The sequence below is a fragment of the Salvelinus fontinalis genome, chromosome 15 (genome assembly GCF_029448725.1).
Source record: "Salvelinus fontinalis isolate EN_2023a chromosome 15, ASM2944872v1, whole genome shotgun sequence".
NCBI classification, from domain to species: domain Eukaryota; kingdom Metazoa; phylum Chordata; class Actinopteri; order Salmoniformes; family Salmonidae; genus Salvelinus; species Salvelinus fontinalis.
Genome location: NC_074679.1, coordinates 27,583,103 through 27,700,852, shown reverse-complemented (window position 1 = coordinate 27,700,852; position 117,750 = coordinate 27,583,103). Strand labels below are relative to the sequence as shown.

At 42.5% G+C, this 117,750-nt stretch overlaps 4 protein-coding genes and 2 pseudogenes across 12 annotated transcripts; 2 read left to right on the top strand and 4 right to left on the bottom strand.

Annotated features, from left to right (window-relative positions):
* Positions 1–15,454: 15,454 nt before the first annotated feature.
* Positions 15,455–34,530, bottom strand: LOC129811688 (NACHT, LRR and PYD domains-containing protein 3-like). The gene is made up of 11 exons (XM_055863200.1): positions 34,365–34,530; positions 29,421–29,587; positions 29,158–29,274; positions 28,933–29,040; positions 22,967–23,051; positions 22,252–22,480; positions 17,938–19,747; positions 17,447–17,620; positions 17,140–17,313; positions 16,906–16,952; positions 15,455–16,751 (listed from the first exon to the last, which is right to left on the bottom strand). The coding sequence occupies exons 2-11, from the start codon at positions 29,552–29,554 to the stop codon at positions 16,213–16,215; spliced, it is 3,417 nt and encodes a 1,138-aa protein (XP_055719175.1). The 5' UTR covers positions 29,555–29,587; positions 34,365–34,530; the 3' UTR covers positions 15,455–16,212.
* LOC129811689 (calcium permeable stress-gated cation channel 1-like) lies at positions 34,195–75,664 on the top strand. 5 transcript variants are annotated; one of them, XM_055863202.1, is made up of 24 exons: positions 34,195–34,267; positions 36,672–36,799; positions 53,972–54,232; positions 57,847–57,926; positions 61,490–61,577; positions 62,099–62,136; positions 63,858–64,000; positions 64,864–64,915; positions 65,035–65,143; positions 65,879–65,952; positions 66,040–66,120; positions 66,223–66,343; positions 66,556–66,689; positions 66,867–66,989; positions 68,558–68,711; positions 68,820–68,926; positions 69,542–69,628; positions 69,755–69,820; positions 69,931–70,093; positions 70,184–70,289; positions 70,781–70,948; positions 71,282–71,394; positions 71,860–71,949; positions 72,086–75,664. In XM_055863202.1, the coding sequence occupies exons 3-24, from the start codon at positions 54,020–54,022 to the stop codon at positions 72,284–72,286; spliced, it is 2,511 nt and encodes an 836-aa protein (XP_055719177.1). In that variant the 5' UTR covers positions 34,195–34,267; positions 36,672–36,799; positions 53,972–54,019; the 3' UTR covers positions 72,287–75,664. The 5 variants fall into 5 exon arrangements, with proteins under 5 accessions (XP_055719177.1, XP_055719178.1, XP_055719179.1 ...); XM_055863203.1 differs by lacking the exon at positions 34,195–34,267 and adding an exon at positions 35,135–35,221; XM_055863204.1 differs by lacking the exons at positions 34,195–34,267; positions 36,672–36,799 and adding an exon at positions 49,326–49,642.
* A 3,505-nt stretch (positions 75,665–79,169) lies between these two features.
* LOC129811687 (neuroglobin-1) lies at positions 79,170–86,974 on the bottom strand. Of its 5 annotated transcripts, none has more exons than XM_055863194.1 (8): positions 86,797–86,974; positions 86,585–86,680; positions 86,337–86,461; positions 83,254–86,067; positions 82,923–83,164; positions 82,269–82,377; positions 81,959–82,078; positions 79,170–81,802 (listed from the first exon to the last, which is right to left on the bottom strand). In XM_055863194.1, exons 5-8 carry the CDS (start codon positions 83,018–83,020, stop codon positions 81,650–81,652), a joined length of 480 nt encoding a protein of 159 aa, XP_055719169.1. In that variant the 5' UTR covers positions 83,021–83,164; positions 83,254–86,067; positions 86,337–86,461; positions 86,585–86,680; positions 86,797–86,974; the 3' UTR covers positions 79,170–81,649. The 5 variants fall into 5 exon arrangements, with proteins under 5 accessions (XP_055719169.1, XP_055719171.1, XP_055719172.1 ...); XM_055863196.1 differs by having other exon boundaries at positions 82,923–83,157; XM_055863197.1 differs by having other exon boundaries at positions 83,380–86,067.
* On the bottom strand, positions 86,662–89,019 carry LOC129812104 (protein FAM161B-like; annotated as a pseudogene).
* Positions 89,020–89,097: 78 nt separating this feature from the next.
* Positions 89,098–98,332, top strand: LOC129812103 (ubiquinone biosynthesis monooxygenase COQ6, mitochondrial-like; annotated as a pseudogene).
* Positions 98,333–99,440: 1,108 nt separating this feature from the next.
* On the bottom strand, positions 99,441–114,541 carry LOC129811686 (ectonucleoside triphosphate diphosphohydrolase 5-like). The gene is made up of 13 exons (XM_055863193.1): positions 110,823–114,541; positions 110,330–110,409; positions 109,833–109,976; positions 109,385–109,460; positions 108,734–108,769; positions 104,366–104,454; positions 104,182–104,261; positions 104,004–104,065; positions 103,707–103,808; positions 102,776–102,919; positions 102,501–102,557; positions 101,428–101,543; positions 99,441–101,306 (listed from the first exon to the last, which is right to left on the bottom strand). The coding sequence occupies exons 1-13, from the start codon at positions 111,100–111,102 to the stop codon at positions 101,223–101,225; spliced, it is 1,350 nt and encodes a 449-aa protein (XP_055719168.1). The 5' UTR covers positions 111,103–114,541; the 3' UTR covers positions 99,441–101,222.
* Positions 114,542–117,750: the final 3,209 nt, after the last annotated feature.

Below are 117,750 nucleotides of genomic sequence, written 5' to 3'. Positions count from 1 at the left end.
AACACACTTAAACTTGCACCTTTTTTCAATTTTGAATTGAATGTCATTGAGAAAACAGAAAGGTGTAATTTACATATTCACAAACATCCTTTCTGAATTTAAAGTAATCCAAGAAGTAATCATCTAGTTTTTCAAAAGTATCTGTACTTGGATTACAATATTTTTGCTGGTAGCTGATTACAGGTTAAAAAAATGTAATTGGATTGCATGTAATCAGTTACTCCCCAACCCTGCAAGCCTTAGGTAGAGCCCAGGATGTACTGAGAGCTCAGTAGACACTGCAGCAGTAACAGGACTGCACTAGTAGAATATCTCCCTCCAGTGGTTACAGAGGGAAATTTCAGAGTAATGTATTTACATAAAAGACAAAGGTTTGTTTAGTATTAAGTCACAGGAGGCTGCTGAGGGGAGGACGGCTCATATGGCTGGAATGGAGTGAATGGAATGGTACCAAACACATGGAAAACGTGTTTATGTGTTCGATACCATTCCATTGATTCCTTTTCAGCCCGTCCTCCCCAATTAAGGTGCAACCGACCGCCTGTGGATTAAGTATATAATGATATTATTTATATAATAGGTACAGTTATATGTCTATTGTCTTTTTTTCCAAGGGACAATGTGTTGGTATGCCCCTGTGAGTTTGTACTTTTAGGGAATTAAATAGTGACATCATAAAAGGACTACGAAATCAACATACATGTAAGGCTATGCAATATACTGTAACATACACATCGTATCATTCATCTTAGTGTTAAAAAACCTGGCACCAAGTCATTGACCATGTAGCATAATAATGAATAACTCCAAAGCAAGTAGACCTATACTCCAGTATCAATGTAAGGAGCTGCGTTAGAACGAGCTGCGTTAAACCAATTTAAGCAACTGACTGGTTGATGTGAAAAGGGCCTACTGGACCATATCAACTCTGTTAATATCTTAACCTGCTGATCAAGACCCTCAGACTAGGTGGGCTCCTTGTTTCTCTATTTCATGTATAGGCCTGTAACTTCTGCTGTCGTTATTCCTTGACTTATGGCGTCATTGTGCCTTTTCAGACTAGTTTGTCATTAAGAAATGCAGTATGTCAAAATACAATGGATGTTTCTGATTGTTTCACAGCTGAACCAAAGAATAAAATGAGTTGCTGCTCTTGGGGTTTCAATGTTTTCTATTCCCCTCTCATCCTCTCACCTATCTATCAAATATTGCAAGTCATTTTACAGTCACACTAATCCAGTACACTATCACATCGCCCTCCACTGTGGTAGGTCTGTCTTTAACATGACTTTCATTCTGGCCATTTAGTGTATTGTTCGTTGAATAAAGAAGTGGCACGTGTGTGGGTTGATGTGTACATGTACAGGACTATGAATGACGTTGAACACTTGGGAGAGGAAAATTGTTTCATCATTTGTGCTTGTTGTGTATTTTTTTAAACCACTTGAGGACTAAGATCTCAAATGTCATGAAATATGACCAAGAACAAATTTGCTCCGGAGAAGTGTACTGCACGCCTATCCATTTTATCACAAAATAAAATCTGTGATGTTGTAATCAATCATGAAAAAGAATATGCCCAAACATCTGAGTGAATATTATATATTGTAAATAGATATAGAGATATTATAACTGTGAAGCGTGTGCAACAGTTAATAAAGAAATATATAATTGTCTTGTGGCTAAAATATCATTTTTTGGGGTTGTTGTGATAAACCCTTTGTTGGGAGGGTGGAGCGTGTGTGCGTGTGTGTGTGCGTGCGTGCGTGCGTGTGTTTGAGAGAGAGAGATGGAGATATAGAGAGATGTTGATCACAGCTCTATCTGTTTTGAAGTATAGTACCAGTCAAAAGTTTGGACACACCTACTTATTCAAGGGTTTTTATTCATCTTTTACTATTTAGAATAACATTGAAGACATCACAACTATAGAATAACACATATGGAATCATGTAGTAACCAAAAAAAGTGTTAAACAAATCAAACTATATTTTATATTTGAGATTCTTCAAAGTAGCCACCCTTTGCAAAGTGTATTTGTATTTGTATTTATTAAGGATCCCCATTGCCACGGCAGCAGCAACTCTTCCTGGTGTCCAGCAACATTAAGGCAGATATATACACAATTTGCAATATTACATGACACTACATTTCATAACACTTTTCACACCACATTAAGTGTTCCCTCAGGCCACTACTCTACAATGCAAAATCCATGTGTACGTGTGTGTAGAGTGCTTGTCTTATCATGTGTATGTGTGTCTGTGCCTGTGTGTGTCTCTTCACAGTCCCCACTGTTCTATAAGGTGTATTTCTATCTGTTTTTTAAATCTGATTCTACTACTTGCATCAGTTATCTGAATAGAGTCCCATGTAGCCATGGCTCTACGCAGTACTGTGCGCCTCACATAGTCTGTTTTTGACTTGAGGACTGTGAAGAGACCTTTGGTGGCATGTCTGTGGGGTATGCATGGGTGTCCGAGCTGTCTGCTAGTAGTTTAAACAGACACTGCGGTGCATTCAGCATGTTAACACTTCTTACAAAAACAAGTAGTGATGAAGTCCATCTCTCCTTCACTTTGAGCCACGAGAGATTTACATGCATGCATAACGATTCTCGTCTGGTGAAGGAGAAGAGGACCAAAATGCAGCGTAGTAAGTGTTCGTCATAATTTATTTGAAAAACTGAACACTACCCAAAATAACAACGAGGAGAAGACGAAACAGTTCTGCAAGGTGAACAGACACTACACAGAAAATAAACACCCACAACCAAAATGGGGAAAACTGGCTACCTAAGTATGATTCTCAATCAGAGACAATGATCGACAGCTGCCTCTGATTGAGAACCATACCAGGCCAAATACAGAAATTAAATAACATAGAAAAAAAGAACATAGACAACCCACCCCAACTCACGCCCTGACCAACCTAACACAAAGACATAAAAAATAAACTAAGGTCAGAACGTGACACCCCCTTCGTGGCACCTGACCACACGACTGAACAGTATTCCAGCTGTGACAAAACTAGGGTCTGTAGGACCTGCCTTGTTGATAGTGTTGTTAAAAAGGCAGAGCTACGCTCCCCATTTTAACTACTGTTGTGTCAACATGTTTTGACAATGACCTCAACTTGCTCAATTTCCACATTATTTATTGCAAGATTTAGTCGAGGATAAGGGTTAAATGAATGATATTTCCCAAATACAACGCTTTTATTTTTTTTAATATTTAGGACTAACTTATTCCATGCCACCCATTCTGAAACTAACTGCAGCTCTTTGTTAAGTGTTGCAGTGATTTCACTCGCTGTAGTAGCTGACGCGTATAGTGTTGAGTCATAGTGTTCAGCTTTTGGAACTTTGGTTTTCCTAGATGTGGCTACTGTATTGTGATCACTACATCAATGGATTTGGATACGGCTTTAAAGAAAACGTCTGCAGCATCAGTAAAGATGTGATCAATACATGTTGATGATTTGATTCCTGTGCTGGTTGTAACTATTGACTGATAACCTGAACCAGGTTGCAGGCACTGGTTACAGTTTGAAGCTTTTTCTTGAGTGGGCAGCTTGTAACTAACTTGTAACTAACTAGTAACGAAAGAAATTGTCACTTTATGGCAATGATAATCATTTTTGGGACCAAATTATAAAGATTGTCTAAGTACACCAGACATTAGAGTTGTGTATATTTTAAATTGTTCTAAATACATTAACCAATGAGAAGCGATTGGGAAGAACTCTTAGATTTCATTGGTGATCTTATTTAATCAGACAATATTTTAGCTTGCCTAGCAATATGTCCTCTTCAGTATTTGTCGGTCTACTAGATCAGCGTTAGATTGTATATTACTCACTGTGATACTTCAGAGGGCTGTACATAAAGCTTTTGTATTATTATTATATTGTACATCTAGTGAAATAAGGCTTCGTTGTTGATGATGCTATTTATTTTTAACCTAGCTTTGAATTATGACAACATCAAGAACTGAATCGAGTGAAGTTAATCACATACAGTTGAAGTTGGAAGTTTACATACACCTGAGCCAAATACATTTAAACAACATTTTTCACAATTCCTGACATTTAATCCTAGTAAAAATTCCCTGTCTTAGGTCGGTTAGGATCACCACTTTATTTTAAAAATGTGAAATGTCAGAATAATAGTAGAGAGAATGATTTATTTCTGCTTTTATTTATTTCATCACAATTCCAGTGGGTCAGACGTTTACATACACTCAATTAGTATTTGGTAGCATTGCCTTTAAACTGTTTAACTTGGATCAAACATTTTGGGTAGCCTTCCACAAGCTTCCCACAATAAGTTGGGTGAATTTTGGCCCATGCCTCCTGACAGAGCTGGTGTAACTGAGTCAGGTTTGTAGGCCTCCTTGCTCGCACACGCTTTTTCAGTTCTGCCCACATATTTTCTATAGGATTGAGGTCAGGGCCTGGTGATGGCCACTCCAATACCTTGATTTTGTTGTCCTTAAGCCATTTTGCCACAACTTTGGAAGTATGCTTGCGGTCATTGTTCATTTGCGACCACGCTTTAACTTCCTGGCTGATGTCGTGAGATGTTGCTTCAATATATCCACATAATTTTCCTACATCATGATGCCATCTATTTTGTGAAGTGCACCAGTCCATCCTGCAGCAAAGCACCCCCACAACATGATGCTGTCACCCCCGTGCTTCACGGTGTGGTTGGTGTTCTTCGGCTTGCAAGCGTCCCCCTTTTTCCTCCAAGCATAACGATGGTCATTATGGCCAAACAGTTCTATTTTTGTTTCATCAGATCAGAGGACATTTCTCCAAAAAGTATGATCTTTGTCCCCCATGTGCAGTTGCAAACCGTAGTCTGGCTTTTTTTATGGCGGTTTTGGAGCAGTGGCTTCTTCCTTGCTGAGCGGCCTTTCAGGTTATGTCCATATAGGTCTCGTTTTATTGTGGATATAGATACTTTTGTACCTGTTTCCTCCAGCATCTTCACAAGGTCCTTTGCTGTTGTTCTGTATGTTACTATGGAGTCTATGACTCCAGGATGGTCTAAATGAATTACACTTTAATGACTATTGGCTATGCAGCCTAAATGACAACCCATCAATTGTTAGGCTGTAGCCATGATCTATTTGTTTAAGTAACTAACTGACAAGTGAACAAGACAACATGATGATTGCTATGATCTGGACAATTATTTTTGAATGCTCCCAGCCAATAAAAAGACCTGAGTTGGTGAGAAGACTTTAAATGGCCCATATGTGAAAAAAGACTGGGAGAGATCAAATGTCATGCAGCAATTGTAAATAAAGAAGTGCCTCCTTTAGTCCTAGTTGGGCAATATATGTTGGACTTACTAATGAAATCATAAGTTGTATTATTATATATACATTTTGTATTTATACATGTTTCTCCTTCACACCACACCTTACATAAAATAGGACATTTATGGTTGACTTAAGTGGATTTTAGTCTGGCCAAGACTATACATTTTTTTATTTGTATTGCATAGAGACATGTCACTGACCAATCAATAACCTGCATGAATGACCACAGGTTGTGGATAATACTTAAGATATGACTACATTAACAATGTCATTAACAACGTCAAATTATACCAACATCTGTTTTTTTTTACAATAATTTCACCTATGAGCAATATTCCTCAAGATCCAGGGGAGTATCAATTCTCATTTATAGCGGGATTCAACACTAGACAAGTCATCAACTAAACTATAACCTCTTCCTAATATTTCTAAGGTATTAAACCACAACATCCAAGAGCTGGGTCTATGTGAACTGTGGAGATAGAAACATCCAACTGAAATACAATACTCTTATTTATCTCATGTCCACAACTCATATTCGGAAATTTACTTTTTTATTGTAAACTTTTCTTTAATTGATTGTGTTTCTGAATGTAAATACCTTCCTAGAATAATTAAGGACCATAGCCCATTGTCCTTCATGTTCAAGCTCAAACCTCCTATGCCAATAGCAAAGACATGGCGATTCAACACAATGTTACTTGGAGATAAGGAGTTTACCTGATATCTCAACACATAGACAGACATGTTTTTGTAAATAAATGTAGACAATGAAGTATACCCAGCTGTTCTCTGGGAAGCTCTTAACGCATATATGAGAGGTTGTATCATGTCTTACTCTTCACATAAGAAAAAGAAGACCCATGAAGAATTTAAATACTAAAACAGAAATCTATGACTTAGAAAGAAAATACAGTTTAGATAGAAATGTTAACACTTTGAAGCTTGAACAACACAAACACAAAATAACACAAACTCTCGATCTGCAGAGATTGCTGCCATGAAATTCAAGCAACAATATTTTGAGCAAGGTGAAAGTGCAGGGAAAATGCTTGCTTGGAAAATTAAGAAAGAGGAACGTACCATCCATAGCATTCAAACCCAAGATGGTAGCATAACAATGGATCCTTGCACACATTATTAACTCAGTCTTAAAACATTTCATCATAAACTGTATCAATCCGGAAAACAATGTTCATAGGAAGTTATAGACATTTTCTTAATAATTCCATTCTACCAATTATAAGTGAACCAGGGAACATTTACATAGATAGAAACATTACCCCAGGTGAAGTGTCAGAGGCCATCAAAATGGGAAATCTCCTGGTAATGATGGATTCCCATTGGAATTTTATAGACACCGTCTTCCCAAATTACGAAAGCCTATGTCACTTATGCTCACAGCAGCCCTAGAGAAAGATTTACTTCCCCAGTTACTACGTTTGGCTACAATCCCCCAACTTAAAAAGAAAGATAGGATCCATTGTCATGAGGATCCTTCCGCAAATTATCACTTTTGAACGCCAAGAGTGTGCCAAGCTGTCATCAAGGCAAAGGGTGGCTACTTTGCAGAATCTCAAATACAAAATATATTTTGATTTGTTTAACACTTTTTTGGTTACTACATGATTCCATGTGCTATTTCATAGTTTTGATATCTTCACTATTATTCTACAATGTAGAAAATAGTAAATGAATAAAGAGGAACGTACCATCCAGTAGGTGTGTCCAAACTTTTGACTGGTACTGCATATATATAAAAGTGCCCCTTCAAATTAGTGGATTCGGCTAGTTCAGCCACATCCATTGCTGTCAGGTGTATAAAATCGAGTACACAGCCATGCAATCTCAATAGATAAACATTGGCAGTAGAATGGCCTTACTGAAGAGCTCAGTGACATTCAACGTGGCACCATCATAGGACGCCACCTTTCCAGCAAGTCAGTTCGTCTGTAACGGCTATTGTCACATTCTTCCTCCTCCTCAGACGAGGAGAGGCGAGACGGATCGGACCAATACGCAGAGTGGTTAGGGTTCATAATGATTTATTATAACGAAACTGAAACTGACTTACAAAACAAATAAACGAAGTGCATAAACCGATACAGTACCGTGTGGTGCAACAAACACAGACACTGAAACAAACACCCACAAAACACACGTGAAACCCAGGCTGCCTAAGTATGATTCTCAATCAGGGACAACGACTGACAGCTGTCTCTGATTGAGAATCATACCCGGCCGAACACAAACATCCCAACATAGAAAATCAAACATAGACAAACCCACTCAACTCACGCCCTGACCAACTAAATAAATACAAGAAAAAGGAAAACAGGTCAGGAACGTGACATCGTCAAATTTCTACCCGGCTAGAGCTGCCCCGGTCAGTGCTGTTATTGTGAAGTGGAAACGTCTAGGAGAAACAACGGCTTAGCCGCAAAGTGGTAGCCCACACAAGCTCACAGAACAGGACCACCGAGTGCTTAAGCTCGTAAAAATTGTCTATCCTCGGTTGCAACACACTACCGAGTTCCAAACTGCCTCTGGAAGCAACGTCAGCACAAGAACTGTTCGTCGGGAGCTTCATGAAATGGGTTTCCATGGCCGAGCAGCTGCACACAAGTCTAAGATCACCAAGCGCAATGCCAAGCGTCAGCTGGAGGGGTGTAATGCTCGCCGCTATTTGACTCTGGAGCAGTGGAAACGCGTTCTCTGGAGTGATGAATCACGCTTCACCATCTGGCAGTCCGGCAGACGAATCTGGGTTTGGCAGATGCCAGGAGAATGCTACCTGCCCCAATGCATAGTGCTAACTAAGGTTTGGTGGAGGAGGAATAATAGTCTGGGGCTGTTTTTCATGGGTCGGGCCCCTTAGTTCCAGTGAAGGGAAATCTTAGCGCTACAACATTCAATGATATTCTAGAATTCTCAAACTCAACTCTGGACCTCAAAACATTTTTTCATTGTTCCCCTCTAGTCAGGGACTGATTTAGACCTGTGACACCAAGTGTGTGCAATTCATTATCAGGTAGAACAGAAAACTAGCAGGCTCCGGACCTCGTAGGGTAAGAGTTGAGTACCCCTGTTCTAGAAGATTCTGTGCTTTCAACTTCGTAGCAACAGTTTGGGGAAGGCCCTTTCCTGTTTCAGCATTACAATGCCCCCGTGCACAAAGCGAGGTCCATACAGAAATGGTTTCATGAGATCGGTGTGGAAGAACTTGACTGGCCTACACAGAGCCCCAACCTCAACCCCATCGAACACCATAGCGATGAATTGCAGGACCCTTTCTTTCTAAAATTATCTGCCAAAATTGTTGCAACCCCTATTACTAGCCTGTTCAACCTCTCGTGTCGTCTGAGATTCCCAAAGATTGGAAAGGAGCTGCGGTCATCCCCCTCTTCAAAGGGGGGGCCACTCTTGACCCAAACTGCTACAGACCTATATCTATCCTACCCTGCCTTTCTAAGGTCTTTGAAAGCTAAGTCAACAAACAGATTACCGACCATTTCGAATCCCACCATACCTTCTCCGCTATGCAATCTGGTTACAGAGCTGGTCATGGGTGCACCTCAGCCACGCTCAAGGTCCTAAACAATATCCTAACCACCATCGATAAGAAACAATACTGTGCAGCCGTATTCATTGACCTGGCCAAGGCTTTCGACTCAGTCAATCCCCACATCCTCATCGACAGACTCGATAGCCTTGGTTTCTCAAATGATTGTCTCGCCTGGTTCACCAACTACTTCTCTAATAGAGTTCAGTGTGTCAAATCGGAGGGCCTGTTGTCCGGGCCTCTGACAGTCTCTATGGGGGTGCCACAGGGTTCAATTCTTGGATCGACTCTCTTCTCTGTAAACATCAATGATGTCGCTCTTGCTGCTGGTGATTCTCTGATCCACCTCTACGCAGACGACACCATTCTGTATACTTCTGTCCCTTCTTTGGACACAATGTTAACAACCCTCCAGACGAGCTTCAATACCATACAACTCTCCTTCCGTGGCCTCCAATTGCTCTTAAATACAAGTAAAACTAAATGCATGCTCTTCAACTGATCGCTGCCTGCACCTGCCCGCCCGTCCAACGTCACTACTCTGGACGGTTCTGACTTAGAATATGTGGACAACTACAAATACCTAGGTGTCTGATTAGACTGTAAACTCTCCTTCCAGACTCACCTCAAACATCTCCAATCCAAAGATAAATCTAGAATTGGCTTCCTATTTCCAACAAAGCATGCTGCCAACATACCCTTGTAAAACTGACCATCCTACCGATCCTCTACTTCGGCGATGTCATTTACAAAATAGCCTCCAACACCCTACTCAATAAATTGGATGCAGTCTATCACAGTGCCATCCGTTTTGTCACCAAAGCCCCATATACTACCCACTACTGCGACCTGTATGCTCTCGTTGGCTGGCCCTCGCTTCATACTCGTCGCCAAACCCGCTGGCTCCAGGTCATCTACAAGACCATGCTAGGTAAAGTCCCCCCTTATCTCAGCTCGCTGGTCACCATAGCAGCACCCACCTGTAGCACGCGCTCCAGCAGGTATATCTCTCTGGTCCCCCCCAAAACCAATTCTTCCTTTGGCCGCCTCTCCTTCCAGTTCTCTGCTGCCAATGACTGGAATGAACTACAAAAATCTCTGAAACTGGAAACACTTATCTCCCTCACTAGCTCTAAGCACCAGCTGTCAGAGCAGCTCACAGATTACTGCACCTGTACATAGCCCATCTATAATTTAGCCCAAACAACTACCTCTCCCCCTACTGTATTTATTTATTTATTTTGCTCCTTTGCACCCCATTATTTCTATCTCTACTTTGCACATTCTTCCACTGCAAATCTACCATTCCAGTGTTTTACTTGCTATATTGTATTTACTTCACCTCAGTGCAGTGGGCAGCTGGGAGGAGGTGTTCTTATTCTCCATGGACTTTACAGTGTCCCAGAACTGTTTTGAGTTTGTGTTGCAGGAAGCAAATTTCTACTTGAAAAAGCTACCCTTGGCTTTTCTAACTGCCTGTGTATTTTTGGTTTCTACCTTCCCTGAAAAGATGCATATCACGGGGGCTGTTCGATGCTAATGCAGAACGCCATTGGATGTTTTGTGTTGGTTAAGGGAAGTCAGGTCTGGAGAGAACCAAGGGCTATATCTGTTCCTGGTTCTAAATTTCTTGAATGGGGCATGCTTATTTAAGATGGTGAGGAAGGCATTTAAAAAAAATAACCAGGCATCCTCTATTGACGCGATGAGATCAATATCCTTCCAGAATACCCGGGCCAGGTCGATTAGAAAGGCCTGCTCGCTGAAGTGTTTCAGGCAGCATTTGACAGTGATAAGTGGAGGTCGCTTGACCACTGACCCATTACGGATGCAGGCAATGAGGCAGTGATCGCTGAGATCTTGGTTGAAAACAGCAGAGGTGTATTTAGAGGGAAAGTTGGTTAGTATGATATCTATGAGGGTGCCCGTGTTTACGGCTTTGGGATGGTACCTGGTAGGTTCATTGATAATTTGTGTGAGATTGAGGGCATCAAGCTTAGATTGTAGGATGTCTGGGGTGTTAAGCATGTTCCAGTTTAGGTCACCTAGCAGCACGAGCTCTGAAGATAGATGGGGGGCAATCAGTTCACATATGGTGTCCAGAGCACAGCTGGGGGCAGAGGGTGGTCTATAGCAGGCGTCAACGGTGAGACTTGTTTTTAGAGAGTTGGATTTTTAAAAGTAGAAATTCAAATTGTTTGGTTACAGACCTGGATAGTAGGACAGAACTCTGCAGGCTATCTCTGCAGTAGATTGCAACACCACCCCCTTTGGCAGTTCTATCTTGTCTGAAAATGTTGTAGTTAGGGATGGAGATTTCAGAATTTTTGGTGGTCTTCCTAAGCCAGGATTCAGACACGGCTAGGACATCCGGGTTGGCAGAGTGTGCTAAAGCAGTGAATAAAAGAAACTTAGGGAGGAGGCTTCTAATGTTAACATGCATGAAACCAAGGCTTTTACGGTTACAGAAGTCATCAAAAGAGAGCGCCTGGGGAATAGGAGTGGAGCTAGGCACTGCAGGGCCTGGATTCACCTCTACATCACCAGAGGAACAGAGGAGGAGTAGGATAAGGGTACGGCTAAAAGCTATGAGAATTGGTCGTCTAGGACGTCCGGAACAGAGAGTAAAAGGAGGTTTCTGGTGGCGATAAAATAGCTTCAAGGTATAATGCACAGACAAAGGTATGGTAGGATGTGAATACAGTGGAGGTAAACTTAGGCATTGAGTGATGATGAGAGAGATATTGTCTCTAGAAACATCATTGAAACCAGGTGATGTCATCGCATGTGTGGGTGGTGGAACTGAGAGGTTGGATAAGGTATAATGAGCAGGGCTAGAGGCTCTACATTGAAATAAGCCAATAAACACTAACCAGAACAACAATGGACAAGGCATATTGACATTAAGGAGAGGTATGCTTAGCCGAGTGATCATAAGGGTCCAGTGAGTAGTGAGGTTGGTTGGGGTCACGGCGATTCAGACAGCTAGCCGGGCCATGGGTAGCAAGCTGACAGAAGATGGAGGTCTGTTTTTAGCCACCTCGTGCGTTTCCGTCGGTAGATTAGTGGGGTTCCGTGTGGTAGAGGGGACCAATCAATTGGCAAAATAGATATATTTATAGTGACCCAAGAAAATTGTCTGATAGACCTATTCAGATAGCAGCCGATAAGACAGCTAATGATTAGCGGGCCGCAGATGGGCGTTCAGGTAACGTCGCGACGGAGGGGCCAGTTGGATAACTCTCTCGAGCAGATAACGTCGGTAGTCCAGTCGTGAAGGCCCGGTGGGGCGCCGCGTCGGCAGTAAAACGCGTCCGGATAGGTGATTGTAGCCCAGTGTGGAGTGCCATTGAGGGCTTTCACCATTTTGAAGTAGTCAACTAGATGGGACTTGCTATGAGTTAAGGAAGAATCACAGAATTCAGCAGGAGGTGTCAGACAATGAAAAATATCCTCCTGAGCAAACATTCCATAATTGCAGATGTTAGTAAATCAGCAACCTTATTTTTTATTTCTGTTCAAACTATATAAACTCCAGCACAGTAGGTGGTTGTATGCACATTTTCAGTTTACTTACAAACTGCCAATACACTCATAAAAGTAAACAAAGAAGACTTTAAAATGGAGATAGCATCAATGGTGCTGCCCATGCTGTCACAGAAGCAGCCATTGCAAAGGTAAGAAATGAGCTCTCTAGTACATCTGTATGCACAGCAGCCTTCTATAAAACAAAACGTTACTCGTCACATACTCAGTTAAAACCTTTTCTCAATAGGGGGGCGCTGTTTTCACTTTGTAAAAAATCGTGCCCAAATTAAACTGCCTCGTACTATATTCTAGCTCGTACAATATGCATATTAGTATTACTATTGGATAGAAAACACTCTCAAGTTTCTAAAACCGTTTGAATTATATCTGTGAGTAAAACAGAACTCATTTTGCAGCAAACTTCCTGATAGGAAGTGAAAAATCTGAAATCGAGGCTCTGTTCCAGGGCCTTCCTATTCATTTGCTTGAAATCTATGGATATACATGCACTTCATACGCCTTCCACTAGATGTCAACAGGCAGTGGGAGGTGGAATGGGGTGTCTAGCTTGATCTGAGGTCGAACAAGAGCTCTTGGAATGACGTGACCCCAATTTCCTTTGTCTAGCAAGGCGCGGGAAGGACATCAGCATTGGCTTCTGAAAAGCGTTCGGTATAGACGTCTAATAACTCCGGCTTTGATTTTATTTGATACATGTGATAATATCATCGTAAAGTATGTTTTTTCAATATAGTTTTATCAAATTATTGAACGTTTATCGGGAGTTTTGGCGTTTTCCGTTCTCTGAAGATGGACATCTTCGCGCCACTTGGCTAGCTAAGGTTGCTAATTCGACAGGCGAATGGGACATTCTAAAACCAAATAACGATTTATTCTGGACAAAGGACTCCTTGTACAAGATTCTGATGGAAGCTCAGCAAAAGTAGGAACCATTTATGATGTTATTTCGTATTTCTGTGGAAAATGTTTAGTTCTATTTTCAGCCCTCATTGCAGGCGCTGTCTCGCTATAACGTAAGCTGTATGTCGTACTAAAGTTATTTTTAAAAATCTAACACGGCGATTGCATTAAGAACTAGTGTATCTTTCATTTGCTGTACAATATGTATTTTTTAGTAAAGTTTATGATGAGTTCTTTGATTAGATTAGGTGACTGTCCAAAATATCTCCGGAGAATTTTGTGCAGTTTGGCTACGTATTCACATTGTAAAACCAGGATTTGTAGCTCTAAATATGCAAATTTTCGAACAAAACATATATGTATTGTGTAACATGATGTTATAGGACTGTCATCTGATGAAGTTTGTCAAGGTTAGTGAATAATTTAATATCGTTTGCTGGTTTTTGCAATCGCTACATTTTGCTGCTGATAAATGCGTTTGTGTGGTTGGCTATTGTGGTAAGCTAATATAATGCTATATTGTGTTTTCGCTATAAAACACTTAAAAAATCTGAAATATTGGCTGGATTCACAAGATGTTTATCTTTCATTTGCTGTACACCATGTATTTTTCATAAATGTTTTATGATGAGTATTTAGGTATTTCACGTTGCTCTCTGTAATTATTCCGGCTGCTTTGGTGATATTTTTTATGGTAGCTGCAATGTAAAACTATGATTTATACCTCAAATATGCACATTTTCGAACAAAACATAGATTTATTGCATAACATGTTATATGACTGTCATCTGATGAAGTTGTTTCTTGGTTAGTGACTAATTATATCTCTATTTCGTCGGTTTTGTGATAGCTACCTATGCGGTAAAAAAAATGGTGAAAATATGCGGTTGAGTCTTTTGCTATTGTGGTTAGCTAATAGAAATACATAGTGTTTCCGCTGTAAAACATTTAAAAAATCGGAAATGATGGCTGGATTCCCAAGATGTGTATCTTTCATTTGGTGTCTTGGACTTTTGATTTCATGATATTTATATGCTAGTATTTACTTGTGGCGCTATGCTAGGCTATGCTAGTCAGCTTTTTTACTGATGAGGATGCTCCCGGATCCGGGATGGTGACCAAGTAGAAGTTAACAGCAGTTATAAAAGGTGCAGTGAAATTGATGTGTGCTAGCTCCCTCAACAGTATTACTGAGATTGAAAATTATTTTCATATATCACATAATTCAACTGTATAATTATTGTCACTTAAGGTAATTGGTTGTCTATTTCAGGAGAGGACGGACATGCATGACTTTCTTTCTGTCTCTCCTCTCTGCTAAGACCGATCCGGCCCCTGCAGCGCAGACCTCTGCCAGCCACACCACCACTGCCCCTGAAAGCTTCTCCCTGGGCCCATGAAGACAGGAGTTTGTCCTGGACCACTGGTAGTGGACAGAGCCATTGAGAGCTGCTATTAATGGGCTACTGGCCAAGCGCCACAGGAAGAAAGAGATCCAGAAGCAGTTGGATCTGCTCTGCTATTAACACAAGCCCAGAGAACTCCTGGAGTCACTCAGCTCTGGCATTATGTTACTGCAGAGTGAAACGGTCAGTTTCCCAGTCACGTACACTGCCATCTGCACTTACAAAACAGAAGGCCTCATCAACTCAAGGATGCCATTTGAGGATTTTGCTGCCTTCCGTCAGTGGAAGCTGGAGGCCACAAAGCAGAGGGCGGCAGTGTGGAAGGAGCAAACAGAGGAAATAGAAAATCCCCAGAACAGCATCCCTCCGGCCGTCTGTCCAGGTTCTGCCACCAGACGCTGAAACAAACCCCCAACAGCCCTCACACACATACCGGCTTTCCTGGAGTGGCAGGAAAATATCTACTCGCTATAGTTAGTGTGTAAATGTTTGTTGAACAGAGGATTGTGCTCCAACACTATCATAAATATGCCTTTGATTTCATCAAAGTAAACCTTTCTTTTTTTATGTTGTCTTTATAAGATGGACATATATACATTACGATTGTGCTCCAACATTATAAATATATCTTTGATTTCAGTAAAGTAAATCTCAACGATTTGAGAGAAACATGGTAATGTTTCAGAACAAATGCAGCAAAGTCAGAATCCTGAAAAGCTAGTTTAATTTACAGCAGAATATACTGTCCATGAGAACAGGACTTTACATGACAAAGACAGGACATAGAATGAAACAATACACACTTTATTGACTGTAAAACAAATGATATTTAAGGACAATATAAGATAAGTTCATATGTATGCAGAGTTAGATACAGTATTTATTTTACAAGTTGCTATTCCCGACATACATCAAATTACTTAGTACAGATGACATGCTTCAATGAATAACACACACAGTATGTAGACTACCTACATTAAAATATAAACATTTACAGAGCATTGATGCTGAACATGAGAAAGAATAATAAATAGATACATGTATAACTTTCAAATGGATCGCCCTGAAGATGTGGCTGTTACTCTGACTTGTAAGAACAGGAGGTTATTCTACATGACACAGACACAGAGCCATGATGCCAGACCTAAACCCTGCATAGAGGGGCTCAGCGAATTGTAAATTTCCATTTTAGTCATTTAGCAGATGCTCTTATCCAGAGCGACTTACAGTTTGTGCTTAAGGCAGCTAAGACAATCACATATCACAGTCATAGTAAGTAAAACTTTTAAAAACAGCTATCAGCAAAGTCAGTGCTAGTAAGAAAAGACAAGTGTGAGTGTTAGTGCAAGAAAGGGAAGGTAGATGTTTGTTTTTTTATTTTCAAGGGGGAGGTGTGCTGGGGGCTTACTGGGCAGGGACTCTAAAGATGGGCAGGGACAGGACTCAGATGAATTGTAGGAACGGGCTATTCTATCTGGCACAGGGACACTGCGGAATCATGACACCAAAGCCGAATTCCTAGGTAGAGTGGCTCAATGAATGTGGTGTGGAATGTGTGCAGGTGGGTCAGTGTGTCAGAGGAGACACTATAGAAGGACAGAGTGCCGGCCGACCAGTCCAGATACACTCCTACTCTGTTGGTGCTGGAAGGAGGGATAGGAATGGTAGTGGGAGTCTTATCATGCCTGGTAGTGAAGTAGTTTTTATAACAACTGAGAGCCCAGGAATTGTTATTGTATCCAAGCCCACACTCATCACCCCGTCCTTGCCTGTCAAGTCCATGGTAAGCCACTCCTATGTGAGCCTCTAGGCCTCTCCACTCCACCTCCCAGTAACAGCGCCCAGTCAGACGCTCTCTGCACAGCACTTGTTTCCAGAACAGAAACCTCTCTGGGTGATCAGGATACGACTGCTCGTCTTCAAGCCGTGTCACTTTCCTGTTCTTCTCAGATAGAGTCATGTCATTGTGTGCTGTGTTGGGGTCCAGGGTCAACTCACAGGCATCTGATAGAGACACAAATACACATTTAACGTAAGACAACAGATTTGCACCTCAAATCTGAATAGGTAGAATAAAAACTGGATGAGGTAAGGTTAAGAGTTTTGTTCAAATTTCAAGAATTAAATATAGTCATTCTTCACTGCAACCAAGACTTACATTTCTTGAGTGCTGATTTCAAATAACACTCTTCATTATGGTCCACACTGTGACAAAACAGAACACCACCATATTTTATGGTGTGAGACACCATTAGTATCATAGGGTATGTTTTATCTATTCAAAAATACAAAAGATATATCTTTCAATATCATACAATTGTTCGCAGTAGTTGTGTCAAAAAAGTACATTCATCAACTTTAGTTCTTTGATTAACATCAATTACATTTCTACCTGAGTTTCTTCAGTCTGCAGTGTGGATCCCCTCTTACAGCAGTGAGCAGTTTCACTCCGAAATCGCCTGGGTGATTGTAGCTCAGGTCCAGCTCTTTCAGATGGGAGGGGTTTGTTCTCAGAGCTGAAGCCAATGACGCACAACCTTCCTCTGTGACCACACAGAATGACAACCTGCAAAAAGACTGGTCACTCTTAGAAATAGACCTATTGGTTCTGTGACATCCCAAGTATTATCCATACCATGTGAAAGGCTGCTACACATCAAGGTTATGTTCATTTATGTACAAATGGGAGAAGTAGTGACCTCAGTTTCTCTAGTTTACAGTGTGGACTCTCCAGTCCAGCAGAGAGCAGCTTCACTCCAGAATCTTTCAGGTTGTTGTCAGTCAAGTCAAGCACTCTCAGCTGTGAAGAGGTTGAGCTGAGAAGTGAGGCTAATGGTTCACAGCATCGCTCTGTAAGGTTGCATCCATTCAGCCTACACAATGGGAATACGAAAACAACACAATATCACGCTTTTAAAGTTCCAGTCATATGTTAATATCCCCTTGCTGTGGTTTTTCAGCTATCTTAATGGAAATAATACAATGTCACTTTAAAAGGAGTACTACCCTACCTACTCCTCTTGAGATCAAATGTCGTATTCCACAGGGATCGATTCTTGGACCTCTATTCTTTCTAGTTTACATTAAAATATCTGCCAAACAAAACTACTTTCAAAACTACTTTCTCAGATACCTTATGAAATCTGTCTCCATTTTAAAACAAAATATTGTTTCATATATGTATACTTACAGAGCTGTACTGGAGGCTTTGACCACTGGCAGCAGCCTAAGAAGACCTTCCTCTGATTTTGAGTATTTCTTCAGGTCAAACACCTCCAGCTCCTCTTCTGAAGTCAGTAACACAAAAACCAGAGCTGACCACTGTGCAGGTGAGAGTTCGGCTTCTGAGAGACTTCCTGAGCTCAGGTAGCTTTGGATCTCTTCCACTAGAGAATGGTCATTCAGTTCGTTCAGACAGTGGAACAGATTGATGCACCTCTCTGGAGAGGGATTTTGCCTGATCTTTTCCTTGATGTACTTGACTGTTTCCTCATTGGTCTGTGAGCGGTTTCTTGTCTGTATCAATAGGTCTAGTAAGTGAGTGTGATTGGACTCCATTGAGAGGCCAAGAAGGAACCGGAGGAACAGGTCCAGGTGTCCATTCCCACTCTGTAAGGCCTTGTCAACAGCACTCTTGTGGAGGATGGTTGCAGACGTGTCTTCAGACATGTGAAGTATTCTGGTAGTGGTTTCAGGTTCTGCCATTAGATTTACATTGTCATTGTTGAATGTGACAAACACATACACAGCAGCAAGAAACTCCTGGATGCTCAGATGCACAAAGCAGTACACCTTCTCCTGGTACAGCCCACTCTCCTCTCTGAAGATCTGTGTGCACACTCCCGAGTACACTGAAGCTTCTGTGACATCGATGCTACACTCTCTCAGGTCTTCCTCATAGAAGATCAGATTGCCTTTCTCCAGCTGTTCAAAGGCTAGTTTCCCCAGTTTTACAATCATCTCTGCATCTGCTTTCATCTGTGAATCTGTCTCAGCTTTCTCTGGTCCCTCTGGATATTTCTGTGTTTTGCGCAGTATGTTGCAGATCAGGAAGTGGTTGTACATTTCAGTCAGAGTCTTGGGCATCTCTCCACTCTGTGCTTCCCCCAGTTTCTCTAGAACTGTGGCAGAGATCCAACTGAAGACTGGTATGTGGCACATGATGTAGAGGCTCCTTGATGTCTTCATGTGTGTGATAATTCTGCTGGCCAGGTTCTCATCACTGAATCTCTTCTTGAAGTACTCCTCCTTCTGTGGGTCATTGAACCCTCGTACCTCTGTCACCTGGTCAACATACTCAGGTGGGATCTGATTGGCAGCTGCAGGTCTGGAGGTTATCCAGAGGAGAGCAGAGGGAAGCAGATTGCCCTTGATTAGGTTTGTCAGCAGCACGTCCACTGAGGTTGATTCTGTGACATCACAACAGCCCTCATTGTTGTTGAAGTCTAGAGGAAGTCGACACTCATCCAGACCATCAAAGGCAAACAGAACCTTGCATTTGTCAAAGTTAGAGATTTCAGATTCTGCGGTTTCATTGAAAAAGTGATGAAGAAGTTCCATCAAGCTGTATTTCTTATCTTTCATCAAATTCAGCTCCCGAAAAGGCAGAGGAAAGATTAATTGGATATTGTGATTTGCTCTTCCTTCAGCCCAGTCCAGAATGAACTTCTGCACAGAGATCGTTTTCCCGATGCCAGCGACTCCCTTCGTCAACACAGTTCGGATATGTTTGTCTTGTCCAGGTAAGGATTCAAAGATGTCGTTGCATTTGATTGCTTTTTCTTGTGCTGCTGGTCTCTTGGATGTTGTCTCAATCTGTCTCACCTCGTGTTCTTTATTGACCTCTCCACTTCCACCCTCTGTGATGTAGAGCTCTGTGTAGATCTTGTTGAGAAGAGTTGGGTTTCCTTGTTTAGCTATCCCCTCAAACACACATTCACATTTCCTCTTCAGATTGGATTTGAGTTTATTTTTACACACAGCAAGCTCACCTAGAAGACCTGAAAATGCAGACATCACTCATGTGTTACCTTAGTAAAGGGTTGAGAATCAAGTGGACATTTATGATAACCTATTCTCTTCATTGAGAAGAACATGTAAAAAGAAAATGAAGTATTAAAAGGGGAAGTTCACCCAAAAAGACTTCTGGGCCCTTTTGCCCCCCCTATCCCATGACTGCAATCGTCATTTTAATGACTTACTCGACATAATTTTCCTGCTAACTTATTTCAGTAGGCAAATATTTAACAATTTATTTTGTTATTTTTATATTGAAATCCAGGAAGTAGATTAATACGCACCATGAGTTGGGACGTAGGTCAGGACTATTTATTAGTATTATATAAGTAATGGAAAAGGGAATTTCAACACAAAGCAAAAAACTAAAAAAAAACAGTCAGTAGTGATTTGGAATTTAAAAAAAAAAAATCTATAGTTGACTTCTGAAAAACTCAAAAGGAGGTAAAAACAAGTGGAAAGAGGAACTGCTAACAGGGGATCCACCAAAAGGTCAACGTTACAGTAGCAAGCCAAATACATCACAAGCTACAGTAGCTCGCCGAATGGCAAACAAATAACGTTATAAATTACATTGTAGTGACTACAGGTGTTAGCAATTTAGCTTGCTAGCAACCTACTGTACCTCGAATGGTTGCAGATTTTCCGTCCATAGTGGAAAGACGGTAAATCCCCCCAAAAAATGCTGGGTTAAAAACAACCCAATTTGGGTTATTCGGTAACCCAGTGCTGGGTAAATATTGGACAGAACACACACGATTATTTTGACCTAGCCTGTTGGGTTGTTTGGATTACCCAAACATGGGTTAATTTAATCTTAAGGATCAGACACTTTTTTTCAATTTTCATCAGGTGGTTTATTTTTAACCATCAGCTGTAATTCTTAGGTTCTTTTCAGGAGGCGTGGCCTATTAGGGAGGTGGCTTTCAGATCATTATTTTTGGCCACCAGTTAAAGTAAATGTCATTCCTGTTCATCATGTTAAGTATATACACTGCAAATTTCTATTTTCTTTGAATATTTTTTGCACATTACATATTATAATATAAAATTCATAACATGAATATTTGCATATTCCAACATACGTTTTATGCTTTAATGAGGCTTACACAAGTGTATCAGTGTTCAACCTTAACATGTGATAACAATACAACAGAACAGATGAACTGGAATGACATCTACTCTCACGGGTGGTCAAAAATAACTATATGATCCATATCTCAATAACCCAGCATCAATAGCCAAGCGGTTTAAAAAAAAAGAATAATAATAAATGACCCAATGCCTGCAACCCAGCTGTTGTGTCAACCAAACAACCCAGCATTTTTTAGTGTGTGAACAGAATCCGGTTTCAACCAGTCCCAAAATAATCAATAATCTTTGTACATTAAAAAACATACTTATTTGGCAATTCAATCCAGAGACACCAATCGTTGTTAATGCAACAATAAATACACAGAGCATTTAATGCATTTTAGGTCATTTCGGAAATGTACCATCTTGATATAAAAACACAGAAAACTATATACCAAAGCAATGGACCTGTGGTGGGGGGTAAGTTGAGCCAAAGGGGGAAGTTGAGACACCCTTGTTTCTAGGAAACCATACGCAAAAATTAATCATTTGACCAAATATTTAGGATGATTTCATGGAGTCTGTGATCATTTCAGTCTGTGAAGGAAGAAACCACATGGAAAAAGTGGTAAGCAAGTTAGGTGATTTTTTAAAATCACCAAGTCAAATGAATTTATTGCGTTAGAGGTTTCATGATGCTTGCATCTAAACCAAAGTAGATAATTTTAAGATTGTTCTATACATCAGTTGGAGTCTCTATAAGCTTCAATATGCGGTCTTAAACCTAACATTAAAGTGCACCGTTGTAGCTGTATGGGGCTAATATAGTCCTTAGGGTAAGTTAGGGTATGCCTTAGGGTAAGTTGAGCCAATGGCCATGCAATGTATTATCACTGGGATATGAGGTAACAACAGGACCTGGCCTATGTTAAAAAAAAAAGTTTTAAGTACCAAATTTGTGAGGTGTTAAGCCTGTGTTGAAAGATGCTTAAAATGATTAAAAAGACAAAAAAGCAATTGTGTTTTGGAAATAAAGATACACATGGTTTTAAAAATGTAATGGTAATATTCCATTCAGTACAGAAATTTGTAGGAGCTTAACTTACCCTGTCCCGTCGATCAACTTACCCCATATCCAGAGAGATCACTTTTTTTGGACAAGCTATGTTTTCAAAACTGTAATGTTTAAATTCATTCTGATTATTTCCACGGATACACAAAATCCTTAAATATATGTCGATCTCTTTATTAGAAATAATACTATATTTCCCTCGACAGAGTGATGTTGAATAAATAAAAAAAGGCTCAACCCTACTCTCCCCTACTGACAAACAGCCAGGCAAGCATTATAAATGGTCCAGAAGTATTTTGGGGTGAACTTCCCCTTTAAGGAATGAAGTCAGAAACCACTTACTGTTCTCCAGTGTGTCAGCAAGCTCCTTCTGGTTCATTTTCCTCAGAATGTGCAGTGTGATCTTCAGCGCCCCCTCTCTGGGAATGCTCTCCTGCTCCACATCTTCAGCGTCCACCAATTCCTTATCCTCCGTCTGACTCTCAAAGCATTCTGGGAGATCTGGACACAGAATCTTCTTGAACTTCTTCAGCTCCCGTTTTACCAAAGCAATGGCATTTTTTTCAACCAACTGAAATGGATCAAAGGGTGTGAAAACTAATGCAGTATGTATATAATACAAAATACTGAGGTTGGGAAAGTAAGGGAAATTGTAAGTAAGCATAAGTAAGCATTTCACGGTTGTATTCGGCGCATGTGACAAATAACATTTGATTTGATATGCAACCAAAAATACATTATATGTTAATGAGATAGTTTGGGATTTTGGCAATGAAGCCCTTTTATGTCTCTGCATCCAGTATGAAGGAAGTTAGAGGTAGTTTCGCGAGCCAATGCTAACTAGTATTAGCGCAATGACGAAGTCTATGGTATCTATTAGCATGCTAGCAGTGACTTCCAGCCATTGCGCTAACACTATTTAGCAATTGCGCTAATGTTAGCAAATTCCTTCAAACTGCATGCCGAGACATAGAAATGGTATCCACGAGTTCATCTGACTCTGGGGAAGTAGATTAAACACTGCCGAATAACACATGTGAGACATAAGCCAGCCCACCCTGAATATGGAAGACAGGTCTGTTTGATGACTCTGGGCAGACTGACCACTGGGAACTTCTGACTCTGATCCCTCCTTTTTGTCTCTGTGGACAAAACATGAGATTTCACTTTACTACAACTGAAGGAAGGCCAGCTACAGGGGGTGGCACAGAGACGCCCCTGGCACTGCTCCGCCACCAATAGATGTACAAGGAGAAAAGCATTGAGCAGTGTTGGTTCCCTGGCTGATGACCATAGATGTCCAGAAGGAAATCACCCGCCCGGTACAAATTATTTTTGTGTTACATAAATAGTCCACCCACCAAAAAAGGCTACAGAAAAGGTGTTTTGTAGTCCAGGAAGCTAAACATGTCAACATCATTATGTAGAAAATGTGATTAAGATGAAGAGTTTGACATTCAACTTGTAAAAGTTGCACACTAATTAAAATGTACATATTTGAAATCGTTTTGTGTTATTTCCCATAGCAACGTTAATTAGGTTGCCATGTTACATCTTGGTTACAATTGTTACACATGTTCCGTTGTCCATGCTTGCAGAAAGCAGTGCATGTACAATCCGTCCAATCAAAGATGGAGTAGATGTGCAGACGTGGTTTGTCGTCCTCTCGTGTACTTTTGTATTTTTTGTATATATTTCAATTTATTTTCAATCTCTTCTCCAATTTTAAATCAGATATACCTTCCGGTAACCCGCCTCACCCAATGTGATACGGATCCGTTAATTTTTAGACCTTATAGCCAGAACCTCCATCAGAAGCTAGCCATCAGAAGATAACCAGCTAATTAGCTACTAGCTATTTAGTCATTGTTAGCGGCCTTTACCTTCTGCACAGACACCAGCCGTTTTTTTTTGCCTGAATAATACTTGCCAGGCTGCCAGTATCGGACTGTTTTCTCCACTACAATGCCGGATTCCTGCCGTAAACCCTGGACCATTACTCCTGATCATCACAGCTAGCTAGCTGCCACCGAGTGACCCAGCCCCGAAGCTAGCCCTGAGCCAGGCCCACCTCCCGGCCTACTCTGTGATCACTCGGCTACACAGCCGATGCCTCCCGGACTCTACCCCAACACGGCTAGAATCCACTACTCCTCCGGATCCTTGCCGTAAGCTCTGGACCTTTGCATTGGATCATTGCTGCTAGCTAGCTGCTACAGAGTGGCTATAGTGGCTAACGCCCCTGCCCCGACGCTAGCACCAGTTAGCCGCGAGCCAACTGCATCTCCCGGCTAGCAAACAAAATTACTACAACTACAATACCTCTTTTGCCATCTGGCCTGGACCCTTTGTCGACACGGCGCCCCGCCATACCACCACAACTGGTCCGCCGATGTAACTCCATCCGCTGTGCCCTCAACCGGCCTTTGCCGGACGTCGGAGCAGAAGCCTCTACTTACCCGGGCCTGCTAACTTTAAATGTCGTGTGCTAGCGTAGTAACGACTAACCTGTACCCGGCTTCCCTGTTCCATCTATTGCTGTTCACTGGACCTTATGATCACTTGGCTACATAGCTGATGCCTGCTGGACTGTTCATTAATCACGGTACTCCATTTAGTTTATTTTGTTTATCTGTTGGCTCAGGCCCTGTGTGTAGTTCACTGACCCTCTCCCGCCCATTCATCGCCATTTTACTTGTTGTTGTCTTACCTGATTAGCTGTTGTTGTCTTACCCGTTGTTGTCTTAGCTAGCTCTCCCAATTAACACCTGTGATTGCTTTATGCCTCGCTTTATGTCTCTCTCAAATGTCAATATGCCTTGTACACTTTAGTTTTGTTTACTGCGGAGCCCCTAGTCCCACTCAACATGCCTCAGATACCTCCTTTGTCCCACCTCTCACACATGCGGTGACCTCACCCAGCATAACTAGCACGTCCAGAGATGCAAGCTCTCTTATCATCACTCAGTGCCTGGGCTTACCTCCACTGTACCCGCACCCCACCATACCCGTCTGTACATTATGCCCTGAATCTATTCTACCATGCCCAGAAATCTGCTCCTTTTATTCTCTGTCCCAACTCACTTGACGACCAGTTTTGATAGCCATTAGACATACCCTCATCCTACTCCTCCTCTGTTCCTCAGGTGATGTGGAGGTTAACCCAGGCCTTCCGTGTCCCCAGGCCCTCTCATTTGTTGACTTCTGTAACCGAAAAAGCCTTGGTTTCATGCATGTTATCATCAGAAGCCTCCTCCCTAAGTTTGTTTTACTCACTGCTTTAGCACACTCCACCAACCCTGATGTCCTTGCCGTGTCTGAATCCTGGCTTAGGAAGGCCACCAAAAATTCTGAGATTTCCATACCCAACTACAACATTTTCCGTCAAGATAGAACTGCCAAAGGGGGAGGAGTTGCAATCTACTCCAGAGATACCCTGCAAAGTTCTGTCATACTTTCCAGGTCTATGGCCAAAGAGTTTGAGCTTCTAATTTTAAAAATGAATCTCTCCAGAAATAAGTCTCTCACTGTTGCCGCCTGTTATAGACCCCCCTCAGCTCCCAGCTGTGCCCTGGACACCATATGTGAATTGATTGCCTCCCATCTATCTTCAGAGTTCGTTCTGGTAGGTGACCTAAACTGGGACATGCACCCCGGCAGTCCTACAATCTAAGCTAGATGCCTTCAATCTCACACAAATTATCAAGGAACCCACCAGGTACAACCCTAAATCCGTAAACATGGGCACCCTCATAGATATTATCCTGACCAACCTGCCCTCCAAATACGCCTCTGCTGTATTCAATCAGGATCTCAGCGATCACTGCCTCATTGCCTGCATCCGCTATGGGTCCGCGGTCAAACGACCACCGCTCAGCACTGTCAAACACTCCCTAAAACACTTCTGCAAGCAGGCCTTTCTAATCGACCTGGCCCGGGTATCCTGGAAGGATATTGACCTCATCCCGCCAGTCGAGGAAGCCTCCTCCCTAAGTTTGTTTTACTCACTGCTTTAGCACACTCCACCAACCCTGATGTCCTTGCCGTGTCTGAATCCTGGCTTAGGAAGGCCACCAAAAATTCTGAGATTTCCATACCCATATCTGTTCTTTAAAAGTAATTTCCTCACCATCTTAAATAAGCATGCCCCTTTCAAAAAATGTAGAACTAAGAACAGATATAGACCAGACCTGACTGCCCTCGACCAGCACAAAAACATCCTGTGGCAGACTGCACAAGCATCGAATAGTCCCCGCGATATGCAACTTTTCAGGGTAGTCAGGAACCAATACACGCAGTCAGTCAGGAAAGCAAAGGCTAGCTTTTTCAAACAGAAATTTGCATCCTGTTTCTCTAACTCCAAAAAGTTTTGGGACACTAAAGTCCATGGAGAATAAGAGCACCTCCTCCCAGCTGCCCACTGCACTGAGGCTAGGTAACACTGTCACCACTGAAAAATCCACGATAATCGATAATTTCAATAAGCATTTCTCTATGGCTGGCCATGCTTTCCACCTGGCTACCCCAACCCCGGCCAACAGCTCCGCACCCCCCTCAGCTACTTGCCAAGCCTCCCCAGCTTCTCCTTCACCAAAATCCAGATAGCAGATGTTCTGAAAGAGCTGTAAAACCTGGACCCGTACAAATCAGCTGGGCTAGACAATCTGGACCCTCTCTATCTAAAATTATCCGCCGCCATTGTTGCTACCCCTATTACCAGTCTGTTCAACCTCTCTTTCGTATCGTCCGAGATCCCTAAAGATGGGAAAGCTGCCGCGGTCATCCCCCTATTCAAAGGGGGTGACACTCTAGACCCAAATTGTTATAGACCTATATCCATCCTGCCCTGCCTTTCTAAAGTCTTCGAAAGCCAAGTTAATAAACAGATCATTGACCATTTCGAATCCCACCGTACCCTCTCCGCTGTGCAATCTGGTTTCCGAGCTGGTCACGGGTGCACCTCAGCCATGCTCAAGGTACTAAATGACATCATAACCGCCAGTGATAAAAGACAGTACTATGCAGCCGTCTTCATCAACCTGGCCAAGGCTTTCGACTCTGTCAATCACCGTATTCTTATCGGCAGACTCAACAGCATTAGATTCTCAAATGACTGCCTCGCCTGGTTCACCAGCTACTTCTCAGACAGAGTTCAGTGTCAAATCGGAGGGCCTGTTGTCCGGACCTCTGGCAGTCTCTATGGGGGTACCACAGGGTTCAATTCTCGGGCCGACTCTCTTCTCTGTATATATCAATGATGTTGCTCTTGTTGAGGGTGATTCCAAGATCCACCTCTACGCAGACGACACCATTCTGTATACATCTGGCCCTTCTTTGGACACTATGTTAACTAACCTCGAAACGAGCTTCAATGCCATACAACACTCCTTCCATGGCCTCCAACTGCTCTTAAGCGCAAGTAAAACCGTTCAGTGCCCGCACCGGCCCTCCCGACTAGCATCACTACTCGGTTCTGGACGGTTCTGACTTAGAATATGTGGACAACTACAAATACCTAGGTGTCTAGCTAGACTGTAAACTCTCCTTCCAGACTCATATTAAACATCTACAATCCAAAATTAAATTTAGAATTGGCTTCCTATTTCGCAACAAAGCCTCCTTCACTCACACCGCCAAACATACCCTCATAAAACTGACTATCCTACCGATCCTCGACGATGTAATTTACAAAATAGCTTCCAACACTCTACTCAGCAAACTGGATGCAGTCTATCACAGTGCCATCCGTTTTGTCACCAAAGCCCCTTATACCACCCACCACTGCGACCTGTATGCTCTTGCCGGCTGGCCCTCACTACATATTCGTCGCCAGACCCACTGGCTCCAGGTCATCTATGAGTCTATGATTGGTAAAGATCTGCCTTATCTCAGCTCACTGGTCACGATAACAACACCCACCCGTAGCACACGCTCCAGCAGGTATATTGCATTGGTCATCCCTAAAGCCAACACCTCATTTGGCCGCCTTGCCTTCCAGCTCTCTGCTGCCAATGACTGGAACGAATTGCAAAAATCGCTGAAGCTGGAGACTTTTATTTCCCTCACTAACTTTAAACATCAGCTATCTGAGCAGCTAACCGATCGCTGCAGCTGTACATAGCCCATCTGTAAATAGCCCACCCAATCTACCTACGTCATCCCCATATTGTTTTTATTTACTTTTCTGCTCTTTTGCACAACAGTATTTCTACTTCACATCATCATCTGCTCATCTATCACTCCAGTGTTAACTTGCTAAATTGTAATTACTTCGCTACTATGGTCTATTTATTGCCTTACCTCCTCACACCATTTGCACACACTGTATATAGACTTTCTTTTTTTTCTATTGTGTTATTGACTGTACGCTTGTTTATTCCATGTGCAACTCTGTGTTGTTGTTTCTGTCGCACTGCTTTACTTTATCTTGGCCAGGTCGCAGTTGTAAATGAGAACTTGTTCTCAACTAGCTTACCTGGTTAAATAAAGGTGAAATAAAAAATATATAAATGTGACCAAAGGAATCCTGAAATAATACAAGATAAGAAGCTGTTGAAACATGCTAAATATATTTTTTCTCAGATGCCAGAACAGCTCTTTATTTAGCTTGCCAGGACCTTGATTGTTTTGAGAGCTGGTCTAGCAAACGTTGTGCTGTCATTATACAAAAGTAGGCAAAAGCAATATGGCCCTTAAAGGCTAAATACAGCTGCAAAAACATATTATATTCACTGAGAAAATCATGGTAAATCATGTTTATTCGTTTCGCGGTTCCTCCGGATCAGTGAAGGTAACATGTTGGTTCTTGAGTAGATGCAAGGACAAACAAATAGTTCTGTGCACCAGTGTTAAACAAAAGTAACCAAGGTGAAACACGGGAAATTACCCAAGATGTGCAACTTTACATGTTTTGAATCACATAGTGTTCATGTTCATACAATTATCTATATAATGATGTTGACATTTTTCAGTTTTCGCTTCCTGGACCACCGAACACCACAACAGGCCTCTCAGATCACTTACCGTTGTCTTATGGTGATGTCTCTGAACTCTATTGGATGCCCGATAGACTTGACACTCTGCATGGACACACAGCTGGGTGTAGAGGAGTCTGGTCTCTCCATCTGGTTCCTGTTGAAAGGACACAGTAATCAGAGCTGTTAAAACTATGTTCAGAATAAGTAAATATTCTGCTAGTTTCACAACATGGTAATAAGGAGAGGGTCGAGGAAATCGTCAGACACAAACTTGTGATCAGTAGAAACATCTCTCCTCTGGAACTCTATTGGATGCCCCATTGACTTGTCACTCTTCATGGACAGACAGCTGGGTACAGGTGAGACTGGTCTCTCCTTCTGGATTGGGCTTTAACACAACAGAGACAGATCTTCAGACAAGCTAGTTTAGCACACTCTGAAAAGTACAGGCTAATTTAATTTCCATCCCTGCATATTATCACTGCTGAGCTTTGAGATGATAACACAAGATAACACCATCTCTTTTTTACTCACCTTTCTGTTACATTGGTGGAGTCAAGTTCTCCACAGAGACTCATTTTAGAGGCAGTGCCCCCCTCCTCTCTGTCCCCAGAAAGACTCATTTTAGAAGCAGTGTCACTCTTCTCTTTCTCCCCAGAGAGACTCATTTTACAGGCAGTGCTACCCTCCTCTCTGTTTTACTGTAGAAGAAAAAAGGGAACAAGTAAGATGAGATTCAGGGCAGCCTTGAAAATAAATCAAGAAAACAGTACAGCGTTTATATTGATAGTAAGCCATACCAGATACAGTAAGTCGCAGCAACGCCTATACATTCAGCTTCTAAGTAAATTGGGTCTGGACAGTCAGACACTTGTACTGAGAGTGTTCTGACTGGGTGCATTACAGTATGTTTGGTATGGCAAATAACTGTAGCTTAAACCGCCTTAAGGCTTATACAAAGGAATGTTGAAAACAACACAGAAAATTACTGCAACAGAGCTGCTATGCATAAATGACCTTTTCACCAATCACTGTCACAGCAAGGCACTCGTTCTGTATAGCCTAGTTAAGGACGGCCATTCTCTTTGTATTGTTGTGGCAGAGCCCCACCTGTTTAGCTACACATATACATTGTGGTATCCCGGGAGGTCACCCTCTTGGTGATAGAGGGGAGGTACGTGCCGCGACGCTGGCTCCCTCTGCTGGGAGTACACGGGCTGGGCACCCCGACGCTGATGGCTCCAAGTAGAGGTAATTAGGGGAGTGTGCAGGCCACATAAAGGGAGCACCGTGGCACACCACGAGGAAAAACAGAGAGACAGACACGGAGCAGACCCTGAGAAGAACGACCGAGCCAAACCTACGTTATTTTGTTGTTATGTTTATTTTGTTGTCAAGTCGTGTTTTCTGACTAGAACCTCCCTGTCTCTGTATTAATCTTTGCGCGCTCAACCTAACACCCCACGGTTTACCACATATGGTGGAGAATGCGGGCATCTGAGTAGCATTGGGTGCCGTGCGGTCGAGAGTACAGAGATTACCATGGAGGAACTGGTGGCTCAGTTTATCCTCAGCCAGCAGAAGCAACAGGCTCTCCAGGAGCGAGCACTGGAGGAACAGCACCAACAAAACCTCAGAATGGTAGCAGATGGAGGATGGGATGGCTTAGGAGTCTAGCTTAACCAGTTCCTGGTTAAGTCAATGGAGGAAGATGTGGAGATGTATTTGTGCACCTTCGAGAGGACGGCGCAGAGGGAAGGATGGCCCGAGCCCAAGCGGGCCAGCCTTTTGGCACCCTATCTCTCCGGGAAGGCCCAGAAGGTCTACTTCGACTTGAACGCCGACCAGGCAGCAAATTATGAGGGATTCAAATGCGAAATCCTGAGCCGTTATGGATTCAGCCTTGCACGCCATGCACAACTGGTACACGACTGGGCCTTTGACTCCACCGTCTTCCCCCGCGCTCAGATGAGCGAACTGGTGCCCCTGACCAAGGGTTGGCTACGGACTGACGTACCGTCCCTCCCAATAATCGATAAGATCGTCCTGGATTGATACCGTCGGACCCTCCCATATGAGATGAAGGCGGAGAGTATGCAGAACCCCCAGAGCCTGGAGGAATTGCTGACAGTGGTGGAAACCCACCAGAACACCCACGACCTGCTGAAAGGGGCCCGGGATGAGAGAGTGGACACGGGGAGGGGGAAGAAAAGCACAGAGAGAGGAGAGGGGCTGAAGGGGGCCCGGACGGAACCAGCCGAGGCTGTGACGCGGGAGGGCAACCCGAACCGACGCCGACATCCGCTGCTGGACCTAGATCAGAGGCGCTGCTATGAGTGTGCCGTGCCGGGACACCTCGCGTGGAGCTTCCCCGGTCGGGAGGAGTCCAAGCTCTCTGCATCCCCCCAGCTCCGGGGTAACCCGAATGGCGAGTTAAGTCACCTCCTGTTAGGCACCCACAGACAGCCCCTCCGGTGGTTCCTGTACGAATCAATGGCATCGATGCCAGCGCTCTGCTGGACTCTGGCAGCATGGTGACCCTGGCCCAACCGCAGTGGCTCACACGAGAGGGGAAAGACAAACCGGGGGACGAGGAGGTGACAGTGTCCTGAGTACACGAAGAGGTACCCAGCCGTGCCAGTGTGGATAACCGCTCCAAAGGGGGGAGTGCCAGATGCGCGCAGGGGCTGTTCCTAACCTGCCCGTGCCCATTCTCTGCAGTAGAGATTGCCCTCTCTTCCAGGCACTGTGGAGGCACGCGCATGAGGTAGGAAGGAGAGGAAAAAGGATGGTCGCCTGCATAACCCCCGACCTGCCGCAGGTGTCCACTGGGTCCGAGTCGGACCAGAAGGAGGGAGACAACACCGTGCCGGGAAGCGAGCTATCGTCCGAGAAGGACCTCAGGCTCCCCTTTATGGAGTTGGAGGAACCTGAAGGACCGCCTGACACAAGAATGACGGGCCAGTTCGGGATGGCCCAGTTAGAAGACCCCAACCTCCAGAACGCAAGGGGCCAGGTGATTGCGATGGATGGTGTGCTATTACCTGGGTAAGTGGGTGGCACTACCCACACTTTGCAATCAAGCAAGATTTATTGTATCAGGTAGTAAAGCACAATGGAGAGATGAAAGACTTGTTACTCATACCCACCCAGTATGTTAGGACTGTCTTGCAGCTTGCCCACACCAACCTGTTTGGGGCACAGCTGGGATGGAGAAAACCAGGGAGAGGATCGGAAATCGGTTCCACTGGCCCAGACTCAAGCACGCCGTGAAGGACTACTGCCGTACCTGCCCGGAGTGCCAGATCACAGCTCCGAGGGCACATTATAGAAACCATTTGGTTCCCTTGCCCATTATAGGGGTGCCGTTTGAGCGGTTGGCGATGGATCTGGTGGGTCCGTTGGTGAAGACCGCGAGGGGACACCAATACATCCTGGTAATCGTGGATTACGCCACTTGGTATCCTGAAGCTATCCCGTTACGCACGGTGGAAGCGAAAGGTATTGCACAGGAGCTCTTCCATTTATTCAGCCAGGTGGGCATTCTGCGGGAAATCCTGACGGACCAGAGCACCGCATTCATGTCTCGGGTAATGAAAGATGTCTACAATCTGTTACGAATCAAACAGGTGAGGCCCAGTGTGTACCATTCACAAACGGATGACCTAGTCAAACGCTTCAATAAGACCCTAAAGCAGATGCTGAAGAAGGTCATCAATGGAGGAGATTAGGGAGAGGATGTGGTCATGGAGGAGATGAGGGAGAAGATGACTGTGATTTGGCCAGTGGTGAGGGAGCACATGGCCCAAGCGCAACATACTCAGGAGCGCGTATACAACCGGCCCAACCACGAGAGTTCCACCTGGGTGTGAAGGTCTTGGTGCTGATCCCCACAATGGAGAGCAAATTCCTGGCTACGTGGCCCTATGACATCGTCGAGCTGGTAGGTGACGTCAATTATAAGGGCCGCCAACCGGGGCGCAGAAAACCCCTCCAGCTCTACCATGCAAACTTATTGTAGAAGTGGCATGCACAAGAAGTGCTGTGTGCAACGTGGACCCGACCACAGCAGAACCCGACCTCTGTTGAAGTTGCCATGGGGGAAGACCCCAACGACAAGAGCTCCGAGAGTTGGTCCAGCAGAATACGGCCGTGTTCTCCAAGGTGCCGGGCCGCACGGATCTCATGGGACATCATATCCACACATGTTGGGGTCTGAATAAAAACCGAAGCCAGACTGCAACATTTTAGTAGCCTAGCTAGGTCTGTGGCATGTGTCTGTACACTTTCCCTCCGCTGTAAATGGGACACGAAGAAGCAGCGCAATTGAATTCACTGATGTGAGCACATCGCACTGTAATTTCATAAAGTAGATGACTCAAATGTTAGCTCCTTTAGGCTCGCTTGTGTATCCTATTCGGCCCGCAGGCCTTGTTTGACATGTGCGCTAGCGTATTAGCCACGTAAAGACTGACTTGTGATCATTGCCCTTGCTAGTTTGATTGTATTGACATTCCCAGCCTTAGTTACAGTCGTCTGTTTTTGTTCAAAATATTGAGTCATTAAACCTGAAACGGTGCATCCCGAATGGGTGGAGGCAGCAAACAACGTACCAGGCCAGCTGGGATTTTTTTTAACCTGATGGCAATGTTTTTTGGAGTACCAAGAAATGTATTGGTGAAATACATTAACCATGCATTGAACTGCTTCCATCTTTTCTGCCAATATTGCCTTGCTGCATGTCATGGAATTTTTTGTCAAATATAACCTATTTTTAAACCTCTTAAAGTTGGGTTTGAAGCATAAACTGGGAATTTAATATGACTGAGGATTGTTTCTTATCTGCAAAGTAGTTAAAATGCTGTCAGTTCCACTTTAAGAACGGGCTGCATAGAAATAGCGCACATAGAACATATCTACTGCTTCTTAGACTTGCTTTCAATGTTAATGACAGATCTACAGTGGCAACCCGTCATTCAGGGTTTTGAGCCCCACATTCTTAGCAAAAAAAATAATTAATAGCAAGGGGAACCACTCCTTCTAGGTTTCAGAGCAAGTGACGTAACCGACTGAAAGGCTGCTAGCTCGCACCACCGCTAACTACACCCGTTACACTAGCATGCTTCCCACTTTTTTTTTTGCCCCACCAAGATTTACATGCTAAAATCGCAACTGCAGAAGCATAACTCCAATTTCTATGTGATTTTGGTCATAGTCCAAATAGTTCTTGCAACTTTGACCAAGTGATATTTGCTGTTATTTTAGAAATTGACATCTACAAAATGACTTCGACAGTCTATATTAACCATATCTATTACTCAAAAGAGAAGTCGTTTTACAATCGGAGTAATTTTGATCTCTTCTTATATCAAACACTGAAGGTAAATTATTTGTCCATATAAACCCACACCCTTAGAGTGGAGTTCTGCAGCAACAAACATTGACGGTTTTAATATTAAAACGTATTTTAAAGCCTACCTTTCATCGATCGAATGAGTGTTCGAGGTTAGTTTCACTTTCAGATGAATGTGTTTCTATGGGTGCACGTCATCAAACATAGGCGCTAGTGGAATGGAAAATAAAAAAAAATAGGCTGCGGATTGTAGTTAGTAACCCTAACCGTTTTATATTTCAACCATGAATGCTAATTCTTCAAATTTGACTGGTGAACCGTCTTAACTTGGACTCAGGGGTAGACGTAACATAGTAAAGTAAATCTGGGACAATCCATTTAGTATATGTTACATTTTAATTTGTGGATTTCCATCATCCATTTCGTATGCCATGTTATGAATTGCAATTCGTAGAATATGTTCCGAATTTGCTAAACTTATTTCTTACGAATTTCAATTTTTGTGGGTAATGTTAGCTAGGGGTTAAGGTTAGATTATTTAGGGGAAGGTTTAACTAACATGCTCTAGTCTGAGACCAGGCTGAACGTCTATGCAGCATCTGCATACCAACCATTTGATCCCAATCAGTTTCATGGAATATGCATTTAGATCTGCTTAGTTATGTACAGTGTTGTTTCGAATTATATAGTGAGCAGACAGTGTTAACTGTATCATAGACTACCTGTGTTTTGTTTAATTGACAGCACATATTTGCCTAGTGGCACGTGTTGTTGAGTTGTGGCATCATGAGAGAAAAATGTGACCATTCACATAATCATCCTAAAATCTCATAAGAAATTCGTTTATTTTTTATGCATTCTTCCCAACCGAAACAGTAACGGGAGAGTTGTGACGTTTTAGACATCGGTAAGGATTTTTTCGGCTGTTCGGACACGTTTTTTTTCTCGAGGCCAGCGGAAGATCGGGAGTCTACGCCCATTCGTAAGCGATTGGTCAACTGTAGGAATTCTTCAATAAAGTGTTTATCATTCAACGAGAGACGACTCGTTTTCATTTAGAAATACTGCACCAAACATCGTAGTTTGATTTAAAATTGCGCGACTAAGATGTCCTAGCCAAAAACGTCAAAATGAATAACAGATGTCTTGAGTTATCTTCGATTAATGCTGACTAATTGAGGAAGCGTATACTGACTACGGCTTCTCAAAATGGACAAACAGAACTGAAGCATGCTGACGTCGTTAGGATATACTGCTATATTTTCGGTTCTGTTATATAGAATACTATTATTATGATTGTACCAGTAAAATGAAATTGCGTTCGTTCTAGCTTGTGGTGTGGATAATTTTGATGTTCATGACAAAAACGTAATGTTGTTAATGTAGTAATGACTATACATGTGCAGTGGTAGAGCCAGGGTGAACTTTCCCTTTCGATCTATCCATAGTCACATTACAAATTACCTAACCTGTACCCCCGCACATTGACTCGACACATTGACCCTGTATATAGCCTCGCTGTTATGTACTTTTCTTGTTACATTTTGATTTTATAAAAAAATATATATACTTTAGTTTATTTAGTAAATATTTTCTTAACTCTATTTATTAAACTGCATTGTTGGTTAAGGGCTTGTAAGTAAGCATTTCACGGTAAGGTCTACTACACCTGTTGTATTCGGCGCATGTGACAAATATAATTTTATTTAATTTGACAAAAGCTGTAGTATTTCTAGCCATGGCCATCTTCTCTAGGCTACACACAGTTTTTTGTCTGCACAAGTCGCAAAGCGCATGTTTGTCAAAATTATTCTCCAACAGGTGGCGATGATGCTTCTTCAAACTCCCTGCGTGTGGCAGTGGTCTAAGCATTAACAGATGCATCTACTTGTAAAACTTTAACTTTCCAAACACACATATATACAGTAGCTTTAGCTTACAATAATAGGCTACACGAATATGATATTGCTCCATATGAATTAAAACCGACTTCTTAAACGCAGCTCAATGTCATTATGTCAAATTAAAACATGTGTAGGCTAATAGACCCGCCATTGCACAATTTCATATTAAGTATGAAAAAAGTGAACTGTCATTGCCGATCCAGATCAGATCATAGCCTATAATGGGGCGGCATGTAGCCTAGTGGTTAAACCGAAAGTTTGCTAGATCGAATCCCCGCGCTGACAAGGTAAGAATCTGTCGTTCTGCCCCTGAACAAGGCAGTTAACCCACTGTTCAAACTGTAAATAAACATTTGTTCTTAACTGACTTGCCTAGTTAAATAAAGGATAAATAATAATACTCAATATAGAAATGCAGTCAAAACAATAACATATGGTCAATTGTCTATGCTAAACCACGTTTGTTCCCTTATCTTGGACTGGTGTCTAATTTAGTTCCCTTATCTTGGACTGGTGTCTAATTTACAGGCGGCTCGTTAGCCAACCCCTGAGCAGGTGGGAGTTCCTGCTCTTGTTTCTTGGAACTGATGCAAAATGAGCAGCAGCAATGCAGCATCCATCCCGACCGGACGCTAGCGATAAGGAGCATTTGAGAGGTAAGCCACATATTCATTGGGCGTTTAAATCAATTTTTGCTTTTGTGCAAACTAATTCTATTTGCGAGCGGTGGCTGGTTTTGGTTAAGTTATACAGCTTTTAAAAAGTGGACGGATTGACTGTTTTGATTGTAGCCTGATAGTAGCCTACAGCAGTGAACTGCTAATAAAACCAACGGAATCACAGAGGAAATCGAAAACCCTGTCTCCTCATGCATGCCAGAATAATCCACATTTCCCTAAAAGGTTTGATATGCAGCACTGGAGAATTGATGAAGACATCAATCAATATGTAGGCTATTGGTTCATTTGAAGAACTTGTTGTAGTCTCTCGGTCTGTTAGGAAACAACTTTTTTTCATAAAGGACCTATTTAGTTACGATGCGTGCCTGTACGTCAGGATAATGTAATATTGTGCAGGAGTCAGTCGGTTAGTGCGACACTGAAGGTACATTGCAGAGATTTACACTACTGACAGACACACCCCTCACTATACCGTCGCCGGCATTGTGTTGATTAGTGCCCATGCACAGCCTTTTACTCTCGGATCACTTTGAATACATTTAGGTTGAAGGCTATAACCTAATTAAATAAAACCAGCAACGGTTACATCAGCTTCTTCTTCTAAGATGTCTGATAAATGTGGTTTAGATTGCCATATCAGTGTGTTACTGCAATCACCAGTGGGATGTAAACTCAAACATTACCAATCCCCAAAGCAACATGCTAATTGCTACTCCACCTTAAATTATTTTATGCTTGCAGTCACACACGAGGCATTGAGAAGCCAGTATTAGCAGCCATTATTAGCCCCGTTCTTAATTTACTGTGATTTATTTAACTAGGCAAGTCGGTTAAAAACAAATGATTGTTTACAATAACAGCCTAGAAACAGTGGGTTAACTGCCTTGTTATTAAGGGGCAGAACGACAGATTTTTACCTTGTCAGCTCAGGGATTCGTTCTAGCAACCTTTCAGGTACTGGCCCAGTGTTCTAACCACTACGCTACCTGCCGCCCCCTGCATTTGGAAAGTATTCTGACCCCTTGACTTTTTCCAAATTTTGTTTCGTTAGAGCCTTATTCTAAAATGGATTTAAAAAGAAATCCTCAATCTACACACAATACCCCATAACGACAAAGCAAAAACAGGTTTTTAGAAATGTTTGCAAATGTATTAAAAATAAAACACAGATACTTTATTTACATAAGTATTCAGACCCTAGGCTATGAGACTTGAAATTGAGCTCAGGTGCATCCTGTTTCCATTGAGCATCCTTGAGATGTTTCTACAACTTGATTGGAGTCCACCTGTGGTAAATTCAATTGATTGGACATGATTTGGAAAGGCACACACCTGTCTATATAAGGTCCCACAGTTGACAGTGCATGTCAGAGCAAAAACCAAGCCATGAGGTTGAAAGAATTGTCCGTAGAGCTCCAAGGAAGGGTTTTGTCGAGGCACAGATCTGGGGAAGGGTACCAAAAAATGTCTGCAGCATTGAAGGTCCCCAAGAACACAGTGGCCTCCATCATTCTTAAATGGAAGAAGTTTGGAACCACCAAGACTCTTCCTCGAGCTGGCCACCCGGCCAAACTGAGTAATCAGGGGAGAAGGGCCTTACTCAGAGAGGTGACCAAGAACCCGATGGTCACTCTGACAGAGCTCTAGAGTTCCTCTGTGGAGATAGACATTTCTGCAGCACTCCACCAATCAGGCATTTATAGTAGAGTGGCCAGACGAAAACCACTCCTCAGTAAAAGGCAGATGACAGCCCGCTTGGAGTTTACCAAAAGGCACCTAAAGGACTCTGACCATGAGAAACCAAGATCGAACTCTTTGGCCTGAATGCAAAGCGTCACGTCTGGAGGAAACCTGGCACCATCCCTATGGTGAAGCATGGTGGTGGCAGCATCAGAGACTGGGAGACTGGGCGACTAGTCAGGATCGAGGGAAAGGTGAACAGAGATCCTTGATGAAAACCTGCTCCAGAGCACTCAGGACCTCAGACTGGCACCAAGATTCACCTTCCAACAGGACAATAACCCTAAGCACACAGCCAAGACAACGCAGGAGTGGCTTCGGGACAAGTCTCTGAATGTCCTTGAGTGGCCCAGACTTGAACCCAAACGAACATCTCTGGAGAGACCTGAAAATAGCTGTGCAGCGACGCTCCCCATCCAACCTGACAGAGCTTGAGAGGATCTGCAGAGAAGAATTGGAGAAACTCCCCAAATACAGGTGTGCCAAGCTTGTAGCGTCATACCCAAGGAAGACTTGAGGCTGTAATCGCTGCCAAAGGTGCTTCAACAAAGTACTGAGTAAAGGGTCTGAATACTTATGTAAATGTGATATTTCAGTTTATTTGTAATAAATTAGCAAAAACCTCTAAAAACCTGTTTTTGTTTTGCCATTATGGGGTATTGTGTGTAGATTGATGTGGGGGGGGGGGCAATTTCTTCCATTTTAGAATAAGGCTGTAACTTTCAAAATGTGGAAAAAGTGAAGCGGTCTGAATATTTTCCGAATGCACTGTATATAGGCCTATATATAGAGATAGTGTTCTAGAATGCATCAAATGTGATATGCTGAGATGTAAACTCAGAAAAAAAGAAAAGTCCTCTCACTGTCAACTGCGTTTATTTTCAGCAAACTTAACATGTGTAAATATTTGTTTGAAGATAAGATTCAACAACTGAGATATGAACTGAAGAAGTTCCACAGACATGTGACTAACAGAAATGGAATAATGTATCCCTGAACAAAGGGGGGGATCAAAAGTAACAGTCAGTATCTGGTGTGGCCACCAGCTGCATTAAGTACTGCAGTGTTTCTCCTCCTCATGGACTGCATCAGATTTGCCAGTTCTTGCTGTGAGATGTTACCCCACTCTTCCACCAAGGCACCTGCAAGTTCCCGGACATTTCTGGGGGGAATGGCCTTAGCCCTCACCCTCCGATCCAACAGGCCCCAGATGTGCTCAATGGGATTGAGATCCGGACTCTTCGCTGGCCATGCCAGAACACTGACATTCCTGTCTTGCAGGAAATCTTGCACAGAACAAGCAGTATGGCTGGTGGCATTGTCATACTGGAGGGTCATGGCAGGATGAGCCTGCAGGAAGTGTACCACATGAGGGAGGAGGATGTCTTCCCTGTAACGCACAGCGTTGAGATTGCCTGCAATGACAACAAGCTCAGTCTGATGATGCTGTGACACACCTCCCCAGACCATGACAGACCCTCCACCTCCAAATCAGTCCCGCTCCAGAGTACAGGCCTCGGTGTAACGCTCATTCCTTTGACAATAAACGTGAATCTGACCATCACCCCTGGTGAGACGCAACCGCGACTCGTCAGTGAAGATCACTTTTTGCCAGTCCTGTCTGGTCCAGCAACGGTTGGTTTGTTCCCATAGGCAACGTTGTTGCCGGTGATGTCTGGTGAGGACCTGCCTTACAACAGGCCTACAAGCCCTCAGTCCAGCCTCTCTCAGCCTATTGCGGACAGTCTGAGCACTGATGGAGGGATTGTGCGTTCCTGGTGTAACTCGGGCAGTTGTTGCCATCCTGTACCTGTCCCGCAGGTGTGATGTTCGGATGTACCGATCCTGTGCAGGTGTTACATGTGGTCTGCCACTGCGAAGAAGACGTGCTGTCCGTCTTGTCTCCCTGTAGCGCTGTCTTAGGCGTCTCACAGTACGGACATTGCAATTTATTGCCCTGGCCTCATCTGCAGTCCTCATGCCTCCTTGCAGCATGCCTAAGGCATGTTCACGCAGATGAGCAGGGACCCTGGGCATCCTTTCTTTTGATGTTTTTCAGAGTCAGTAGAAAGGCTTCTTTAGTGTCCTAAGTTTTCATAACTGTGACCTTAATTGCCTACCATCTGTAAGTTGTTTGGAACGGTCGTTAAGACAGACAGGTGCATGTTCATTAATTGTTTATGGCTCATTGAACAAGCATGGGAAAAAGTGTTTAAACCCCTTACAATGAAGATCTGTGAAGTTATCTTATCTTTGAAAGACAGGGTCCTGAAAAGGGGACTTTTTGTTTTTTTTGCTGAGTTTATTACTGTGACTCCGTCTCTTCCAGTCATATTTTGAAAGCCCCCAAACCCTCCCCCATTACCTGTTCAATCTGTGGAAATCAAATATTTTTCACAAACATCGTGTGATTGTGTTACGTCCTCCTCTGCTCTTTTTTTTTTGTATTACCGTTAGGAATTTTTGCAGAGATTTTCCATGGGAAGTTAAGCCTGGGAATTTTGCTTAAATTCATCAAAAAAGTTAGCTTATAACAGTGAACCTTTTTTGTGGGATACACAAGGCAATTCTAGGTCTTGTGACATATATTGGTTAAACTATCCCCAATTCCATGGAATTGCAACCCTCTGCATTTGCAGTGCATTCTTCCATCACATGTACAGCTGATTCTCAAGATCTTGCACACTAATGAGATGCTTTTGAGCCCACACTACTACACTGTCTGAGACAAGGACTACATGCTTTCTGATAAGTTTTGATTATTTTACTGGGTGGGGTGAATATTTTATGACATTATTTTTTTTGTTAACCAGTAAATGGTAGCCTACAGCAAAGTGTTTAGATCATTTCAAACTTGTTATCAATTTCTGCTAGTTAGTTTTTGCTACCATGTGGGTTTTAGCTTGCTTGAGCCTGCTAACTGAGGAGTGTTAATTCCCCTGTTTCCATACATGTTTCATTTTAAAACATTTATCTTACAAAGGAATTGTTTAATCTAACTGCTTAACTTCTTATGGCTGGGGGTTCTATTTTCACATTCGGATGAAAAGCGTGCCCAGAGTAAACTGCCTGCTACTCAGGCCCAGAAGCAAGATATGCATATTGTTAGTAGATTTGGATAGAAAACACTCTGAAGTTTCTAAAACAGTTTGAATGATGTCTGTGAGTATAACATAACTCATATGGCAGAAAGCAACCTGAGAAAAAATCCAACCAGGAAGTGGGAAATCTGAGGTTTGTAGGTTTTCAAGTCTTTGCCTATCCAAGATGCAGTGTAAATTTGGTCCGATTGCACTTCCTAAGGCTTCCACTAGATGTCAACAGTCTTTAGAACCTTGTTTCAGGCTTCTACTGTGAATGGGGAGCGAATAAGAGCTGTTTGACTAAGGGGTCTAGCAGAATGCCATGAGGTAAGTCAGGCGCGCGGCCGTGAGAGCGGGCTCTGTTTCTTTTCATTTCTAAAGACAAAGGAATGGTACGTTTGAAACATTATTTAAGATTTATGGTAAAAACATCCTAAAGATTGATTCTATACATCGTTTGACATGTTTCTACGAACTGTAATATAACTTTTTTGACTTTTCGTCTGGACTTAGTGCTCGCGTGTTGTGCATTTGGATTACTGGACTAAACGCGTGAACGAAAAGGAGGTATTTGGAAATAAATGATGAACTTTATCGAACAAAAACATTTATTGTGGAACTGGGATTCCTGGGAGTGCATTCCGATGAAGATCATCAAAGGTAAGTGAATATTTGTAATGCTATTTCTGACTTTTGTTGACTCCAACATGGCGGGTATCTGTATGGCTTGTTTTGGTGCCTGAGTGCTGTACTCAGATTATTGCATGGTGTGCTTTTGCCATAAAGTTTTTTTAAAATCTGATACAGCGGTTGCATTAAGGAGAAGTATGTCTTTAATTCCATGCATAACACTTGTATTTTCATCAACATTTATGATGAGTATTCCTGTAAATTGATGTGGCTCTCTGCAAAATCACCGGATGTTTGAGGCAAAACATTACTGAACATAACGCGCCAATGTAAACTGAAATTTTTGGATATAAATATGTACTTTATCGAACAAAACATGCATGTAATGTGTAACATGAAGTCCTATTTCTGCTTTTTGTGACTCTGCTCTTTGGCTGGAAAATGGCTGTTTTTCTGTGAGTAGGCGCTGACCTAACATAATCAGATGGTGTGCTTTCGTCGTAAAGCCTCTTTGAAATCGGACACTGTGGTGGGATTTACAAGTTTATCTTTAAACTGGTGTATAATACTTGTATGTTTGAGGAATTTTAATGATGAGATTTCTGTTTGAATTTGGCGCCCTGCACTTTCACTGGCTGTTGTGAAATCGATCCCGTTAACGGGATTTCAGCCGTAAGAAGTTAACTATTTATCTGTACAAGGAATTGTATTGTTTTTTTTACCCCAAAAAATTATAATCTTTTACAGGAAAATGCCACGGGGAATCTGTGTGGAGACATTTCACTGCAGCTAATGTAGAAGGAAAAGCTGTGTACATTTGCAAATACTATGCCAAATCATATGTGAAGAATGCAACAAAAGATGCAGAATCATCTGGCCAAGTGCATAAAGTTCCCTCAGCGCTCACAACAAGCAACCTCTGACAAAAGTCCCTCTACTTCTATTTGAGGTGAAAATGATGAATCAGACACCTTATCGATAGCAACAGCTCATGGTCCGCCTGGAATCAGATTTTTTTTTACTCAATGGAGGAACGTAGTCAGAGAAATACTGATGAATGTCTTGCTCGAGCTGTGTATACAACTGGTTCACCTCTGCTCACAGGCAATGTGTATTGGAAGAGATTTCTGAATGTTCTTCGCCCAGCATACACCCCCTCCAACCAGACATGCTTTATCTACTCATTTGCTGGATGCAGAGTTCAACAGAGTTCAAGTGAAGATCAAGCAAATCATAGAGAAAGCAGACTGTATTACAATCATCTCTGATGGGTGGTCGAATGTTCGTGGGCAAGGAATAATGAACTACATCTCTACCCCTCAACCAGTGTTCTACAAGAGCACAGACACAAGAGAAAGCAGACACCCCGGTCTCTACATTGCAGATGTGCTGAAGGCAGTCATCAATGACCTAGGACCACAGAAAGTATTTGCACTGGTGACAGACAATGCTGCGAACATGAAGGCTGCTTGATGTAAAGTGGAGGAGTCCTACCCTGACATCACACCCGTTGGCTGTGCTGCTCATGCATTGAATCTGCTCCTCAAGGACATGGCACTGAAAACAATGGATACAATCTACAAGAGAGCCAAGGAAATGGTTAGGTATGTTAAGGGTCAGTAAGTTATAGCAGCAAAGTAAGAAGAATAAGAGCACCACATTGAAGCTGCCCAACAACACCCCTAGGGTGGTGTCAAACATGATGACAACAGTCTCCTGGAGGGGAAGGAGTCTCTCCAAGAAATGGCCATATCACAGTCTGCCGATATGGACAGCCCCATCAACAGGATCCTTCTGGATGATGTGTTTTTGGAGAGAGTGGTACGCAGCCTGAAACTTCTGAAACCTATAGCAGTAGCCATTGCATGGATTGAGGGAGACAGGATGGCACTATCTGATGTTCAAACTCTGCTTGCAGATGTAAGAGAAGAAAACCGAACTGCCCTGCCCACTTCACTGTTGCTCCAAGCAGAGGAAACTGCAGTTCTGAAATGCATCAAAAAGCGTGAAGACTTCTGCTTGAAGCCCATACACGCCGCAGTGTACATGTTGGACCCCAAGTATGCTGGCAAGAGCATCCTGTCTGGTGCAGAATTCAACACCTATGGTGTCATCACTACCGTGTCTCGCCACTTAGGCCTGGATGAGGGCAAGGTTCTTAGCAGTCTGGCGAAGTACACTTCCAAGCAAGGGCTTTGGGATGGAGATGCAATATGGCAGTCGTGCCAACATATCTCATCAGCCACCTGGTGGAAGGTACTTTGTGGATCTGAGGCTCTTTCCCCTGTTGCCTCCATCATCCTCCAAATCCCACCAACATCAGCCACCTCAGAGTGCAACTGGTCCTTGTTTGGGAACACGCACACCAAAGCACGCAACAGGCTGACCAATACAAGGGTTGAGAAATTGATGGCCATCCGGGCAAATTTGAGGCTTTTTGAGCCTGACAACAGCCATCTTTAACAAGGTTGGAAAGTGACAGTGAAGATGAGGCCTTAGCATCTGATATTCAAGAGTTGGACATTGAGGAGGTCCAGGGAGAAGACATGGAAGATAACCAAAGCTTTAGTTTCTAGACTATCATGTATGTTGGAAACATTTCTGGGAGATGCGATGGGTCATTGGGATCATTCAATATTCCCTTTTGTTGTTCAAGAGTCAACTCATTTAATTAAAGTTCGATTTGTAACTAAATAGATATTTGTTTCTATTGGAGGGATTTAATAATTTGCAATTGTCTACTTATGATAAGGTAAAAGGTTTATGTTTCAGTCTCCATATATGGTATATATTTCCAATGCAAAAAAATCTACATTTTAAATGGTATTAATATTAATTTGCATATATTTCCGTTAATTCCATGGAAAGTTTCCACCTCTGAATATTCCCCAAAAAATGTGCAACCCTAATTACGATATAGCTTCCCTGTGACGTTTCATGCTATTCAATAGGAATGCATGATATATCGGTGAGCATATTGAAATCGGCTGATATTAGCTAAAAATGCCAAGATCGGCATCGGCGGATGTCTAGTTTAACAGCGATGTCAAAACTGACGTGCATACCTAACGTAAGTAGATGACGTAATTACGCCATGAAAAATACAGCGCTACACAGAACAAAAACAGAAACCTACTAAGGGAACACTTCCAACAACTAAACAAGTTCAAGTCGAGCAGTCATATATAAGAGTAAGAATTTCAGCGAGACAACTCCAAGGCAAAATCCATTAACGCCAAGATAATGGAATTCATTGCCCTTGACAATCAACCTTCCTCTATTGTGGATGATGTTGGTTTTCACCAACTGGTCAAGCCCCGTTACACACTATTTTTCAGATGTTGCCCTACTTGAGTTACACATTATTGTTGAAACATACATCCATGAGCTACTTGCTATGGGCGTCACTGCTATTATCTTCAAGACTGACATTTGGACCAGCGATGTCAGCCCCATGAGCATGCTGAGTCTGACAGCACAGTGGTTCGACGAGGATTACGTACTGAGGAAAGCCGTATTGCATGCTCAAGAATGTGCTGGTTCTCATACCGCTGCTGCCATTTCAATGGCATTTGAGAACATGTTTGTAACTTGGAAACATGAACACACTCCTAGTGCCATTCGAACAACTGACTTGAGAGATGAGCTCATCAATTGCGTCTGCAGCAGACGTGAGCAGACGCTGGGCCAATTGTGCGCCATCTTATGGGACTCCCAATCACGGCCAGATGTGATACAGCCTGGATTCGAACCAGGACTGTAGTGATGCCTCTTGCACTGAGATGCAGTGCCTTAGACCGCTGTGTGTATGTGTTAACTATTTAACTGTACTAGAATGCTTAAAAATGTTTAATATAGGTTTTGTTTTTTGGCAAGGAAAATATTGGGTATCGGCCGAAAAAGTCATATCGGTGCATCCATACTATTCAACGTGGGTCCTCAGGGACTCCTTCCATCACAACCCAACTCACAGTTAGCATGATTACTGACAGAGGGGAGGTGTATAGTATAACCCTACAAACCAGAAATGTGTTTCTCGTAAATCCCCTATTTTTACTCAAACTTCCTCTCATCAAATATATCCCTTTTCCTCATAGACATGTACCGACAGTGTCATGTATCTACCTCACATTTGCCTTTGGAATGATACTTATATTACCCTCTCACAGGTCACATAATTCCCAATCCATGACTCCCCACTGCCTAGGGCTATGCTGTCTGTATTGGATTGACCCCTCTTCCTCAGTCTTGTTTAGGCCTCATTGGGGCTTGGTCTAGTTCTGAACTGTGGGACTCTGCTCCACTCACAGAGATGCAGTCAGACAGCCCAGGAGCCCGGAGAGAAGCCTGTGATTTGTGGGTTTTACTGAGTGCCTCGAATTGGCTTCATTCATGTAATTCATCTGTCTGCCTGTTACATGGGGGATATGTGAGTTGTTGAGTGGCCATAATTATCAATGGCATAGTCTATACAGCAGGCTGGGTATACACACAGTGACAGTGCTCCTTAGGGAGCCTACTGAGCATGTTCAGTGCAAACAGGAAACAGGTGTTCAGTTTGCTGAACAAGGCCAGTGTGTGCAGTCATCACTCGAGTCACGTTATGGATCACCCAGCCTTCAGTAAGAGGCTGCCTTGGCCAGAAAAGTCCTTTCAGCAGCCATTCTGAGTGTGTGTGCATTTGTGTATGAGAGAGTGAGAAGGTAGTAAATAAGGAGAAAGCCCCCGCCCCCCCCCCACTTTAGAACAGGTGGAACAGCAGATTGTATCCCATTTGCCTCCTCCAGGCTGGGCCTCTTAAGGACTCCCCGTCTTCCCCGTCTCGATGGACGTTCCTCAGTAGCCTGTGGTCTGCAGACAACCAGAACTGCTCAGGCCTAAACCAACTGTGATACAAAAATAAACCTGACATAAAAACTAGCTTTATAACAGCCTTTTGCCTTTTCCAATAGAACCTACAGTATTAGTAGAAAGATAGTCTTATGGCTTTAAATTCAATTGCAAACTAATGACCATTAACATAATAGGAGCTATTAGGGCTAGATTCAGTCTTTGTGTGTGATGCTGGTCATGCGTATATCACATCCTTCTGTTATCGGAGCTCTGCTGCTCCGTTGCTTTGCTATGGCAATATTCACTCATCTCAATTCTTTAATTTGAGAGGATTATCGAAGGGCTTTACTCTGACCTGTGGAAAGTGAGCGACGTCAGAAACCACCCCCAGGAGTCTTTTGGTGTGTGCTTCAAAATCACTCTTTCATTTCAATTAGGGTGCTTCAGAACATTTCTGTAGCCTGTGGGGAGGATGGGAGTGGGGAGTCCTATGGTCTGACGGCATGCCCATGTCAGCAGGATGTCACTGGCTGGTTGATAGTTCAATGGACTAGAAATACAGTTAATTGAGAGGGGCTTTTTAAGAGTGGCTATTTGAAGGTCTTTTTTTACATGATAAATGTCCTCAGCATTTTCTATCAGAATCGTAAATTGAGGTTTATAACCAAATTCTGAACATTCCTCATCTTTCTCTTTTATTAATTCTAGTGTATTCATGGCCAAAGACACATCCCATTTTGACTACACCTCAGTGATTGTAGCTTATCGACCATGAGAATGGGAGATATATATATATATATATATATATATATATATATATATATATATAGATATATATATATATAGATATCTCCCATTCTCATGGTCGATAAGCTACATATATACCTCTTTATATATATAATGTATATATATATGTATATTTATGTATATTTATGTATATATATATATATCTTTATATATATATATATATATATACCTCTTTTCCCAGCTGTAGCGTTTCTCAAGGAAAAGGAAACAACTCCCCCCAACATAAACAAACAGTGGCAGGGCAAGAAGGCACAGCATCTCTGGATCTGCTATTGTTTTATTTATGCTAATTGCAAGCCCTCGGAGAGTGTCCTTTATCCCAGAGTGACAGACAGTTGTCGGTGACGAAGGTGGTTGAGTCAATTTTAAAGTTCACACTTAATGTTTAATTTCTCTGCCATGGCAGGACTCTCTTCCCCTGGTGACATCTGCTCGCTGAAGCAGGTTGCGTTAATGAATCTGGGTCTGACAGAAGGTTTTACTGTCTATGAATCCTTCTCTTTATTTTAATCTGCATTTAATACGGTAGGCAATGTCAGATACTGCATCATACCGAATAATTCGATATTAAACTGATTTATGGCAGAATGCCGAGTGTGGCATTGGTCATGTAAACACCTTACTCTGCTTATCTGGTTTTCTGAGCAATGTTTTGATTTATTAGGACGTATAAACAGCTTAATCGGTGTTCCAGTTGTGTATTTGATCTGCGCATGTGCCAGCACCGGATAGCGCAAGCTTCCCTCTTATGCGCGACTGAAAGGTTGTGTCTTATAAATTGTTTCCACACACAAACTTTATATAACCAAACTTAACCAAGTTTATTTTGATTTATCAAAAGTCCCATCAGTAGACAAGATTATTAGGGAAATCGTACTTCTTACAAAGCATGTAAACATTTTAAACAAACTATTATATTAACCTAACTATCCAAATATTTGCATCATTGTGTGTATGTAACCATTAGTATGTTACTCTCATGCACTGGCAGAAACATTGATCAGAAAACCAGTCATGATTACAACCCACTCCAACTGAAAATTACTTTCAATCAGTATCCTGAGGTACAAACATGGACTAGGCTTACCTCAGTTGGCCTTTGTAACATAATGTGCTGTTTGCTGGCTTGATTGCGTTTCACAATAACCTATTGAAGGGGTACTCTAATTGGAATGACACAGCTGTTGGTCAGAGATGCAGATAATGGATTTCAGAGAATGATTTGACTGAACTGGTTGTGAGTAATGGGTAGAAGCAGACCCATTGAACTGTTTGCATTGCAGGTTTAGTGTTACCCAGATTTACCTTTTCAGGGTTTGTTTGTATAAAGTATTTTTCTGAGCATCATGGCAGCAAAGCCTCAGTTGAGCGCGCGCGCGCACATCCACTTCTGCTGTTTTTCTGGTGCATTGAGCAGATTAGCCGGTCTGAGCTAGCGTTGCTCTTTTTTAAATTGCCTCCTCGCCTTAAACTGAGGTTTCAGGATCAGCTCTTTGCCCATCCACTGTTTGATGCTCCGGCCAGTGGAGCCTCTGTTCCTAGTACTGCCTGCCAGCCAGTCATGGCACAGAGGCACTTTTATAGCCAGAGCCAAAATCCAGATTCTAATCTGCTGCATTGGCTCGTTGTTCTTATTCAGGAATGAGGATCAGAGGAACGACCAGAACACTCAAGGCTCTAATATTCCCACAGCAGGCAACAGAATCGGAAGGACTTATAGGAAAATGTTTGTACATTATACTTGATTTCCTTTTTTTTAACCAGGCTGACGTTTTGGAGGTGGGAATTATAAGTGAGTGTGTGTGGGTGTTTGTTAATTTGTGAGGAAATGTGTGTGTGACATAGAGAGACTTTGTGAGGGGTGGGGTATAGTACTGTACAAAACAATGTAGCGTATTCTGCTGAGTGACCCATGACCTGACACAGTGGGTAGCCTGCAGCATCCTGCCTGCAGTGTGGCGCTTCTGTACAGTAGAGGAGTCACACTTCACATCAGGAGCAGGATCCAGCCCTCTGATGATGAAAGACTCAGGAGGGATGCTATAGCTAGCAAGGAGTGGCTATGGAGGAAGGGGAGGGACATCTCAGTGAGCCGATGCAGGTCTGTCTGAACTACAGTATGTTAAGCTCTTATTTGTTGGAGAGTGAGTATCTCTACCTTAGATTGTCGGGCTGTTTCCCTGTGTATTGTATACCTCTATTGTATATCTCTCCCTGTGCACGAGCGTTCAGTTTAGTTTGCTCACCAAGTGATGCAGTCACAGCTACTGTCTTTAGGGAATGCTTATTGGTTATGCTTATTGGTTATATTTAATTTATGTAATATTCACCATCCTCTCGATCCTTATCATTTCATCTATAACTAGTATGATAGAGCATCACCATTATACACTAAAGTAATAGAAAATACACTGCTCAAAAAAATAAAGAACACTTAAACAACACAATGTAACTCCAAGTCAATCACACTTCTGTGAAATCAAACTGTCCACTTATGAAGCAACACTGATTTACAATAAATGTCACATGCTGTTGTGCAAATGGAATAGACAAAAAGTGGAAATTATAGGCAATTAGCAAGACACCCCCAAAAAAGGAGTGATTCCATGCTCTGGACACTACGCTGAGACACAGCAAACCTTTTTGCCACAGCTCGCATTGATGTGCCATCCTGGATGAACTGCACTACCTGAGCCACTTGTGTGGGTTGTAGACTCAGTCTCATGCTACCACTAGAGTGAGAGCACCGCCAGCATTCAAAAGTGACCAAAACATCAGCCAGGAAGCATAGGAACTGAGAAGTGGTCTGTGGTCACCACCTGCAGAATCACTCCTTTTTTGGGGGTGTCTTGCTAATTGCCTATAATTTCCACCTTTTGTCTATTCCATTTGCACAACAGCATGTGAATTTTATTGTCAATCAGTGTTGCTTCCTAAGTGGACAGTTTGATTTCACAGAAGTGTGATTGACTTGGAGTTACGTTGTGTTGTTTAAGTGTTCTTTATTTATTTTTTTTGTCTTTATTCATTTACTATTTTCTACATTGTAGAATAATAGTGAAGATATCAAAACTATGAAATAGCACATGGAATCATGTTGTAACCAGAAAAGTGTTAAACAAATCAAAATATATTTTGTATTTGAGATTCTGAAAAGTAGCCACCCTTTGCCTTGATGACAGCTTGGCACACTCTTGGCGTTCAAAAGTGATAATTTGCAGAAGGATCCTCATGACAATGGATCCTATCTTTCTTTTTAAGTTGGGGGATTGTAGCCAAACGTAGTAACTGGGGAAGTAAATCTTTCTCTAGGGCTGCTGTGAGCATAAGTAACATAGGCTTTAGTAATTTGGGAAGACGGTGTCTATAAAATTCCACTGGGAATCCATCATTACCAGGAGATTTCCCATTTTGATGGCCTCTGACACTTCACCTGGGGTAATGTTTCTATCTATGTAAATGTTCCCTGGTTCACTTGTGTTGTTTAAGTGTTCCCTTTATTTTTTTGAGCAGTGTATAATTTTAATACATGTCATGCAATTCTCTCTAGTGCTTTTGGCTACTGATAGGTTGGGCATTTGTGTGTTATTCCATCATCTTGTTTGTGTTTGCATAAACAGCAGTGTTCATTGTTGGATAGCCCTTTCTGATATCACATTACTGTGTCTCTGGCAGTATTGCTTGTTGGAAGAGAGCTTTTGCTTCAAGTCTGTGGGAAGCTTATTTTTTTACTGTGCACGGCTGTACTGTAGTTAAGTGGTTAGAACTCTTATTGGAAGTGAACACTCATTTAACAGATAATGAAAATGACATGCTGGGACAGTGAGGAGGGCAAACTCGATCACTAGTGTAGAAACGCATCTCCTCAGAGACACCGTGTTGGGTCTGATTTGGTCCTGTATCCATGGGAACTTCCCTCCCAGTGTTGTCCTCAGAGAAACCCAGATGCTCTGAGTGGCAGACAGATGCTGCACAATGATCTGAAACAATCTCTTCACAGATAGCTCTCTACATGAGTGCGCCCAGTGTGAAGTATATGCCTAGTGGTCTTATAGCTTTTAATGTAATTTTCAAATCTCCATTCATGTAGCCATGTCCCAGTCTGATTTTTGCATCTGCTAGCAGTTCATCAGCTCGCCCACTGATGCTTGCAGGAAATATCTGCTTGTTGCTCCAGCTCATCTGCACAGCGAGCGCCCCATGGTGTACTCTGACATCGCATAACGTAAAGTGTCCGGGATTCACAGGAAGTGACGTCATTGACGCAGTCATATCACACCAAAGTGCAGTCCATTAATGTTTTGACAGTTTGGATGCCTAATAGCGTTTTTCTCGCTCTCTCTGCCTTTTTACTGCTGCAAATAACTGACTCGAGGTCTGAGGAACCTCAAAATGAAAGCATAACCTTGTTAAACATGTCTCCTACTCATGTCTAAGTATTAGTTTGCAGTACAGCAAGGTTCAGATGGGGCTCAGATGATGATATTGACTTTACTGTGGCCATTTGTATGGTGAAAAGTGTATTCAAATACTGTAGAGCTAAGAGATTGGTCTTGTATTGATTGGTCAGAGAGCTTGGGAGTGTACGTAGCTGCAGTTAGCTTGCTCAGACCCTGACCGAGGCCACAGCAGCGTGAGTGATGTGCTTATCTGTGTTCTCATCCATACCCGGGGAAATCCACAGATACCGTCAATAAACTCTGTACCTCAGCAAGCTGCTCATGGATCAGTTGAGTACACAGTGAAAAGCCTCTAAGCTACGTAGTATCATGAATTGCTTCATTTTTATAATACCAATTTAGTGTACTTCACTGCATTTATTGGAAGCAGTGTTGTGGTGCATACTCTAATCAATATTTTCCTGCTCCTGTGGTCAAACTATTCATCTCCTGCTCATGATTTGCGGTTCTTTAACAAGTCTTTCTGTTGAGAATGAAGCTGTATCTGTAGGCTACCCCACTGAATTGTTCACAGCAGCCAGGCTATGTGACCTGTCCACTTCCTGTCTGTCTGTGGGCCAGTGAAGATTGACGGCCGCTCGTTATCTCCACATGGAACTCCAGTCCACTGCTGCTCTGCTTTCACACGGCTTTATAGAGGCCATCCATGGCTTTTTAATAGACCTTCATGACTTCCTCATACTCAGCTCATGGGGAAAGCCAAACGCTTGTGATACTAGGACTGGCATCACTCCGCCATGGCCTGCTGACAAGACCAGGGAATATCATTATCGCTTGATTACCACTCGGTGGGTGCTTCACCAGTCATAAATGTCATGATTGACTGTTGATGGGGTGAAAAATAGCGGAGGCACACGTTAAACCTATCCTAGTTTTTAAGATCAACTATAACCAGAATGTTTGATTTTCGGCATAGTTTTCTCAGAGAGGAACAATAATAAGCCTCGGTATGATGACAGCCTACGGCCTTTTGACAGGTTGTCTGTTTTTATCACTGGGAAGCTACTTCAGATGATGGCTGTGCTGTTTAGTAAGACATCCAGGCTATTGGATATGCACACTTACTGCAATATCCCCAAGGATAGAAATGACTACAGAGGGTGTTAGGTTACAGTTTCAGGAGTCACTTGTTTAATGTGTGTGTGTGTGTGGGGGGGGGGGGGGTGCTCTGGAATCAGACTAACAAATAGGCCTTTGTATTGGGGTGAATGGAAAGGACAAACTACTATGGCGACATGAAGGAAGCACATGCCAAACATTATCTCATTGGATTAATGGAAGCTATTAGTTTTCACCGGGTCCTTTGTGACCTCCAGATAAAATGTGTTGTGTGTAGGCACACAGACCAAGGTCAATGCCATGTCACTTGGGCCTGAAGGCATTGGAGGGATCCTCTTTGTGCATGTACAGACAAAGGCTGAGAGTGGCCCTTAGGGAATCCACACTGTTGTCCTATTTTATTAGTATTTTTATTAGTTGTATGTACAGGATACACATGGTGTTCACCGTCAAGCTAAATGCTTATTTGTTGTTTCCTTCTTTTAAAATGGCATACCTTGTCAATACTAATCACTTTACTGTTTCTCTCTTCTCAGTTGTGGTTGTATGACTTCAGCCCCTGAGACGTAGGCCGAGACTCACTCATGGCGGACTCTAAGCTGTTTGTGACGGGGGCGCCCCCTCTGGATGAGAGGGATATGGAGCTGGATGTGCTGGGCTTCCTGGACTCTCTGGGGGAGGACAACATCACTGCAGCAGAGAGGTGCTACCGCTCCCACTCCCGCAGCAGTGTCCTGCAAGGTCTGCCCTTTGGAGGGGTGCCCACGGTCCTCGCCATTAATGTTGTCATGTGGATGGTATGTTGCTGACAGAGAGATATGCACACACACACACACGGATACATGTATGTTTGCGCACACACACTACAGTGCTACGACAATCTCAACCTTTAATTTGAACTCTGATGCCATGATAGTAAACATTGTTTAGTATCACGTTTTAGTACACTTTCTTATCCTTCCCAGATAGAGGAAGTGGTATCATATGAAAAGAAAGCCAATAAAAAGCTATGCCTCTATCTTGACAACTCCACTTACTCTACCTACAAGCCTTCACATTCGTATGCACATGATGCATAGACTGTACTCATTCTCCTCACTCTAGCACAGTATGTCGCCATGCTCATACTGTTTATAAATATGCAGAAGGATTACCCTCCCCACTCCAGGATAATAATAGATATAACATTTGTGAATGGACACCTCTGTTCCACTGTCAGTTCTTGTCAAACTAGATTTCCTCTCTGTTTATCAGTCTCTCTACCAGCCCTGTTTAATTGACTCACTGTGATTGTTCCCTGGTTGTCAGGACAACACAGAAGGTTAATAGCAGTGTCTTAACGACGGGTCCAAATGAAGTCAACTTGATTACCCTCATGTGACGGCATTATGCCTCTGCACCAATTAGAACTTCACACAGAATAATAATCTGTGGGGCATCAGCAGAACATGGACACCCACGCAGGGACAAGAAATAGAAGACAGTAGAGAGAGGCGGAGAGAAACAAAGGGATATCATCTATGCAGAGAGCTTGCGAATTGCATTTGGCTATGAAAGTAAAATCAGAATTTATTATTAATCTCATCACAGCTTAGTCCAATACCTTGTTAAACATTGTCCTGATTACCCATGCATCGCTTTAGACCATTAGGAAATGTATTGTTCAACCTCTTTAATGAGAGATCTTGCTTTTCTTCTAACAACATTATACTCATCCTTACCCAGTACCCAATATCTCATCTAGCCAGCAGATGATTTACAGTGCATTCAGAAAGTATTCAGACATCTTGACTTTTTCCACATTATGTTACGTTAAATAAAGCCTTATTCTAAAATGTATTAAATCGTTTTTTACCCTCCGTCAATCTACACACATTACGCCATAATGACAAAGCAAAAACAGGTTTTTAGAAATGCATCACAAGCCAGAAAGGTTTCCTCCAGATGTGACGCTTGGCATTCAGGCCAAAGTGTTCAATCTTGGTTTCATCAGACCATATTATTTTTTTTACTGGTTTTTGCATGCATTATGGGGTATTGTGTGTAGATTGACGGAGGGGAAAAAATGATTTAATACATTTTAGAATAAGGCTGTGACCTACAGTGTAACAAAATGTGGATAAGGTCAACGGGTCTGAATACGCTATTCATTTAATAGATCTATTTCACAGGATATTGTGTAAAATGAGAGATGATCATGTTTTTCCCATACAGTGTAATATGTGCTCTCCAACACATACTCTCTCTCCTTCGTAATGATTCCCTGGTTCTCACTTCCTGTGTGTTTTGAGAGTAGGGGACAGGGGTCTATTCAGTTGTCTTGCTATTGACCAGTGAGCCCAGATGTTTTTGTTCCAGCCCCAAACCTTTATTTTTTTAAAATGTTTTGTCTGATATGAAAATAAAATATTTTACTCACACATTTTAATGACAAAAATAAACAATACAATGTGCTGCGCTAGTCAGTAGCAGGCACTGCAAGAAGCCTCTAGTGACCTACTGACTGGTTGGCTAGCTGAGACCGAAGAGAACGTTTTTCTAACTGAAGTATATATTTTGACAGTGACACAGTGCCCTCCTGTGGACTGAAGCAGAACTTGACTACAACATATTTAAACCTGTTTTTAAAATTAGCAATGTTGAGGTGGTAGAACTGGCTAAATTATGTGAATCATAGAGGTCTTGTAACCTATTCCATTCTACAGGTAAACATGCATGGCTCATGTCTGTTATTTCCATATAGGCTATGTAACTATTTGTAGAAAAAAAAAGATCTTTATTAAATTGGTGAAATTATTTAATTGAGCATTTATTTTTGTTCCTATTTTATTCACTTAGTTATTTACTTTTTCTAGTGTTGCATTGTCGAGAGGTTAACCTGCAAGTAAGCATTTCATTGCAGTGAGTATTTCATGTGTATATGAAAAATAAACAAACTTGAACTTTGAAGGGATGGGGAGGGCAGCCAGAAAGAGGAGAAAAGATGGCCATTTTACTGTGTTAGATTGTATGTGAACAGAATATTGAAAATACATAGGCCCTTAAGTTATGTGACCTCAGATGTTGTGTCATTTGAAAATCTCACACTAGCTGGTAGAACTGACGAGGTCTTATAACTTATCCATTCTACAGGTACATTTTTCAGGGGCTTATGTTTCTTTGTATTCATATAGCCTAGGTGCTATGTTGCTTATCTGTCATGTTCAGAGTTGTGTTATGCGCACACTTGAATTTGTCTTTACAGTTGAGATGCTCTGGTCATGTCAGTATACAGTAACTTTAAAGAGCAACTGGCCCTAAAAATCAACTTCTCCTTTAGAAAACAGCATGAGGCTTCGATATGAGTCAGGATCATTTTGGTCAAACTGAGTTTTGTGAGACTTGTGGACATGACTGCATCACAACGTAAATTAAGGTTGGTTTTGTTTCAATCCTTCCCACAGCTGGCAGCACACAAGTAATCATCAAACTTAAAGGTGTGCAACATGAACATATTGTCTCATTTCCATTGTAAGGTATTCACCATCTCTAACTAGCCCTGGAGATAGGCTATCCAAAGTCAGTCAGGTCGCACACCAGCCGGCTGACGCTATCAGGCGAAATAATTTGGCTAACTCTTCCCACCTGCGAACACACGAGACACCCACATCAAGCCACACCCCGAAACTTACTCAGTCGTGTGACCGCCAGTATTTCTTAATGAATCAAATTTAAAACGAGGACAAAGTGCATTTGCCCTTTCAAACTAGACACACCAGACAAGACACAGAGACAGCAACAGAAGAATAGGTGCTGGAGAAAAACCCCAGACAACACAGACCGCTCAGGCTAGTGTAGTCAATACGATTTGAAGACATTGGGAGCTTAGCGCAAAGACAGTAAAGAGACAGTTCCTTCATTCAGAGACCTATATTTGAAGTTGTCGAGTAGTTTTTGCCAATACACTATAGATGTATGTGTTCCAGAGTACAGAGACCCACAATAGCAACTAATTGAGTACTTCCAGTGTCTGCTGTGGGAAGGTACAAGTTTAGATATTTTTCAGGTAACTCTCAATGTTCATCTCAAAGTGCACCAAATTCATGCATTTTGCTGTTGAAATTCCATACTAAGCTCCCAATGTCTTCAAATCGTAGAAACGCCCCTGCTATTGACTACACTAGCCTGAGTATACATGCTGACCTCTCCTTGGTAGTTTCCAAGACAACCAACCACATACAACTCTTTGGAAAATATATTGTTATTGCTGTTGAATATTATTTGTGCATTCCTCATGAGATTTATTCCATCTGCAAATCCATGATGTACATGCAAGTCAAAATATATATTTTTATGTTTAAGACTTAAAAGAGAGATGGGTGAGTGTTCTGAGGAGCTCCCTATGTCCTATAACTCATTCTTTATATTGCAGTTTCTTTTGCTGATCTTCTCCTGTTTGAGGAAGGCTGCTTGGGACTATGGCCGTCTGGCTCTATTGATGGAGAATGACAGGTACAGTAAAGCCTTTGCTCTCATCCTCCATTCATACTCAGTATGTTATAGGTTTGGTATATGAGTTGAGGCAACACTCAAGATCTCCATACCAGATCTATAATATACTGAATATATTGAAAGCATAATTCATGACCACTTGACAATGCTCCTTGATATTAGCTCCCCCTCCTGAGAAGGCATGGTACTGCTCAGGCATTCTCATACTAATAATAGCCATATCTGCAAATAGTCATATCTAGGAAAACCAAAGTTCTAAAGGCTGGGCCTAATATAGTGTATATGAGGTCATACAAGAAGTTTTGTAGTGATTCATATGTTGATGATGTAAAGAATATTTGCTGGTGTGTAATGAGGAACAACCAGATGCTGCGCTTGATGCATTTATGAAACTACTTATTCCAGTTACTAATAAGCACGCACCCATTATGAAAATGACTCTAAAAACTGATAAATCCCCTTGGATTGATGAGGAATTGTATGTTTGAGATGGACGAGGAAAAAGGTATGGCAATTAAATCTGGCAGCCCAACTGATTTGGCAAACGTACTGCAAATTAAGAAATCATGTGACTAAACTAAAAAGAAATAGAAAATATACTCTGAAACAAAGATGAATGATAGTAAAAAGCTTTGGAGCACCTTAAATGAAATTTTAGGACATTTTTGGTTCCTTCATTCATTGAATCAGAGTTCATTCATCACAAAGCCCACTGATATTGGCAAGATTAGCAAATTTAGGGATGACATGCCAGCAACAAACGCTGACACTACACATCCAAGTATATCGGACCAAATTATGAAAGAATTGTACTTTTGAATTCCGCAAAGTCAGTGTGGAAGAGGTGAAAAAATTGTTGTCTTTCAACAATGACAAGCCACTGGGGTCTGACAATCTGGATGGATAATAGCAGACAATATTGCCACTCCTATTTGCCATATCTTCAATTTAAGCCTGCTAGAAAGTGTGTGCCCTCAGGCCTGGAGGGAAGCTAAAGTCATTCCACTACCCAAGAATAGTAAAGTCCCCTTTACTGGCTCAAATAGCCGACCAATCAGCCTGTTACCAACCCTTAGTAAACTTCTGGGGAAAATTGTGTTTGACCAAATAGAATGCTATTTCATAGTAAACAAATTGACAACAGAATTTCAGCATGTTTATAGGGAAGGACACTCAACAAGCACAGCACTTACACAAATGACTGATGATTGGCTGAGAGAAATTGATGATACAATGATTGTGGGGGCTGTCTTGTTAGACTTCAGTGCCGCTTTTGACATTATCGATCATAGTCTACTGCTGGAAAAACGTATGTGTTATGGATTTACACCCCCTGCTATAATGTGGATAAAGAGTTACTTGTCTAACAACTCAGTTGTTACTTGTCTAACAACTCAGTCTAACAACAACAAGCCTCTCAAATATAATCCAGTTAGAATCAGGAATTCCCCAGGGTAGCTGTTTAGGCCCCTTGCTTTCAATTTTTTTTTACTAACGACATGCCACTGACTGAGTAAAGCCAGAGTGTCTATGTATGCGGATGACTCAACACTATACACGTCAGCTACTACAGCGACTGAAATGACTGCAACACTCAACAAAGAGCTGCTGTTAGTTTCAGAGTGGGTGGCAAGGAATAAGTTAGCTCTAAATATTTCTAAAACTTAAAGCATTGTATTTGGAACAAAACACTCACTAAACCCTAAACCTCAGCTAAATCTTGTAATAAATAATGTGGAAATTAAACAAGTTGAGATGACTAAACTGCTTGGAATAACCCTAGATTGTAAACTGTCATGGTCAAAACATATTGATGCAGTAGTAGCTAAGATGGGGAGAAGTCTGTCTATAATAAAGCGATGCTCTGCCTTAACAACACTATCAACAAGGCAGGTCCTACAGGCCCTAGTTTTGTCGCACCTTGACTACTGTTCAGTCGTGTAGTCAGGTGCCACAAAAGGACAGAAATTGCGGGAAAAAATGCAAATTGCAATTGGCTCAGAACAGGGCAGCACGGCCCTTGGATGTACACAGAGCTAATATTAATAATATGCATGTCAATCTCTCTTGGCTGAAAATGGAGGAGAGATTGACTTCATCACTACTTTTATTTATGAGAGGTATTGACATGTTGAATGCACCGAGCTGTCTGTCTAAACTACTGGCACACAGCTCGGACACCCATGCATACCCCACAAGACATGCCTCAAGTCCAAGAACAGACTACAGGAGGCACACAGTACTACATAGAGCCATGACTACATGGAACTCTATTCCACATCAGGTAACAGACGCAAGCAGTACAATTAGATTAAAACAAACAGATAAGCACATTATGGAACAGCGGGGATTGTGAAGCAACACAAACATTGGCACCAACACATGCATACACACACGCACTATACATACACATGGATTTAGTACTGTAGATATGTGGTATTGGTGAAGTAGGGGCCTGAGGGCACACAGTGTGTGTTGTGAAATCTATGAATGTATTGTAATGTTTTTAAAATTGTATTAACTGCCTTCATTTTGCCGGAGCCCAGGAAGAGTCGCTGCTGCCGGGGATCCATAATAAATACAAAATACTTTGTTTTCCCTGGCTTTCTTGCTTTGAATGAGCTGTTACAGTATTGCATTGCTTTACTATAATTAGTTTTTAATCACTTTTTACACACATCACAATCTGTGAGTATCTCTATTTTTGTTCCAAGATCTTCAATGTTGATACCATAATATTCATAAAGCATTCATGGCACAGGCAGACACACACACACACACACACAGTAGCTCTGTAGGAGCATTCAGATTTTTCGGACTTTTAGGACATTTTTTGCTTTCGAAGTGGTCTGAGGTCCAGTCAGTAGTCTGTGTGGGTCTGCAGATTGAGGCACTGCAACAGCTTACTTCTGACCTGGAGCCACTCTCCAGTGAGCGTGGGGTTGATTAGTTCTGCCTGACCAGCAGCGGCTCTCTGCCACCCCGGAGTCAGCGACATCTGCCGAGCGGGCTGCCGTCGCGCTAATTCAATAATGCCGCTAAAAAGTGTCTTGCTGTAGAGCTATCTGCGACGTCGCAACGAGAGAAACGTCACCAAACTTAATCATCACAATGCTTCATTGGATTCCAGGAACACTGTCTAGCCCCTTTATTTCCCCTCCTATCATTGATATGATCTCAGCTGTGCTGGAGAATCCTCTGTTTCAGTTTGACTTGAGTTCTAAGAGGTGTACAGGGGCCTGCATGGAAAAGCTATTAGACCCAGCCAACACTATTAGCACTCATGCTGTCTGCAGGCTCTGTGCCCACCTGTCTGTGGGAAGGAAAGGATATTAACTTCCCACAGTCACTCAACGCTGTCCATGTGACTGTCTAGAAATCATCCTTCCAAGAATGTGTTTAATGGCTGTAGTCTCATATTGCGCTGACTTGTTGCTCATGCAGTACAGTATCTTCCCTCATGGGATGCCAATCTACATGATAAGCTTCCTTCCCTCCTATTCTGTAGGAAGGAACACATTGTCCATCAATGTGATAATCCTGGTATTTCTTCTGTTTCTCAGCCTCACGTCGTTGTTCTACGGAGAGCAGAGTGAGAAGGAGAAGTCCCCATCAGAGTCCAGCCCGTCAGACTCCGAGACCAAGGACTTGGTGAGTCCAAATGTTATTATGGATCCAACTCCAGACCGCAGGATGGGTCTAGGGGTATAGCTTATGAAGGGTGACCTTTTTGAGTGTGAATAAAAGTGGGGCACACCTTTTTCTGACACTGACCAAAGCACTTGTCCTTAATTGAGTTGATAAAACGTCCAACTGCACAAACAAAAACAAAATATGAAAAGGCGGACTGTTCAGACAATGACTTCATAGACACCTGCGTGACTGTTTAGGGTCACCACCACCATCGATGTGACACACCATGTTTATGATGGAGTGGGACTGACTCAGACATGAGGTCTTCTCCAAGAGTTTGACAGCAGTAAAGTCGTTTATGCCTCAGACTAGACCTATTAAAGCCCCATTACCCTTTCAGCTCGTAGGCCTTAATGTTATGCAAATGACAGATGCGTGGCGAGTCAGGCGTGCTGTGCAATGCCTACCACGTAGTCTGTCATCGATTTGTATTTAATAAGCGATCCACTGAATGTTTTATGTTTTTGCTCCATCTCTAGGGCTTCTGCTCTTGGCTTACAACAATCTATCATATGAAGTAAGTGTAAAACTCTTGACCCTTTAACACTCAACCCCATCCTCGTTTCTATCATGTTTTATTGCTCTTCTCTTCAATGTTGATATGTATATCTCATTAAGCAGCGAAAACAAACGGGTGTGTGCTCATGGGATCATTTGTGCCATGATTTACCATAGACTATTTGCACTTGCTCGAGTCTGACTCACTTTCACTCAACAAATTAAGGCCCGTAAAACAGTGACTTCCTCTGTGTCCATGGTTTCCAAAGTATTATGGTGCATCTGGGTGCTGGTTTTTAGTCCTTGTGTTAGTAGCTGACTGTATACCTCACCCTGGGATCCCTGGAAAAGTGCTAACCCACCATGATAGCTCTGTGTGGCCTAGCCTGCCTCCCTGCCGTGGGACCAGCAGGCACCTCCTGTTATTTCAGAGACAAGTGGGTTTTCAGACCCTCCCGCTTGGGCTCCCCTTAGCCACCACAGGTTTGGCAGGAGTGTAGTGGCATAGTTACACTGAGGCATGAGGAGCAGGCCCCATAATATCACTACCGTGGAGTACCTCTGAATCCGTCTCGGCACGGAAGACGATTCTACCCTTCCCTCCACAATCCCACACTCTTAAGAAAAAAGGTGCTATCTAGAACCTAAAAGGGTTCTTCGGCTGTCCCTGTAGGATAACCTTTTGAAGAACCCTTTTGGGTTCCAGGTATAACCAAAAAGGGTTATCTTATGGGAACAGAGTAACAGCCTTTTGGAACCCTTTTTTCAAAGTGTGTTTTTTTTTTCCCGTTTTTTTTTTTCACCTTTATTTAACCAGGTAGGCCAGTTGAGAACAAGTTCTCATTCACAACTGCGACCTGGCCAAGATAAAGCAAAGCAGTTCGACACATACAACAACACAGAGTTACATATGGAATAAACAAACGTACAGTCAATAATATAAAAAAATCTATATGCAGTGTGTGCAAATGAGGTAAGATTAGGGAGGTAAGGCAATAAATAGGCCGTAGTGGCGAAGTAATTACAATTTAGCCATTAAACACTGGAGTGATAGATGTGCAGAAGATGAATGTGCGAGTAGAGATACTGGGGTGCAAAGGAGCAAAAATAATAATAATATGGGGATGAGGTAGTTGGATGGGCTATTTACAGATGTGCAATGATTTGTGAGCTGCTCTGACTGCTGATTCTTAATGAGGGAGATATAATTCTCCAGCTTTAGTGATTTTTGCAATTCGTTCCAGTCATTGGCAGCAGAGAACTAGAAGGAAAGGCGGCCAACGAGGTGTTGGCTTTGGGGGTGACCAGTGAAATATACCTGCTGGAGCGCGTGCTAGGGGTGGGTGCTGCTATGGTAACCAGTGAGCTGAGATAAGGCGGGGCTTTACCTAGCAAAGACTTATAGATGACCTGGAGCCAGTGGGTTTGGCGACGAATATGAAGCGAGGGCCAGCCAACACGAGCATCCAATTTGCTGAGTGTTGGAGGCTATTTTGTAAATGACATCGCCGAAGTCAAGGATCGGTAGTATCGTCAGTTTGACGGGGGTATGTTTGGCAGCAAGTACATGCTGTCCCCTGTAGTCCCCTTCTCAACAACAAACTGCTTCTTTCTAACTTTGGGTTTTGTCTCTTTAGGGTGAGTTTAAATCCCAGCCTACTGAGTCTGCCACCCTGGGAAGATCCTCTCTCTCCCTCCCTCCCCAGTTTTGGATCCTCTCTCTCTGTGTTGTCTCTCCAGGGATGATGAGATCAGGAGTAAATGTGGCATCGACGCTACGACCTACCTGTCCTTCCAGCGCCACATCATCCTGCTCATGACCGTGGTCTGCCTGCTGTCTTTGGCCATCATCCTGCCTGTCAACTTTTCCGGGAACCTCCTAGGTAATTTAGAGGGAGGCCTTGGCCCGTGTTGGGAGGCCCAGGGATATCCTAAATGGCAGGGGAGGTAGAGGGGCACCTCGCAAGGAGAGACCAGGCCACACATGCATATGCAAACACACAGATGCACGCATACACACACACACACGTGGGTGGGCTTGCACTCACACACACACATATACACCACAGTTATAAACACAAACTGACAGTCTGCCCAGGGATATCCGAAACGTAGGCCACACAGTCAAACGTGCACACACACACACCACAGATACAAACACAGACATTGTCTGTAATTTGACTTAGTGCTCAATTGAGTTACATTAGTGGTATTTAACTTAGACCTTCCCCAAGAAAAAGAGTATGAATATGAAAACTTTAATTTCCTCCCGACATACACTTTGGTGTCAGAGGTTGTTAGCTGTAATGGATAGTAGAATAAATGACAGTTGGCAGTTAAATGTTGAGTAAGCTCCCATATAGAATGTAAAGCAAACACGTTTGAGGTCTGGGGGGACCAGGGTTCTCCATAGCCACTTTATTACTGTTGGCTGTCATCTATATGGACCATTGTGTCACCCCGTCGTTAAATTAACCAACACCCTTATATCGGTCACCATAGAAACAGTACATAAATGGAGCGAAACTAAAATAGAGGGTGGAGACGTGACTAATCTCGCAATTCTGTCTTAAACTTTTCACTGAGTTTTTACTAAATTGGATGAGACAATCCTCTGTTTGATCCTATTGCCATCTTAACCATATAAAGATGAGGGTATTCCTCTTAAAGTCCATTTAAAGTTTGAAGTCTCTTTCTTCCAAAAAAATGACTGTTACACAACTCTCATATGTTTTCTTTTGTGTAGGGGATAATCCTGAAAATTTTGGAAGAACGACTGTGGCTAATCTTCCTGCAAAGTAGGTCAAAGGGCTGGGTCTTCTATTTTTGACAACTTCAAGAAATGTTCATGAATATCTTGAGACCACCATGGTTATTCAAGAGTCATGTGAAATGCCTTTTCTTTATCTTCTCTTAGGGACAGCTTCCTGTGGCTCCACAGTATCTTTGCTCTGCTCTACTTCATCATCACAGTGCTGTGTATGGCCCACCACTCCTCACGCCTGGAGTACAGAGAGGACGAGAAGGTGTGTGAGGGCTCCTCAAACCTGGCCAAATGCAGTGGTGTAAAGTACTTAAGAAAAAATACTTGAAATTACTACTTAAGTAGTTTTTGGGGTATCTATACTTTACTATTTATATGTTTGACAACTTTTACTTCGCTACATTCCTAAAGAAAATAATGTACTTTTTACTCCATATGTTTTCCCTGACACCTAAAAGTACTCATTATATTTCTAATGCTTAGCAGGACAGGAAAATGGTCCAATTCACTCACTTATCCAGAGAACATCCCTGGTCATCCCTACTGCCTCTGATCTGGTGGACTCAATAAACACACATGCTTCGTTTGTAAATTATGTCTTAGTGTTGGAGTGTTCCCCTGGCTATCTGTAACTAAAAGAATCAAGGAAATGGTGCCATCTGGTTTGCTTAACATAAGGAATTTGAAATGATTTATTCTTTTACTTCTGATACTTAAGGTTATTTAAAACCACATACCTTTTAGACTTTTATTCAAGTAGTATTTTACTGGGTGACGTTCACTTTTACTTGAGTCATTTTCTATTAAGGCATCTTTACTTTCACTCAAGTATGACAATTGGGTACTTTTTCCACCACTGGCCAAATGTGTAATGATTACTAGGTACCATGGTCAGGTTACTGTCTCTGAAAACTGAAAGAGACACCTTTTGATGTGTGTAATGCATGGTTACCATCTTACTTTTATTATTGGCAAACGTATTGTTGTTTTTTGTCAGGTGGCCAGGACTCTCATGATCACCTGCATCCCAAGAGAGATCTCAGACCCAGGCCTCATCACAAAACACTTCCAGTAATATTATGTTTACTTCTCACTTCTTTACACACTCAAAATAATGCTGATTAGTAATAAACCTAGTCCCTCTTCCCTCCACTCTAGTGAGGCTTACCCCAGCTGTACTGTCACTGACGTCCGCTTCTGCTTCAATATACACAAACTGATGATGCTGGACTCTGAGCGGTACAGTAACTATGACAATATAGAGAAATTAATCAGTAATCCAATACAATCATTGTTTTGTTGTTTTTTACCTCTGTGTAGATTTTAATTGTTGTGTTTCAGACGGAAGGCGATGAAAGGAAGGCTGTATTTCGCCACTATGTCCCAGAAGGAGGGGAAGATCATGATTAAGACCCACCCCTGTGCTACCATTTTCTGCTGTGACGTGTGCGGCTTTGAGCAGGTACTTTTGTAACAGAAACGTTAGTGAACCTTGGTCATAGTAATTATGTTGCATTGATTGTGTTTTGCCACCGGATGGCACTAAAAAACTACATTTGATTTGAGCGGCAATGTGTAGTTTCAACTATCTGAATAGAAATGCAGTAAGGGACATGACTAGACTTGATGAATAATACTGGTATGTCGCTAATCTATATTTTCAACTCTTTGCAGGTGGATGCAGAGCAGTACTACAGTGAGTTCGAGGAGAAACTGACTGATGAGTTTAATGCAGAGAAGCATCGCATCTCGCTCAAGAGGCTGGGCATCGCCTTCGTGACTTTTCGGGATGAGAGGATGACTGCTGTGTGAGTGAACTATGACCCCTGACCTCTGACATGTTAATGCACTGTTCTGCAGTCTCCCGCAGTGCATGCATGGCACACCAATATAATGATATGTTACAGGGTTTGATTGAATGTGTTCATGAGTGTGTCTCTGCCCGTTCTGTGTGATGACTTTGTGTGTTGTGTTTCTCCCTACAGTATTGTCAAGGACTACAGCCGGCTCCGTTGCCGTCGGAGACCCAAGCAGTCTAGCATCACCACGGTAGTTCAGTCTCACAGGTGGGGTGTAGGCTATGCCCCAGCTCCAAGCGACATCATCTGGTGAGTGAGGAGGTTATCTGATAGCAGATCAAGGCTAGAAATTCCCTCCCATTTGGTTATCTATCTGTACTGAGGCCGGAATTCAACCTGACGCATATTAACGAGCTGTGCCCTGCCACAGACTTTTAAAGCTGTTTGCAGAGGTCGTTAATCTGTTACTTTCTCTTACAAGAGCGCCGTCTCTAGTCACTGCCATGTGGCCGTTCCACTCAACCATTTAACCATCTTAATTAGATGGATTTTAGAATTATATTTGTGTGGGTTATCTTAGATGGTGTGTTATTTTTTTACATTGAAATTGTTCGTTGGTAGTTTAGTGTATTTGAGATCAGTTATAAAATGAAGGGTTTAGATGGTAACCATCAGCCTCTCTGAGGTTACATGGTAACCATCAGCCTCTCTGAGGTTACATGGTAACCATCAGCCTCTCTGAGGTTACATGGTAACCATCAGCCTCTCTGAGGTTACATGGTAACCATCAGCCTCTCTGAGGTTACATGGTAACCATCAGCCTCTCTGAGGTTACATGGTAACCATCAGCCTCTCTGAGGTTACATGGTAACCATCAGCCTCTCTGAGGTTACATGGTAACCATCAGCCTCTCTGAGGTTACATGGTAACCATCAGCCTCTCTGAGGTTACATGGTAACCATCAGCCTCTCTGAGGTTACATGGTAACCATCAGCCTCTCTGAGGTTACATGGTAACCATCAGCCTCTCTGAGGTTACATGGTAACCATCAGCCTCTCTGAGGTTACATGGTAACCATCAGCCTCTCTGAGGTTACATGGTAACCATCAGCCTCTCTGAGGTTACATAATGTGAGTGTTACATATGTATGGTGGGATTAGCCGATGAGGCATTCCTCCTTGGCTGTGTGTATAGCAGTTTGTGTTTCATTCCTCCTTGGCTGTGTGTATAGCAGTTTGTGTTTCATGCCTCCTTGGCTGTGTGTATAGCAGTTTGTGTTTCATGCCTCCTTGGCTGTGTGTATAGCAGTTTGTGTTTCATGCCTCCTTGGCTGTGTGTATAGCAGTTTGTGTTTCATGCCTCCTTGGCTGTGTGTATAGCAGTTTGTGTTTCATGCCTCCTTGGCTGTGTGTATAGCAGTTTGTGTTTCATGCCTCCTTGGCTGTGTGTATAGCTGTTTGTGTTTCATGCCTCCTTGGCTGTGTGTATAGCAGTTTGTGTTTCATGCCTCCTTGGCTGTGTGTATAGCAGTTTGTGTTTCATGCCTCCTTGGCTGTGTGTATAGCAGTTTGTGTGGAGGGAGTAGTACTGCTTCCTGGTGCAGGTAGTCTAGACAATTGTGGGGCTCCCGGTCACGGCCGGCTGTGACACATTGCCTCTGCATGTCGCTCTGGGTAACCGACTGTTTCCCTTCTTTAAAAAGGAGTGTGATGTGTCCAACCTGTTATCCACTCCCGAGTAGTCAGTGCGCTGCAGCATACTCCCTCTCACGTTAGGGGTTGCTTTTGTTTACACAGTAGTACATATTAGTGGCGATATGACGTGAAGGCTTTTGGATAGATGAGTATCTGACTTCTTGTTTACTTCTCTGTCTCCAGGGAGAACCTGTCGGTGTGCGGCTCCCGCTGGTGGCTGCGCTTTGTCCTGCTCAACATCCTCCTCTTCCTCCTCCTCTTCTTCCTCACCACGCCCGCCATCATCGTCAACACCATGGACAAACTCAACGTCACCCGGCCTGTTGACAGCCTGAGGGTCAGAATTCACTTCAGAATTAGTGTTTGTGGTGCTGTACCAAAGCAAATAAAATCCAGAATGAACTATATTAAAATGAACTCATGATGTTTTGGTTTCTCCCCATAGAGCCCGATCATCACTCAGTTCTTCCCTACCCTCCTGCTCTGGGCGTTCTCTGTCCTGTTACCCTTCATAGTCTACTACTCGGCCTTCTTCGAGTCTCACTGGACCAGGTAGAGTACTGGACTGCTGCAGGCCCCAGCAGACACTGTCTGACACTTAACCTATATGGCCTAGTTCTGTCCCTGAAAACACTTTCTTCAACAGTTCTCTCTGTCTCTCGCTCTCGCTCTCTCGCTCTTGCTCTTGCTCTTGCTCTCTCTCTCGCGCTCTTGCTCTCTCTCTCTGCGTTCTCTGTCTGTCTGCCTGCACTACTTCTCTAGTCAGGTTGTCATAGTGATCTCTGTGGAGATAATGATATGCACAATGGTCACTATGCACTGAGGAGCAGAATAACTCTGCATCCGAAGGAGACAACCTCACACGGCACCTATGAGCACCGTCTCTTTACATAACCGCCCCCACCACCCACCCATGTGTTGTGAAGGCGTGGTGTGTGAACGACTTAATGCAAATCAAATGTTTACAGTTATTGGTGTGAAAAGCTCTGCTCGTGGTAATGAGCCCACTATGAAGTCCTTTACATTTGAAATAGAGTAATAAAATATTTTAATGTTGCTTATTGAATGTGAGGGAGTGCAATTCTAACATATACTGCATGTTTCAAACATGTGTTTTGTAACTACATGTCCTCTGTTGTAATGTGGTCCATGTTGTGGGGTCCTCAGATCCAGTGAGAACCAGATCACGATGCACAAGTGCTTTGTACTGTTGGTGTTCATGGTGATCATCCTGCCCTCGCTGGGTCTCTCCAGGTATGGATATAGAAACATACATGCTGACCTAACAGATCATTTATAGTTTCCTGCTATGATCGTTACAGAGATTACACATGATCCTATACTTATACTCCAATCTACCTGTGGTTCTTTCATCTCTAGTCTGGACCTGTTCTTCAGGTGGCTGTTTGATGTCAATTTCCTGGAAGACAAGAATATAAAATTTGAGTATGTTTAATTGTTCTGCCCTCTAATGCCATGGTACCATGCTTAGCTGGCATAACTGCCATATACAGCGAACATGCACCTAGGCTTTGCTTCCTCTCCTCTGTGTGCAGGTGTGTGTTCCTGCCTGATAACGGAGCGTTCTTTGTGAACTACGTGATTACGTCCAGCCTGATCGGCACAGCCATGGAGCTGCTGCGTATCCCAGCTCTGATGGTGTATGCTCTGCGTCTCTGCTTGGCCAAGCCCGGGGCCGAGCGCATCCACGTCAAACGGGTGAGAGGAGCAGTATTTGACTGTATTATTTGTGTGAATTATCGATGTAACTTTTCTTTTCAAGTGTGTGTGTTTTGTCGGTCTCTCCAGAGCCAGGCCTATGAGTTCCAGTTTGGTCTGCAGTATGCCTGGACCATGTGCATCTATGCTGTTAGCATAACCTACAGTATCACCTGTCCCATCATCATGCCCTTTGGTGAGTGTGTGTTTGTGCGTGCCTCCTCCTCCCTGTGTGTTTGTCCGCTCAGTGTGGAGTGGAAGCCTCTCTCCTGCTACTGTAATGTTGGTCACCTCTGCTGCCAGCCTGGTTCAGACTGTGTGAAGTGAATGTGCTGTAGTCCCAGACACTCAGACACAGCGAGCTGGGAGCCAGACGCCCACTTTACTCCTGTCTCTGCCCAGAGCCGCAACAATCCTTTATTTACTACTACTCTCCAGGCCTTGACGCATGCCTTCCACATTGTATCAGTCCTGGGCTCAACTGCATGCTGTCTTTAACCTGTGATTCACTCTGTAGCCCAGAGTTGGGGTCAATTCCATCTAAATTCCAGTAAATTCCGAAGTCAACTGACAGGAATGGGAGTTGAATTGACCTCAACTATGCTTTAGACAGAAGTTAACAATATTATAATAGGTGATTGGCTGTATATGTCCTCATCAGTCAGCTCTGTAATGTCTCTCTCTCAGGGCTGCTCTACCTGATCCTGAAACACATGGTGGACCGCTACAACATCTATTATGCCTACGTGCCCACCAAGCTCAACCAGCGCATCCACACTGCAGCCATCAGCCAGGTCATCGTGGCGCCCATCCTCTGCATGTTCTGGCTTCTGTTCTTCTCCGTGCTCAGACTGGGTGCGTACTTCCTGGTTCCTGTTACCGTAGTCTATCAAACGGACCAATACATTTGGGCTAGCCACTGTTAATCAGATATAGCTTAGTGGCTGCTAGAGTGGTCCCGTGTGGCTCAGTTGGTAGAGAATGGCGCTTGCAACGCCAGGGTTGTAGGTTCAATTCCCACGGGGGGACCAGGGTTCAATTCCCACGGGGGGACCAGGATGAATATGTATGAACTTTCCAATTTGTAAGTCGCTCTGGATAAGAGCGTCTGCTAAATGACTTAAATGTTAAATGGTCATATGGTGGTGAGGTCTTGATTGTGGTTCTTCTCTTTCCTTTGTGCTCCAGGCCCAGTGCATCCCATCACCCTCTTCACCTTTGTGTCCCTGCTCTCCTGCCTTGCCTTCTCCCTCCTTGGCCTATGCCTTAGGAAACAGCCTGACAAGTCATCAAGCTACCAGGTCAGCTACAGTATTAACAATGGGACATAGTGGAGTTTTTCATTTACATTTTATTTTACCTTTATTTAACTAGGCAAGTCAGTTAAGAACAAATTCTTATTTACAATGATGGCCAAACCCGGACGACGCTGGGCCAATTGTGCGCAGCCCTATGGGACTCCCAATCACGGCCGGTTGTGATACAGCCAGGAATCTAACCAGGGTCTGTAGTGACGTCTTTAGCCTCTAGGCTAGCAGAGCCTTAATAGTTTTTTACGATTAACTCTAACGTCATTGATTAGGCCTAAACCATATGCATTGTCTTTATGTGAAGTGGTGTTTAAGCATCTGCTGTGGCTGTGCTGGTGAGATTGAATCCCTGTCATAATTTAAGTGAGAGATTATTCTTGACCCCTCCTGGACTTCTGGTGGGTGTAGAGCACAGGCCCTCAAAGGCTAAATGACTTCTGTGCCAATGTGTTTCAGATGTCAGACCAGGTGTCTGCTGACCAGCCAGCAGAAGGGGCCTTCGCTAATGCAGAGAGAAGCTCCACCCCCTCCACCACCCCATCTAATGTACCTGCCTCCCTTCAATCACACCACTCTCTCAATTCCTCACAGAGTTGTACAATATTCTCATAACAAGAAGATATGTTTGGGTAAAATCTCAGTTGTAGTCGTTAGTAACTTGTCTCTGTGTCCCTCTCCTCAGCTGTTTGTGGCACCTGTGTTGCTGGAGCCGGAGCTAGGCCTGACCCCGATGCCCTCCCCAGCTCACCAGAGCTACGGGACCATGGCCAGCTCCCAGGACCGAGAGGAGGAGGAGGAGGACCACGTTGAAACCGTTGAGACAGAGCTCCAAGAGCCCCCAGACCCCTACTATGCCATGGACAGCCCAGTGGGTAACCAGTGACCCTCCACCTCCATGCCTACGCCTGTGATATGAACGTGCCACAATGCTGCATATTTACCTTTTAACCTCAGAATCACATCCAACTGCCTCAGCCCCTCTGACTGGACCATGTTTGTGAGACCATTTGGATTGTGTCTTTGGCGGTTCTTTGGAACCCAAGGCTGAAATAATTTCTTCCTCAGCCCTGTCATGTGGAGAAAGGATGCAAGTGGCCTTCTCTCCCTCGGTGTACAGAAGTCAAAGTGACCACACCACAACATCTCTCAAAGCTGTCATCATAAATGAACCATACGGAGGATACTTCAAACAAAAGTGCTGTCATTTTCTGACTTACTGCTTCATAATTTTCTCCCTTTCTTCCCTCTAAGTTGCATGGAATGAATTAACTAGCGAGGAAGGACACTGGGACAGGAGTAGGGGTGAATTTCACCAACTCAGTGGGTTTTAACCGACTGACCCTACTAGACAGAGTGGTCTTGGCTCTGGTGTGGTAGAGCTCGTGAGGCAGAGGGTTAGGGTTGTAATCAAGCCATCTGCAGTGAGAGAACAGGACAGACGTATGGAGGGCAGAGTGGATCTCAGAGCTCTAACACTCCCTATGGAGTAGAAGGCACAAGGAACCCAATGGGACCTGATACTATTGTATTTTTTTGTCAAGGTTGTTATTTTTGCTATTCTGTAGTTGCCCGTTGTATGTGATATTATTGTGCTGAAGTGTGAGGGGCAGGCTGTTTATTGTTTAACAATGTATTTATGGTGCCATCCCTTTATTGTTTATAATTATTACTGTGAAAAAGGTGTCTTCTTGTTGGACAAGTCCAGGTAGTCAACCATTTCAAAACATGATCTCCAATTTACTTTGGTTTTATGTTTTGCATAAATGTCCGGCAGCAAAAAATAGTAAAGAAAAAATACTAATCTTACTCTATTGCATCGTGGTTTCAGTAGTCCAAACCAGTCCTCTCCACTGCATGTTGAGAATGCTGTATAAGAGAAAGGATTTGTCTGTACATTGAGGGTGGACATGGAGTATAACAAACTAAACAGCTTTCTCTAATGCTGCATAAGACTACAGTAACTACATAAGACTACAGTAACCTATGCTAGTGTTGTAATGCGAGTGTTTTTCTGCTCGAAGGAGAGGTTTCCTTGCGAAACTGAATGTAAACTGATTGTGGTTAGTAATTGTGCTCTCTTGCTGTGCCTTGAAGAAAATCGCCCTTTCGTCTAGCAATCCAGCATGGCCTGAAATATGCCGCATGGACTGAACTAAAAACCAGGGAAAAGATGGAGACAGATTTAAATTAACAAACACACATAGAGTAGCGTATGGCCATAGTTCTATCAAACGCTACCCATAACCAGCTCTAATCTTATTCCCATCATTTGTGTGAGCAGCCATCTTCCTATGAATAGTTCCCTCAGCCAATAAACAAGCAGGGTTTAAATAAGTATTTAGGTATTATGCAAAATACTTATTTTCTGTGTAATTTGAGTATTTTCAAATAATGTGGCCAAAGTCAGTTCAGGCCAAAGTTCTATTTCAAGTATTTTCAAATAATTTCCTATAAATTGCTTTTTATTTTAAACTATTAAAAATGTCAAATTAAAATAATACCTCTAGGACCAGGTTCAAATGCATGGTATTAAAATATTTGTATTTGAAAATACAATTGTCTGCATTTGACTATTTTCAAATACTTAACAAATGTATTTCCAAAATGCATTCTAATATTCAACTGCTTGTATTTCCATAACAAAAACATCTAAATACCTACTTCAAAGTGTATTTGAAAGTAATTGAAATACCCAGATCTGACAAGCAGTGTGCTCCACAGACCACTGAGCTAATGATGTTGACTCAATATGTGCTGACTGGATTTGCTTGTCTCAGATGTCTTAGAATGTTGTTGTTTTTCCAATGGAATCATTTGGATTGTGGCTTAAGGTGCCTTGTTGTGGGTGTCACTCTCTCTGTCTTTGCAGCTTCTAACTGCTGTATTCTGTGATCTTATAGCCAAGCTCTTTGTAGATGAATTTGAAACTTGTTTCTCTGGTGTCTTGGCCCTTCCTACAATGTTATGATAAGTTATTATGTTATGTTTGTCATCGTGCAGAAATTGTGGTTCCTGGTTTTTCCTGAACCCAAAGAAAGCTACAGAATATATAGAATAATACTCCAAAATTAGAACTGTAAAATTGTTCGCCTAAGAAATGTCACCCAAAGATACAGGTCCATTGTACTTTTTAGTGCATCCCTGGGAAGATTGTCATTTTATAGTCATTGAAGTATATTCTTGATATACCCTGATGTCTTTATTTTGTATAATTTTTATTATTATTATAAATAGTGTTTGTTAGAAGTGGTTTTGTGAAACGGGCAGAATATTATAGGATAAATCTAGTGTCTTATAAAATCTAAGTTATTTGTTTAATTTCAGGGGGAAATAGAATTGTTTTATGAACAAATGTCCAGCATAAAAACAGAAAGTGATCATCCCAAAACGAGTCACTGTTATGTTCACAGTGTAGGCCTACGCTACCAGTTTGAACAGCACATCACAGAAACCCTAAACAAAAAAGTGCCTAAGCTCACCAAATGTGTGCTCTGGATTTCAGCTTTAGCATGTCGTTTCACAGGCCATGAAGTTCATATGTAGGCGCTACTTGGTCAATCCGACGTCTGCATTGGCCGTGCAGCATTTACAGCGGTACGGCCTCTTCAGAAGTCAGGGCATTCATACTTCTTGCGCTTCGTGGAGCAGCGCAGAGCTGTTGTCAAGGAAGTGAGCTTGTGTTTATACAGGACCTCCCGCCCTCACCTACCGTCAAACAATCATGTAAATGCGGAGCTATATGGAACTCTCCATTGTTACAGAATTTGAGAGGCTATGGCGATGCAGTACAGAGCTCATTTTGGCCTCTGGATTCCTCCGTAGGCTCCGCAATTGCGTCACATCATCCATACGGGGCGTCCTACCACATTTTCAGATCAAGCATAAATTGTCTCTTCCTATTAAAACATGTTAATCAATTTATTTTTTATGGTGGTCACAACGGTTGAGTAAACATCAAAAAGAAAGCTTGGTTCTTTATGTTCCAATAATGAGTGGGGGAATGTATGTGTAAAACTCACTGATATTTGATTCCAAATTAGCTCTGTTGTACCTCTGTCATTTGTGCTCATACATCAAATGCTCTTCACATGGGTGCCCCGGCTCTATTTTGGGGATACAGTGGTTTTCCACTTAGGTCAAGCTCTTATTTTCATCCTTTACAGGAAACTGGTGTGTCCTTACTGAAGTACTACTTATAGATTTCTCTGAATCATTTACTTTTGCAGGGAAATAAAGTAAAACAAACATTCTGTCATCTTGATGTAAATTTGTGGCTTGTTTTTCTTTTTAACCTGAGGTTGAGGAACAGTGGGAGAGTGTGTAGCAGTGACCTCCAACCGGACAGGCTTGAGCTGTTCTGTGTCAAATGTCTTTGAAGTGCTGTGAGTGCAATTCAAGTTGAATCCATGGCCGCTAGTGAACCACATCTTGTGCTACAGGGAACAGGCTCCCTTTTCTCCTCTGTCTCCTGTGGTCTGCAGGGAAGGGGACAGAGTCACAAGTTCAGCAGAAGGCACGGTGCTTCCGGTCAAGGAAAAAGCCAAGGGGGACCTGCTGAGAGTTGTCCAGGCTTTTATAGTGTTTTTTATATGGTGTGGTTTCTCATGCTGGCCATGACAAAATGTAGCCTACAATTGACAGAGGCTCATTGTCCAAGCATGTTTGGATATTCAGCAATGAGTGCAAGTTTCTCACACAGGGTCCAAGAGAGAAGGTTAATCTATAGTACATTGGTCAATTTACCATCATTTAGAAACATTTTCATAAACTGGTATTGTTCTCAAACTATTGTCCTCAAATGTTCTGATTTGTAATGTATGTGCCATACTAAACATTTTTGCATCAAAAATTATATTTTACACTTTTCAAAATCCTCAGTTTTGTCAAATGCATTTTAATGGTCAGCCTGTTGGTGCTGAATCAAGGTTGTGTGGGGAATGAGTTTCTCTGCTGATCAGATTTGTTCACAATGACCATGAATTTGGCTGGCAGCACCATGTCCCATTGTTAATAGGAAAGACTGCGCCCTGGTCAGAGCTGCAGAGACAGGTTTAATGCATGCAGGTGCTCACCTCCCTGATGACCCACTGTTTGGAGAAGTGCTTCTGCATACAAACTAGCCCTGGGACAAGCCTGTGTGCATACTGGAGACCTCATTGGTCCTGTAAGCTTCATGTGGGGATTGTAGGTCGAATGGGAGCAACTCATTGAATGAGGCTGCCTGTCGCCAGAGCAGGGTAGAGGAGGAAAGCTGAGTCTCCAATACCACTGAATAACATCGCCCTTAGTGCTGTTTAGGACAAATGTCCATCAGCATCCCTAAAATCTGCGCTTAGTGCGCTATCAATAATAATTCATTTACAGAGACTTTAATATGGGGAAGATAAAACCTATTATTCTGACGTTTTTGTGTGTGATGAATCACTGCCATTATGACCCTCATCGAGAGAGAGAGAGAGAGAGGGAGGGCGAGCGAGAGATATAAAACGCCTGACATTTTCCCCTGTCACCACAGGCAACTGCTTGGAGCACGCTTCTTAGTGAAAGGTGAATTCCTTTGGGTGTGTGGCACAGAGCTTTTCCCCTCATCTCAGATGCTCAGAATAGAATGTCTCTACCTCCTGCAGCCCACCATATTGTCATTTCCCCCACGGCTTATGCGGCCTCCTTATTTCCACATGCAAATTCCACTTAATCAGTTGCTGCTGTTTTATATTTACATATCTTTAGTTAAAAATTATGTAAAGAAAATATAAGCTGTGCTTTGTTTTTCACCCCCAGATTGCATAAGTTTACAGTAGAATTGTAGACTCAGGCTATAGTTGTGAGTGTACTCAGACAGATGATCAGTGTGTTCCAGGCCAGGCAGGGCTTTGAAGGCCAGACAGGGGGGACAGTGTCTTGCTCTCAGATCTTGGAGGAGATCGATGTGAGATCCAGTGTGGAGCTGTGAAGGTCTTGGCAGGCAGTGTGTCACAGAAGGTGGAGCTCATTAGAGGAACGTCGTCCTCATGAAATGCCACAGTCTCCATCTCCCAGAAGAGGTGTCAAGACCTGTTATCTAATCCAGGAGAACAGTGCCATTAGAGGGGGGCTTCATCTGAGTGTTAGCATGGCTTCATACTTCAATTAGAATATAACCTTTCTAATGTTTAGACTGCAAGTCAGTCAAGAGAGAGAGATACTACCTTACTGGAACAATGTTCTGTATCCCTGCCTGTACTTTTTAGTGGAGCAGTCTGTACTAACAGAATAACATAACAAGCACTATATGCCAATTGAGACACCTCAAGTTAACTGGGAAGTTAAGCTTTCTAAGCTTTCAACTGAAAATCTTCACCTGTTTATGACATGTTAACAACACTGTAATAAAACTGTCATGAAACAGCAGACAGAGAAGTGCTTTTCCTCTGGTTGCTAAGGTAAGTGTTGCTGTGCAGCAGTGGTGGAGCCATCAGTGCTCAGCTGCCTCCAGGCTGGATGATCTTAGAGTGCTAACCTGATTAGCCCCAGTCTGCTAGCCCCCTCCATCTCTCTACAGCCCCTTCTCCTCTGTATCATATATCAGCCGCCTGCCAGCCAGCACCACTTGAGGAGAGTGTCTGTCTTCCTTCCACTTTGGACCTTTGCTTAACAGTTTCCATGACAACATCCAATCCCCCTTCATTCCAAAACACATTGAGTGTCTGTTGTCTTTTCTGCCTGCTTTTCTCCCTCAAAGTCTCAGGACTGATCCTCCAGCAGCTGTCAGGTATGGTACTGTACAATGTCCTCAAGTGGCCTCATGGGACAACTGTTGATCACTCTGGAGACAGATACTTACCTCAATTATTCTGTATCCACCCATCTCTCGCGTATACTTTACCTATGGCAAGTGGCCAAACCGTCTCTATATCCCTACATATGCCACTGGGTTGTACAGCTGCTGCCTCACAAGACCTTTATATCCCTAGTGGAGGTGAATGTGCCGTAGCAATCCTCAGCACAGCAGATCATCTCCATGTTATGTGATGTGATGAATCATGTGTTAAACTAAATGTTTTTCTCAGCTCAATCCCCTGAATTTACACCCCAGCCTAAGTGTTACTCCCTTTGAGTCACAGTAGGACAGGCAATGACTAGCATCAATCAACCAAAATCTCAGACAGAGAAGATGGAGAGCGCAGCAGAGAGACAGATTTGGGACATGTCAAATACTGCTTTATCACCAGAGCAGACAGCCAGCTCATGGATGTGACTTTTACAATGATGCAATCAAATTGAATATGCGAATGCTTTGTGGGATAAATTAACCTAATGTGTTGAATGAAGTTCGGGCAATCTGATACAGTACATAACAACTTAGTCCCCATCGCTCTGTCTCTCATCTCTCTCCCGTTCCCTCATGCACACACACACACACACAAAGCTTCTCTTAATACTTAAAAAAATGTTTACGTCTGCATTTTAAGGGCAAGAAAGCACATTAGCAATGTAGCGGCTAAGAGTTCTTGGAATCCTGGAGATGTGATGTATGTGACATTTGCATGATTAAGTGGGATGATATTCACTCTGCTCTCTGGTTTTCAGATGAAGTCCCTCTCATCTCTATAGCCACAGGGAAGGGGCCAGCCAGTACACTGATGTTACATAATCCCAAGGAATAGCCAACCGGAGCGAGAGAAATTGTGCATAGTGTGATTGATTACAAACCCTGAACTCAGCATTACTACCATCGCACTGACAAACAAACCAACATAGTGGAAGAAAAACAATAAACATTGTCATCTTTTTTCAGTAGTATGTCCACAAAAGATCACCTTTATTTACTATTAATTGAGTAAGCACACAACACATTACATAAGTATAGGATGGGGTCCATTTTACGAGCTGTTTGGTTGAGGGAGTATGTATTTGCATTAAGTGTCATGTGTTTTTGGTTAAAGGATAGTTGAAATCATTGCTCTTCGCAGCCGAGTTGATGAGGTAGACATTGAGACACTCATAAACAGAATTTCATGTTATTTAAATGTACCGATGCAATTCACACATACACACAAAACAGGCCTACTCTCAGATCTTGGAAATAGAGACAATACACACAGCAATCTGCCTAGTGCCATGTATAGACATATTAGAAAATGTGTTCAACTCATAGGTCTGGTTTCCTAGACTCAGATGAAGCTTATTCTTGAACTAAAAAGCACGTTCAATGTAGATTCTCTATTGATAATGCTTTTTGATTCAGGAGAAGGGTTGATCTGGTAAGGGAAACTCATTATGCTAGTTGGAAAGTGGGAGAGAGGAACAAATCTGAATTAGTAGTGCTGCCATGGCCTGAAAATAAAGCTCACAGTTGATTGAAAGGAAAGATAAAGTGAGATCTCCTTTAGAAATGGTAATGAAATGGTTGTGTATTCAATGCCAACAGACATCCTTTTAGGGATCACACATTGATAATATGGCAATTATACTGATTGAGGACAAATGTCTCTCTTACATTTATCATGACTTAAGGATAAAAGCTCACTCATCAATACTTAAAACGCTTAACAGCCTTGTGCTGCAAATTAAAAGAAAAATAGATGGGTTTTACATAAATGTTGTGGTTAACGTAACAGTTTGAAAAAACTGTGTTCGCAATGGCATATAGTCATTCACATACGTAAAACACTTGAAAATACAAAAATACATTGTATAAAAGTAATCTCAGACTGAAGCAATATTCACCACATATCAGCAGATTGGATATACAGTAGTGTAGTGTTATTATTAAATACTTGGTGTATTATAGCTAACTTGGCATTGTGACTTTCAATGTACAGGAAGATAACGACTGATACACACTGTATAGAAACATATAGGTAAATGTGTTCATAGCAGCAAAAAGGACGTACACATCTCTAAGTATCATCTCTATCATCTCTAACTATCATTGCTTACTATTTCAGGTAGGATGTAGTGAAATTTGTTTATCAATAAATGCTTTACGGTTGTCCACAGAAAGCTACTCCAAGCTCCAAAAGCTCTTAACTTTGCAGTACTATGAGCTAAATAGGGAAGGAAAAAATGTATGAATAAATCCTGGCTTTGTCAATTACCTACTGGGTCCAAAAAGCCAAAATAGAGTACTACTATATTTCTGGCCTGTTTACAACATATGATAGCAGTATTTACAATATATAGATACAGTATGTGGTTCAACACCACTTTACATTTACAATTAGTGAAAACTGAATGAGCCTAAACTAAGTCAAGCCCAAAGACCCTCAAGCAAATAATCTACTGTTGAGTTCCATTACATCAATTAGCTAGAACTCAAGAGAGGAGAATAACCTTTTATTTTAGAATAAGTAACAGTCAGTTGAAGCCTATTGAAATATTATGGTAATACGCATATGGCAACGTGGGCTTTACAACCTCTACTGTCAGAGGAGAGGAGAGTGCCACATACACATTTCAGACAAAGGTGCACATGGACACCCTAACAGTCATAGAGATCACATAGAAAAGCTTTAGAATACATGAACAGTTCTTGTCATTTTCTATTGAGCATCATCAAAAGTAATGTGTTTGTTAATAATACCAATGGCTTTAAGAATCAAGATGACCTCTAAGGATTGTTACACTCCAGGTCATGGACACACACAGAGAAAGGAGATCATTAGTATGTGCCATTATCAGGTACCTAGCTTAACTCAAAGATATAAAGATAGAATCATGACAATCACTCTAAACAATAATCTTGGACATACTGTACTTTTGTGATCAATGTTTCTATATCCCTGGTTTGATTTGGGAGAGGGCCCATATCGTAGCTGCCCATTCCAGCCAAGTAATACAGCCAATATAGCCAGTGTTTGACAATTGTGTGACTCTAAGATACATCACAAAAACCACCACAATCATTGTAATTACTTGAGTAGATACATCAAGGCATTATTTACAAAGCAATTTCAGTTATTACCTTAATTTAACCCTATGCTTCCTCTAATATGAGGAACTCAAACTGCAGACCAAAGATGGCTGACCCATAACATCCCCACAACGTTATAGCAGCACTCTGGCAGCTACAACATCCACAGCAAAAACAGTTAACTCTGAACACCAGGTGATTCGACCATTATTTGTTGTGTCAAGTGTGATAACGCCATTCGTTCACCATATACAGCAATCAAACCTTTATGCTGTGAGTTATACAACCTTACTCCATAGCAACCATGAGGGTGATAAGACAGCAACTGGTAGCAGACCCCAAGCTTATGTTTCAGTCAGTCTTGTGTTCTCCGTTCTTGGTCCATCCTCTGCTCATGGCCGCCACTACAATGGTGTACATGTTGAGCCAGGCCTGACGCAGCGGGGCTGTGTACCCCTGACCCAGACTGCACTGCAACATGTAGAGAAGGGACTCCCCCACCACCTGCAACATACACACACATGCATGCAAATATTCTGAATATTGGCATAGATTGATAAATTGTTGCAAGTTGTGTTTCTTAAAAGTTGTAAAGTGTACAGTACACACAGTATGACAGTAATGTATTAGAGTGAGTGATCAGAGTGACAGTAGTCCTACAGCGAAGGACTGGGTGTTAACCCCGACTGCCTGGTGCTTCTTCCCCAGGTTGAGCAGAAAATCCTCCAAGGTATGGAGGTTGTCCAGGTGACTGACTGCTGCATCGATCACCAACATTACCTGGACACACAAGCACACACACACACACAAGCACGCACAAGAATGTACGCACATACACACATACACACAAAACAAAGAAACGTGAACATACACCAACATGCAGCAAGAAGTTAGACATTTCCGTGGATTTGTTTCCATGAATTAGCCATTTAACTGTCAGTTTTAACAGTGATGGGCTGTGCAAAGTTACCTTTGTGACATGGTCCAGGAACTCAGGGCTGGAGAGGCAGTCTTGTGTGGTGCCACAGTTTGTGTTGTAGTGAAAGAGGTTGAGGAGTGCAGGCTCTAGTTCAAACAGTCTGCACAGACACAAAACACAATGCAGTACTGTAGATACACGTAGTTGTAAGTCACACAATAGTTATGATTTTAATGTCTGGTGTAAGGAAATAGGACTGTCGGCAACAGTTCTTCTCTAGCGTCTGTTTTAGTAGCAGCAGTTCCAAAATAAAGACTATTGCAGCCAGTCGCCAAGCAACAAGTCAAGCCTCCAGTCCCGGTATAGGGAGTGTACGATGCAGTATCTGTGTTGGTTAAGTGTATTTCTCTCTCCAAGTACTGTTTACTATGGTGACTACATTATTTACACTATGTTTGCACTATGCCGGGATATTTTCAGTGTATACAACTGCAAATTGTAGTGAATGGTTAGATTTCAGTAAACTTTCTTACAAAACAAAATGCTGCAGATATCAACAAACACTCTGTTTGGTACACATACAGTAAAGGCTGATATACGAATCACCATGAAATCTTCATGGAGGAACACATGCAACTTCTCCTAACTCCTTTATTCCCTCCATTCCTAACTGCTCAAATAAAAAGCTTTAGCTCAGAACTGTACCTGGAGAACATGATGACTCCGTGTGGAACTTTGTTCTTGCCAAGACTCTCCCAGCTGACTCGGATCAGCTCCTTCTCTTTCTCTGTCAGCTTCTCCATGCCCAGGGTCGCTCAATGTGAGGACTAGTTCTCGTTGCAGGAATACGCCAACCTCTTTGCAGGATCAGAGGAAAAGCCTCCGGTCTGGGCAACCCATTACACTGTAGACTCGGCTTGGGAAACCTCTGACGACCCACCTGGAAACTAAGTGTAAGTACAAGAGGGAAGACATAACATAGAAAAACCAAAACAATAGAAAGAGGAACTTATGATCGTTGTATATCCCAGCATACCTTCGTTGTGAGACTCTTTTCTCCTCACACGCTACCTGTCTGTGGCAGGCTGTGGAGTCTGTGTGTGTGTGTGTATTTGTGTGTGTGTGTGCAGAGCTGCTTTGGCAGGCACCCTTGTGCACTTACTTGCTCTCTTGCTCACGGTGCATTCAGAGAGAGACAAGTCATCCGCCGCTCTTATCTGTCACACTGACTGCTGTCTCTGTCCCTCCCCCTTTCTCTCTACCGCTATGCTCTCTCTCCAGCGCTGTGGATTTGTTCACCCCACTAAAGAAGGAAAGATTTCTCTCTTTTTATCTGTTGAGTATGTGATGAGCTACAGCTCCTCCTGCAGGTGAACCAAGGGCTGTCAAAAACATCAACCTCCCCATAAATAAACAAACACATATAGGGCACACCTTGACTTGCACTGTCACCTCCAGAGGAGGGTGAGAGGAGCTATAGGAGGACAGGCTCATTGTAGTGGCATGGAATGGAGTCAAACATGTGGTTTCCATATGTTTGATGTGATTGATACCATTACATTCATTCCATTCCAGCCATTACAATGAGCCCACCCTCCTATAGCTCCTCCCACTGGTCACCTCATATAATGTTAGAGGGCAATGAACTAATGCGGGATAAGTAAACAGTTAATCATAAGCATGATGTTGCATAATGGGGAATGTCAGACCCCAATTGGGGGCCAAAATTAACATTTTAGAGTTGTTCTTTAACCTTGCTATGAATCTTTCTAACATCAGATAGTTTTATGCCCCAAAAACTACACTGAATGAAACTCTGTAGTGCTTCAACCACAAACACTTAATCTGGAGCACTTGAATAATGAAATGTGTGGGAATTTTTATATTGTAGCTGAAGTAATAACAGACTTGAGGGCTCCACCTTTGCAAAAGTATATGGTTATTGTTTAACTGCTTGGAGAGGCGTCTTCTCAGACACTCAGATGACCAAGTCTGGTGGCCAAACTTACAGCATGTCATTACCCCACATAAGAGATGGGTTTTTTCTCAGCCATGCTATTGCCTGTTTTATTGGAATGCTTGCTCAACCGTTTCATTACATAGGTTTTTGCCCACACCTTTAAAGTTAGGATGTAATTAAACAGCCTTGCAATACTATTCTCTGAGCTAGAGAGGTGATAGTGTTGTATTCCATATGATCTTATGCTGTTCGCCATGGCATTCTCTGTGTTTATGGTAACTTCTGTATGGAATACCCAAGATGGTACAAAGCAGTCTCCTGCTGGACCACTGGGGGGTGTAAAGAGGGGAAACATGGTTTCCATGACAACCTCACTGGAGCCCTTGAACCTCTGTCATGTGATGCTTGAGCTCTCTTGGAGGTGACTGTTTCTGTCATTCAAGCATCTCCAACCGATGTGAACCTGGTTTAAATGATGGGATTTCAGCTGATTGATGGGATTACAGCTGGTTTGATTGATGGGATTTCAGGCCTACTGTACAGTGTAAAAGACCATTTAAGGTCACTCAATGACTTCCATAGCCATCTTTATCCGAATACAGCCAAACATTTGAGGTGGGACTTCACATCACGGTTCTGTGATGAAACCCTCCAAATGACCATATAAGCTCGTCTCCATGGAGACAACAAGGTATGGCTCTGGAATGGGTCCTTGCTATCCGGGATCCTTGGGACGTCACTACCCCATTGAAGTTGAAATGTAAAATGGTTATGGTAAGGGTCAAGGTTAGGGTAGGGATTAAGGTTTTGGTTAGGGTTTAGGGTAGAGTTGTCCCTAGGATTCCGGATAGCTGTTAGCCTTTGGAATGGTGGCCGGCTGCCAGCTACAGTGTGTAGGGATCTGCTGTCAGCTTCTTTGAGTGTGTTTCATCAGCCAACTTAAAAAATGATATCCAGTAATGTACATACATATTCAGATATTTCCATCTGGTTAGCAAAATCCCATGAATACTTGGCTGTAAACTGCTTCAGCTCACAGTGGAGGCCAGTATTAAACCCCATTTGACGTGGAAAGTGCACTGACATAACTTTTGTGATGGCAGATGAATGTCTAGACCTATACACTTAACTGGCACTGTGGCTCTTGAAATAGCCAGAGACCTTAACCAAAGCATCAGAGAAATGTCAATTTCCGACATTTCCTGTCCTTATAGGACCTGTCCATTGGCAAAATATTTATGGCCTTGTATGACAGATTTAATATCGTACTATAATATCCCTTAGATCACTGTCAGCACTTTGATTTATCAGTGAGGGATGACATACTAACTACACCAGGACCATTCAGAATCTGTAGTATTGTACTGTAGGCCTATGTTTTGTTTTTAAACTCTTTTTTTCCATCTGGTTACTAAGTATCTGTTCTCCTTTGTAATGCCACGCGTATCCCGGCAAAATTGTATAAAACCAAATAAGCCTTTGATAGTCAGTTTTAATAAGTTTGAAATATTATGCAGCCATACATTTAATATTCCATAATACCCTGCCATTGTAAAATTCAAAATGACTTATAAATATATAGTTATATAAACCTTTATTCATTTTCTCACATTTGCTCCAGCTAATATCAATTTAAAAGCTCCAGAGGCCCCATGTCCCTCTTTAGAAAGGTCATAATCCATAACAAACATGTCAGACAGTCAAAGACTGGGTCAACATAGTTAAATTAGACTAGAATTATTTTAGAACATAGTGCTCTTTGAAACAAAATGGCTATATGGAGTTCCATGCCGGGTCGACCTTTTTGATCATACATTTATTTCCACTCTGGTTTTCACGCTCTCTTCCTCTACCTCTTCAATTTTCTCCCAGACGTCTATGTTTCCATCCCTAAATCAGACATGTCGGGTTAGAAAATGTCTATATTGTAATTACATCAACGTTTTGCTTGGCTGCAGTATTTGTCATCTCTTCACTAAATACTTTATGACAGTCTCCCTGTATTATGTAATGCAACATTGTATAAATTACCAAACCACATGGCGTCCTTGGAGTTCCAGCTGCAGTGGTATTCCTAGTGGTATTACATATTGTATGAATACAACTAACAGTTAGTGGGTAGACACTCTGCTACACACCCTTGTTGTCATTGTAGGTACCTTTTCTCCATGTTACTCTCAATACTTCGGTCATCACAATCGTCATCAGATTTAAAGATCGGTGTCATTTCAAACTCTCATTCAAACCAGCTTCCCTCTGCATCTGCGTCAGCCTTGGCGTTTTTCTAGAGCAATTACATCAAAAGCAATGAAATAGAAAAGGGGCAGTTAACAGTTCAAAGGCTCTTCTCAAGTGTTTGCAATTCCATAAATGTAGTTTCCAGGTCATTGCAAGCCCATAAGTTTACCTGTGACACCTGTTCAAACAGGTAAGGACGGTCAGTGACTCTGGTCTTCATATCCTGTAGCTCCTTCTTATACTCTTTCATCCTTTGTTGCTCAGACTTCAGACAGAGATACAAGTACAGAGCCACAGACACATTAGGTAAATAAATACAGTACAACTCTTTAATCAGTCTGTTCTTTTTAGTATTCATCTAAGGAATTTCCATGTACTCACCGGTGCTGTTTCAGCTTCTCATGGTACACCTCTTTCAGGCTGCTGTGAGGGTCCATGACCTTGGCACGGACAGCCACTGTCTTCTTCATGGCCTGAGACCTCATCCTGTGTTTCCTCATAAACTCTGCACTCTCCTGCTCCGTGCTCTCCCTCTGCTCCACAGACCTGATGGACCATAGGACAGAGAGAGTAATACTCATCTTTACTGTGATCTCTGCGAATGAAAGAGACACATCTGATAGTGAAGTTCACAGTTCCCTCTTACCTAATTGCCATACAGCGTTTCCTTGCTGCATCTGTAATGTAGGTGGGAAGCATATCTGTAGACAGCGATGTTAAACCACCGAAGGAATTGCTTCTCTTTAAAAAGGCACTGACTGTGGATTCCTGAGAACAAAAATAACACAAGGAAACAAACCAAAGCAACAAACATATCATTTCTATACTGAACTAAGTTATATTTGCAGAGTGCTACAGTAAGCTCACTTGTTCTTTTTCAGAGCTGCTCCTGCTTGTTCTTGAGGGCAGGGTTGATGTCCGCAGGTGGAAGGGCTGACACTTGGTCACATCTTTCCTCTCGGCCCTCCTCAAGGCTTCCCTGTGGAAAGCCTTGTGCAGCCTATCAAAGTCAGGGACCTGGGAGGTGGTCTGATCCAGGAAGGCCAGGACCTCCTTCTTAGTGTGCTGGGAGCTGTGAGGTTCAGGGTTCTCAGTATGAGTTTGGTTCTCTATAGGTGCTGTGGACTTCCTCAAGTTCTCCTGGGCCCTCGGCTGGATGCATATCGTCCTGCGCAGCTCCTCTACAGAGCATGCAGAATTCAGTGAGAAAAAGAAATAGATTTAGAGAGGATAATAATACATTTATAATACCATTTCCTGTACCTTAGCAACATCTCAAGAGATTTCTTTTTAGGAAACTCACCTTTCAAATGCTCAGAGACTACAGGGTCTTTGATTGCTTTAGGTATTGGTTTCCTGACATTGGTGGCCTTGGGTTTTTGAGTCTGTGTCACCGTGCTTATCATTTCCATCAGCTTCTCTCTCTTCTTCTCATCTCTCTCCAGGAAGCTGAAGGGCATCTGCATGGAGAGCAGGAAGTCCTTCCTCTGTTCATGGCCTTCCTTCCTCTCCCTCTCTCGCACCTGCATCATCTCATCATAGAGGTGCAAAAACACATGGACAAGCACAGGAACAGCACGGAACTTCCTCTGACACTCCGCCTCTTTACTTAGTTGGTGCTGCTCTGTTTCTGTTGGCCTTGATGCTGAAGTTGCTGTGATCCTCTCTGTGTAACAGTTGTGACAGATGCCCAGGCTGCAGAGGATTTGATAGACCTCTACGATTGTCTGACCTGTTGAGAGGTCCTGGAGTACTAGACCACATGTCGACGCCCGCTGACAGCATAGAGTTCTGCTGGATCCTTCTCTGGCCCTCTCTCTGTCTCCTCTATGCCTCCTGCAGCTGCTGCTTGTGGGCCTCCTTCATTGCTTGCAGCTGGTGTTGGAGCAGCACCTCTGATCTCAGGCCATCCTCCAGGAAAGCCTGATGATCTACAATGTTCCTCTGCTCCTGCATCCTAGCAGCAGTGTGTCCTTCTGAACCCAACACTCACCAGACAGCTATGGAAAGAAGAAAAAGAAAGACATTTTGATTATATTCCAAAAACACCTCTTCAAGAAACACCTCTCACAGTGAGAAAAACCCAGCTATTTTTATTTTCCACAGAACTGACAAATATCAGGAAAAGTTATCTTAACTCCAGCAGCACATGATGTGAGCCTGCGCAAGGGTTGCCCTAGCAACCAAACTGCTTCTCCTAACATTAGCAAATGTATTCTTATGTCTATGGTGTTAAAATAGTACATGCTAAACTACTGTTTTAGGGCAGAAAAAATAGTATTGTTTCACAATGCATAACTACAATCAATTATGAGATGAAAATATAGTGGAATGTTGAAAAATAGATATTAGAAAATAACCTGATGCTCGTGCACGATAGAACTACCGCAGATGTATTCCAGCGCAACATTCTTATCCCCCTCTTCCTGCTTCACAGTAGACAGTTATATATTGACGTCATATATCCACACACACTGTTACAATGTTATAAATTTAGAATTACTGGATAATGTTTCGCAAAACCAAGATATTTGACTCCACCCCCTGCAGCCCTCTAACGTTTGATTGGCTAAAGTAAACGCTTGAGGAATCACGTTCATACATTTTAGGAACACATTTTTAATTCAAGCGGCGTGTTAACTGTATCTCTTGTACATTGTCCTTCTGAATTCGGTTTTGAATTATGTTTTAATATGAATAGCACCAAAGTGCAGATAACTTGTGAATAAAACTAGTGCGGTTCCTTGTTGTGATTGGTTAAGCAGTACAGGAGGTACCTGCCTCTGTTACATATATAAATAAACAACATGGCTGGATTATAGAATGGCCACCGCTGCGATTAGGACATATGCAAGGCAAGTTTAGTCCTGATTAAGAACATCCCAACAATACAGTTGGAGTTGTTTCAGGGTTAGACGAGTCCCACGTTACGTTGTTTTAAAGATGCATAGTCTCACTAAAGCAACGCTGTCTTTAAATGGAATTGGGCGGCGGTGTGTTGCTGTGATTCGTTTTTCAGGAGCAAGAATCATTTGCAGGGGACTCGCGTGTGCAGCAGAACATGGGGAACATGAAAATGAGCTTTATGATGTCATATCTGGAGGAGGAATGGTTGGGACCGCTATGGCTTGGTCTTTAGGTGAGTCGAGGTGATCTCCTGAAGCTGCCAAGAGACGCAGTCCAATCTGCCCCTATAGTTGCCCCCTCTACACTTCTTTCTATAGCCACAACATCATAAACCCCGCCCATGTCTACAATTTATCTACATAAAATACCATTTTAAACTAAATCTTAACCACACTGCTAACCTTAAACCGAACCTTAAATGAAGCACATTTTTTTTGCCAAGTTTTACTTTGTGGCAGTGTCATCTGATTTTGTGGCAGAGTAATCGGATTTTGTGGCTGTGTAATCGGATTTTGTGGCTATAGAATTTAGTGGAAACCCCTTTAAAGGATGAGCCATCATTTTGATAATGATTTACAGCATACAGTATTTGTTTTAGTTCTATGTTGCTTAAGTAAGGTATAATTAAAACAAACATGGAGAGGAACTTTTTAATTTCTTGTTCTCTTTAAAACCACAAGTGGTGCCAAAATGTAGGCTATAACAATGCTTCTTCACTGCTCTGAACATCATATCATTAGATATTCTGTCTGTTTATCATTTTGGATGCAGCATCAATCAATTTCATAGATCCTCATTATTTTTGACAGGCACGGATCCAAACTTGGAGGGGAAGAAGATTCTGCTGCTTGAGGCAGGCAAAAAAAAGTGATGGACAAGGTCCCAGACGCCTACAGTACCAGAGTCAGCTCCATCAGCCCGGGCTCTGCCACCCTCCTCAGTGGTACACAACCATATTACAAAACACTATTATCATGTTCCCTGAGAAAGTAATCTCTCTAATGGCATTAGCAGCTCTGTTTTCCATTGGCAGCTAATAGCATCAGAAAAATTGAGGAAACCTCTCTGCCAGCAGATACACATGGCTACAATAATATGAGGTTCATAAAGAACAGTAGGAGTTAATCGTTGTTTATATCCAGTTTGGTGGTCAATATTATTGTCAGGGTTGGTTTATCCAGTTAAAATGGACAGCATATCTTATCCAATGACAACAGAGCTCTTGTTTAGGTGGCCAGCTTGCTGTCTGATTAAGCCTATTTGTAGTGTGGCTCAGTAGAAAAGGTTGTCAGGAAGTCGGTTAGGGATCAGTCCCATTCTGTCTAGTCACACATGCTTAGCAGGGATCATATCTGGCCTCTAGTCTACATCAGTCATTGATGGGATCCTCTAAACTATTATTCATGTCTCCTTGGGTTTTACTTGACTCACTAATGATGAACTGCATGTCAATAAGGATGTGAAAGTAGTGATTTGGATACCCATCGCTATGTCATGCCCAGTTACATTGACTTTGCCCACTTCATATCTCATTTGATCAAATTCCTTTAACAAGTCATTATGGGGCTTGTATGCCTCATACATAACATTCCTACATTTTATAGATGAGCATCTTGTATTATATAAAAGAGTGTGTGTGTGCCTTTCAGGTGTTGGAGCATGGGATCACATTATGAACATGAGATGTAAGCCCTATCAGAAGATGCAGGTCAGTTTTTGGAAACTCCACTCTACCACAAGCACTAAAGGTATTTTTTTAATTTGAAAAACCCTTTTATGTAGATCGTTAGTTACACCACTATATACGTATTTTCCTTCTCCTTGCGTCAGTAACTTGTTTGGCTATAGAATTTCAGGAAAATGTCATCTCCACTGCCATTTAACCTCCACTCAATCATGTACTTTGCTGAACGTGCTGTACAAGGCCATTTTCCTCAGGAATGTAGTTGTTCACAACAAAAAGGCAAACCCAATAGTGGTTTAAAACACGCATTTCGTTCATTCCTCTGCCTAATTTATACATCCTCATAGGCCATGCAAATGCAAGGGTACTCGCAAACCCAAAAGACAGGAGGAGGTACATTTAAAAAGATGACCAAAACTCCCTGGCTTGGTGAAAGGTTTGGTTTTTCTTCTGGCCACAGTGGCAGAGTGTTTATTTATTAGGAGCACATTTAATAGGAAGAATAAATCTATTTGGCAGCTTTGACTTGGCACTCATTCTCTGTGTCTACTAATTATAAAGATTCATGTGACAAACAGGAGCCAGAAGATGAAAGATGATGGGATGTATGGATGTCAGCAGCAAAGTGACCCTGTTTTACAGCTTTGGGCACAGGCTGAGTCCCTTCTGTAAGATGTGGTCAGTTTGTATCAAAGACCAAACCACAGGGTTTCACTCATGGCCAAGGATGTCATCATAAAATGCCATATGGTGATTGTGGTGATATACCTCTCCCATAATACCTTAACTGCTCTGCTCCTTTTTCTGCTTGTTTGTTTGCTGATGCATATTACAAGGATAGAGGAGCAGTGCGTTGAGGTTAACCTAAAAAAAGATCTTCACTATCCCAAAAAGTTAACTACTGCCTTAAAAAGGAAATATAACCTGAAATAGGGTTTTGAGCAAGGAAAGGTTTCCCTATGAGTCATTAGTAAGCCATTTCCAATGGTCTCTCCCTTGTCTGAGTGTTAGGATGGAAAGATAAACAGGTTTTAAAGCTCCCGTTTGGGGATTTCTCCTAGCAAAGAGGACAATAAGTACATAGCAACAAATTTCTTATCAACAGAAGTATTATTTTTCTCCAACTTAAAAACTACTTGCGGTTTGGTTTCATTAAATCTTTCAAGCAGCCAACCACTTGTCACAAGTTGCAAACCCACCACCATTAGTGGTTTTCTGTAGAGTAAAACCCACTACTTTATGTTGGAAAAAAGTAGTTGAGCTGTGTTACTTCTGAAAGATAAGGTCTGTCACCTTGGTAGCAAGCCATCAGTCCAACATAAGCATAATCACTTTTCTGCGTTGCATGAACCATTTCAGAAACCATCTCAGACAGTCTCAAACTCGATATGAGCCACAATTATGTTTTCGTTCTGACTCTCAACTGTTTTGGGATACATGAACAAATATTTACTTGCTCAGTAATGTTAACTAATGTGTTACTGTAGCCTACTTATTTGTTGGGCCAAAAATATTGCCATAAATCGACATCACTAATGACCTTTCATCGTGCTTCAGTAAACTTCCATAGAACCAAGTCAACCATAGAACCAGAAGGGTGTTGGTGACCTTCCTAAAACTTAGTTTGGTACTTGAAGTAGTGGCTGCCAAGTTCTGGCTGCAGATGAACAACTTTGATGTGTTCAGTTCAATGAGGCTGTGCTTCTTTGGCCGGCTAAATATAGGGAAAGGGGTTGCATTTAAAGATAGAGTTGTAGACCACAGGGATAATTGGTCTCTCATTTAGGTTTGGGATGCCTGCTCAGATGCCCTGATTACATTCGATAAGGAGAACCTGCAAGACGAGATGGCATACATTGTGGAGAACGACATCATTGTGGCAGCCCTAACAAAACAGCTGGAGAATCTCTCTGGTAAGAAAAGCAGCTTCATGTACAGTCCAGTTGCATTGATGATTTTCACATGAAACCCTCTCAATGCACCAGCAGTGATGTGACTCTCTCCTTAGAAGACCTCTTGATTCCATTGACATTCTGTTAATGAGCACTGGGTCTGGCAGCTCATGTAATGTCACCACATTTGTTCCATCCTGTCCCTGTGTTTTATTTATTTGTACTTTCCCCAGTATCTGTTTTTAAAGACCAGTGCAGCTCTTGGACACATCCAGGTTTTTCCTGCTATTTCAATCAAGTGCCATATTCCCTGTGTGCCAGTTAAAGCACTCCATAGACCCAGTGCCATGGGAAGACACGTGCAACGTGCAGTGGTCCAGTGACCTATTTAATATTGACATGTGCTTCCACACCATGAGGATGCTAAAGTGCTGACGTTGTATTGTTGCTGACTTTTTTGAGGGTCACAAATGAAACTTGAGCACTGCCGTGTGATCGCCTGTAAAACAACGTATTTATAAACAGCCTTTTTAACATTTTGCACTAAACAGATTTTCCTTACGTGCATCACGTTGGTCCTCTACTTTCTTTTTTCTTCCTTTGTTCATGATGTTTCTCTGCTTCTGAGGAAGTACATGAAAAGCATACACTGAGCCAGCTGGTTTGTAGTAACTCTGCTCTCCAATCACTGCAAGCCAATATTTGTCACTCGTGTTCAGGACTAGTAGTCAATCTGCGGATGGGAACCTCTTCAAGGGGGCAAAGCCAAGTGTAATTCCAGATCCTTTCTTGTTCGGGATGACTGGCTACTGATATTCCAAGAAAGTAGGAGTTTTTAGTGCAACCCCAGCATGCTGGCAGCAAGCGGAAAGTGTGGCATGGTCTGCTTGTAGATAAACACTATTAGTCAATCCTATGCGGCAAGCCAAGACCATTTAGAAGATTGTCAATGTGAGCCTCGGCAACTGGTCCCTGCCAGAGAGGGAAACCAGTGGTGTTTTACGAGGTGGTTTGTAGATCCTCCACCGCTTTAGTCACTTACAGCCAAACCTTACTCTCTTTTTTCCTTTTTGGAGGAAACAAGTAGCAAAGCCTTAATTAGTGTGACCAATGCTGGTCCCTTTCTTGTTTCGTGAAAATAGGGGTACGCATTTGACCTAAAACAATTCTCTGTGGCGAACCCAGGCTCTGCTTTTGACCAGCTTTTTCTCTGTGTTTTGTCTGTCATATCAGGTGAAGGTCCAGTACAAAACCAAGGTGGTGATGTACACTTGGCCCAAGTCCCACCAGGTAGCTGAATCCATCCCCTGGGTTCAGGTCACCCTGGCCAATGGACAGACGTTTCAAACCAAACTACTGGTCAGTCCAACATCTGAGTAGTAACTCTTTTATTTTATGAATATTGTGAATGTTATTGTTTTTTAGCATTTGACCATGATGCTCTAGGCCAGGGGTGTCAAACTCATTCCACGGAGGGCCTAGTGTCTGCAGGTTTTTGGTTTTTCCTTTCAATAAAGCCCTAGACAACCAGGTGTGGGGAGTTCCTAACTAATTAGTGATGTTAATTCATCAATCAAGTACAAGGGAGGAGCGAAAACCCGCAGACACTCGGCCCCCCGTGGAATGAGTTTGACACCTGTGCTCTAGGCTATAACCACTGTGATTGGCTGTTTTTCAGATTGGAGCAGATGGGCCAAATTCGATGGTGAGAAGGGGATACCCACGGTCAAGTGGAATTACGACCAATCAGCTGTTGTGGCTGTCCTGCATCTGTCCGAAGTGAGATGTACATCTTACAGCCTGTCAATTTCACCAACACACCCTGTTTTACCATATAATAACACCTAGAGGGGATACTCATTATTTTCATGTTTTACAGTATTTATCAAATGTATTTATAAAGCCCTTCTTACATCAGCTGATATCTCAAAGTGCTGTACAGAAACCCAGTCTAAAACCCCAAACAGCAAGCAATGCAGGTGTAGAAGCACGGCGGCTAGGAAAAACTCCCTAGAAAGGCCAAAACCTAGGAAGAAACCTAGAGAGGAACCAGGCTATGAGGGGTGGCCAATCCTCTTCTGGCTGTGCCGGGTGGAGATTATAACAGAACATGGCCAAGATGTTCATAAGTGACCAGCAGGGTCAAATAATAATAATCACAGTGGATGTCGAGGGTGCCACAGGTCAGCACCTCAGGAGTAAATGTCAGTTTGCCTTTCATAGCCGATCATATGCCCTTCTTATACAGCCAACAGAGAACAATGTTGCGTGGCAGAGGTTCCTTCCAACAGGACCCATAGCAATGTTACCGGTAAGTGTGTATGTTCAAAATGCAAATTAGCTTTTTGCTTTTCCTTCTTTTAATCTGACATCCCCCTTCTCTCCTTTGGCTGTAGTTGTCGGACACAGAGAGCTCTTTGGTGTGGTCGACCAGCCACCGCCTTGCTAAGGAGCTACTGCAGCTAGATGAGAAGAGCTTTGTGGACACCATCAACTCTGCCTTTGTGAGTCAGGCCTGACCCCACCAAATCAGCTAATGACAATGAGGAACAAGTGCCAAAATACAGTAGAGAAAGAAATGGATATCTGATACATCCATATGTGATATGAAAATAACATTTATGAATGGAAATGCTCTTGTTAAAATACCAACATATGCACACTGTAAGTGCACCAATGAACCAGTTAGCCAATACCAATGGGTGCACTTGTCACTGTTCTTTGTCTACGCTACATCATACATGTAGACAATGCCAACGTTGCCGGCCTAAAGTTGCTTTCCCAAGCCGGCTATTTTTACTGGTCCTGCCAATGGGGTCACCACGGTTCAGTCATGCTTGCTTTCAGGCCTGGTTCGCTAATTAAACCTGTGGTCTTCCGGTGTTGGTCATTACTGCACGGAATGGTTTTCAAACTAAGCTAATTCAACAGCATGGCCTGACCAGCTTCTTCTTTTAATTAGCAAGGCTCCTGTAATGCCGCCAAACCATTTTGTTAGAAAGGAAAAGTACACCCACTCTGCATTTCTGCTCTAGTTTGCATCTTTGTTAACTTCTTCTCTCTAATTGTCTACCACACCCCTCTATCTTTTCTGTACCGCCCCCTTCTCTGTCGGTCTATTCCTCTACCCTCTGTTTCTGCCTCTGTCTTTCTCTGCCTCTTCCTTTCTGCCTTGATCTCTCCCTCCGTTTCTCTCTCCCTCTCTCTTCCTCTCTCCCTTTGTGTCTTCGTGTCTCCGTGTCTCTCTCTGTCTCCCTCTATCTGTGTCGTCTCTGTCTGCCAGTGGAGTGGCACGGATCGGCCCAAAAAGCCAGGTCATGTTCCGCCTGGGCATGGGCCACGCATCAGAGTACATCAGGCACGGGGTGGCCCTCATCGGGTAAGTCAACACTCATCCCTGTGGGACATTGAGTTATTGAACTTCACATCCTTCACAGCCTTGGAAAACCGTGACTTATATTTCACTTGGAATCTTGTAAATGGAAGGTTTATATGCCCTTATTCTGTAAAGGTATAAAAGGGTCATTAAAAAAATCATTATCGACTGCATCTAAAATAATTGTTGGTTAAATCCTCTACTCAATCATTGGTATTTCTGTCTATTTGAAGGGAATGCTTGCTCTGGTCCTACCCCGTAGACGTAGTGACTAGGTCCTACCCCGGAGACGTAGTGACTAGGTCCTACCCCGGAGACGTAGGGACTAGGTCCTACCCCGGAGACGTAGGGACTAGGTCCTAGCCCGGAGACGTAGGGACTAGGTCCTAGCCCGGAGACGTAGGGACTAGGTCCTAGCCCGGAGACGTAGGGACTAGGTCCTACCCCGGAGACGTAGGGACTAGGTCCTACCCCGGAGACGTAGGGACTAGGTCCTACCCCGGAGACGTAGGGACTAGGTCCTACCCCGGAGACATAGGGACTAGGTTTACATGGCGGGGGTCTTTAGTTTTCTTTGCAGGGATTCAGCACACCGCGTCCACCCTCTAGCTGGCCAAGGAGCCAACCTGGGCTTTGGGGATGTGGCCTGTCTCACTCAGGTCCTGAGCCAGGCGGCCTTTAACGGGAAGGATCTGGGTTAGTGACTATACTAAACGGACACAAAACACAGCAGACATAGCCAGTGGTTTCTCATAAGCTTTTTCCCATAACCCAGGCTAGGACGCTTGCTGTTCTTGATTATAAAAAGAACCGGCTTTCCTCAAGTTTATTAATTTTTTCAAATCTCCCATTCTGCCAAGGACTCTATGTACATTGCTTTTTCATAGAAATGGAAATCCTGTTATATGAATCTTTTATTTGTTTTATTTTGAAGTCAGAATAGCTCCAATGTATTGACTGAATGCAACAAAAATTTAAATAAAATGTTCACAGGTCCAGAATATGAAACTCTTTGCTCCATGATATGTAACCCCTGGTGTTTTGCTTTACTCTGTGTTGCGTTATGCAGGGGCCATGCAGCATCTGTTGGAATATGAGGCGGAACGGTAGCGACACAACCTGCCCATGATGGCCGCCATCGACCTGATGAAACGACTCTATTCAACTAACGCTGCCCATGTGGTTCTCTTACGCACCTTCGGTCTGCAAGCCACCAACACACTACCAGCCATAAAAGTATGCTTTCTCTTTACTAAAGTGAACCCCCAACTCTTCAATCACACAACACTTGTTCAAGTAGAATTGATCTCTTCTTGAACCCCCAAGGTTGGGTCATCTCTCAGCAGTAATCCCAACCTTGGCTTTGCCCATGACCCCACCCCACCCTCTTCTGATTACATGGCTTTTTACTTCAGCACTGCCTATAATTTCCATGGTCGAGAACCTACTACTACGGCAGCTAAGTTTAGCCCCAAATTTAGCGTTACCGAAAGTGTGTGGGTGGGGTGCAGGGCTGGCCCCGGGGCTGCGTTACGGCGGTATTGACTTGTGTTTTCACACCCCTTTTATTACAGACCGCTCATGTGAAATGGCTTTATTTCATACTAAGTGATTCAGACCAAAGCAACCGTAACTGGTTGTAAAGGCATTTCCCCCCTGGAGACCCAAAGTTATGCTTGACATTTTTCCATGTTAAATGTTCAGTTTCCCAGTTTACAGATAGAGGTTTGTTGTGCCACTTTTTATGCAGACAGGAAAGATGCTAGTCATTGGATTTAGTAACCCTTGCTAGTGCTATACGCAGATGGATAAGTATGGATGGATGGATGGAAATGGATGTTTTAGATTTGTGAGTTGATCTGTTGATCTCGTTCTTTGTCTCTCCGGGAGCAGATCATGGCGTTTGCAAGCGAGTGACACGTACACTGGTCCTGCAGTGGCAGTTTGACGGGACTCCAAAGATGATATGCCACTGACTTTGTGAATGGAATGTAAAAGTGTAAATTAATAAAGTTATATATTATGCTCTGTTATTACATGAACATTGCTATACCTGCATGTCTGTCTTTGTGTGTTGATGATTTTGGGAACTTCCAAGCATCATTCTGTAACACAGTTTCACAATCTATTGGAATATTTGACAGAATTTGTTTCAGAATACATGTATTTACATTTTTTTGCAAATGTATTGAGAATGAAATGCATAAATATTTAATTTACTTAAATATTCACACCCCTGAGTCAATACTTTGTAGAAGTACCTTTGGCGGTGATTACATCTTTGAGTCGTCTTGGATATGTCTGTATCAACTTTGCAGTTTTCGGGATTTTTCTTCCATTCTTGCTAATTTTCTCAAGTTCTGTTAGATGGTGAACAGCAATCTTCAAGTCTTTCCACATATTTTCAATGGGATTCAAGTCTGAGCTTTGGCTCGGCCACTCAAGGACTTTCACTTTCTTGTTCAGAAGCCATTCCAGCGTTGCGTTGGCGTCATTGTCATGTTGGAATGTAAGTCTTCACCCCCAGTCTGTTTGCACTCTCAAGCAGGTTCTCATCAAGGATTTGCTTGTATTTGGCTCCATTCATTGTTCCCTCTATCCCTACCAGTCTGCCAGTCCCTGCCACTGAAAAGCATCCCTATAGCATGATGCTGCCACCATGTTTCACGGTAGGAAAGGTGTTAGTCGGGGGATGAACTGCCTGGTTTTCTCCAGACATAGCGCTTTGCATCCAGGCCAAATGGTAACATTTTTCTCTCATCAGACCACAGAATCTTTTGCCTTATCTGTCTTTCATGTGCCTTTTTGCAAACTCCAGACATGCTGTCATGTGCTCTTTTTTTCAAGAGTGGCTTCTATCTGGCTCTCTCCCTTAAAGCCCAGATTGGTGAAGTGCTGTAGATATTGTCCTTCTGACAGGTTCTCCCATCTCAGCTAAGGAACTCTGTAGTTTGGTCAGTGTTCATTGGGTTCTTGGTCACCTAACAGACCAAGGTCTTGTCTGTTTGGTCTGAATGACAGCTCTAGGCAGAGTCTGGGTAGAAAGAAAATACACAGACAGGTGACCAAGAACCCAATCAAGTTGTTGCGACATCTCACGGATCATCAAAGGAAATTGGATGCACCTAACTCCAATTTGGAGGTCATAGGAAAGGGGTGTGAATACTTGTTTAAATTAGATATGTCTTTCATTTTCAATAAATTTGCTAACATTTCTAAAAATAAGTCTTCATGTTTCAGCCTTTCTTGTGTAGATAGGTGAGATTTTTATTTATTTTTACTCGGGCTGTAACGTGGAATAATTCAAGGTATGAATACTTTAAGGCACTGTACCTGTACACCAAGTACACTTTTAATATTTTATTGAAACATACATGTATAATGTATACATGCATTTTACTTGCACCAGGTTTTCATAAAACGTGATTTAGATGATCAGTTATCAAGCAGTTCACCTTAACTTTGTGAGCATTATGCAGCAGAAATAAAGTTCTCTTTTGCAAAGTCAAAGCAGTTACAGTCTGGTAAGTATTTTACTTATACAGGTTTACTTTGTAGTATTATATACAGCAGTAGTTATTGTACATATTTGCTACTGAACATATAGCGGCTATTGTTGAATAGGCTAATGCATTGCATTAGAGCAGTTATACAGCGAAGTTCATTTTGTACAAATTGCACCAGCATTCAAAATAATCAGGATCTGAGATTTAAATATTTGTACAGTTCACAAGAAAATTCCAAACAGTATTAATAAGCATTATGTGTGTGCCTTGCACCTAGAGCTATATCCGCACAACTGAAAGAGTTATGGGTTTAAGGTCTTTAATTTACCTGACATGCTTCTTAGGCTGTATGTATCAGTCTGTGGATGATATAGTACTAGAGGGATATTGAAATGATGACTGGTTGCTGAATACAGCAACAAGCCAAAGCTACATTTTAATTTGGAGAGGGTCATGTAGTCTTGCCACGGTTGATTGAACAATGACCATTTAGTGCTCCACTGTAGACAACATAAATAACACAGACTTTACCAACAGTCAGAAACACAAAGCACTCACTTTGATTCAATTCCACTGGCCCTTCTACACAAGGCCACATCTACTAAGGCTGCACTTTCAAAACATAGGCATCAACGTCATACATACAATAGTATTCATATATCAAATGCAAGACATACTCAGTGAGAACACTACCATCTCACCCTCTGTGCTTTACTTGCCCCCTGAGTTGTGGCAAATTGGTCACCTCCTTTAACATTGATGAATATGTACAACTCTGTAGACAACATCCAAGCAACAGTTCTCAGCTACAGCATCGGCAGTTAAAGTGTTATGTGCAAAGTATGAGGGGGAAAGTTTCTGTTTACTTAACTTCAATGATATATTGCTTAAGTCTTGTGAGGGAAATATCTTGTTCACCTGTCCTACAGTATGATGTACTAGAAATATATTTCCAGATAGAATGAGTTGCAGGCATTCAGAGCTATGACTGAAGGTTGCATTCCTGCAACTTATTTTCTCTCCAAATATTCCACTGTACTTTACAGTGCACTCCAGGACCACAGTAAGCACCAAAGTTCTCTAAATACCTAACTAGTTGCAGTGCTTCTAACTACTCTACATGCTCAAAGGTAGCCAAATAAGACTGCATTTCAGGTCAGACACCCCGAAGAAAGCGTATATATAAACGCTTGCTTTACAAAAATAAAGTCAACTCACTAATTATGGATGAAACATACAGTAGAAATAGCTGTCCTTCATTATAAAAAATATAGTGATTTCTTTGTCAACAGTTCTTGGATTATTTGCAGAAGGGTGCTGGGAACAGAGGGGAGGGGTTGGTTGGAGAAGCTTGGCAGTGCTGCTGAGCAGGTGGGAGGGGGGGGTGCCCCCATTAACAGGCTGCCCCTCCCAGTGCCTGCAGGCAGGTAGAATAGCTGCCCTTAGTGGATGTTGAGGTTGTTGAAGTGATCGAATGTGGCTCCCAAGGCCCAACTTGTCTCAACATTGTTCACCTTCTTGGCGAGCTGTGGATCAGAACAAGAAAAAAAACCATACAAAATAAACCATCATGTTAAGTTTTGACCTATTAACCTCTTGTTGATTGTCCCCTCCCTGTGTCCAGTGACCTGTTCCTGACTGTCTCACCTGCAGCACTGTGTTGTCCTTGAAGCCAAAGCCCTCCTTCAACAGACATGTGATATATGTCATATCCATGCAGAGGAAGGGGCTGATGGGACGGTACTTGGTCATCTTGTTGCACACTTAAAAACAAGACGGCACTACATTAACAACAACTCACATACCACTGACAGAAAGCAGAGAGCACGGGTGGGTGTATTTAGAGATATCTTGTGTCATGTTCAAAGTGGGGTCAAGCAGCAGACAACCTCTAACCTGTATGCCACATTATAGAAAGCTGGTCATCTTGTTTTGTTTATTTAGTTTGTTTAGCTGACTGAGCAAGGGGGTGTGAGAAGAGTCAAGGGTCTACACATGTTGGTGAATCTGGGGGTGGGAGGCCGAGCCAAACAGACTAGCTGTACACAGCGTGTCTTTCTCAGTCTCAGCCCCCGGGTCGGGTTGGGTGTTGTGTGGCTGTCAGGTACAAGAGACAGAGCTCAGAGCTGCCCAGGTCAACTGCCTGCCAACCTGCCCAATGCCAGACGTGTTCATTGAGACCATGTGAAAGTGTTCTCACAATGCAAATAGACTTTACATAACACACCAACTCACTCCTGCTAGCTGTAAATCTAGCACAACACGGGCATTTATTTTGCCACATACTCTAATGGATTAACCAAGGCTATATGTCCATCTAACGTGTCAGGACACTTTTCACATCACATTACAGTCAATTATGTATAAATGTCCAAGTGTATATAGAATATTAATGTATTTGTGTATGCTCCAAGAACAGTTAAGAATCAGACATTTCATCTAATGGTCCTTGGTTGTATTGTAAATGGCAGAAAAATGTGCCAATGTTAGGTTAGCTGTGTCAAGAAGAAGTTTGGCCACAAACAAGGTTGAATATTTGTGTGAGTTCAAACAGCGTGTATTTTTGCAGGCAAACTTTGTGGGGTAAGGAACTGATATTTTTTGAGGCCTTGTGAGATTGTTGGAGTCTAAAATAAACACCAACATTTCTGGATTGTACACTGTGTACTGTATTAATATAGTCAACATGTGTCTAAGAGAAAAGCCTAGGACTCTCTCACCTTCTTTGGCTCTCTTCTTGAAGTCCCTGACTTCTACCATACCACCCCGACTGCCATCTGAAAAAACCAAAACAAGACTAGCCTACTTTTAGTGATCTGCTACAACAGTTGTCATTTCAGTTTTCCAAGCATAATCATGAAAAATGCAGTAAATGTATTTGAATAGAAAACAATTAAACCATTCTTTTTATTTAAACACTTCATATCATTGAAGTTTTACTGGATGCAGACTGAATGGGGATTTTGCAGCTGTCATGCTCTGTGTGTCTTCTCACCAATGAGGCCTGACTCCACAGCTCTGTCGAAGTAGTAGGAGAAGGCGTAGAAGATGCTGCTGCCCTTTATCTCGAACGGCTGGTGCACGATGCCTTTCACCACCCTCATCACCTCATAGTAACACAACTTGTACCCTGCATAGCCTGGAGAGAGATCTCATCATTAGTATCTAACACAAGCTGTACTCAATCTTCAAGGTAGGTATCATATTTAGATTACAGCGTTATGTCAGCTTTATGACAACAAAACACCCAATTCAATTGTTAACAAGAATAATTCAAAATCAGCACCAACAATAAAATATTTATTTTCATATGAGAGTAAATTAACTGAGTTTGCTGCATGCTTGTGGTGGAATGCACTGGGAGACCCTGGAGCCTCTTTATGATGTCAAAATGGGGTTGAGGCTATGGGCTCTCAAGAGCGCGACACTCGAAAAACCCTAAAAGTACACTCACAGCACCCTGGGATTGGTTGGTTACAACCAGGGAAACCAAGTGCTGACAAGAGTAGCACTTAGCATAGGCCTGTTGGGTGATCTATTTTTACCACATAATTGTGAGCGGTCAACATCAAGCCTTTCGTTACACAGAGAAATAACATCTCTGGGACTAACCCAGTATCTTTTGGCTACATGACTGTGGTATGGGAGTGTTGCATTATTTGCGGAGTTAACTGACAATTTTCCTCTCATTTAAATACAAGGTTTGCTGTATTATAACTGTTGAAAGTCTGAGTGCAGAGAGAAAGAATGACAGAACATGCATTTTGCACCACAGTGCAGCTGGCTCCAGTGGAAAAATGTTCCCAACTCTTACTCAACTAAACTCTTACATTGAGCTATCTGAGACAGAATAATTGATTTCTAGATTAGAGGATTATAAGAAAAAAATGATGTTATCGAAATGGTATGTTTTATTTTGCGCTTACCATCAGGAATTCCACTAACTTTGTAAGTGATTCCACCAAAAGTCCAGTCCTCTCTGAACTTCTTCGGTAGACAGGAGCTTGTGAAAACTTTCCACTCCAGACCTGAAAGAATAAACCAGATTGGTTATAGGATTGTCCATTGTCCCCCCGAGGATGACATTTAAATAGTGTGTCTGATTTATAGAAATCTTTAGTGTGTCTTGTAGCATTATACAAATCTATTCATTTGTCATGAACAGATGAATGACTGTGCAGTTAAGCTTGCATATCTAAGTAAATATGCCCATTTTAAATTACCATCAGCTCCCAAAGCCCCAAGAGTTGCCAATCGAGCAGCTACAAGTCCATTTCCAAGGTAGCTGAATGAGGACAGAAATTCAGAATACATTCATGACAATGCCAAAGTAATGTGAGTATACTGTTTTGCATTGTATGCCATATAAAGTAACTGCTGTACCAATGGTTGATTACTCACCTGTGAGTGTAGAGCTGTAGAGTGTTATTGAACATGTTGATGTTGGCAATGTAACTGGCTGGGGCGGTGAACACTGTTTTCTATGGGAACAGAGAGAGGTGTTCAGTAATATGTCATTAAATAGCAATAGTTCTCTCAATCTTTGCAAAACGTCACTAACAGTGGAGTTCAGTTGAACATTTACCTTTGATTTTGGAAGGAAAGTGATCTGGGTAGATCCTCCACCCAAGTCCAGGATACCCACTGTCTTCCTGGTCTTGGCATACAAGTGACCTAAAGCAAATAGACGGAAAGTCAAACACACAGAATTGAAAATAGAAAATTATAGACAGGATGCTATCCATCATCAACATTATAAACAGAAAGTAGAACATACACGTACTGTACATTGACCACATACTGCATTCATTCATATTCCAACCACCCACCTGAGACAAAGACTGGCATTCTAACAGATACAGGGCATTCAGAGCCCCTCCCTTTTTCCACATTTTGTTACGTTACAACCTTATTCCAAAATGGATTAAATCGTTTTTTTCTACATCAATCTACACACAATAGCCCATATTGACAATGCAAATGTATTAAAAATAAAAAAACTGAAATATCACATTTACATAAGTATTCAGATCTTTTACTCAGTACTTTGTTGAAGCACCTTTTTACGCAGCGATTACAGCCTTGAGTCTTCAAATCAAATTTTATTGGTCACATACACATGGTTAGCAGATGTTATTGCGAGTGTAGCGAAATGCTTGTGCTTCTAGTTCCGACAGTGCAGCAATATCTAACAATTCCACAACAACTACCTAATACACACAAATCTAAGTAAAGGAATGGAATAAGAATATATACATATAAATATATGGATGAGTATTGACCGAGCGGCATAGGCAAGTTGCAATAGATGGTATAAAATACAGTATATACATATGAGATGAGTAATGCAAGATATGTAAACATTATTAAAGTGGCATTAAAGTGACTAGTGATGCATTTATTAAAGTGGCCAATGATTTCAAGTATTTAGGCAGCAGCCTCTCTGTGTTAGTGATGACTGTTTAACAGTCTGATAGCCTTTAGAAGCTATTAGTCAGTCTCTCAGTCCCAGCTTTAATGCACCTGTACTGACCTCGCCTTCTGGATGGTAGCGGGGTGAACAGGCAGTGGCTCAAGTGGTTGTCCTTGATGATCTTTTTGGCCTTGCTGTGACATCGGGTGATGTAGGTGTCCTGGAGGGCAGGTAGTTTGCCCCCGGTGATGCGTTGTACAAACCGTACCACCCTCTGGAGAGCACTGCGGTTGTGGGCGGTCCCGTTGCCGTACCAGGCAGTGATACAGCCGGACAGGATGCTCTGAGTTGTGCATCTGTAAAAGTTTGTGAGGGTTTTAGGTGACAAGCCAAATTTCTTCAGCCTCCTGAGGTTGAAGAGGTGCTGTTGCGCCTTCACCACACAGTCTGTGGGGGGACCATTTCAGTTTGTCCGTGATGTGTACGCAGAGGAACTTATAACTTTCCACCTTTTCCACTGCTGTCCCGTCGATGTGGATAGGGGGGTGGTCCCTCTGCGGTTTTCTGAGGTCCACGATCATCTCCTTTGTTTTGTTGACGTTGCGTGAGAGGTTGTTTTCCTGACACCACACTCCGAGTGCACTCACCTCCTCCCTATAGGCTGTCTCGTCATTGTTGGTAATCAAGCCTACTACTGTTGGGTCGTCTGCAAACTTGATGATTGAGTTGGAGGCGTGCTTGGCCACGCAATCATGGATGAACAGGGAGTACAGGAGGGGGCTGAGCATGCACCCTTGTGGGGCACCAGTGCTGAGATTCAGCAAAGTGGAGATGTTGTTTCCTACCTTCACCACCTGGGGGCAGCCCGTCAGGAAGTCTAGGACCCAATTGCACACGGCAGGGTTGAGACCCAGGGCCTCAAGCTTAATGATGAGCTTGGAGGGTACTATGGTGTTGAATGCTGAACTGTAGGCAATGAACAGCATGCTTACATAGGTATTCCTCTTGTCCAGATAGGATAGGGCAGTGTGATGGCGACCTATTGGGGCGGTACACAAATTGAAGTGGGGTGACAGGTAAGGTGGAGGTGATATGATCCTTGACTAGTCTCTCAAAGCACTTCATGATGACAGAAGTGCTATGGAGCGATAGTCATTCAGTTCAGTTACCTTTGCCTTTTTGGGTACAGGAACAATGCTGGCTTTCTTGAAGCATGTGGGGACAGCAGACTGGGATAGGGGGAGATTGAATATGTCCGTAAACACACCAGCCAGCTGGTCTGCGCATTCTCTGAGAACGTGACTAGGGATGCCGTCAAGGCTGGCAGCCTTGCAAGGGTTAACATGTTTAAATGGCTTACTCATGTCGGCCACGGAGAAGGTGAGCCCACAGTCCTTGGTAGCGGGCCACGTCGGTAGCACTGTATTATCCTCAGTGGGCAAAGAAGGTGTTTAGTTTGTCTAGAAGCAAGATGTCGGTGAACGTGACGTGGCTGATTTTCTTTTTGTAGTCTGATTGTCTGTAGACCCTGCCACATACGTCTCGTGTCTGAGCCGTTGAATTGCGACTCCACTTTGTCCCTGTATTGGCATTTCGCTTGTTTGATTGCCTTGCGGAGGGAATAACTACATTGTTTGTATTTGGCCATATCAATCACCTTTCCATATTTATATGTGGTGGTCTGCACTTTCAGTTTTGCATGAATGCCGCCATCTATCCACAGTTTCTGGTTAGGGTAGGTTTTAATAGTCACAATGGGTACAACATCGCCTATGCACTTCCTTATAAACTCACTCCTTGAATCAGCATGAATAGTCCTTATCACGGCTACATCCTGTTTGAGTTTCTGCCTATAGGAAGGGGGAAGCAAAATGGAGTCATGGTCATATTTGCCGAAAGGAGGGCGGGGGAGGGCCTTATATGCATTACGGAAGTTAGAGTAGCAGTCTTCTTGAGTATGACGCTACAAGCTTGGCACACCTGTATTTGGGGATTTTCTCTCATTCTTCTCTGCAGATGCTCTCAAGCTCTGTCAGGTTGGATGGGGAGCGTCACTGCACAGCTATTTTCAGGTCTCTCCAGAGATGTTCGATCAGGTTCAAGTCTGGGCTCTGGCTGGGCCACTCAAGGACATTCAGAGACTTGTCCCTTGTGTTGTCTTGGCTGTGTGCTCAGGTGGTTGCCCTGTTGGAAGGTGAACCTTCGCCCCCAGTCTGAGAGCAGGTTTTCATCAAGGATCTCTCTTTACTTTGCTCCATTCATCTTTCTCTTGATCCTGACTAGTCTCCCAGTCCCTGCATCTGAAAAATATCCAAACAGGATGATGCTGCCACCATGCTTCACCGTAGGATGAGGCCAGGTTTCCTCCAGACGTGACGCTTGGCATTCAGGCCAAAGAGTTCAATCTTAGTTTCATCAGACCAGATAATCTTGTTTCTCATGGTCTGAGAGTCCTTTAGGTGCCTTTTGGTAAACTTCAAGCAGGCTGTCATGTGCCTTTTACTGAGGAGTGGCTTCCGTCTGGCCACTACTATAAAGACCTGATTGGTGGAGTGCTGCAGAGATGGTTGTCCTTCTGGAAAGTTATCCGATCTCCACAGAGGAACTTTGGAGCTCTGTCAGAGTGACCATCGGGTTTATTGTCACCTCCATGACCAAGGCCCTTCTCCCCTGATTGCTTAGTTTGGCCGGGCGACCAGCTCTAGGAAGAGTCCTGGTAGTTCCAAACTTCTACCATTTAAAAATGATTGAGGCCACTGTGTTATTGGGGACCTTCAATGCTGCAGACATTTTTTGGTACCCTGCCCCAGATCTGTGCCTCAACACAACCCTGTTACAGAGCTCTGCAGACAATTCCTTTGACCTCATGGCTTTGTTTTTGCCCTGACATTCACTGTCAACTGTGGGACCAGACAGGTGTGTGCTTTTCCAAATCATGTCCAATTAATTGAATTTACCACGGGTGGACTCCAATCAAGTTGTAGAAACATCTCAAAGATGATCAATGGAAACAGGAAGCACCTGAGCTCAATTTCGAGTAACATAGCAAAGGGTCTGAATACCTTATGTACCTTATTTACATAAGGTACTTTGTTTTTTATTTTCAATACATTTGCAAAAATTTCTAAAAACTTGTTTTTACTTTGTCATTGTGGGGTATTGTGTAGATTGATGTGGTAAAATATGTATTTCATCCATTTTAGAATAAGGTTGTAACGTAACAAAATGTGGAAAAAGGGAGGGGATCTGAATACTTTCTGAATGCACTGTAGGTCTGTGGCCACCGAGAGGAAGAAGGCTATTGTTTGGGCCATAGGATAGGTTTGAAAATAAATCTCCTCTTATTACACAAACACTGCGTAAAAATTGAGGGAATTTTACATCCCATCGTGACCAGATGGTGGCCAACATGACTCAATACAAGACAGTCAGACAAAGACAGGAGTCTTTCACTGCCCGGCAACTGTGGACAGTGTAAACCTCAGAAATGATCCCCCTGACCATTAACACCACCTTAGCACAACATGAGCAATGCCTTACCTGTCAAAAAGTTCACCGTTACCCAGGCCAGGACTCCTACGAGAGAGAGTAGATGGAGAGAGTAAAAACATTCACTTGAACAAAATCATGTGCAATTGTTGCCTTTGTAGTCTTGTAGTTGGAAGTTACCATACATATTGCCATTTGAACACATACATAGAGGACAGACTGAACTGTCAGTTCAGAGATTGGAGTGTTTTTAATATAATTTAGCAGCTGTGCTACATTAGTAATATTTGTCTGACATGGATAGACCAACCCAGGTAATTACTACTGTCTCAGATCTCATGCTATGGCTCTCATAAAGTGAGTCTAATGAATTGCACATCTGATGAAACAAGAGTTAGTACGGGTGTCTTAATGAGTGATGTGGAGGATCACTTAATATTGGGCGTGGGAAGGGAACTTAGACAAGGTTATTTAGTTGCTCTATGAGGTAGCAATAGAGCTCTTATAAAAACATGTTATGAGGACAGAGTTGGTATATACTAACCACCTGGTTTGACAATACTGCAGTGTTTTGCTAATCTAACCAATGTCTGCAATTAAATGATTGAATGAGTTTCACTCTTTACCAACATAACAAAAATACCACAGTAGCGTAAAATAAAATTAGAGAGATGTTGGTGACATACCAACAAAATGGCATACCTTCATTTGTTCCATTCATTATGGAGACACTGTTGTTTGGTACAAAGAAGGGGGACTCGCCAAAGACTTCCCGAACCTACATAGACAATTTATGATGACAGTGCATATTAACAAAGAACATCCTGAATAAAGACAATAAGAACAAAACATGAAGCTAAAATGCCATTATATCTCTTATATCTAGACTCAGGAATCATTCTGAGGCACATTAGTCTGAGAATGACGGAATTCAAAAACCACAAGCATAGCTAGAGTAGCCGCATTAATTTAATAATTCAAATGACATATTCCACTACAATTTGCACAGTGATGGCGACCAAAAAGTCGGAAGACTTTTCCCTGTTCTTTCAAGGACACTTGGAAGCACTTAGCGGTTTCTCGTCCCTATCCTTGGCGGGACAGGTCATCCCTGTGCCAAACTGTCTGAGGGGAGAGAAAACGTGCATACCTCATCCAGCAGAGCGTTAGCCTTCTCCTCGGGTAGGAGGCGGAGCCCGGCTGTGGCTTTCAGGACCACCGGGGTCTGCTTCCACTCATGCTCTGGCACCGTCTTCTTGGCCACCTTCAGCAGCGCTCTGATCGTGTCCCCACCCTGAATGGGATAACAGGCATTAACAGATGAGCATGGTCGCCACTGGAACACTCAGCATATCCGTGACCAAACTAGGCTGATATGGATATTTCAACAGTGAATTAAGTATATAACGGCATTAACATATTCAGTTGATTAAAGGGTTGATATGTTTGTCCACATATGCTGTTCACATCATCAGGTTTGTAAAATGTAGATCAAGAAAGTAAAGATCAGACATAGTGATAGCATCAGCAGAATCAGTTCATGTAATTATACGGTCTACATCACATTGCAGACTGTAATGTGGACTGTGGACAAACCTCCTAATTCCCCCAATCCCTAAATGAGAAAATGATAGACATGATACATACCTCTTCAGGCTTATCTTTATAGGCAGACAGACCAGGCTTCACTGCATGATACATCTCATTGTCCAGAACTGGTAGCTCAACTAAAAAAAGAAACAGTGGATGCATTCAAATGTCAAACAAAATATGAACATGTGAAATAATAGAACTCTGTTACATTTATGTCTGCTTTTAAATGAGCTTTGTTGCTTCAATCACTTCATTACAATCGCTGATGTTTAGACAGTAAATACAAAAACAACAAATTCCCTTCTAGAGTCCATTGGAGGTCTGTTTTTAGGTATTTCAGTCACACTAACTACAACTCAGCTGCCTCTGGGTTCCGTTTTGCCCATGCTTGCTCTCTCCCCATGCTGACGGCACATGCTTGTGTTTACACCACTGAGCGAATGACCCAACAGCAAACAGACTCTCTGGGAGACCGCTGAGTGTAACGCCCTATTGGCTCCTGAGGCAGAGTGAATGAGATACACAGAAAGAGAGAGAAAGCACTCACCAGGGTCTTTCTGAATAAACTTGTAGATGTGGATACGGGTGCCTGTGCTCCCAGCATCGAACATGATCCCATAGAAAGTGCGGCTGTTGATAGGTTGGGAGACCTCAGGCAAGACTTCAGACACAACTTCAGGCAGGAGGTTTTCGGGCAGGAGGTTTTCCATGTTAGCAGAGTGTTCGTGGTGGACTGTCTGGCGGTGATAGTAGGTTGCCTCCGCTTGGAAGTTCCAAGCCAGAACCCACATACACATTACTGTAAGGATTAGCATCTGAAGAGACATCGTTTAACACCCGAAGAAACACTGATGTTTTTGTAAAAGCTAAGCAAAACACGTTACAGTGCCTTTTTCAAGTTAGTCTTCTTCAGAGGAACAGAACAAAATGCAGTGGCAGCAGCTTGCAGAGGTGATGAGAGGGAGGCAACCGGAGAGGCAGAGGCAGAGTGGGTAGCAATGCACACTCAGGACTGTCTGGTCATCTGTTTACAGTATATAAAGACATAAGGGCTTGGTGTGGGGCCACACCATCACAGGCCATCCACCAATCCTGTTGCGTTCCATCTCAGTTCCTTCAAGAGTCCCCCTTGCTGGATACTGAATACCTGCTTATCAGAAGATTTTATTCCTAAACTGGGTAACACTAAACCATTTCTTTTCTTAATCTTTAGTGTGCAAGCTGGAGCCAAAAATCCTCCTAAAAGAAGAGGATATATCAAGACATCAAAACGACTGGCTTGCAGAAACTTGCAGCAATGTTCTTAAAATACATTTTATTGGTGTATTTAATTAAGACTTACATGCAAACTTGCCGATTACAAAAATTTCTTTCCTTGATCTTGACTTTTACATGCACACTTCAGTTACTTAAATTTGCCTGAATTTGCTTAATTAGCATGATGTCAGAAATAAGTTATTTTAGAGTAGATTACTTATTTTAAACTCATGTTGCTTGCACTCATTAGTATTTTGAAACAACTTTAAACTAAATATAAATATAATAGTCATTTCATAACTGACTAAAATGTTTGTTTTTCTAGTCTTAGTTTGAAAAAAGGGTATAAAGAAAAGTAGACATAATCTAATATTCTTTGGGAGTTTCAAAGTAAGGGTAGAAAGAAAAGTAGATATAATCTAATATACTTTGGGACTTTATGGTGAGGATATAAAATGGCATTAAAATCATTAAAATTAGGAAACCCCAAATGCTTTAGCAGAATTTTGAAATTCAGACAGAAAATATTAGTCATTGCGGAGTAGAGGAGTTGCCAGATGGATTGTGCATTTCTACCTGACAACCAAAGTTGCGACAGGCAAGAATTTTCTCTGGATATGCACAAGTTATTTTTTGTATGTATTACATTCCAAACCTATCATGACATGTGTGAAAATGACCACATTAAAACATATGCTGCAGCCCTTTAAACCCCAACCAACCTTTCACAAGAGATGTGCAGATGCAACTTGCACTCCAACTTGCATAAATGCTGAAAGAATGTAAGCAATAATCTCACTCCTACTCATCCCTGTGCTAACCACAAGCTTTCCTAGGAAAGAAATTTAAAGCAAGTTTCACAGGAGAGACCATGAAAAGCATGAGTGGCTGCTCTCAGTTTTAGGTGTGTGGTTGCCTGGTTGGCAGGCATCTTTAACCAGTCTATCAGCAAAAGTATTCTAATGTACTGTTTAAAGTTTCCAGGTGGGAGAGAGGCAATAACGATGTGCTACTGCAGCTCAGCAAAGAGGCCCTTCTAACTCAGAGACCTCATATGAACTGAGCTTTGCACCAGAGTGAGATTTCCTTCACTCAGTCCCCACAAGAAGCTGCAGCAACAGTGAACAAAGACTGGGCTGAAACATGTAGAATTTGTATATTTCTAGATGCAGGCTTGCTGAACTGGTCTCACCCAACTCTGCTTCTGCTACTAATGAAACTGGTTCATCACCCAGTCAAACAGAGGGTGAGTGAAGCACAAACTGTGGAGGCATGTGTCAGCTAGCTCAGCTGGCAGGGTGAAATTGAGCGGGAATGGGGGCGGCCAGTGGTCCTGCAGCAGGACCTGAGGGCAGATAGGAGGTCCACAGAGAGGACATTCCAATCCCGGGACACTCCGCTGTGCAATGCACTGTTCTAACATTGTAATTTGGACTAAAAATATTGCACTTTTCTCCTTCCTTTTTTTCTAAACTGTGGGTTCTTTTTTCCAATCCTGTGGCTCACCAATATGGTCCGTTCCCCCTATCAAAGCATGCATGTGCTGGACCTCTCATTAACTTTGTGTCAATTTAAGAATATTCTGATCTGGTATGCCATGACAACATTGTAATGCTTTATGAGCCAATTTAACAGGTTGCTGGCTGCTCACACTCAAAAACACAAGATGTCATATTAGAGTCACTAACTCCAGTCCTTACGAAAGCCATGACGCGTGTCTGCTGTACCCCCATGCTACCATCTCCAAAGTCCTTTATGGGAAGACGAATCTTGCCCTGACAAAGACAAAAGTATTCTACTTTATAATTAAGTTTGGCATTCAGACATACAGTAACCAACAGTAAGTACTACTATAGAAAATTATGTACAGTATTTTGATCATTTGCAGTGTTTTGATGGATCTGACACTTGGGAGCAAACTACTTGTACTTATTACACACTGTGTTTACAGCATGAGTCAAAACATACGCCATACCTACATGATCCAATTACAATGATTTCAGAGGACAGCCATGGTCTGACGAGTTCTGACCAATGGAGGTCAAATGACTAATGTGAGCTAAGCTGCAAAAAGTGAAACTAGAACTGTTCAGTGGTTGTGGTTGAAAACCATGATAAAAATTATATTTTGTTTCATTGACATCTGTTCATTTTTTGCTGTTGTTGAAATTGTTGAGAAAAACAGTAACTTGTAAAGCAAGGTAATTGGTAAATAATATAAAAATCTATATGAGAAGTTTCGTTAGCCTATATGGCTTTAGGGAGGGAGGCATAGACCTACAGAAATGAGGCGGCAGTATGACACAGCACATACTAGTCAAAGGTCCAATAAGAAATCCTCAGTGGTGGCCTATCTTAAATACAACTTTTGATGTTTTGTTGCAACTTAAACAAATGCTTTAAAGCATGAGAGGTGACCCGGGCTTTGTAATCCAAGCCTTGCAATCTATTATTAATATACCGCAATGTTACCCTCAGGAATTTCATGTTTGTGGGTGTCCTACACCAAAACTCGATTGAAGAGACCTAAACCTTGTCATTACAATTCCAATGATAATGACAGCTTCGAAATGCTCAGGGTTATTTCAGTTCTCTACTCCCTGTCATAGCAATTAGCTTTAAATTTAGTCCTCAAACTCTGTGCATGATGCCAGTGCAAAAAATATATATTCTAAAATTTACAGTAACTACACCCTGAGATTTTATGATATACTTTTTTGTTCAATGTTTAGTTAAATATTGTTCCTTGGGCACCCTCCAGTTTCTCCAAAAAGCTGAATTTGGAAGCCAGTTCAGCAATGTGGGCTTTGGATTCAAATGACCTGCAATAACTTTACATTGTTTATTTCAGTTGGTTGAGGTTCTCAAAATCTGCAAAGTCAACTGCAATTTGTTGAATTTTTGTGGATTCTCCGCAATTTATGTAATCCAACAAAACAGCTGTGTGATCCTGATGGCTGTGTAACCTGTCAGAGGTCCAAGGTTGTTCCCAGGACACACAGAACAAATATCCTCTTAGAAGGGGTGCAAATGTCATTCCATACTAGGGGGTGCACCTCATTAAACATAGACCTATGTTTAATGTCTAACAGATCCTTGTGTCATTCGGAAAGTATTCAGACCGCTTGACTTTTTCCACATTTTGTGGAATACCCCATAATGACAAAGCAAAAACAGGTTTAGAAAATGTTGCACATGTATAAAAAATAAAAAAACAGAAATATCACATTTACATAAGTATTCCGACATTTTACTCACTACTTTGTTGAAACACCTTTGGAAGCAATTACAGCCTTGAGTCTTCTTGGGATGATGCTACAGGCTTGGCACACCTGTATTTGGGGAGTTTCTCCCATTCTTATCTGCAGATCCTCTCAAGCTCTGTCAGGTTGGATGGGGAGAGTCGCTGCACAGCTATTTTCAGGTCTCTTCAGAGATGTTCGATCGGGTTCAAGTCTGGGCTCCTGCTTGGCCACTCAAGGACATTCAGAGACTTGTCCCGAAGCCACTCCTGCGTTGTCTTGGCTATGTGCTTAGGGTCGTTGTCCTGTTGGAAGGTGAACTTTCTCCCCCAATCCAAGGTCCTGAGCGCTCTGGAGCAGGTTTTCATCAAGGATCTCTCTGTACTTTGCTCCGTTCATCTTTCCCTCAATCCTGACTAGTCTCCCAGTTCCTGCATCTGAAAAACATCCCAACAGCATGATGCTGCCACCACCATGCTTCACCGTAGGATGGGGCCAGGTTTCCTCCAGACGTGACACCTGGCATTCAGGCCAAAGAGTTCAATCTTGGTTTCATCAGACCAGATAATCTCGTTTCTCATGGTCTGAGTCCTTTAGGTGCATTTTGGCAAACTCCTAGCGGGCTATAATTTGCCTTTTACTGAGGAGTGGCTTCCGTCTGGCCACTCTAATATAAAGGCCTGATTGGTGGAGTGCTGCAGAGATGGTTGTCCTTCTGGAAGATTCTTCCATCTCCACAGAGGAACTCTGGAGCTCTGTCAGCATTACCATCGGGTTCTTGGTCACCTCCCTGACCAAGGCCCTTCTCCCCCGATTGCTCAGTTTGGCCGGTCGGCCAGCTCTAGGAAGAGCCTTGGTGGTTCCAAACTTCATCCATTTAAGAATGATGGAGGCAACTGTGTTCTTGGGGACCTTAAATGCTGCATAAATGTTTTGGTACCCTTTCCCAGATCTGTGCCTCAACACAATCCTGTCTCGGAGCTCTACGGACAGTTCCTTCGACCTCATGGCTTGGTTTTTGCTCTGACATGTGCTGTTAAGTGTGGGACCTTATATAGACAGATGTGTGCCTTTCCAAACCATGTCCAATCAATTGAATTTACCGCAGGTGGACTCCAATCAAGTTGTAGAAACATCTCAAGGATGATCAATGGAAACAGGATGTACCTGAGCTCAATTTCGAGTCTCATAGCAAAGGCTTCTATTTCTAAAAACCTGTTTTCGCTTTGTCATTATTGGGGTATTGTGTGTAGATTGATGAGGAACATGTTTAATGTAATCAATTTTAGAATAAGGCTGTAATGTAACAAAATGTGGAAAGTCAAGGGGTCTGAATACTTTCTGATATTGGACATATTCCCAGAAGCAGAAAAGGATCATGTCTTTCTTGATAATCATTCAAAGGTCTGTTGATGGGATGTTTATGCATGCATCGTAAATTCATTAGGCCCTAATCTATGGATTTCACATGACTGGGCAGGGGCAGCCATGGGTTGGCCTGGGAGGGCATAGCCCCACCTACTTGGGAGCCAGGCCCACACACTGGGGAGCTAGGCCCAGCCAATCAGAATGAGTTTTCCCCCTATAAACGTGTGTATCACAGCAGGTTGGTGGCACCTTAATTGGGGAGAACGGGCTCGTGGTAATGACTGGAGTGGAGTGGTATCAAATACGTCAAACACATGGTTTCCAGGTGTTTGATGCCATTCCATTTGCTCCGTTTCAGCCATTATTATGTGCCGTTCTCCCCTCAGCAGCCACTATTGTGTGTGAATTTAACCTTTTGTTTTTTCATTTTTCGCTGATGTGAAAGATAAGGTTCTTATGGTTCGAAAACCATACCGCAAGCGTGTTAATGTTAAACTGAGCGTCAGCTCTTAACAAAACACCCTCTTATAAAAAAAAATCGCCTTTGTCCAATGATTTATGTGTAATCTAATTGAACTGAGAGTCATAGTTAAGGGCTAGGTTACACACCATAGAATAACATAATATACACTGAAAAAAGATATAAACTCAACATGTAAAGTTTTTGTCCCATGTTTCATAAGCTGAAATAAAAGATCCCAGATCTTTACTTCCCTGTTTACTTTGCTGCTTGTGAGCATTTCTCCTTAGACAAGATAATCCATCCACCTGACAGGTTTGGCATATCAAGAAGCTGATTGAACAGCATGATCATTACACAGGTGCACCTTGTGCTGGGGATAATAAAATGCCACTCTAAAATGTGCAGTTTTGTCACACAACACAATGCCATAGATGTCTCAAGTTTTGAGGGAGCATGCAATTGGCATGCTGACTGCAGAAATGTCCACCAAAGCTGGAAGCCCTTTTGTGGGTTAGGGTTTCCATATCTCCATGTTGCAGTGCTTGTTCACGGAAAACAGACAGAAGACAGAGTGGACCACCTGTGCTAATTAACTATCTGCTTCTCCAAACATCTGTGTGTAAATGGAAGACAGATAACACAAAAATACAGTTGGCTGCAACTGTGTTTAAACCAGTTAAAACAGTGTGTATTTTACATTTGTTAAATTATTTTGATGTGATATGAAATTAGAGGGATTTATGTTTCTAGAACCATAGCGCAATTGAGAATCAATTCACGATTAGATGGAGAATTTGGCTGTTTTGGCTTCCAGAACCAATTCGCCTTTAAACGGAACAAGGCCCTTGGACTATAAGGAGTAACGTTAGGCTCCCTTTAGTTAGTCCATTGTAAAGCTCGCCAGTTTGTAGTCCTCAAAAACAGAAATGAGTTACCTCTGGTTGGTTCAGCCATTCCTATGCAGAAAATGAATAGGGAAAGATAGGGATTTGGGATAAACACCAAAAAAAGGTCCGAGGTTAACAAAGGTTTAGGAGATCTTACACGTTCTATGTTCTATGAGATAACATCAGTCAGTTAACATGACCTTTATGAATTATGAAGCCTTCAGATGGTTTAGGCTATGTGCGGCAGGTAGCCGGTTA

What these genes read in the sequence shown, in the direction of transcription:
- LOC129811688 (XM_055863200.1), bottom strand. Translation starts at nt 29,554, where the DNA reads ATGAGTCTCTCTGGGGAGAAAGAGAAGAGTGACACTGCTTCTAAAATG. An exon ending in GACATCACCATAAGACAACG is followed by an intron (nt 23,052 to 28,932) that starts GTAAGTGATCTG and finishes TTTTGTCCACAG; the next exon opens with AGACAAAAAGGAGGGATCAG. An exon ending in TGTAAACTAGAGAAACTGAG is followed by an intron (nt 17,314 to 17,446) that starts GTCACTACTTCT and finishes GTCTTTTTGCAG; the next exon opens with GTTGTCATTCTGTGTGGTCA.
- LOC129811686 (XM_055863193.1), bottom strand. Translation starts at nt 111,102, where the DNA reads ATGTCTCTTCAGATGCTAATCCTTACAGTAATGTGTATGTGGGTTCTG. An exon ending in CAAGAAGAGAGCCAAAGAAG is followed by an intron (nt 101,544 to 102,500) that starts GTGAGAGAGTCC and finishes CTTGTTTTTAAG; the next exon opens with TGTGCAACAAGATGACCAAG. An exon ending in AGGACAACACAGTGCTGCAG is followed by an intron (nt 101,307 to 101,427) that starts GTGAGACAGTCA and finishes TCTGATCCACAG; the next exon opens with CTCGCCAAGAAGGTGAACAA.
- LOC129811689 (XM_055863202.1), top strand. Translation starts at nt 54,020, where the DNA reads ATGGCGGACTCTAAGCTGTTTGTGACGGGGGCGCCCCCTCTGGATGAG. An exon ending in AGTACAGAGAGGACGAGAAG is followed by an intron (nt 65,144 to 65,878) that starts GTGTGTGAGGGC and finishes GTTTTTTGTCAG; the next exon opens with GTGGCCAGGACTCTCATGAT. An exon ending in ACAAGTCATCAAGCTACCAG is followed by an intron (nt 71,395 to 71,859) that starts GTCAGCTACAGT and finishes AATGTGTTTCAG; the next exon opens with ATGTCAGACCAGGTGTCTGC.
- LOC129811687 (XM_055863194.1), bottom strand. Translation starts at nt 83,020, where the DNA reads ATGGAGAAGCTGACAGAGAAAGAGAAGGAGCTGATCCGAGTCAGCTGG. An exon ending in GGAGTCATCATGTTCTCCAG is followed by an intron (nt 82,378 to 82,922) that starts GTACAGTTCTGA and finishes GTGTCTGTGCAG; the next exon opens with ACTGTTTGAACTAGAGCCTG. An exon ending in TTAACACCCAGTCCTTCGCT is followed by an intron (nt 81,803 to 81,958) that starts GTAGGACTACTG and finishes TGTATGTTGCAG; the next exon opens with GTGGTGGGGGAGTCCCTTCT.